Below are 122,907 nucleotides of genomic sequence, written 5' to 3' on the forward strand. Positions count from 1 at the left end.
CGCAGATGCGGGACTAGGCTGGCCTGGGGTCTTCGCAGGTGCAGCCATTTTGCGCAGAAGCGGATGTCGCAGATGCGGAACTTCACCTGGCAGCCTGGCATCGCAAATGCGAGCTTTGTCTCGTAAATGCGGAACTTTTATCCGCAGATGCGAAAATGACTGGGTAGAGCCCATATATTTGGAAGTTGCCATTTTTACTCATTTTTGAATTTCAAGTCTCAGATTTGGGCGATTTCAAGGGGGATTTTCTAGACTTTGAATTGGGTAAGTATTCTTTAACCAAAAGTGATTATATTTCACAAATCTATGTCTATATTCATTATTTATTTCGGATTTAGATGGAAGAAATTGGAATTTTTGTAAAACTTTCCATATAAGAAAAATTTAGATTTGAAGGTCCATTTGACATCAGAATTGGATAGTTTTTTTATGGTTGAACTCGTAGCGTAACGGGCGTTCGGATTTCGTGAGTTTTTCCGGGATTTGAGACATGGGTCCTACTATCAAATATTTCATATTTTTATCCGTAAAATTAGTAAATTCATATGAAATTAATTCCTATGATTAGTATTGAATATATCGAATTGTTTGTGAATAGATTTGAAGCTTTCGGAGACAAATTTAAAAGGAAAAGTTGTGGTTGAGTAATTGATTGAAATTTTCAAAGCGAGGTAAGTGTGGTGGTTAACCTTGACTTGAGGAAATAGAACCCTCAAATTATTTGTTATTTGAATTGCATGTGAACGACGTATAGGCGAGGTGACGAGTATCTATACATCGTCAAATTAATTATTTCTCTGCTTACTTAAAAAATCATAAATTATTTTAAATCATAAATTAATTATTAAAATAATTATTTCTCTCCTATTCTTTGTCAAATATTAATTTTTGAATTCCTGCATTAATTGTTACATGCTATTTGAATTATGTGCCTTAATTGTTATTTGACATTTAACATATTAAATATTAAACTGCATATTTTCTCTATGATTTCCATAATAATTTGCTATTTGCCTTTGTTTGTTTCATAATTAAATCATAATTATTAAATTTCTTCTATAATAATTGGTAAATGAATATGTTGGAGGAGTGGGTTGCACGCCGCAACAAGATTGATTATAATAAATATATTGGAGGATCGGGTTGCACGCCACAAATGACTTATTAAAGTCTATATTGTAGGATCGGGTTGCACGCCGTAACAGACTTATTAAAAGTCTATATTAGAGGATCGGGTTGCACGCCGCAACAGACTTATTAAAAGTCTATATTGGAGGATCGGGTTGCACGCCGCAACAGACTTATTAAAAGCCTATATTGAAGGATCGGGTTGCACGTCGCAACATACTTATTAAAAGTCTATATTGGAGGATCGGGTTGCACGCCGCAACAGACTTGATTAAAAATGAATATATTGGAGGAGCGAGTTGCACGCCGCAACATAACTGAATGTGAATATATTGTGAGAGCGGGTTGCACGCTGCAACATAATTGAATGTGAATATATTGTGAGAGCGGGTTGCACGCTGCAACAAAATTGATGAAAATGATAATTGGTTAAGACTGCTGAGTTGGCTTCAATTATTATAAATCTGTTACCTAATTTATTTCTATTATAGTTGTTGTTACTAATATTTCGTACAGGTAATGTAAGTGACCCGCCTTAGCCTCATCACTACTTCATCGAGGTTAGGCTCAACACTTACCAGTACATGGGGTCAGTTGTACTGATACTACACTCTGCACTTCTTGTGCAGATTTCGGAGTTGGTCCAAGCGGCGTGCCATAGACTTGCTCGGATTTCAGTTACTCGGAGGAGACTTGAGGTATAACTGCATGGCGTCTGTAGTTGAAGTCCCCGTCTATTTTACTTTAGCTGTGTGTTTATTTTCAGACAGCTTTATTTTATTCAGACCTTTATTTTTATTATTCTAGAAGCTCGGGCACTTGTGACACCAATTCTGGGATGGTATTTAGACACCGTTATTTTTATGGATTATTTACTATATTTCAGACTTTGCTTTAGCTTTTGTTTACTTGATTATTAATAATTTAAAGATTGTTTAAAAATTGGTTAATATTATTCTAACGTTGTCTTGCCTAGCAAGTGAAATGTTAGGTGCCATGACGGTCCGAAGGTGTGAATTTCGGGTCGTGACAGTTCTTCATCTTCAAAACCCATTTTTCCAAAATTTTGCATTCTTTCCTCAAATTTTCAAACATTTCCCCAGATGACAATGGCCAAACCATCGAAAACCGTTCCTAAAAAATTTGCCTATGTATCTTCTCAACCGCCCATTGGTACTGAAGCGGTTGCCCCTGAAGTGGTTGCCCTCGAGATGGCTTCCCTCATTGTGGTTGCTAATGAACCAGCTGCCGAGCCTCCCTTGAAAGCGTTCATTCCCGGGGGTTGCTCAATTGCATATGACTTTAAAGTCGATAAGCCTTCACGCAAACATGACCGTGGTGAAGGAGTCTCGTGGTACATATGTTTCGTGACTTAAGATGTTCTTCCCATAGTTCGTACGGACTGCAATTGGGTAGGCAAGAACATAGTAGTCTTTAGGCCTGAGGAAGCCGTTACTACCCATGTTGAGGGGTACATAAGTATTTACACTCATCCATACACACTGGGCCTGATGGACCATCATTCTAGACTTTTGCAAGAGGTATGATGTGTGCCTCAGGCAAATCCATCCATCGTTGTGGAGGATCGTGATCATCCTCTGCTACTTCGTAAACAAGATCGAGTCTCGTCGGTTCACTATCGACCACCTGCTCCGATTATACATTCCCCGAATGTTCCGAGGAGGAATGATCAGGCTTACTCACTGGGCCAGCATGGCCCTATTTTTGAGTATCGACGAAGAACGAGATCGGGGCTAGCAAGGACGCTTTGTCCGAGTGAATACCGGGTATTTTATCCCCCCGAATACATGCCATTCCCTGAGAAGTGGAATGCGTCTCGTAAGTGCAATCTATCTTTAAACATCAAAATTCATTTTCTTCAATTTCTATCTTCTCATTCATGTTTGTGGTTGTGCAACTGTCGCCCGAGTTCCGAATGCGGTTCCCCGGCTAAAGGAATGGATCGAGGGCATCTGTACTAAGAAGTTGTACTTTGAGTGCACATGGCGCATACTCTCGAAGGGCCGATGGGAGGCCCTTTCTCATGGTAAGGCCTCTTTCTGAGTATCCAATACTATATTTCTATCTTTTATTATACTAACTCCTCTTTTTTTTTGTTATTGCATGTTTGCCTAAGACCACCAAACTTAGGCCTTTGGAAGGGGATGAGGATGTGCCCCCATCCGTTGATCCCTCCGTTGCTGGCACAGAGGGAAGAGGAAGAGGAAGAGAAAACCCTCGGGCTCCCCTGGCTCTAAGGTGAATAAACCAAAGAAAATGATGCCCCGCAGGAGATCGATTATACTGACCGTCCCGGAGGATGCCTGGGTTTTGTCCGCTCCTGTAGCGGTAATGATATACCTCCAATGCCTCGTGACCGAGGAGGATCATAAAAAAATGAATGATATGGATGTGCCATTCCTTTTCAATGAGGCATAACAAGCGCTGAATTGGGTAAGGAATCGTTTCTTTCCATCGATCTATTGTTATATGTGTTTGATGTTTCTCACGTTTTTCGCCCTTTTGCAGTACTCGGTACTTCACCACGAGAGTTTCCTTCGGTACCGGGTTGAGTTCAATCTACTCGAGCTCGAGATCAAAGAGCTTGCCCAAAAAAGGGACATGTATAAGCTTCTTAGCGAGCAACAAGAGAGGTTTGCCAAGAACCTCCAGGCCGAGCTGGATGCAGCTCAGAAAGAAGCATCAACCTTAAGGCAGAAGCACGCTGACTTGGTGGATAAGGTAAAGTTTTTTGAAGTTAGAAATGAGGGTTAGGTCGCAGAGGCTAACAACAATACTTTGCATGTCCAACAGAAGATCGACTAGATCGACCAACTTTGCAAGGAGATGGACGAGATCCAAGTAATGGCCGACGGGTGGAAAAGCAAGATGGACCGCTGGCCTCGGAGAAGGAGACAGTCCAGGACAAGATGTCTTCGGTGGAAGCCCAACTTCGGGTGGCAAAGGAGAAGGCTGATGCACGAGCTCAGCAAAATGAAGATCGCCAAGCATAACTGGGCTTGGCTATCGCTGAACGGGATTCTCTTGGTAAAGAGCTTGAAATAATGAGGTCCAGGTTGGAGATAACCTCGGCCGATGCAGACGAGATGGTTGCCCAATGCAAGGCCGATGTTGCAGAAATTGAGGCCCGCCTAAAGACCACTACTGAGTATGTGAGGCAGATATCCGAAAGGGAGACCCTCGAAGAAATCCATGCCCGAAGCTTCGACCTATATGCCGAGATCGATGAGGCAAAAAGACTTGAGGTCGAGGCCAAGATTAGGCGTAGATGCCTTAAGATTTTGTTTTTGTTATTGTATCATGTACATATATATATATATATTGAGGCCATTTTTGTTGGGACTTTGTAAAGATATTTCGGAATATAAAATGTTTCCCTTTTGACAATTTTCAAGTCTATTATCTTAGCATATTTTTATAATTGCAAATATTTCTAATGACAGCACATAATCGAACGTAGTGACAAGTCATTTTTAGGAGGTCCGAACAAAACCCGTACTTGATGCAATCTTTCCCGAAAATTGTGAAAACTCGGAGTGACCGGAATGTTTCCCAAGATGCTTGCTTAAATGTTTTTAGACTATGCCTTTGCCGAGGGTAACCTTTGACATGTTTAGAATTTGTTGAAGACCTTACATTTTGATTACGGTCTTTGGACGTCTCCGAACTATTTTTGAGGGTGGCCGTAGTCTTTTAGGTTTAGGCACTACCTAATAGGTTTTGTTATTCTAGGTTTCAATAACCCAAGCCGCCCGAACATATTTCGGGCGCCATTCTTCGAGTGGGGGCATCCCTTTGGGCTTAGATAAGGGTGGCCCTTGGGCTTGATATTCCCCGGGTAGGAATAGCCCTTGGGCTCGATAGTCCCCGGGCAGAAATAGCCCTTAGGCTCGATACTTTTAAGAAGCAAAAATATGTATTAGCAAGTTAGAGACTTTCTTTCTTTTCTGTGTGTAACGTACAAGATTATAAGCATGTGAAAGTTCGTATTATGGCTAAGGTGGCCTACGCGGGCACGATTCACTTGACCATTCGTCCCTTACAATAAATCCTAACCACCGAGCCTAGAATGTTTAAGCACAGAGTATCCCTCCTTCCTTGATAAAAATCTTGCCCAGAGGGTGATGGCCCCCAGTATTTGAGGATGATCTCGAAAGGGCTCGGATACTGTTGATGCGACCATTGACTCCGATTTAAAACCGGTCTTCGATTCTAAGTTAGTACGATTTAATGTTGCCTCATTAAAAACCTTGCCGAAAAACCCATTTGGGACAAAACCAGTTCAAGGGAAAAAGAGTGCAACGCGTTCTTTCATACCTAACAACCACATTCTCCTTTGGTTGTTACCTGCAAGTGTTAGTTCGATTCGTAAAAAGGGTGAATGAGATGGTACCTTAGCAGTAGTACCATTTTAAGTGCGTGGCATTCCAGTTGTTCGGTAGATGTGCACCGTTTCTTGCTTCAAGTTTGTATGAATGTTTACTGGTAATCCATATGACTCGATATGGTCCTTCCAAATTCAGTCACATCTTCCCTTTGTTGGGGTTCCGGGTGTGTAATGTTACTTTTCTTAGAACGAAGTCCCCAATATTGAAGTGTCCGAGGTTGGGTATTCGGTTATAATATATTTCTGTCTGCTATTTCTGGGCAGCTAACTGGACTAGGACGGTCTCACACCTCTCATCCAATAGTTCCAGGATCGTGCTCATGGCCTAACCGTTTGATTCTTCGGTCACATAACGGAACCTAAGGCTCGGTTCTCACACCTCGACCGGTATTAGTGCTTTCGCACATAGACCAACATAAACGAAGTGGCCCCGGTACTAGATTTCGAGGTCGTACGGTATGCCCACAAGACTTCGGGCAGAATTTCCTTCCATTTCCCTTTGGCATCAGTCAACCTTTTCTTAAGGTTTGGAAGTATAGTCTTGTTCGTAGACTCCGCCTGTCCATTCCCACTAGGGTGATAGGATGTTGACAAGATCCTTTTGATCTTATGGTCCTTAAAATATTTTCTTACCTTACTGCTGACGAACTGCTTCCCATTATCACACACTATGTCGGTAATCCGAACCGGCATATTATGTGATCCCAAATGAAGTTGATGATTTCTTTTTCCTGGAACTTATCAAACGTTTGAACTTTCACCCACATAAAAAAATAGTCAGTCATAAACAATATAAATTGAGACTTACCGGGTGGCCATGGCAGGGGACCGATAATGTCCATTCCCCATTTCATAAATGACCAAGGTGACAGGACCGAATGTAGCAGCTCCCCGGATTGATGGATCATTGGTGCATGCCTCTGACAATCATCGTATCTCCGTACAAAGTCCCCCACATCTTTCTCTATGTCGATCTAGTAATAGCCAACTTTGATTATCTTACGAACCAAAGATTCTGCCCCGAATGGTTTCCATATGTGCCTTCGTGAACTTCCCTCAAAATATATTCGGTGTCCCCCTGTCCCCAGGGCCATCGAACGTTCTTCTAAACAGAGTACCTTCATACAGGCTAGATCTGACTACCTTCGTGCGTAGAGCTCTCGATTCTTTAGGATCCGAGGGCAACTTCCCAGTCTTCAAGTAATCTATTTACTTGTTTCTCCAGTCCCAAGTTAAACTTGTTGAGTTTATCTCGTCATGGACTTCTTCCACTACTGATTTCATGAGTTGTACGACCGTTTCTGAGCTGAATTCATCGTCATAAACCGATGACCCCAAGTTAGCCAGAGCATCGGCTTCGATATTTTGATCCTAGGGTACGTGCTGTAAGGTCTATTCCTTGAATCGATGCAGTGTTATCTGTAATTTGTCCAAGTACCTTCGCATTCGTTCCTCTTTTACTTCGAATGTCCCGTTGACTTGATTTACCACAAAGAGGGAGTCGCACTTAACTTCGACCACTTCAGCTTCCATGTTTTTAGCTAATTCAAGACCTGCAATCATGGCCTCATACTCGGCCTCGTTGTTAGTCAATTTCACAGTTCTAATAGATTTCCTAACTATGTTACCCGTAGGCGGCTTCAACATGATGTCGAGTCTGGACCCCTTTGCATTCAAGGCACCGTCCATAAAGAGGGTCCAGATTCTCGAGGAGGGCCCCGAGGTTAACACCAATTCCTTTTTGACTTCGGGTATTAAGGCCGGCGTGCAGTCGTCCACGAAGTCTGCCAAAATTTGAGATTTGATGGCGGTTCGATGTCGATATTCGATATCGTACCCTCTAATTTCTACGGCCCATTTGGCCAATCGACCCGAGAGCTCAGGTTTGTGCATTATGTTCCTTAGTGGGTAAAATGTTATGACATAAATGGGATGGCATTGAAAATATGGCTTCAATTTTCTGGAGGCGCTTAACAAAGCGAGAGCCAATTTCTCTTGGTGAGGGTACCTTGTATTGGCCTCGTCTAGAGTCCTGCTAACATAATAGATAGGAAATTGCGTACCTTCCTCTTCCCTGACTAAGACTCCACTTACCGCTATCTACGATACCGCTAAGTACAGGTACAACTGCTCGTCTGCCTTCAGAGTATGAATCAAGGGTGGACTCTAAAGGTACCGTTTGAGTTCTTCCAAAGCTTGCTGGCTTTCCGGGGTCCACGAAAAATTATTCATCTTCATCAATAATGAGAAGAAACGATGGCTCTTATAGGAGGACCTTGATATGAACCGGCCCAGGGCGGCTATGCTTCCGGTTAGCCTCTGAACGGCCTTGACATTGTCCACCACGGTGATATATTCTATAGCTTTCATTTTGCTGGTATTGATCTCGATCTCTCGGTTGGACACCTTGAATCCAAGAAACTTCCCGAACTCGACCCCGATCTTGAATGCGCATTTCTCTAGGTTCAACTTCATATTGTATTTCTTCAGTATATCGAAGGTTTCCTGCAAATGTTCCAAATGGTCCTCTGCTCGTAAAGACTTAACTAACATGCCGTCAATGTAAACCTCCATTGATTTTCCTATTTGTTCTTCGAACATCCGGTTTACTAGGCATTGATAACTGGCACCAACATTTTTTATTTCGAACGACATTACGTTATAACAATAGGTGCCGAATTTAATGATGAAGGAAGTTTTTTCTTGATCACCCGGGTCCATCCGAATTTGGTTGTACCCGGAGTAGGCGTCGAAAAAGCTGAGTATCTCATGCCCGACCTTCGCATTGATCATGCGATTGATGTTAGGGAAAGGAAAAGAATCCTTGGGGCATGCCTTATTCAAGTCTTTGTAATCTACGCACATTCTTAATTTATTTCCCTTTTTAGGCACTACTACTACGTTAGCCAACCAATCCTGGTACTTAACTTCCTGAATGGAACCTATTCTAAGGAGTTTAGATACCTCGTCTTTGATGAACACATGCTTGACTTTGAACTGAGGCCTCCTTTTCTTTTAACCAGGTGGAACTTCGGATCCTGTGAGCACCTAAGTTTTTATCACATTTAGATTTTCTATCACTTTTAGTATTTAAATAGTTTTAAATTTAAATTTTGATATTTTAGCTTTTGTTTCACCTTGTTATAAGTTTTATTTAAAAAATAAATTAAATGAAAGATAAGGAAAAGTTAATTAAATCCATCACAAGATATTTTGGCACAATTTTATTTTCTGAACATCTTTATAAATTACCAAAGTATAGTCATGTCTTGATGGACTCTACCATAGACACAACACAATTATTCTCTCACAGCACACACCTCATTTCCCACCTCCCCACTTTTTCTTTTTTAACAACTCACACTCTCCACTCTTCCTTTTTAATAACTCACACTCCCACTCTTCCTCTTTAACAACTCACACTCCCACTCTCTCTCTCTCACTTATATAAAAACGCATAGACACAAGCTTTTAGGACATCTTTTAGAGTTGCTTAAAGACATATATCTTTGAGAAAAATAAGCAGCTTAATTCATATACCAAGCTGAAATTTCAGAGCTTTGTGGGTATTATTTGAGTGTAAAAAACTTTTAGAAAAATAGAAAGATCCCTTAGGCAGTTTGTGAAGTTGATAGCTACTAGTTTAAAGCATCTTTGTTGAGTTTTTTGGGTTATCTTAAACACTTGATTTGCTACTGTTTCTACTGTATTTGCTACCGAATTTTTGTTGTTGCACTTCTGTATTTTATTATTTTATAAACCAGGTAACTTTCAAATTCTTATATTGCAGATTCTTGAGGATAATAAGAAGGATTTGATACCGATTTGGTTGATGGAACATGTTAGATGTTATTTTGTTTCAAGATGAATGTTATATTAGTGTTATCATCATGTAAATTTGTTAGAAATTAGTTAAATTATCATTTCTTCTTTATATATGTGATTAAAATTGCATTATGTTAAGTTTATTTAGTTTAAGGAAAATATAAAGACCTCATTTTTAACCATGTTTGTTTAGTTTGGGATCTTTTATGTGAGTTACTTTTAAGGTTCATGTATAATTATCTAGAAAAGACTTCTACCTTCAAATATTTTGATGCTTTGAATTATAGTCAATATAATATTATAATATAGTTCTTCTATTTAGCATTAAAGTATTACCGTTTTGTAGTTTTTATATTTAGTTGCGGTTGTAGTTATGAAGTGGATTCAAATACTTAAGGTGTTTATGTTACTAATGGGTTTGTAGTTTGATTAGTGCCATGTTGGTGTAGACGAGTAGAAATATTATGTTAGTCCTTAAGAAATAGTTGATTAAGAAGATAAAAGAGCAAAGATAATAATTAGCATGTAAGTTTCTTTAATGAAAAATAAATTTTGTTTGGACATTAATGTGAGAAGCAATTTGGGCTTAGAAGAATACTTCTCATTTTGTGTTGTCTTGGTCATTGAGGGTATTAAGCAACATGGGCCAAATAAGCTAAAATCTATAGGCCCAATGGCAATAGAAAGTAAGCTGGGCCTTTCTTTAAAATCAATAATTTGTCTTTTGTTAAATAACGTAAGTGTCCCATCAACTATGAGTTATAAGATTCCTATATGTAAGTCTTCTAAAACTTGATCTTGAGTCATGACTGGTTCTTCATGCAAACTTTGATCTGAAACTTGATGCTTGCTAGCTTCGGGTGCTAGTTCACTTTTTTATGGCTTCTTTTGATCAAAACAGAAAATGCAATGCTCGTGACTTCAGTCCTGTCTTGAGTATTCCACATCCTTTCATTCGCTTTTGCATTTTGGATTCACTTTTTTTTTCTTTTATTTTCTTTCCTTTATTCTAGATTAAGACTTCTTCTTTTGGTCATCTCGAACCATGTGCCTCAAGGTAAAACCTGCTCAAACACCAAAATAAACAAACGAACGAAATTTTTCTGCCCCAGTTTTTACTAGGAAAATTTCATGAGTTATTTGCAACAAAACTTTATACTACTTCATTATTAAAAACAATAAAAGGTCGGGATTGGTGTACCTCAAAAAAATATGACTATTTGGGAATAGTGTACCCTGATTGTCTAAATGGTGTCTTAACTAAGGATTGATGTACCTTATGTTGGAAGAATTTGGCTAGTGAATGGTGTACCCCGAATTAACAAAGATACCAGGGAGTATAGTACCCTGCATTTAAGATCAAATAAATTAAGGATTGTTGTACCCTACGTTGGAAAACATAACTAGGGATTCGTGTACCCTATACTGGTAAGGAGACTAGGGAATAGTGACCCTATGTTTAACTATCATCAACTAGGAAGTGGTGACCCTATGTCGAAAAATACAGCTAGGTATTGGTGTACCCTGATACTGGTAAGGAAAAGTAACCAGGGGTTGGTACCCTCTATTACGAAAAAAGAATGTAATCAGGGACTGACATACTGTATTACTGAAAGGAAATGTAACCAGGGGATGGCCCCCTGTATTACTGAAAAGAAAATATAACCAGGGGTTGGTGCCCTGTATTACTGAAAAGGAAATATAACCAGGGGTCGTACCCTGTATTACTGAAAAAGGAACGTAACTAGGGGTTGAAACCCTGTATTACTGAAAAGGGAATGTAACTAGGGGTTAGAACCCTGTATCACTGAGAAGGAATATAACCAGGGGTTTGCACCCTGTATTACTGAAAATGGATGTAATCAGGGGTTGATACCCTGTATGACTGAAAATGAATGTAACCAGAGGTTGGTACCTTATATTACTGAGAAAGAATGTAACCAGGGGTTGGCACCCTGTACTACAGAGAAGGAAATGTAACTAGGGGTTGGTGCCCCGTATTACTAAAAAGGAAATGTAACTAAGGGTTGGTACCATGTATTACAAATAAACTGCTGAATTCCCTGGGTGAAAAGGTTCTACCTGGGTTAAACTACGAAAAGCAAGTCTAGGCAAAGAGTATTTCTACCCGGAAATATGAGCTGAATCCCCCTAGGCGAAAAGGTTCTACCTGGGTTAAGCTACGAAAAGCAAGCTTGGGCGAAAAGTAATTCCACCCGGATGTAACGACCCAACCGGTCAGTGGGATCGTTTCTTGCCTTTGGCTGAATTTCCTTATAACAACAGTTACCAATCCAGCATCGAGATGGCTCCATTTGAATCTCTATAGGATCGGCGATGTCATTCGCCCATTTGATGGTTTGAGCCCGGCGAGGCTAAGTTATATGGTACGGATTTTGTGATAGATGCCTTGGAAAAGGTAAAGTTAATTGTGGAGCGACTTCGTACAGCACAGTCCAGACAGAAGAGTTACGCGGATCTAAAAGTGCGTGATTTATCATTTATTGTGGGTGAAAAAGTTCTCTTGAAGGTTTCACCGATGAAGGGAATAGGGGAGTGCCTCACACCTCCTTTTTCCCCAAGGGCGATAGGGGATAGGGAGTTTTTCCAATTTAAGTGACATTATTCGAAATGAGATTATTTATTTATTCAGAGTCTCCACTTGAAATAATTTATAGTGTCCCAAGTCACCGATTTATTTTAGAATCCCAAATCGAGGAAATTTGATTCTTATTTTTGGTCCACGAACATAGAAGACCGGATAATGAATTCAGTTAACCTGGGAGAAGGTGTGAGGCACTCCCGAGTTCCGTGGTTTTAGCACGGTCACTTAACAATTAATACTTGGCGTAATTATCTAATTTATTACATGTTTTAAACCTATTGTGTATTTTTGTCTTTTACCGCTTTTTAATATTTATGGAATTTATTTGAACAAGTCGCGATGTAGCACACTTGTCGTTTTGGTACACATTGCAAACCGCGCCACGTGAAACTCACCTGCGATTTACAACATGTTTATTTTTATTATTATTTGAAGTTATGGTCAAGTCGTGTGAAACGCGCACTTGAATTGGGGTATACGTATCATGACTATGCCACAAGAACCGTACCCATAGTCACAATGATTTATTATTAATCGCGCCTAAATCAAGCTAAGGTGTTCGAATATTATTCAATTACTAATTTTGACATTATTGTAAGGTCATGAGGTATGTATATTGTTATGGGGGAAATGAAGTAAATTAATTATGGAAAAAGTTGGCTAGCTTGTGAATGTTTATTTGTTTTTGGTCATGTGCAACAATTAGCCCATAAATACGCTAGGGAAGTCCAATTAAAGTCTTACACCAATCATGGCTCAACCTAATCTCTTATAATTTTACTGCTAACCAATATTTGAAATTAGACTAAATTTATGGCAGGAAAAGATAGATACAGGCAGGACCAATTTAGTCACTAAGATAGGAGATCAAAATGAAACTAAAGCATGCTAAAATGGAAAGTCATTACTTCATTGAATAAACAAGAAAAGTAACGAATTAATACATATTCATCAATAAAATTAACCATATGAACTACTAAAAAGGACAATAAATTAATCTTAACAAATACTCAACATGAGAACAAATTAATCTTAGCACACTCAGATGCAAACTCGATCATATCATACTCAAAGTTAAATTAAAACAGAGTGACCCAAAACATTAATGAGAAAAAAAACAAAATAGAAAGAGAAGTGAACTTTGTATTGATGATTGTGGATTTAAATTACAACCACTCAATGATTGGATAGCTTTCAACTGGACCCTTCAGACCATGAAAAACTCGAGCGGCAAATCTCAACTTGCAACCTCAATCGACCTTGCAAAACTGACGATTTAGTGGCTATTTTTGGAGCTTTTTTTTTGGGGGGGTTTGGGGTTAATGATGGCTCAAAAGTGGTCAAGGGCTGGTGGTTTTGGGGTGGTGAAGCTGCTGGAGTTTTCGAAAGAAAGCCGAAGAAAGAATGACACGAGTAGAAATTTCCTTATCCTAGAAGAAGAAAATAGTTTTTTCTCAATTCCTTCCTCCCTATTTTTCCTCTCTCTCTCTCTCTCTCTCTCTCTCTCTCTCTCTCTCTCTCTCTCTCTCTCTCTCTCTCTCTCTCTCTCTCTCTTTCATCACATTTCTCTTCTATTTATAGAAAATGTTTTCAGAATTTTCAATTTTTTATTATTTATTTATTTATTTATTTTTAATTAAAAAGAATTTCCACTTCCCATTTTTCTTATTTTTTTTAAAACAAAATAATTCCCCACTTTCCTTTACTTTTATTTTTTAAATTTATCACTCTTTTTACTTTTAATATATTTAAAATCTCACTTTTTTATTTTTCTTTTTTTATTTCCCACTTTCTTTTACTTTTTTATTAAACAATTTCTACCTACTTTTACTTCTACTTTTTAATTTTATATTTCTACTTTTTCTATTTTTTAATTCCCATCCGAAATTTATTTTTGGTTTTTAATTCATTTTATTTAAAAATAAAGATAAAAATAATACTAATAGTAATAATTGACCTTTTAAATTATTAATAATTTCTCTCTCTCTCTCTCTCTCTCTATATATATATATATATATATATATATATATATATATATATATGAATATATAACAAAGCTAAAATATATATATTAAATTCTGAAAATATTTACATAGTAGAAGATGATAAAAATTCAAATATAGTAAAAAAATTAGGTGCTCACAGGCATCGCCGATGAAGGGAATCATGCGATTCGGGAAGAAGGGCAAGTTAAGCCCAAGGTTTATAGGCCCATTTGATGTGTTGAGGCGAGTTGGGGAGGTTTGCTTACGAGCTTGCTTTGCCTCCCAGTCTATCTATGCTCCGGAAGAATCATGCCGACCTATCACATGTGTTAGATTTCAGCACAGTTCAGTTAGATAAGAACTTAGGTTATGAAGAGGAACCAATTGCCATTGTTGATAGACAGGTTCGCTAGTTGAGGTCCAAGAAGATTTCTGCAGTAAAAGTTAAGTGGGGGGGCCAACCATTCGAGGAAGTGACTTGGGAGGCCGAGGAGGACATGCGAAGAAAATATCCACATTTATTGAGCAGTCCAGGTATATTTCTAAACATGTTCGAGGACGAACATTTGTTTAAGAGGTGGAGAATGTAACGACCCAACTAGTCGTTTTGCCTTCTAGAACCCCGTTCCCCTAAATAAGACTCCCCGTATGTGATTTTACTGTTTTATGACTTGCGGGGATGGTTAATTCGGGATTTGGAAGGGTTCACATTGAAATCAGAACACTTGGTTCTATAGTTTGGCTTTAAAAGGCCAAGTTTTATTTCGGTCAACATTTTGAGAAAACGACCCCGTAATTGGTATTTGAAGGTTCCAATAGGTTCGTATGATGATTTTGGTCTTGGGCATGTGTTCAAATTGGGTTTTGGACAACCCGGGAGCATTTCAGCGATTAATAGTGAAAATCAGCTATTTAAAGGTTTAAGGTTCTTCAAATTTGGCTTGGAGTAGGTTTTGGAGTAATCGAGGTCTATTCAAAATTCCGAGCCTGGGAATAGTCTAGTATGGTGATTTAAGACTTGCACGCAAAATTTGGAGTCATTTCGAGTAGTTTAAGTATGTTTCGGCGCGTTCGGAGTAAGTTTGAAGAGTTTGAAAATTCTAAGTTGAATCAATTTGGTTTGAGGTATGATTATTAGTTTTGATGTTGTTTTACACGTTCCTAGGGTTCGAGCGAGTCCGTTTTATGATTTCAAACTTGTTGGTATGTTCGGGCGAGTGTTAACTAGACAAGGCTCGGACCAATTTTGGACTCGGAAGAAAAGCTGAAGCTTTCAGCTTCTGGTGCGATTGGACCTACGCATGGGCAGTCGCAGGTGCGAGCCACGAGTTGTAGGTGCGAAGAAGGGGAGGGCAGGCCATGAACCGCAGGTCCAGAATTGTGGGCGTACCTGCGAGCATGCAGGTGCGAAGGTGAGGGTGCAGAAGCGGAAACTGCGGATGTGTGAAGGCTTTGGTCGCACATGCGGCCGCGCAGAAGCAGCCCCCTTGACCGCAGGTGCAAAGCCAGGAAAAATGGAGAAATGCACACCTGTGAGGATTTTTCCACAGGTGCGGTTGTACTTCCACAGGTGCGAAAATTGCAGAAGGTAGAACCTTCATTTAAGTACAGAGTTGTGTATGTTTAGCCAATGTTCTTCATGTTTTGGGTGATTGTGGAGCTTTTTGAGAGGGGATTTCCACTAGCAACTTGAAGGTAAGTTAAATCTACCTATTGTGAGTTAAATACATAGATTATGGGTAGATTATAACATGTAAATTGTGGAAATCAAGGGTTTAGATGAAAAACCTAGGCTTTGATAAAAATGAGATTTTAACCACGAAAATGGTTATGGAATGGGATAAAAATTGTATATTTATTTCTGAGATGTTGGGCGCCATCACGACCAATAGGTTAAATTGGGTCGTGACAACATGGTATGAGAGCACTAGGTTCACGTAGGTCTCACAAGTTTTGAGCAGGCCTAATAGAGTCTTGTGGATCGGTACAGAGACGTCTGTACTTATCTTCGAGAGGCTATAGGGTGTTAGGAAAACTTTCTTTCTTCATCTCCTATCGTGTAGTTGATGTAGTACTAAGTATCTTTCTCTTATTCTCTCACAGATGTTGAGAACGCGCTCTACTGAATTCCACACTAGGAAGAGCTGCTCCCCCTGTTGTTAGAGGCTGAGGCAGAGGCCGAGGGAGGGCTTCAGCCCGTGGTAAGGGATGAGGACGTCCCAGAGTTGTTCCAGTTGTACCACCAGTGGATCCAGTAGAGGATTCTATCATCGAGGAGCAGGGTGAGGTGCGCGCAGCAGAGCCAGCTCCGGTGGATTTCACATACGCACCGGGATTTCAGGAGGTCATGGGCCATATGTCGCGGTTCATGGACACTACTTATTTCCGGCAGACCCAGCCACATCTCAGGCAGGATGGGGAGTACAGAACCCTACCGCGCAAGCTTATGGGAAGGCAGCTGCTGTATATCAGACCCAGGGTGCACTACCCGTGGGTGGAGCCCAACCAGTGGCAGCAATTACACCCCAGCCCAGACCAGCTGTGGTCGGCAAGCTGCAGAATCTATTGGACAGATGGACCAGGCTACATCCTCCTGTCTTTGGGGGTGAGCGGCATGATGATCCCCAGGACTTTTTTGAGTGGTGCAGGGACAGACTTTGCTACCTTTCAGCTGGAGGGCAGGGCCCGTAGATGGTGACAGTCATAGCTTCTTGGAAGACCAGCAGATTTTCCTCCCATGACTTGGGACAAGTTCACCCGTATCTTCATGGATAGGTATATTCCACCCTCCCAGAGGGAAAAGTTGTGATTTCAGTTCGAGAAACTCCAGCAGGGTCATATGTCAATGACTGATTATGAGGTGAGGTTCTCTGAGTTATCTCACCATGCACGTATGATATTACCTACTCATGCATAGAGAGTGTGTGGATTTGTTACGAGTTTGCACAATGGTATTCATACCACTATGATCCGAGAGGTTGAGATGGGGACTTCTTATGAGCTGGTTGTAGATATAGCCCAGAGGATTGAGGGTGTGCATCAGCGTAGACGAGAGCATGATATGAGAGATAAGCGGTTTAGATATTTTGCAGAGTTCAGAGGTGCCCCGTCTAGGGGTAGAGGTCAGTTCGTGAGAGGGCAGTCCAGCAGGCCCCCATATCTAGCACCACCACCTCCTCGGGGTGCTCTAGTGCGACCTTATTTCAGTGCTATGCTGGAGAGTTCTTACCGCCCGCCGGCTATTCAAGGTTCTTCCAGTGGGTATTCAGGTCATCAGGGCCAGACCTCAAGTCAGCAGCCCATCGTACCGAGGGGTTGTTTCGAGTGTGGGGATTTCAATCATATGCGGAGATTCTGCCCCAGGCTTCGGGGTAGGCCCGTGCAACAAAGTCAGCAGCCTATGATTACATCACCAGTTGCTCCACTAGTCGTCCGGCCGCCCAGAGGCGGAGGGCAGGTGGGTAGGGGCCATCATAGAGGTTGAGGCCAACCAGGTGGTGCTCCAGCTCGATTCTATACTTTTTCGGCCAGACCAGATGTAGAGGCCTCAGATGTCGTGATCACAGGTATTATTTCTGTCTGCGGAAAAGATACCTTCGTATTATTTGATCTAGGCTCTACATATTTCTATGTGTTATCTCTATTTTCTCATTTCCTAGGTGTTTCTCGTAAGTACTTAGGTACTCCTGTTTATGTGTCCACTCCTGTAGGCGATTCTGTTGTTGTGGTTCGGATCTATCAGTCCTGCATTGTTACATTCTGTGGTTATGAAACTAGAGCAAATCTTTTGCTTCTTGAGATTACCGACTTCGAGATCATCCTGGGCATGGACAGGTTATCTCCATATCATGCCATCCTAGATTGCCATGCTAAGACCATTACTTTGGCGATGCCAGAGTTGCGTAGATTGGAATGGAAGTGTTCGTCGGTCATTGCATCTAGTCGGGTCATTTCCTTCTTGAAGGCTCGACATATGGTCGAGAATGGTTGTTTGGCTTATTTGGCCTATGTTCGGGACGCTACTGCAAAGACTCTGGCGATTGATTTGGTGCCTGTAGTCCATGAGTTTTCTGATGTGTTTCCTTCTGACCTTCTAGGTATGTCACCAAATCGTGATATTGATTTCTGTATTAACTTGGCTCCAGATACCCAGCCTATATCTATCCTACCATATCGCATGGATCCGAAAGAGTTGAAAGAGTTAAAAGAACAACTTGAGGAGTTACTAGCCAAAGCGTTCGTCAGACCGAGTATGTCTCCTTGGGGTGCACCGGTATTATTTGTGAAGAAGATGGATAGAACTATGCAGATATGTATTGATTATCGCCAATTGAACAAAGTTACCATTAAGAACTAGTATCCATTGCCGCGTATTGATGATCTATTTGACCAGTTGCAGGGTGCTAGGGTGTTCTCTAAGATCGACTTGAGATCGGGGTACAATCAATTGAAGATTCAGGATTTGGATGTCCCGAAGACTACTTTCCAGACTAGAAATGGTCATTATGCATTTCTGGTGATGTCCTTCGGTTTGACTAATGCCCCGACGACATTTATGGATTTGATGAACAAGATGTTCAGGCCATATATTGATTCGTTTGTCATTGTCTTCATTGATGACATTTTGATCTACTCGCACAGTAAGGAGGAGCACGAGCAACATATGGGAGTGGTTCTTCAGACCTTACGGGAACAAAGACTATATGCTAAGTTCTCCAAATGTGAGTTTTGGCTAAATTCTGTAGCCTTTTTGGGGCATATTGTATCGGGCGAGGGTATTAAAGTTGATCTTAAAAAGATTGAGGCAGTTCAGAATTGGCATCGTCCTACTTCGGCGACTGAGATCAGGAGTTTCCTAGGGTTAGCAGGCTATTATCGTCGGTTCTTGGAGGGTTTTTCATCTATTGAAGCAGCTTCGACCAAACTAACCTAGAAAGGTGCTCCATTCCGATGGTCCGATGATTGTGAGGTGAGCTTTCAGAAGCTCAAGACAACATTGACTACAACACCAATGTTAGTGTTGTCTTTCAGTTCAGGGATGTATACAGTGTATTGCGACACTTCACGCTTCGGCTTGGATTGTGTATTGAAGCAGAAGGGGCGAGTTATTGCATATTCCTCCCGTCAGCTGAAGCCCCATGAGAAGAATTACCCGGTACATGATTTGGAGTTAGCTGCGATTGTTCGCGCTCTTAAGATTTAGAGGCATTATCTTTATGGGGTGTCTTATGAGGTTTACACTATCATCGCAGTTTGCAATATTTGTTCAAGCAGATGGACCTAAATTTGAGGTAGCGCAGATGGCCTGATTTACTAAAATATTATGGTATTAATATCCTGTACTATCCCGTCAAAGCAAATGTAGTTGCAGTCGCCTTGAGTAGAAAGCAGAGAGTATGGGTAGTTTGGCTTTTATTTCGGCAGAGGAGAGGCCATTAGCTTCGGATATTCATTCCTTGGTTAATAAACTTGTGAGGCTGGATATTTTAGAGCCCAGTCAAGTTCTTGCATGTGTTGTTGCCCAGTCTTCACTATTTGAGCGGATCAAGGCTCGCCAGTTTAATGATCCACACTTATTGGTTCTTTAAGAAAATGGTACTACGGGGTGGTGCCAAGGAAGTTACTATTGGCAAGGATGGTGTCCTATGACTGCAGGATCGTCTATTTGTTCCTAATGTGGATGGACTGAGGGAAAAGATCCTAGAGGAGGCACACAGTTCTCGGTATTCTATTCATCCAGGTGCTACGAAGATATATCGTGACCTGAGGCAGCATTATTGGTGGCGGCGGATGAAGAAGGACATAGTTGAGTATGTAGCTAGGTGCCTAAATTGCTAGCAACTTAAGTATGAGCACTAGAGGCCAGGCAACCTACTTCAGCAAATGACTATACCGGAGTGGAAATGTGAACGCATTACTATAGACTTTGTAGTTGGGTTATCGTGGACCTTGCAGAAGTTTGATGCAGTTTGGGTCATTATCAACAGGTTGACCAAATCGACACACTTTATTTCTGTTGTGACTACGTATACCTCAGAGAGGTTGACCGAGATCTATATTCAGGAGATAGTTCATTGCACGGTGTGTCAATTTCCATCATATCAGATAGAGGCCCTCAGTTTACTTCATATTTCTGGAGAGCAGTACGGAGTGAATTGGGGACCCGTGTAGAGCTCAACATAACCTTTCATCCGCAGACCGAAGGGAAGTCGAAGCGAATAATTCAGAATTTGGAAGATATGCTAAGAGCATATGTGATTGACTTTGGAGGTCAGTGGAATCGTTTCTTGCCTTTGGCCGAGTTTTCTTATAACAATAGTTACCAATCCAACATCGAGATGGTTCCATTTGACGCTCTATATGGTTGGCGAAGTCGTTCACCCATCGGATGGTTTGATCTAGGAGAGGCTAAGTTATATGGTACGGATTTGGTGAAGGATGCCTTGGAAAAGGTAAAGTTAATTCAGGAGCGACTTCGTACAACACAGTCCAGACAGATGAGTTACGCGGATCTGAAAGCGCATGATTTATCATTTACGGTGGGTGAAAAAGTTCTATTGAAGGTTTCGCCGATAAAGGGAATCATGAGATTCGGGAAGAAGGGCAAGTTAAGCCCAAGGTTTATATGCCCATTTGAGGTGTTGAGGTGAGTTGGGGAGGTTTGCTTACGAGCTTGCTTTGCCTCCCAGTCTATCGGGAGTTCATCCGGTTTTCCATGTATCTATGCTCCGGAAGTATCATGCCGACGTGTCACATGTGTTAGATTTCAGCATAGTTCAGTTAAAGAAGAACTTAGGTTATGTAGAGGAACCAATTGCCATTGTTAATAGACAGGTTCGCCAGTTGAGGTCCAAGAAGATTTCTGCAGTAAAAGTTTAGTGGAGGGGCCAACTAGTCGAGGAAGCGACTTGGGAGGCCGAGGAGGACATGCGAAGCAAATATCCACATTTATTCAACAATCCAGGCATAATTCTAAACACGTTCGAGGACGAACGTTTGTTTAAAAGGTTGAAAATGTAACGACCCAACTGGTTGTTTTGCCTTCTAGAACCACGTTCCCCTAAATAAGACTCCCCATATGTGCTTTTACTATTTTATGACTTGCGGGGATGTCTAGTTCGGGATTTGGAAGGGTTCGGGTTGAAATCGAAACACTTGGTTCCTTAGTTTGGCTTTAAAAGCCAAGTTTGATTTTGGTTAATATTTTGAGAAAACGACACCGGAATCGGGATTTGACGGCTCCAATATCTTTGTAAGGAATCAGGATTTGATGGCTCCAATATGTTTGTAAGATGATTTTGGACTTGGGCGTATGTTCGAATCGTGTTTTGGACAACCCGGGAGCATTTCGGCGATTAATAGTAAAAATCAACTATTTAAAGGTTTAAGGTTTATTTAAATTTTGTTTGGAGTAGGTTATGGAGTAATTGAGGTCCGTTCGAATTTTCCAAGCCTGGGAATAGTCCTGTATGGTGATTTAAGACTTGCACGCAAAATTTGGAGTCATTACGGGTAATTTAAATATGTTTCGGCGCGTTCGGAGTAAGTTTGAAGAATTTGAAAATTCTAAGTTGAATCAATTTGGTTTGAGGTATGATTCTTAGTTTTGATATTTGTTTACACGTTCCGAGGGTTCGAGTAAGTCCGTTTTATAATTTCAAACTTGTTGGTATGTTCGGGCGGGCCTCGGGTGTTTACCGGATGAGTCTCGGACCAATTTTGGACTTAGAAGAAAAGCTGAAGCTTTCAGCTTCTGGTGCGATCGCACCTGCGCATGGGCAGTCGCAGGGGCGAGCCACCAGTCGCAGGTGCGAAGGAGGTGAGGGAAGGACATCAACCATAGGTGCGGAATTTTGGGTGCACCTGCGAGCACGCAGGTGCGAAGGCGTAGGCGCAGAAGCGGAAATGGCGCAAGTGTGAAGGCTTTGGTCGCACCTGCGGATGCGCAGAAGCGGCACCCTTGACCGCAGGTGTGGAGCCAGGCCAAATGGAGAAATGCGCACCTGTGAGGATTTTTCCGTAGGTGTGGAACCGCAAGTGCGGTTGTCCTTCCGCAGGTGCAAAAATCGCAGAAGGCAGCACCTTCATTTAAGTCTGGAGTTGCGTATTTTTACCCCATTTTCTTCATGTTTTGGGCGATTGTGGAGCTTTTTGAGAGGGGATTTCAACTAGCAACTTGAAGGTAAATTAATTCTACCTATTGTGAGTTAAATACATAGATTATGGATAGATTATAACATGTAAACTGTTGAAATCAAGGGTTTAGATGAAAAACCTAGGCTCTGATAAAAATGAGATTTTAACCCCGAAAATGGTTATGGAATGGGATAAAAATTGTATATTTGAGTTCCTAAAATTATGGGTAACGATTTTCCGGAATCCGAGCATGTGGGCCCGGGATGAATTTTAGGAATTTTACCATTTTGGGTCGGGTAATTATCTAATTTCGAATTGTTAAGTGTGTATTAATTATTTTATATAACATTTGGCTAGTTTTAGTTTTTTCGTTTCCGAAGTAAGGCTTTAACGCGATGTTGTGATCGGGAAGTGAACTTTGAGACAAAGTTAGTCTCTTGTCTAATATTGTAAGAAAGAATTTACCCCATAGGTTATTTAAATTAATAATTATTGGTAATTGTGGGGGCTACGTACGCACGAGGTGACGAGAGTCCATGCGTAGCTACTAATTATTCTATGTTCGGGTAGTTTAGGATTCAAATCATGAATTACTTGTAATAATTGCATCCTTTATTTAATTAAAGTACTGGAATTATATTGGAAATTGTTAGAGGAAATAGTAAAAGATCGAAATTTCACATACTTGAATTTTTGTGCAAATTACTTGACTGTTAGTAGAAATTGTACATCCTTATGTGTTAGTCTTATAATAACTTCTCATTCCGGAGGTTCATAAGAAAATGTCCTCCTTTCTTGTGGAGCGGGCCGAATGCCTCGGCAGTATAGATGCATCTATAGATCTTGCCGCACGTCCCTCGGCAGTGTACACAACACTCTGGATCGGGCCGTACGACCTCGGCAGAAATCATGCTTAATAATAATAATTACACGATACCTTGACATCCTATTGCAACTTGTGAAGATAAACGATTAATTGGAAATTATTGAATTTGAAAGAATTATTTATTTCCGCTTGTTAAGAGAATTATTGTTATTCACATAAACCATGTCCATTTAAATATTTATATTTTAATATTATTGACCCATAGTGAGTGTCAAAGTCGACCTCTCGTCACTACTTCTTCGAGATTAGACTTGATACTTACTGGGTACATATTTTTTATGTACTCATGCTACGCTTGCTGCACTTTTGTGCAGGATCTAAGACATGAACCTTAGGTGGTCCTACCGGTGTGCACCCACGCTATCTCGAGACCTAGTGGTGAGCTGCTTCTCCTGAGACGTTCTGCAGCACCTAGTGCCTCCCTTTGTATTTGTTTTCTGTCTATTTTTTGTTCAGACAGTATTTTGGATTTTTTTGTATAATCTACTAGATGCTCATGTACTTGTGACACCAAGTCTTGGCACACACACTAGTAGAATTGTAGATTAAGTATTTTCTTGGTTTTATTTAATCAGAACCTTTTATATTTTTGTTTCTTAAATCTTGCAAGTAAGACGAGTTTAATTACTCAAAAATTATTAACGGAATAAATATATGTTTGATTCACTAGTTAGCTTGCCTAGCTGTGATGTTGGGTGCCATCACGACCTATAGGTGAAATTGGGTCGTGACGGAAATATGAGCTGGATCCCCATAGGCAAAAAAGTTCTACATAGGTTAAGCTACGAAAAGCAAGCCTGGGTGAAGAGTACTTCTACCCGGAAATAGGAGCTGGATCCCCCTAGGCAAAAATGTTCTACCTGGGTTAAGCTACAAAAAGCAGCCTGAGCGAAGAGTAATTCTACCCGAAACTATGAGTTGGATCCCCTAGGCGAAAAGGTTCTTCCTGGGTTAAGCTATGTAAAACAGGCTTATTGAATAGTACTTTTAGCCGGAAATATGAGTTGGATCCCCCTAGGCGAAAAGTTTCTATCCGAGTTAAGCTACGTAAAAGAGCCTGAGCAAATAATACTTCTACTCAAAAATATGAGTTGGACCCCCTAGGCGAAAAGGTTATACCTTGGTTAAGCTACGTAAAATAGCCCGAGCGAAGAGTACTTCTACCCAAAAATAAAAGGTGGATTCCCCTAGGCAAAAAGGTTCTACCTAGGTTAAGCTACGTAAAACAACATCAGCGAAAGATACTTCTACCCGAAACTATGAGCTGGATCCCCCTAGGCTAAATAGTTCTACCGGAGTTAAGCTACAAAAATGAGAGGTATGAATAGTAGTGATGCATGTTGAAAACAAAAGAAAATGGATAATTTGAGGAACTTACCTTTTGGTGACATTCGTCCTTTGACAATCACCATTCTGCACTACTTTGTTCCTGATCCAAACAAAGAAAATTTTTGAGTTTTCAAAGTGGTGGTTGGTTTGTTGCCTTGATGCCCTAAGGAGTTCGAATTCACGGCCACTCCGTTGTCGAATAACTGATTCTATCATACTGGTACCAAGATGCTCGGATACTCTATATCGCTTTCTAGAGACCTTGGATTTCAGATGTTGCCCCGACTGTTTCATACCCAGATATCCATAGTATCGCTAATCCTTGTCCCTAAAGCTAGAATTTTTTTTCTTTAAAATCAAACTTAGTTGTCTTGCACCCAATATTAGTTTGTGTATGTAGTGCTTATCAACTTTTCACATGAAGCAAGTCTTGCTTAGGTGACCTTTTCAGTTTCTTTGACACTTTGTTCGGCTTAGCAAAAGAGATCGCAAACATATTCGTGCCTTTGTCAATGTCGTATATGCCCCAAATTGTGCTAGGTATTACGGTAAAACTGTAGCCAGTTTTGCAGCCATTTCTTTGCTTAGCTTTTGATGCAATATTAGACCGAAATGGACTCAAAGAAAAATTATAGGAAAAAACATAAGAGCAATTGAAAGTAAGAAAAAAGGAATTTTGTCTAAACAAAAGGTGTCCCTTTCGGGGTGAGGGATAGGGAGACTTATCTGGAGGTATGTGCCGACTTCAATGAATCATGACATGCATTTTATACTAGACACCTGATCCGTTTGTGCTGTCTAATTCTCAAAATCCATCGCAAATGTTCATTTTGAAACTGTCTTGGTTGTGCTTATGCCGGAGTATCGAAGACCCTCATTCGGCAAGTAGCACCCTTTGTGGGTTTTCACTAACTGACCTCTCTCATTTTTCTACTCACTGTCGCCTTATGGTGCCCATATGGGTTTTTACCAATAAGACTCTCTCATTTCTCTACTCGCTGTCGCCTTACAGTGCCCATATGGGTTTTCACCGATAAGACTCTCACATTTTTGTTTTTGACTAAGATAATGTATGCGGAAGGTTGCTAAACGCCCTTGTCACGGGGACTTCAAACATTCTCAAAGATCAATCAGAAGTTCCTAACAGGGAAAAGGCAAAAAGAACCTTGAACTGAATTACAACTTTTGGAACTGTTTTTACAGAAAAAAAGTGTAAAATAAAACAACCATCTGCCCCAGTTTTGGATTATTGGGAATATGAATTTTTTGTTGTGATGGGACCGAATGCAGGGTAAGGCTGCCTACATATTCTTTCGGAATCAGGTCGGACGTAGTTCACTAACTTAGAAGATTTGTTGTTTGATTTTTCTTTTCTCTTTTTTTTTTCAATTTTTTTTTCATTTTTTTTTCTTTTTCATTTTTCCTTTTACAAGTACACAGGTTCCAAAAAGAGGGAAAACAAAGACGACAAATACACCTCAAAAGGGTTAACAAAAGGGTGACACCTATTTGAGATCATGAGCAATGATAGCCTTCGTTATCTCGATTTGAGAAAATCATGCGTGAAAGTTCCGCAGTGGGTATATATCAAACGTAATATCTTTTGACTGCATCTGCATTAATAGTCATATTTGGTTCTAGTCCTTCTTCATCTACCAAGTGAAAATCCCCTTTTGGTAATACTTTCTTGATGATGTAGGGTCCTTGCTAGTTTAGGGCGAACTTTCCTTAACTTCTACCTAGTGCGGAAGGATGCGTTTCAAAATGAGCTAGCCTACCTCAAAGTGCATTGGATGCACTTTCTTGTTATAAGCGCATGCCATTCTTTACTGGTATAAATGGACAAAACACACTACCGCTAACCATTTTTCATCAATCAACATTAGCTGTTCTAATCTGGTCTTGACCCACTCAGTGTCTTCAATATCTGATTCCACAATGATTCGGAGAGGGGGAATTTTGACTTCAGCCGGTATTACAACTTCAGTTCCATAAACCAGTAGATAAGGAGTTTCACCCACAGATGTGTAAGCAGTCGTGCGGTTTCCCAAAAGAGCAAAAGGCAATTTTTCATGCCATTTCCTTGACCCTTGGATCATCTTCCTAAGAATATTCTTGATGTTCTTATTTGCCGCTTCAACGGCTCCATTGACTTTTAGACAGTAAGGGGTAGAATAGCGATGAACAATTTTAAATTGCTCGCATACTTCCTTCATCAAATGATTATTTAGATTGGATGTGTTGTCAGTGATAATGGTCTTTGAGATACCAAAGCGACAAATGATGTTGGATTGAAAAAAATCTACCACTACTTTCTTGGTGACTGCTTTGAAAGTGACTACCTCCACTCACTTGGTGAAGTAATCAATGGCGACCAAAGTGAATATATGCCCGTTTGAAGCCTTTAGTTCAATTGGCCCAGTAACATCCATTCCCCAAGAAACTAAAGGCCAAGGATAGGACATAGGATGCAAATACGACGGAGGCGAGTGAATTAGGTCGACATGAATCTGGCATTGGTGACACTTGCGAACAAAACTGAAGCAATCTCGCTCCATAGTAAGCCAATAATACCCTACCCGTAAAATCTTCTTTGCCAAAACATATCCATTCATATGAGGCCCACACACCCCCGAATGCACTTCCCTCATGATCTGTTAAGCTTTTATGGAATCTATGCATCTCACCAAGTTTAAATCTGGGGTCCTTTTGTACAAAATTTCCCTATTCAGGAAGAAACCACCAGCGGGCTGCCTTATAGTTCTTTTTTATCTCCTTTGGCATGCTTTGGGTACTCCCTTGTTTTTAGGAATCGTTTTATATCATGATACCATGGTTCACCATCTGGTTCTACCTCAATTGTATTGCAGTAACCGTGTTGATTCCGAACTTGGATTTACAATGGATCAATATGAGTGTTGCCTGGATAAGGGAGTATCGAGGCTAAGGTAGCCAAGACATCGACTAGCTCATTGTGAAACCTAGGAATGTACCTAAACTTAATAGATTTGAATCTTCTTCTCATGTCTTGCACACATTGTCTATATGGAATAATCTTGATGTCTCAAGTCTCCCATTTACCTTGGGCTTGCCGGATAAGTAAATCAGAATCTCCCATAACCAATAGTTCATGCACATCCAGATCGAGAGCCATTTTCAGACCCATGATACAAGCATCGTATTTCGTCATATTATTGGTACAGAACAATCAAAGTCGTGCTGTTATAGGGTAATATTGTCCAATAGATGAGGATTGCCCCGATCCCTACTCCTTTGATATTGACAGCCCCATCAAAATACATTTTTCATGCATAGTTGTTGTCCAAAACTACTTCATCTATTGAGTTGACCTCTTCGTCTAGGAAGTATGTGCTTAGTGGCTCATAGTCATCATCAACTGGATTCTCTACCAAATGATCAGCCAAAGCTTGTGCTTTCATTACGGTGCGAGTGACAAAGACGATGTTGAACTCTGTGAGCAGGATTTACCATTTTGCGAGTCTGCTAGTGGGCATACGCTTTTGGAAGACGTACTTCAAAGGATCCATTCTGTATTTGAGGTAAGTAGTGTAGGCCAAAAGATAATGCCTCAACTTCTGAGCGACCCAAGTCAAGGCACAACATGTCCTTTCTAAAAGGGTGTACTTAACCTCATAATTGGTGAACTTCTTGCTCAAATAATATATTGCTTGTTCCTTTTTGCCTATCGCATCATGTTGCCCCAGAACGCATCCAAAGGAATTATCCATCACCGATAGATATAAAAACAAAGGCCTACCAGGTTCAGGTGGGACCAGTACAGGGGGTTTTGATAGATAATCTTTGATCCTATCAAAAGTTTTTTGGCAATCGTCCGTCCACTTGATAGCGACATCCTTTTTCAGCAACTTAAAGATGAGGTCGCACGTGGTTGTGAGTTGAGCAATGAACCTACTGATGTAGTTCAACCTCCCGAGCAAACTCATGACGTCAGTTTTGTTCTTCGGGGGTGGCAAATCTCGAATGGACTTTATCTTAGAAGGATCCAATTCGATGCCTCTACGACTGACTATAAAACCGAGGAGCTTCCTAAATGGAACCCCAAATGCACACTTGGCTGGATTGATCTTAAGGTCATACCTTTGCAACCGTTCGAAAAACTATTTCAAATCGCGCACGTGATCAGCCTATGTCTTTGATTTTATGATGACAGCATCGACATATATTTCAATCTCTTTGTGCATAATGTTGTAAACAATAGTAGTCATGGCTCTCATGTAAGTTTCCCCTACATTCTTCAAACCGAATGGCATGACCCTATAGCAATATGTACCCCATGGAGTGGTGAAAGCTGTCTTTTCTACATCATCCTCAGCCATTAGAATCTGGTGGTACCCAACATAGCAATCCATGAATGAATATATCTCATGCTTTGTGCAATTATCTACAAGAATGTGGATGTTTGGTAAAGGAAAATTATCCTTTGGACTTGCTTTGTTCAAGTCTCTATAATCAATGCAAACTCTGATTTTTCCATCCTTCTCTGGCACATGCATAACATTTTTCACCCAGGTGGTGTATCGGACAGACCTGACCACATTGGTGCTCAGTTGTTTCATTATTTCCTATTTGATTTTGTCACTCATATATGTTTTAAATTTTTGTTGCTTTTGTTGGACTGGTGGAAAATCAGGATACACGGGAAGCTTATGAACCACTAGATCAACACACATAAGACCAAGCGAACACATCTCTGTATTGAAATAGAAGTTGAATCAAGGCATCTCTAGTTTTTTGTTCAGTGTGAATGCTTATCCTTGTTTCTCTAATTTCTTCATGACGTCCAAGGTTAATTGGCTAAGTTTCATTAAGGTTTGGCTTAGGCTTGTTTTCAAATTCTTCCAATTCTCTTTCTATTTCCTCAACAACCTCATTTTTATCATATTCAACCTTTTGATACATTACTTGAAAATTAAATAGCTTTTAAAGATCTGGGCGTGAATTCTGCATGCATGTCATGTTATTAAATCCGGCGTTAACAAAAATGAAATGGAAACAAAATGATAGGAATTAGAAAAAAAGAAAAGATACAGAACTTAATACGAAACTGAATTGCATTTTTATTGAATTTGAAAGGATAGAGGGATTTATATCTAAACAAAACAAGCAAACTGAGTTGTTTTTATTACAACCCTGAAAGTAACCTAAATACAAAAAGGAGACTGTAAAAGCAAACTTCTGAGACTCCTTCCTTGTGAGGACAAGATTTGTTTCCCAGTTGTTGAACCTGGTGTCTGGGTCAATTAGTTACATATCGGCACGATTAGTAAGCCTTCTCCAGTCTGGATCATATTCACTTCAGAAAAAATCTAGCTGAGGCCATGGCAAATTTCATCAATGTTTGCCTGCACCGAGGAATTTTGACCCTCTTGGAGTCGTTTCTTGACAAAAGTGTAGAAAATGTGAGGGATAGGTTGCTGCAAGACTGTCCCATGATTTTTGCGGTGCATGACTTTGTCTTCGTCTGCTTGTGTTGGACTGAAGCCTAAGACAAAGTACCCTTGTTACTAAAGGGAGAGATGGGTTTCGAAATTCCTTGAAATGATGCCCCCAAGCCTTTTCCTAGCTCATAACCTTGTCTCAACATAAGTGCAACCATCATTATAGATATGGCAGAAAGACCATGATGTAGAATGGGCTTTCCTTCCTCAATACGGTGCACAACAACCACTTCGAAAGCCTGATAGACAATGGACTCGCACCCTTCCTTGGCCTCAATACACGGGATTAACGGGTCATTATAAATGGATGACTCATCTTCTCCGTGAATAATAATTTCTTGCCTGTCATGTTCGGACATGAACATCTGATGCAAGGTGGATGGCACAGCTCGAGCCATATGGATCCATGGCCTTCCAATATGAAAGTTATAAGAAGTTTCCATGTCTACTACTTGGAAGATAATTTCAAAATCGACCGGCCCAATTGTCATGGTGAGGCGGATCTCCCCAATGGTATCAAAAGCCCGAATGTGAACATTACTGGGTCGAATTCTGTCTGTATTGATCTTTATGCTTTGCAAGGTGGAGAGAGGGAATACATCTACGCTCGAGCCTCCATCAACCATGACTTGCTTTACGTAGTGCCCCTCGCATTTGACACTCATGTGTAAAGACCTATTATGCCCGGCTCCTTCTTCAGGGAGTTCATCATCAGTAAAGGTGATTCTGTTCACCTCAAAATATCTATTGGCCATCTTCTCTAACTGATTTACTGTGGTCTTCTCTGAGACATGTGCCTCATTCAAGATATTGATTAGTACATGGGTATGCTCTTCTGAATGTATGAGCAGAGATAGTAGAGAGATTTGGGTAGGAGTCTTTCTCAGCTAGTCAATGATTGAGTAATCTTGGACTTTCAGATTTTTCAAAAACTCTTCTGCCTCTTCTTTAGTTACTAGTTTTTTTATTGTCATTTGGCCTTCTCTGATTTCCTTGGCCTTCCTCAACTCATCTGGAGAGTAACACCTCCCCGATCGAGTCAAACCTCCAGTTTCCCCAACTTCTTCTATGATTTCCTTGCCTTTGTAGGTCATCACAGTTTTGTTGTAGTTCCAAGGAATGGTTTTCGTGCTTGTCACATGGGGTTGTTTGGCATGATTGATTATGATCGGCTGTGTTATTCCCTTCATACTGCCCTGCTTCTGCCTTGTGATGGGGTGGCCTCCAAGGACATACAACTTTGTGCTTGGAACATTGGAGCGAACTTCTAACCTTGATATTTTAGTAACAAATAAAGGTTCCTTCTCTGAGCTCTGGGCCTTTCACAATCAATGGCACATATCGGCTTGGACTTACTTCCAGTCATGTTCCTTCTTAAATCATTCCCACTATCATTTTTGCTCGACCAACTGGCTTGTATTCTTGATCTCGGCCAATCATTCCCACAAAATGAACACCATTATGTGCTGGCAACGAGTTGTTTGTCACATCAGGAGGGTCTTTGCCATTTGTTACCACAATCAAGGTCCAACAATCATCAGTGCTATGCCCCGGAGCACCTGAATGATATTCACATCTAGCGTTTGCTTGAAATCCATGTGAATCGGGATGTATATGGTGGGGAGCGATGGGTCCAATCACTCCTATCTGCTTCAACTTTTGGAACAGACTAGAGTATGATTCCGCCAATGGAGTAAATTTTTCCACCGGCCTCTGCTCTCGACCATAATCCTGCCTAGGACGAGCGTTGTAGGGTGCCCGAAAATTTTGCTGCTGAGGTCGGGGGATCCTTGGAAATGGTGTCCGTACCTATTGATTGGGAGTCCAAGTATAAGATTGAGCATTAAACACTGTATACTATAGTGGGCCCACAGAGTATTGAGGAATCGGCGGGGGATAATAATGTTGAGGGTAGCTGGATTGCCCTCTGCTGAACTTGCACATAAGTGTGTGATGCCCTTCTTTGAACTTCCCTGGATCCCGAGGTCATCATGGACCCTTCTTCTTTCTATTTTCCAAACTTCCCTACCCATTGTGGATTGTTTGGGTGGTGACTTTGAGAGCAGCTTGACTTATAATTCTGCCAGTATTGATGCCATTTTCGACCATCTCCCCTATTTTAATTGCTTCTACAAAAGGTCTACCCATCGCGGACATCATGTTCTGAAAGTAATCAGGCTCTTGAGCCTCTAGAAAAAAAGTGATCAACTCGTGATTATCCATGGGTGACTTAAATCTAGCCGCTTTCTCCCTCCACTTTATGGCATACTCCCTAAAGCTTTCGGTCGGACTTTTCTTCATATTGGACAGGGAATTACGATCTGGTGCAATATTAATGTTGTACTGGATATGTTTGACGAAGGCCTGGGCCATATCATCCAAGGCATGCCAGTGAGAGATATCTTGGTCAATGAACCATTCGGAGACTACCCACACAATACTTTCCCCAAAATAATCTATCATCAATTCTTCCTTTCCACCTTCACCCCTCAGCTGGTTGCAATGCCTTTTCAAATGGGCGATAGGGTCGCCATGTCCATCATATTTCTCAAATTTTGGGGTCTTGAACCCTGGTGGCAAATGAATGTGAGGGAACATGCGTAGATCACTGAATGAAGCAATTTTGTTACCACCTAGTCCTTGTATGTTCTTTATGTTCTGTTCAAGACTTTTTATTTTTATGGCTATCTCATCCGGCTCAACCGTCTTGGCAGGCTTTTCATTTTCCACTGGTGACTCGTACTGAGGAGTCTGATTGTATGGAGCTGAGACCCTGAAAGCCATATTTTGAGAGTATTATTGGCCATCATAAGTATGAGATGGTGGCTCGTTGTTTGGCCTCATCATAGGAGGTGGTGGCGGAATTGTATATACCGGTGCGCCAAACACGACGAGAGGGGTGTTCCTTACCGGTGCGACTGGAGGTCGCACATTAGAGGTACCAGGGGCAGCGTGGAGGATGTAGTTTGGCACATACCCTGGTGGTAGAATGTGATCGTTCATTGCATGGAGCGGTGGTTGAGTAGCCAGGGGTACGATAGAAGTTCCCTCTGAGGGACCCTGGGGTGGAGGCTGATCGGAAACCCAAGCTTGATATACATCAGACAATTGTTGTCTCAATCTTCTTATTTCCTCCAACTCTTGCTCAACTGACTAACCCTAGGGGATTGTTACTGACTAACTCGATTTCATCACTGTTATCCCTTACTACTGTTCCCTTTTATCTGGTGAAGTAATGATGTGTTGCCAGTTTCACCACAAACCAACCACCTTAAGCTTACTATATAAGAGACAACAAACGTGTTAGGGCTAAGCATTTTATAGATATGAATCACACGTAATATTCCATACTCCTAACGTTATCACCATTTCTATCATGCTTTTGGAAGGCTTCATGTTTCATTCGTCTTATCAAGTTGCTTCTTATTTATGCTCCTCTTTTCTTCTCTCCCTTTGATTTTCTTTTCACTCGCGCCTCATTTTGATCCCTGATCTTAGAATCGTTGAAAAATATTTTGATCAAACCTTTTGTGGGTTGCCTACGTATCATGCCGCCGCATGAATCAGATCATTACGTAGTTTAGGAGGATCGGGAATAAAGTAAATAAACTAACTCTTTTTTTTACTCATAACCTCACAAAAGCTCCTAAAAATATTTTGGATTTCTTTTTGGGAATTCTTGAAAGAAAACTTCTAAAGAGAAAGAAAAAAATTGGATTTCGATTTTTTTAAAATTTGTTTTTTGGATTTTTAGTAAGAGAGACTTCTAAAGAGGAAAGAAAATATTTTTGGATTTTGAATTTTTTCCTTTGAATTTCCGAAAATATTTTTGGATTCAGAGTTTCCTTTTTAATTTTCGAGAGTAAAACTTGTGAAGAAAACGAAAATATTTTGGAATTCAAGATTTTTCTTTTATTTTTTATTTTTAAATTTCTGGACTTCATGTCTCTAAGATAGATTTAAAAGAAAATATTAAATCTAGGGCAGGTGTTTTGTTCGAGCCCCGATATAAGGGCTCCTCGCTGTGACTCTGATTCCTTACAGTCACGTTCCTGCTCCATTTGCCTCACCGGGAAACCGGGGTGCTCAGTGAGCTCGATTTTACCCGTATACAATAAGAATTTATGAATTGGAAAATTAATAAATAGTCTCGTGAGCCCTTTGTGAAAGCCGTGATTACCTTAATGAGTAACTGATGTTTTGAACTTCTCATCAAATTTGTACCTATTAATTAACATCTATTAGTCAGATTACTTAATAAAGTGGTAAATAATTTGTTACAAATTACAATAGATGAAAATAACAAATTTTAGAAACCTTAGCTTTAGTTTGTCGGCCCCAAAAACCTTATAACTCAAGAAACACGTAATCATATGTAAATAGGGAAAAGGAAAACTATGTAACTCGTACTCTTAAGTAAGTTACCAAAAACAAAAACCCAGGTTATCAACTTACTATTGAGAGCAAGAGAAAAATTGATACAATGGCAGCGATTACCAATCCAATAATGTGTACGAGAGGCAAAACCATAGGAAGAGGCGGTTTTGGTATCGTCACTTTGGCAACGACAACAAACTTCTCAGTTGATATTCCATCGACAATCGCAGTAAAATCTTCCTTGTTTTCATGTTCAAAGTCATTAAAAAAAGAGAGAGAATTACTATACGAGTTTCATGATGGTGATTATTGTTTAACCTTAAAAAGGGATAACAATTGAATTTATACGCGGTTTTAAGGATATGTGAACTAATTGAATATAAGTGATTGATGATGTTAGATAAGCAAATTAAAGATAGAACAAACAGCCAAATCAGTGATGATACTGAATTCGGGCTTAGTTAAAAGCTTAACAAGTAGCCTGCCTTCGGTTCGGAGCCAACACTTATGAAGAACTTATGAACAAAGATAAGAACCTTGAATAACTTTTAGAAGCAGAGAAAATAGATGCATACTGCCTTGGTATACGTGTTACAATGTGTGTATTGAATAATAAACCTCCCCTTTATATAACAGAGGAGTTTTACCCTAAGTACAATTCTATGAAAGGTAAAGATCTTCCTTTTCGCTAATCACTGATCAACTGTTGATATGGCCCGAGATTCACGCCGTGATATCTGGTCAGGCACGGATATCACTGTCTTTTGTTAATCGTGTACGGACATTTGGCAATGCCTTTCGAGGTCTCGTTAATCGAATCGGGTCCGGGGGCATGGTCTCGATGGCTCCGGGGCAGGTGCTTTGTTCGGGCCTTAATACGGGAGGTTCCCAGCTTTAATTTTGATTCCTTGTAGTTACGTCCTCGCTATGTTTCCCCCACCAGGAAATTAGAGTGCTCCTTAGCCTCGGTTATACCCGTATACAAATAGTTCCATCGTTTCTCAGAGAGTAGGTTTGCCTAAGCGATGAGAAACGATAGATGTTCTCCGATTCCTTCCTCCGTACGTTACGGTCAAAACGAAGAAGTCTAAATGTCCCATCAGTTGCGCCATTCTGACTTCGGACATGTGTCAACCATCGGATGGTTACCTTCGAATGCGAAGCGACGCGATCCTCCCTATAAAAGTTTCCATCCCCTGTTCTGTTCCTACTTTCTGAACAACCTTCTACCTCCGAATTCCTTAGCTATTATCAACCTTCTTCAAACCTTCATATCTTCATCCTTGATTTTCAATTTCTTATAGTTGTTTTTAGGTTTTTATCCAGATTTCCTTCAAATCTTCATACTTTGTTCTTCATCCTTCAAACTCGATCTTTCAAACCTTTATATTCTTTCTTTAAATTTTCAAACTTCTCCAGATAACAATGGCTAAAACATCTAAATTTGTTCCCCAACAAGTTGCCTCTTCATCTTCCCAACCGGCCACCGGTACTGAGGCTTTTGCTCCTTAAGTATTTTCCCTCGAAACGATAGCCCCCGAAGTGGCTTCCACCGAGTCGGCTGCCACCGAATTGACTCCCGATCCCCTCTTCAAAATGATTATTCCTATGGGGTTCTCAATTGTGGATGACTTCAAGGTCGAGAAATCCTTATCCAAGCAGGACCGGGTGAAGAAGCATCAAAGTATATATGCTCTGTGACCGAAGACGTCCTTTTCGTGGTCCGAGAGGACTGTAATTGGGAAGGTAAGGACGTGTTAGTCCCCGAGCTCGAGGACGCTATTACTACCCATGTGGAGGGGTAATTAAGTGTTTACACTTACCCCTTCACGCTGGGCCCAGTAGACCTAGTTGTTTTAGAATTTTGTAATAGATACGAGGCGTGCCTGAGGAAAATCCACCCGTCTCTATAGAGAATCGTGATCCTCCTTCGTTACTTTATGAATAAGACCGAGTCTCGTCAGTTCACCATCGATCATCTACTCCGTTTATACAGTCCCCGAATCTTCTAAGGCGGACTAAACAATATTACTCGCCGAGCTCCGTAGTGAAGCCAAAGAAAAGAGTGGTTCGTAAGCCCAAGAAGAGATCCAACTCTCGTGTCATGACCCAATTCCGTACAAGGTCGAGACTGCACCTAACTTCGCCGTTAGGAAAGCCCACAAGCAAAACCACTATTTATTTATCCCTTTCTAACATATTTTTAATTACGCTAAATTTCATACAAATGTGATAAGTCCTTTTAAACCAAAATATCAACATAATAAGTATATACTCCGTGGTGATAGAAATGACAAGTACATGTCACGACCCGAAATCTCACTCGTCGTGATGATTCCTATCTCAATACTAGGCAATCGAACATCATCAATAACCCACTAATCTTTTAAATACGAAAAACATCATAATTAAGTTTCAGAGTAAATCCCACAAACATTGGAAATAAACATACTCCCAAAACCCGGTGTCACTGAGTACATGAGCATCTATATATTACAAGACTGGGAAACTCGGTCTATAACAATCTGAGACCAAATACAATAAACAAAAGGATAGGGAAGGAGAGACAAGGTCTGCAAAACATAGAAGCAACCTCTGAATCTCCGAAAACTCAACTGCGTGAAATAATCAACATCCACTGTGTCCGGGATCACCTGGATCTGCACACAAAGTGCAGGGTGTAGTATGAGTACAACCAACTCAGCAAGTAACAATAATAAATAAGGAACTGAAAGTAGCGACGAGCTTCTCAGCTAAGTCCAAATACAGTACTTTCCAACATAAAAGGGTAGGCATGTTCTCAAGTTCAACATTTAAAATTTCACAGTAATTTCATATCAAATTTAACTGAAACAGAAAATAATGTTTTTTCCAAAATTTCCAAAATAGTGATATATGACAGTTGAAATGCAGCAAATAATGAAATTAATGCATCCTCTCAGAGTAACAGTCACTCAGTCCTCCCATTCACTCCAACCTCACAGTCACTCAACACTCGACACTCGCACTTAGTAGGTACATGCGCTCACTAGGGGTGTGTACAGACTGCAGAGGGGCTCCTTCAGCCCAAGAACTATATAAATCCAATCATGGCACATAACAATGAAACATACTATGGCGCACAGCTCGATCCCATAAATATCCTCATAATTAGGCCCTTGGCCTCACTCAGTCATCAACCTCTCCAGTCTCTCGGGCTCAAGATGTCATGAAAATCAGCCCAAAAATGATAATATGATGTATTAATAAATATCAACAGAGACTGAGATATGATATGAAATGAATGAACATGACTGAGTGTGAAATTACAATTTTAACATATAACTCAATCACAGAAATGACCCCAGTGGGTACCAATAATAACAGCATATGTATAAGCATAATATTTAATTTGAGTCTCCGCTCAATTTTCTCTAACACATAGAGAATGTACTGGCATCAACAGATTATTCAACTACACAGTTCCATGGAATTTGACCAAGTCACAATTCCTATGGTGCACGCCCACACGCCCGTCACCTAGCATGTGCGTCACCTCAAAACCAATCACATAACACATAATTCGGAGTTTCATGCCCTCAAGACCAAATTTAGAACTGTTACTTACCTCAAATCGTGTAATTCTTTGTTCTGCAATGCCTTTGCCTCGCGAATCGGTCTCCAAGCGCCTCGAATCTAGCCACAAAATATTTCAATTCAGCCAATAAAATCTATTGGAATTAATTCCATAAGAAAATACTAATTTTCTAACAAAATTCGAAATTTAGCTCAAAAATCGCCCGTGGGGCCCACGTCTCAAAACCCGACAAAAGATATAAAATCCGAAAGCCCATTCAACCTCGAGTCTAACTATACCAATTTACCAAAATCCGATCTCAACTCAACCTCCAAATCTTCAAATCTTATTTTTGAATCCCTAAGTTTGAATCCCCGATTTACACCTCAAACATATGTAATCTAGTCGGATTATTCGATGATAATTCAATATTATGGAGTAGGAATGATCACAAGTGACTTACCTCAAGATTTCCCGTGATTTCTCGCTCAAAAATCGCCTCACCCGCTCTTGGAAATGTCAAAAAATGACAAAATTTCTCGGACCCTTCTGTTTTGTACACTGCACAGTGCTTTTGCACTTGCGGCCATATTTTCGCATCTGGGGTGAAAACACCGCATCTGCGAGCCTTGGACCGCATTTGTGCCTTCGCAGGTGCAGAAAATTCCATCGCACCTGCGCCCGCCCTCCCTCTTCTGCCCAAGCGCTTTTGTGCCCACAAGTCCACATCTGCGTCCCCTGCCCAAATACTTCCTGTCCACTTTTGCGGCTCCCTCCCCTCTTCTGTGGGCTCGTCCCACTCCGCAGGTGCGATTACACCAACATCAACAAAACTTCAGCTGGTTCTTCAACTAACTTCCAAGTTCGTTAACCACCCGAATTCAACCCGAGGCCCCCTGGACCTCAACCAAACATACCGACAAGTCTTTTAACATCATACGAACTTATTTGAGTCTTCAAATCACATCAAACAACACTAAAAACACGAATCACACATAGATTGAAGCCTAATGAACTTTGAAACTTTCAATTTCTACAAACGACGCCGGAACCTATCAAATCACGTTCGATTGATCTCAAATTTTGCACACAAGTCATAAATGACATAACAAACTTATTCAAATTTTAATAATCGGATTCCGATCCCGATATCAAAAAGTCAACCCCCGGTCAAACTTCCCAAAAATTCGACTTTCGCCATTTCGAGCCTAATTCCACTACGGACCTCCAAATAATTTTCTGGACACGCTCCAAAGTCCAACATCACCATACAAATCTATTGGAATCATCATAATTCAAATCCGAGGTAGTTTACAAATAAGTCAACATACGGCCAACTTTTCCAACTTAAGTTTTCAATTATAAGACTAAGTGTCTTATTTCATTCCGATATCCTTCCAGACCCGAACCAACTAACCCAGTAAGTTATAAAAAAAACTGTAAAGCATAACTTGAGCAGTTAATGGGGGAACGGGGTTATAATACTTAAAACGACCGGTTGGGTCGTTACATTCTCCCCTCTTAAACAAACGTTAGTCCTCAAAAGGGTTTAGAATCATACCTAGACTGTCAAATAGGTGTGGATATTTGCTCTGCATCTCCTGCTGAATCTCCCAAGTAGCTTCTCCGATTGGCTGGCCTCTCCACTGTACCTTCACTGATGCTATGTTCTTTGACCTCAGCTTTCGAACTTGCTGTCTAAAATAATCACCGGCTCCATATCATAAGTCAAATTACCGTCCAGCTGCACTGTACTAAAATACAATATATGAGACGGATCCCGACATACTTTTAGAGCATGAATACATGGAACACTGGATGAACACCTGATAGACTAGGTGGCAAAGCAAGTTCATAAGCCACCTCTCCAATTTTCTTAAGTATCTCAAAAGGCCCAATATACCGAGGGCTCAACTTGCCCTTCTTCCCGAACCTCAACAAACCCTTCATGGGCAAAATCTTGAGCAAAACCTTCTCCCCAACCATGTAAGCAACATCACAGACTTTCTTGTCGGCATAACTCCTCTGCCTAGACTGCGTTGTGCGAAGCAGCTCCTTAATCAATTTAACCTTCTCCAAAGCATCATGAAATAAGTCAGTGCCCAGTAGTCTAGCCTCACCTGGCTCAAACCAGCCTATCTGAATGCTAGATTGGTAGCTGTTATTGTTAGCAAACTCTGCGAGTGGCAGAAACAGATCCCAAGTACCTCCAAAATCTATAACACAAGTGCGTAGCATAACTTCCAATATCTGAATAGTGTGCTCAGACTGCCCGTCTGTCTGAGAGTGAAATGCTGTACTTAGCTGAACCTGTGTACCTAATTCTAGTTGTACTGCTCTCCAAAATAGTGATGTAAACTGCATGCCCCGGTCCAAAATGATGGACACTGGCACACTATGTAGGAGAACAATCTCGCGGATATAAATCTCAGCCAACCCCTTCGAAGAATAATTAGTACCAACGGGAATAAAATGCACAGATTTGGTCAACCGATCCACAATCACCCAAACAACATCAAACTTCCTCAAGGCTCGTGGAAGCCCAACTACGGAATACATGGTAATACGCTCCCATTTCCACTCCGGAATTTCAAGTCTTTGAAGAAATTCTCCCGGCCTCTGATGTTCATACTTCACCTGTTGACAGTTTAAACACCGAGCTACAAACCCAACTATATCTTTCTTCATTCGCCTCCACCAATAGTGCTGCCTCAAATCCTGATACATCTTCGCGGCACCTGGATGAATGGAGTACTGCGAACTATGAGCTTCCTGGAGAATTAACTCACGCAACCTATCTACATTAGGAACACATAGCCTGCCCTGCATCCGTAATACACTGTCATCTCTAATAGTGACTTCCTTGGCATCATCGCGTTGAACTGTATCCTTAAGGACAAGCAGATGGGGGTCATCATACTGACGTTCTCTAATACAATCATAAAGAGAAGACTGAGAAACCACACAAGCCAAAACTCGACTCGGCTCGAAAATATCCAATCTGACAAACTGGTTGGCCAAGGCATGAACATCCAAGGCTAAAGGCCTCTCTGCTACCGGTAAGTATGCTAAGCTGCCCAAACTCTCCGCCTTACGACTCAAGGCATCGTCCACCACATTGGCCTTTTCGGGATGATAAAGAATGGTGATATCATAATCCTTAAGCAACTCCAACCACCTCCGTTGCCGTAAATTAAGATCCTTCTGTTTAAACAGATGTTGTAGACTTCGGTGATCGGTATAGACCTCACAATAGACACCGTACAAATAATGCCGCCAAATCTTCAAGGCATGAGCAATAACTGCTAACTCAAGGTCGTAGACATGATAATTCTTCTCATGTACCTTTAACTATCTGGACGCATAGGCAATCAGCCTACCGTCTTGCATCAACACTGCGCCGAGACCAATACGCAATGCGTCACAATACACAATATAAGACCCTGAACTTGTAGGCAACAATACTAGAGCTGTAGTTAAAGTTGTCTTGAGCTTCTGAAAGCTCTCTTCACACTCATCCGACCACCTGAACGGAGCACCTTTCTGGGTCAATTTAGTCATAGGCGATGCAATAGACGAAAAAACCTCCACGAAGCGATGATAATAACCATCCAAGCCGAGAAAACTCCAAATATCAGTAACTGAAGATGGTATGGGCCAACTCTGAACTGCCTCTATTTTCTTCGGATCCACCTTAATCCCTTCACTGGACACTATGTGTCCCAAGAATGCCACTGAACTAAGCCAGATTTCACATTTAGAGAATTTGGCATATAGTTTTTCCTCTCCCAGCCTCTGCAATACAATACACAAGTGATGTGCATGCTCCTCCTAGCTACGTGAGTACACCAGGATATCATCAATAAATACCACGACAAATGAGTCAAAATACAACTGGAATATGCTATTCATCAGGTGCATTAATGCTTCTGGGGCATTGGTTAGCCCAAATGACATCACAAGAAATTCATAGTGACCATAACGAGTCATGAATGTCGTTTTTAGAATATTCGAATCTCGAATTTTCAACTAGTGATACCCGGATCTCAAATAAATTTTGGAGAATACCCTCTCTACCTGAAGCTAGTCAAATACGTCACCAATACGTGGCAAAGGATATTTATTCTTGATTGTAACTTTGTTCAATTGTCTATAATCCATGCACATCCGCATAGTACCATCTTTCTTTTTCACAAACATAACCGGTGAACCCCAAGGTGACACACTAGGCCTAATAAACCCCTTATTAAGAAGTTCCTGAAGTTGCTCTTTCAATTCTTTCAATTCAGCTGGTGCCATACGATATGGAGAAATGGAAATGGGCTAAGTGCCTTACATCAAGTCAATACCGAAATCAATCCCTGTCGGGCGGCATACCCGGCAAGTCTGCAAGAAATACATCCGGAAAGTCTTTCACTACCGGTACTGAATTAATAGTGGGAGTATCTGCATCAACATCTCTCACAAAAGCCAAATATGACAAACACCCCTTCCCAACCATACGTTAGGCTTCCAAATAAAAAATTACCCCACTAGGAACATGATCTAGAGAACCTCTCCATTCGACCTTCGGCAACCCCGGCATCGCCAACGTCACGATTTTTTCGTGACAGTCCAGAATAGCATGACATGGAGACAACCAATCTATTCCTAGGATTACATCGAAATCAACCATACTGAGCAATAATAGATCAACTCTAGTCTCCAGTCTCCCAATGGTTACCACACAAGACCGATATACACGGTCCATAATAATATATCGCCCACCGGCATAGATACACGAACATGTAAAACTAAGGACTCACGGGGCATATCTAGATAATGAGTATAGTACGATGAAACATACGAATAAGTAGAACCAGGGTCAAATAATATAAAAGCTTCCCTCTGGCATACTGAGACAATACTTGTGATCACTACATCTGAAGCAACAACATCTGGTCTTGGAAGGAAAAGCATAGAATTGGGCTTGACCACACCTGATCAGCCTCCCCCTCTTGGGCGACCCCTACCTGACTGAGCCCCACCCCGAGGTGGCTGGGCGGGTGGCGAAGTAACTGGTGCTGAAGTCATAGTCTGACTCCTCTGCAGCACTGGACCTCACGGGCACTGCCTCCATATATGACCAAACTCCCCACACTCAAAGTAACTCCCTGGTACATGTAGTGGTGCGAACTGAATCGGGCCACGAGAACCAGATAACTGCCAGAAGCACCTTTATGAACCATGGCCGGATGATGCCCCACGGTGAACTAGACGACCCGTCTGAGAGTGTCTGTAAGAACGACCCCTACTACGGTAAAAATGACCCCATAAAGGAACACCACTGAAATCACCTAGACCATGAGGCCACTTGTCCTCCCTCTTTCCACGTTCCTGACTATGGACCATCTCTATTTGCCGAGCAATGCCAATGACCTCATCAAAATTAACACCAGATACTCTCTCCTATGTCATAGGTAATCGTAGTTGATATGTGAGGCCATCAATCAACCTCCTAATCCTCTCTCTATCAGTGTGAACCGACCAAACTACATGATAAGCCAACTCAGAAAATCTCATATCGTACTGCGTCACAAATATGCCATCCTAATGTAACTACTCAAACTGTCTGCGTCGCTCCTCTCTGTGAGACTGCGGCACGAACATCATCAAAAAGAGAATGGAGAACTCCTTCCATGTAAGTGGTACTGCACAAACCAGCCTGAGCCTCTCATAAGCCTCCCACCATCTGAAGGCAGCCGCATAAAACTGAAAAGTAGTGAACGAGACCCCACTGGTCTCCAGAATACCCCTTCTCCGAAGCATCCACTGGCACTTATCCAGAAATCCCTAAGCATCTTCTGACTCAGCACCACTAAATGATGGAGGTCGTAGCCTTCTAAATCTCTCAAGTCTACTCTGCTCATCATCTTCCATAACGGGGACTACCGGGGCCTGAGCATCTGCAACTGGCTGGACTGGTATTGCCCCCGGCATCAGAAGTCCCTGCACTACGTGATCTGGAGTACGGGAAACAGGGGTATGAGTACTTCCCCCCTACCTGAGAAGTGGCAGGTGCGGCTTGGGACGAAACCACCTGAGGAAGACTAGCGCAAACTGTCAATATCTTGGCCAGAGCTTCCTGAAGGCCTGGAATCACAATAGGTGCAGTTGGTGCCTGAGCTGGTTCTGCCGGCTCAACTGTATCCGGAATCTGCTCATGAGTTAGAGCAACTGGTGGTACTAAAGGTGCTACTCCAACTGCTGCATGAGCTACACCTCGACTTACAACCTCGGCCCCGGCCCCGGCCTCTCACGGCCCTAACTGGTGGCACTGGTGGTTGACCGTCCGATCCGGTAGTACGTATCCTCACCATCTGTGAGAGAATAGAATAACATAAATTTAATTTCCGGAATCAACAAATTCACATGAAAGAATACAAGAAAGTGAAATTTTCCTAAGGGTTCGGCAGCCTCTCGAAGATAAGTACAGACATCTCCGTACTGATCTGCAAGACTCTACTAAACCTACTCATGACTCATGAGACCAATGTAACCTAGGCTCTGAGACCAACTTGTTACGACCCAAAATATCACCCGTCGTGATGGCACCTATCTCAATACTAGGCAGGCCGACATCATCAATAACCCACAAAATATTTTAAATACGAAAAACGTCATAATTATGTTTAAGAGTAAATCCTACAAACATTGGAAATAAACATACTCCCAAAACTCGGTATCACTGAGTACATAAACATCTATACAGTACAAGTTTGGGAAACCCGTTCTATAATAATCTGAGATCAAATATAATAAACAAAAGGATAGGGAAGGAGAGACAAGGTCTGCAAAAAATAGCAGCTACCTCCGAATCTCTGAAAAATCAATTACGTGAAAGAATCAACACTCACTGTGTCTGGGATCACCTGGATCTGCACACGAAGTGCAGGGTGTAGTATGAGTATAACCAACTCAGCAAGTAACAATAATAAATAAGGAACTGAAGGTAGTAACGAGCTTCTCAGCTAAGTCCAAATACAGTACTTTCCAACATAAAAGGGTAGGCATGCTCTCAAGTTCAACATTTAAAATTTCACAGTAATTTCATATCAAATTTGACTGAAAAGAAAATAATGTTTTTTCCGAAATTTTCAAAATAGTGATATATGACAGCTGAAATGCAGCAAATAATGAAATCAATGCATCCTCTCAGAGTAATAGTCACTCAGTCCTCCCATTCACTCTTTCCTTACAGTCACACAGCACTCGACACTCGACACTCGCACTCAGTAGGTGCATGCCCTCACTGGGGGTGTGTACAGACTCCAGAGGGGGTCCTTCAGCCCAAGCGCTATATCAAGCCAATCATGGCATAAAACAATGAAATATGCTGTGGCGCGTAGCTCGACCCCATAAATATTCTCACAACTAGGCCCTCGCCTCACTTAGTCATCAACCTCTCCAGTTTCTTGGGCTCAAGATGTCATGAAAATCATCCCCAAAATGATAATATGATGTATTAATAAATAGCAACAGAGACTGAGATATGATATTCATGAATGAACATGGCTGAGTGTGAAATTACAATTTGAACACATAACTCAATCACATAAATGACCCAAGTGGGTAACAATAATAACAACATATGTCTAAGCATAATTTTTAATGAGTCTCAGCTCAATTTTCTCTCTGGTATCCACATATTATTCAACTACACAGTTCCATGGAATTTGACCAAGCCACAATTCCTACGGTGCACGCCCACACGCCCATCACCTAACATGTGCGTCGTCTCAAAACCAATCACATAACACATAATCCAGGGTTTCATACCCTCAGGACCAAATTTAGAACTGTTACTTACCTCAAATCGTGTAATTCTATATTCTGCAATGCCTTTGCCTCACGAATCAGTCTCCAAACACCTCAAATCTAGCCACAAATAATTTGATTCAGTCAATAAAATCTATTAGAATTAATTCCATAAGAAAATACTTATTTTCCAAAAAAATCTGAAATCTAGCTCAAATATCGTTGGTGGGGCCCACGTCTCGGAACCCGACAAAAGTTACAAAATCCGAAAGCCCATTCAACCTCGAGTCTAACCATACCAATTTTAACAAAATCCGAACTCAACCCGACATCCAAATCTTCAAATCTTATTTTCAAATCCGTAAGTTCAAATCCCCGATTTACACCTCAAAAACATGTAATCTAGTCGGATTATTCGATGATAATTCAATATTATGGAGTAGAAATGATCACACGTGACTTACCTCAAGATTTCCCATGATATCTCGCCCAAAATTCGCCTCACCCGCTCATGGAAATGTCAAAAATGACAAAATTTCTCGGACCCTTTTGTTTTGTACACTGCCCAGTGCTTTCGCACATGCAGCCATATTTACGCATCTGCAGTCCCTCTTCTGCGGTGAAAACACCGCATCTGCGGAAGTCACTTAGCCCAGCTTCCTCCGCTTCTGCGAGCCTTGGACGGCATCTGCGGCTTCGCAGGTGCGGAAAATTCCATCGTACCTGTGCGCATGCCCGCACCTGCGCCCGTCCTCCCGCTTCTACGCAAGTGATTATGCGCTCACAAGTCTGCATCTGCGGCCCCTGCCCAAATCCTTCCTGGCCGCTTCTGCGGCTCCCTCCCTACTTCCGCGGGCTCGCACATGTGGTTACCACTCCGCAGGTGCCATTACACTACCAACAGCAAAACTTCAGCTGCTTCTTCAACTTACTTCCAAGTCCGTTAACTACCCGAATTCAACCTGAGGCCCCCGGACCTCAACCAAATATACCAACAAGTCTTACAATATCATACGAACTTAGTCGAGTCTTCAAATCACATCAAGAAATACTAAAAATATGAAACACACATAGATTCAAGCCTAATGAACTTTGAAACTCCCAATTTCTACAAACGATGTCGGAACCTATCAAATCACGTCCGATTGACCTCAAATTTTGCACACAAGACATAAATGAGATAACAGACCTATTAAAATTTCCAAAATCTGATTCCGATCCTGATATCAAAATGTCAACCTCCCGGTCAAACTTTCCAAAAATTCGACTTTCGCCATTTTGAACATAATTCCACTACTGACCTCCAAATAATTTTTCGGACACGCTCCTAAGTCCAAAATCACCATACGGAGCTATTGGAATAATCAGAATTAAAATCCGAGGGCGTTTACACATAAGCCAATATTCTGTCAACTTTTCCAACTTAAGTTTTCAATTATAAGACTAAGTGTCTCATTTCACACCGACATCCTTCCGGACCCGAACCAACTAACCCGGTAAGTCATAAAATAACTATCAACCATAACTTGAGCAGTAAATGGGGAAACGAGGTTATAATACTCAAAACGACCAGTCGGGTCGTTACAGTTCAACAGTACATAAGTGCTACCAATCCCCAAAACCTGGTGTCATAAGTACATGAGCAATCTAGAGAATATACCAAACTACTAAAAACTATTGTCCAAAAGTAATAGACAGGAATAGTAAATAAGATGGAAACGGACTCTGGTTCTGCTGATCGTAGAAAGGCAAGCATCTCACCCCTAAGTCTCCGTAGATGGTCGGCTACGCGTCCACGTGACCACTGATAGAATCTGTCTCAGTACCTGCACATAAGTGGAGAAGTGTAGCAGGAGTACGAAGAACAACGCGTAACCAGTAAGTATCTAGTCTAACCTCGAAGAAGTAGTGACGAGGGGTCGACTTGATACTTACTAGAGGTCAATAATAATAATGAAAGTGCATAAAGTAGACATGGTGAACATACAACACGTATCAATGAGAAAAATATAATCAACTGCAATACATGCAACAGGAGTCCGTAACATATCACCAACATCTCATAACTAGCTGTGAAGACCCTAACTCAATTATATCCTAATTGGAACCCGTTTTGATTATTAAGCACGAAGTTACCGAGGAGAACGGCCCGATCACATAAGAAAAGTGGTACTTAGTACTGCCGAGTCGAATGACCCGATCCCATAAGAATAGTGTTGCCATCTTACTATCGAAGCAACAGACCCGATCCCATAAGAGTGGTGTTACCATACTGCCGAGGCGAATGACCCAATCCCATAAGAGTAGAATTACCATACCACCAAGGCAAACGACCTGATCCCATATGAGTGGTGTTACCATACTACCGAGGCGAACGACCCGATCCCATTATAGTAGAGAAGTTTACCTCGCTCGCGAAAGTACTTGCGAGACGAGAGGATATAGACATTTCATAGTTATTAAGTATTCCTTAGTTTTCCAAAATAAGAAGGCTAAGTCGATAATTGCAACTTTAAAATCCCTAGTCTCAGCTCTATTCAAGACAGTCAATACGCAAGATAAACATAACGGTACAATTAAAAGCATGATGTGGATCTAAGTCTACCCGGACATATCATGGAATATAGCTACGCATGTACTCTCGTAACCTCTTGCGTACGTAGCTCCCCACACAAGTAATACACAACAAGAAACACCTAAGGGGATGAGTTCCTTCTTGAAAGGTTAGGCAAGAGACTTACCTCATTCCCAAGCTCACTTTCGGTCCACTAATCCGCTCTAAAATCCCCAAGTCGATGTTGAACAATCGGAAACTAGTCAAATATTATATAATTTAATCAATATATACTCAAAAGTTCATAATTTAGCTATTAGAGTAATTACCCAACCCAAATTGGAAGATTCTTAAAATTCGCCCTCAAGCCCACATGCCCGAATTTCGGAAATTTTCGAAGATAAATATCACCCATAGCCTCACGAACTCAAATATATAATTTTTACTTAATTCCATAACCAATTACGTGGCTAATCTCATTTTTACCAAAACCCCAGGTTTTTCACAAATTTCCCAAATTTTCACAATTTCCCATGTTTAATCTACCTAAAATCTACATAATTAACATGAAAATGGGTGGGAGTTACTTACCTTAGAATGTTTATGAGAATCCCCCTCTAAAGTGCTCTCAAAATCTCCCAAGACTAAATAAAAATGTGAGGAAAAAGGTCTAAGTCCCGTTATCAAAGCCCGTGCACCAGTTGTAGATGTCGCATTTGCAACATCTAGTTCGCAAATATGACAAAAGCATTGCAATTACGAAGTATGATCATTTATGTCCAGGTCGCATTTGTGACGAAAAGCTTCGCAATAAGTGGTGTTGATTGCAAAAGCGAAGGAAAAGCTCGCAAATGCGAGTCCTGCATTGCCCAGGATTCATTGCAATTGCAAAGCCCACCTCGCAGATGTGAACAAAACCTCGCATTTGCGATACTTGAGGAACCATAAAAAAAGCAAAAAAACTAAAGTCCTTCCACCCCTCCAACCGCATCTAAAACTCACCCGAACCCTCGGGGCTCCACACCAGACATCCACACAAGTCTTAAAACATCATACAAACTTGCTCGCGCGATCGAAACACCGAAATAACCTCTAGAATCATGAATCAAATGCCAAAATGCATGAATCGAATCATGAGATTCAAAAACTTCTAAAAGCACTTTCGCACATCCGATTCCTATCAAATCAACTCGGAATGATGCCACATTTTGTGTGCAAGTCTTAAATCACCATACGGAACTACTTCCAGGCTCGAAATCCCAGACGGACCTCGATAACACCAAATTCTACTCCAAACCAAACTTAAAGAACTTGGAAAACCTTTAATGCGCCAACTTTCAATATTACGTGTCGAAACGCTCTCGGTCATCCGAAACTCGATCCGATCACACGCCCAAGTCCAAAATTACCATACAAACTTATTTGGACCGTCAAATGCCAGTTACGTGGTCGTTTACTCAAAACATTGACTCAAGTCAAACTTAACCATCATATGCTACTATTAAGGAACTAAATGTTCTGATTTCAACCCGAACCCTTCCAAACCCGAACTAATCATCCCCGCAAGACATAAAACATAGAAGCACATACGGGGAGTCTTAATTAGAAGAACATGTATCTAAAAAGAAAAATCACTGATGGGGTCGTTACATTCTCTACTTCTTAAACAAATGTTCGTCCTTGAACGGGTTTAGAATCATACCTGGAGTGCTGAATAAGAATAGATATCTGCTCCGCATGTCCTCCTCGACCTCCCAAGTCGCTTCCTTGACTGATTGACTCCTCTATTGGACCTTTACCGCAGCAATCTTCTTGGACCTCAACTAGCAAACCTTCCTGTCAATAATGGTAACTGGATCCTCTTCATAACCCAAACTCTCATCTAGCTGAACCATGCTATAATCTAGTGCATGCGACCAGTCGGCATGATACCTCCGGAGAATAGACACATGGAAGACCGAATGAACTCCTTATAGACTAGGAGGCAAAGCTAGCTCATAAGAAACCTCCCAAACTCACCTCAATACCTCAAATGGGCCAATAAACCTTGGGCTCAGCTTTCCCTTCTTCCCAAACCTCATGATTTCCTTCATCGGCGAAACATTCAAGAGAACCTTCTCGCCCACCATAAATGATAAATCACGTGCCTTCTCATCTGCATAACTCTTCTGTCTTGATTGTGTTGTGCGGAGTTGATCCTAAATAAACTTTACCTTTTCCAAGGCATCCTTTACCAAATCAGTACCATATAACTTAGCCTCGCCGGGTTCAAACCATCCGATAGGTGAACGACATCGCCGACCATATAATGCCTCAAATGGAGCCATCTCGATGCTGGACTGATAACTCTTGTTGTAAGAAAACTCAACCAAGGGCAAAAATCTATCCCACTGACCCTTAAAGTCAATGACACATGCTCTGAGCTCTACCCGGGTACCTAATTCACTATGTACTGCTCTCCAAAAGTGCGAAGTGAACTGAGGTACTCTATCTTAAATGATGGAAACAGGCACACCATGTAACCGAACAATCTCCTAAATGTAAATCTGGGCCAATCTCCCTGAAGAATACATAGTCACAACCGGAATAAAGTGTGCCAACTTGGTCAACCTGTCGACAATAACCCAAACTGCATCAAACTTCCTCAAAGTCCGTGGAAACCCCACTAAAAATCCATAGTAATGCGCTCCTATTTCTACTAAGGTATAACCATCTGGTAAAGTAGGCCATGTGGCCTCTCGTGCTCATACTTGACCTGCTGGCAATTTAGACATCTCGCCACATACTCAACAATGTCCTTCTTCATCCGCCGCCACCAATAATGTTGCCTCAGGTTGCGATACATCTTTGTAGCCCCTACATAAATAGAATAGCCAGAACTATGTGCCTCCTCTAAAATTTTCTCCCTCAAGCTATCAACATTAGGAACGCATATGCGACCTTGGAGCCGTAGAACACCATCTTCACCGATAGTAACCTCCTTGGCACCACCTTGTAGTACCTTTTCACTGAGAACCAACAAGTGCGGATCATCGTATTGATGAGCCTTGATCCGCTCGAGTAATGAAGACTGAGCCATGACACATGCAAGAATCCGACTGGGTTCTAAAGTATCCAACCTCATAAGTCTATTAGCTAAGGACTAAATTTCCAAAGCCAATGACCTCTTCTCTACTGAAATGAATGCCAAACTGCCCATACTCTCAGCCTTTCTGCTCAAGGCATATGCAACCATATTTCCCTTGCCCGGATGATTAAGGATGTCAATATCATAGTCCTGTAGTAACTCAAGCCACATTCGCTACCTCAAATTGAGATCCCTCTACTTGAAAAACTGCTGCGATGATCAGTGTAAACCTCACAGGACACCCCATAAAGATAATGCCTCCAGATCTTGAGAGCATGAACTATCGCAGCCAACTCCAAATCATGTACGGGGTAATTCTTCTCGTGGGGCTTCAGCTGACGTGAAGCATATGCAATAACTCACCCCTCCTGCATCAATACACAACCCAAACCAACGCGTGAAGCGTCGCAATTCACAGTATACATTCCTGAACCAGAAGGCAACACTAACACTGGTGCTGTAGTCAAAGCTGTCTTGAGCTTATGAAAGCTTGCCTAGCAATCTTCGGACCTTCGGAACAGAGCACCCTTCTTGGTCAATCTAGTCAAAGGTGATGCAATAGATGAGAAGCCCTCCACAAGCCGGCGATACTAACCTGCTAACCCCAAGGAAACTCTTGATCTCGGTCGTTGTGGTAGGACGAGGCCAACTCTTTACTGCCTCGATATTCCTAGGATCTACCTTAATACCCTCGCCTGATACAACATACCCCAAGAATGCCACAGAATCTTACCAGAACTCGCACTTGGAGAACTTAGCATATAGCTTCGGTTCCCGCAAGGTCTGAAGCACAACTCTCAAATATTGCTCGTGCTCCGCCATAATACGCGAGTAGATCAATATGTCGCCAATTAAGACAATGACAAAAGAATCAAGATACGGCCTGAACACTCAATTCATCAAATCCATAAATGCTGCCGGGGCATTAGTCAAGCCGAAGGACATCACCAAAAACTCATAGTGACCATATCTAGTCTGGAAGGCCGTCTTCGAAACATCCGAAGCACAAATATTCAACTGATGATACCCATATCTCAAGTCGATCTTAGAGAACACCCTGGCAACCTACAACTGGTCAAACAAATCATCAATACGCAGCAATAGGTGTTGATACCCAATTTTTCCCTCATATTTTCTCAAATAATATATATACTTTCAAATATCATTTTTTGTATCATTATTTAGTTTACAAATATATACGAGGATTTTCTTTAATTTTCCATAATATTTAGAGTTTTAAATTGATTTCCTGTACTTAAATTACTTGAATAATTATTAATTACTCTTTCAAATTATTTTGTGATGACTTAGTTAGCTAAAATTATTATTTGCACCTATAACTCAGATTTCAAATATTTTAACTTCATTTTTGTTTATAATTACATTAGTATTTTAAAGGCGATTTGCACAATTTTGCAGTAATAGCCCGTATTCATACATAAATGCTCTTTATTTATATTATTTGTGCCAAAATATAATTTTATATTTTTTATAATACTAAGTTATTATTTTTAATCATTTTAGTACATAAATAATATTCTTTTTATTTATTAATCATTTTTATAAGTTACTTTCGATAAATATTGCCTATTTAAATAATAGTCCAGATTTAAACTAATATTTTGGACCAAAATTGGCCCAGTATCCTTAGCCCAACCCCCTGGCGCAAGACCAAATGACCCCTTTAATTATAACACGGTCGGGACCCATTACGCGACCCGCCCGCTTCTCCTCTAATCCTGGCCGTTGATCTCAAATGATCAACAGCCCATAGCCCCCTGTTTTAATTAACCTAACTCGCCCCAAAACAATATCATTTCCTCCCAGACGCCGACTTTGAATCTTCTCTTCTCCTCTCCTCAGAAACCATAGCCGACCTTTCAATTTTCTCCAAATCCGTCTCAATCATGGATTCTTCCCATGATTTCCTTACCTTTAATGTGCTATCTTGGCACTACTTGCAAGGCTATGATATCACTTAGTATTTGCCTAAACTTGGCAAGTACTATCTCTCATATTTGGGTCCGTTCAACTTCAATCGCTTGAATCTGGACAGTATTTAGTCCATATACATCATGACCAGGCTATATGGGTTCGATTAGCCAGGATTTTCGGCCAATTTCCGATTTCTGTCAACTAGGGATTACCTATTTTTTTCCCTAATCCAATTTTTATTGATTATGCATGTTATTACTTCCTTATTTATGTTTGATTTTACAATGTTTCCTTGTTCGATTTTTGTCACTATATAAACCCCTCCCCATTCCCCTTTGAGAAAAGACCTGAATCGCTAGACTTTCACTAAATATTGGAGCAATCACTTTATTGTTCTCTTGTTCTCTTGTTCTATACCTTGATTCTTGGCCGGATGAAAGCCAAGGCCACCGGGATTCAACTTTTAAACCTTTATTTGGTGCGAGCACTGCCCGGGGTTCCTTTGAAGCCGTTGGGAACTTTGACGCATTGAGATTATAGGTTCTTGTTCTTTGTCGATACTCAGAAACATTGTGGAATTTGTTCTCCCTTATTGTCCGTTTAACTGGTAAGTCACTTGGCTTTGTAATTTTGTTCTTATTGTTTATGATTCGCACATCTGTACCTCTGAAATTCATGTCTTAATGTATTTCTGGGCTACTTTTGTGTGCAGCTTTGATTAGTTTTGCATTTGGTTATGAACCTCTTTAGTATTTAATTTTACCTAATGCTACCAGTTCTAAGACATGTTTATGCATAATTTGTATAATTTGAACCCTCTTAAGTTCATTAGTCTACTATGCCAATACCTGAATGCCTACGTTTGCTATTTGACATGAGCTTGCTTTCCCACTCTGTTCTGAATCTCTGTAATGACAGACTTGCACATGCAGTGTGCTCTAATCCATGTTAAGACCCTTTTCTATCAACTATGATCTTCTCCCCTGTTAATGTGTCTCACAACATGTCTCTGTTTTGCTTAATCCTATATCCTTAGTAACTGTTTGAAACCTTTAGAATGGTTATCTTAGTTTGTGTTTCCATACCATGTTTGATACTTTTCTGCTTTATGATATAAGTTAACATATTTCTTTTATGATATTGTGATGAATCCTTAATATAATTTGTACCTTGTTTTAAACCTTTTAAGTTAGTACCCCACTTAGATTTGTTTGATAATATGCACCTTAGTATGATCATCTGGTTGATCTTGTAATATCAGGGAACTTGACTCTCCTCCAACTCCCAATGCACTTTCTGTCAATGTGTTATTTTTGCTAAGTGTTGAACCTACTTCTAAATCTTTTTGACCTTTTGATTAACTATTTTGTGTTCTTAACTTTGTTATGTTTACTTTTTAAACTATAAGTGTATTTCCTCAACTTCTGTCCCTTAACCATTGTCCATTCCCTCTCATTTGTTACCTGTGCTATTCTGAATCTATTATTCTTGGGCGGCTGAAAGCCAAGGCCACCAAGACTCTTACTACTGACCTCCCTAGTGTGAGCACTTCTCGTGGTCCATTTGAGACCCTTGTGAACTCTGACACACTAGGGTTTGGGGTCTTTTAGCCACTTTCTCTATTAGTGAGACCTGAACTACCCCACTCAATTCCTTCTTCCTATTTCCTAATGAACATGTAAGCTGGTTTGTTTAAGTGATATAATGCCTGGGCAATATGGTTGATTTATGGTTGTGTGAGTTGGCTTTGAGCTTTTCTATAGATTTTGAGTTGTGTTGATGAATATGGTTCCTTGTTGAAAACCACAGGAGAATTGTAGAAGGGCCAGCAATTCTAGGTATTTATTTTGGGCCTACTGTCATTATTTGTATAATATTTATAATCATATTCATTATTGGGCCTATAATAACTTTGTAATAAATAATTGGGGTATTAGTAAAACAGGGGATGGGTAAATTCTGATGTTTGCATGCAAGGGTAGAAAACTTGCCTATAGGATTCAATGATTCATCTGCTATATATGCCATTAAATCTCTATGTGCACTGTAGAAATCATGGCATTAAGTGAAGCACACACTCACACTGCTTGTCTACTAGCAAAGCATGAGTTCAGATGCTTCAATTATCCCTACTGCTACATGTTATTAGAAAACCTGCCCATAGGAAATAAATATCAATGAATTTTCCTTCAATTTGCATCGTTGCTGCATATCCACTAGAAATCATGCCTATAGGACTTTGATCATTTTATTCGCTGCTCTATCGCACTTTTCACCTAGAAAACATGCCTATAAGGTTAAAGTATAACAATAGAATTGGTTCCAATCGCCAATTGTTAGAGATCCTGCCTATAAGATATTACTACTCGCCCAAAAGTGTTAATTTTCTAAACGATGTTTGCTGTTCGAAAATCATGAATAATTCAGGGCTTTCCTCCAATAGATTCCATTGTCACTTAGTGCATAAATCACCTAGATGGAGCATCTATAGGTTAAATAATTGGAAATCTGCAATCTCAAATCACCATGCAACAATCGTATAATTATTTGGAGATAAGCAGCGCCTAGCCTCTGAAACTGCTTTTATGTTTTAATGCATAGTCACATAGAAATTATGTCTATATGGATTAAGGTTCTTAATTCTGAAACGGCCTAATATGAAAACCTATTTCACGTGCACGTGTTGCTTAAGTGTGGAGGCTAACTTTAGCCCGTAACTGCCCATATTTGAAGTCCAATATGTGTTTTGTATGTCGCCTATTTTGGACATTTTTTAGCCACCTAAGTAAGGTCTATAACCACCTTAGTAGAGGTCCAATACCTCCTAGACCATAGGAATGAGACGAGTAGTGCACGCATAGAGCACGACTTAGAATTGAATTAGCGTGCTTCAAGTAAACTACTTTAACATAGTAATCGGGTAGTAGGAGATGATAGTCTGTGCCGCTGAATAATATGAGTAACTCACTATCTCAAGGGAGTTGCAGAGTATTATTTATGTTGCACGGGGTGATACTTTAGGCTAAAAAACTTAGGACCCCCCTCCCCCTCTTTTATATGTTGTTATTAGATCTAGATAGTCTATATTCGTACTAAGATCTTTACTAATCATGTTGTAATGAAATTCTTTGACCTTTACATTCGCTTTGTTTATTTGATCACTTAGCCGAATTGTAATCCACATAATCTTAAGTTTGCCCGGGACCCACAGTTATGGACCTCGAAGAGAACCTAACACCTTCTCTCTGAGGTAATTTGAGCCCTTACCCGATCTTTGATAACATTGACTAGTCAAATAGAGTCATTTGCATAATAGGTACCCTAACGCACCTTAAAAACCGTTAGGTGGCGACTCTTCTATTTAATACCTATCCTCCTATCCAAAAGAGTTGTAATATGTCAAAGCTGCTTTCGCGAGAAAAAGGGGCACGACAGCATGGCAACTCTGCTGGGGATTTACACTTAGGCTCTTACCATAATGAACTTGGCTTATGTGGATTATTTTCGTTGTTATAACATGCACATCCTTTCCATTCTCCACCTTTATTTATTTAAATTTGTTTTAACATGCACATCCCTTCCCCATTATTTGCTATGACTGCTCTTCATTTGATTGCTATATCATGTTTCTCCCATCCATACTCCCTTACTTGATTTATTACATTCTCGCATATATTCCACGAACTAACTTCTTCCTTGTCTTTCTTTCTTATGCTTTTCATGTTTTAACTTATTACCGTATTTGCTGCTTTTACATATTTATCACGCAAATACTTGGCAACGTGTTATTATCTCTGCATAAAGCATGCTCTACATCATACTCCACTTTTGCCAATTATAAACATAGCAGCACTTGATGAGTGTCTGCGCTCTTCCAGAATTACCCTTATAAATCGGAAAGACTTATTTGCGGTAGACTAGTCGATCAGCGGTGCAGTCGACGGTCCCGTGCCTTTCCCCCTCAAGTTGTCCACTTGAGAGTACCAGTCTATACTATTCTAGAAATCTTACTCCACCATCAAATATACATACATCATGTTAAACCCAGTATGGGTTATGACGTTGTTAACGTAATAGCCCGCTAAGATAAGCCTTATCCAAAGTCCGACTGGATTTGCACAATCCCAATAGACACTACCATGTTATGTGCATTACTTGGAGAAAATATGCCAATATGTTGATCATTATTGTGTAAATGGTCGAATTTGGAGGGGGAAAGGGCTAACTTTATTTTCTTGCAGAAAATGAAGCACGAAGTCCCTAGGTTCGGCATGGTCCAAAACATCCCACCTCTACTACTTGATTGGTGGAAAATCATCGCGCCTTGAGACAAGAATCATGTGAGAAGAGTTCTTGGTAATTTTCCGTCCTTGTTAGACATCCGACCAAATAGGGCATTGATTGAGGCCGCTACCATGTTCTAGGATGAGAAAAGGGTCGTCTTCCGCTTTGGTGACATAGAAATGACTCATCTCCTAGAAGGAATAGGAGGCTTCGCTAAGCTGCCATGGGATAGTCCAGGGTTATTAGTGCCAGAGAATTGCACCCCTCGTGGTTTTCTAAAAATGCTAGGTTTCAAGAAAAATGATGAGTTGCTTTGTTTGAAGAAGTCATACATCCCATTTGAATTCCTTTATGAGCGTTACGGGCATAGTAAGTCATATAATCTTCATCATAAGTAACTTGCCATTACCTCCTTAGGTTGGACGCACCGCCGAGTTTATGTATTCATTCATTTTCTTCTTGGGTTTGTTGATATTTCCAATGAAAGGGGGAAGGATTCACACTCGTTTAGCTATGGTTGCAAGAACTTTAATGGAAGTCATCGAAGGGAAAACCAACACAATCATCCCTATGATCCTAGCTGAACTGTACCGCACTCTAGATTGGTGCAAGCAGGGGTTCAGACATTTTGAAGGTTGTAATCTATTACTACAAGTATGGTTATTGGAACACTTTTATAGGGGAGAATACCTCCAAGAGCTTCTGCGACGATCGTTGAATGACTGCATAGCTTACCATCACCCAAAGAAAATGACATTCATCCCAGATAGGCTTGCATAGCCCAGAGGTGTTGTAAGTTGGGTACGTTTCTTCAACAATCTGATAGATGAAAAGGTACATTGGATGTTTGAGTGGTTTCCTAGTAGCGAGCTCATTATCATGTCGTGAGATACTACTCATTTGGTATTGATTGGGTTGTGGGGCATTTATCCTTATGCTCCTATAAGGGTAATGGCACAAGCAGGAAGAAAACATATCATACCTCGGGTTTCCAACAAGGTCCAGTACAAGGTAGATTTCAAAGGGGACATCATTCCTTTCAAGTTCGAGGCGCAACATATGTGGAAACAGAACGTCATTGTGGAAAGAGAGACTATCGAGCCCGACAGGTACCATTCCGGTCATCTGTATTTCTATCCATCATGGTTGGAAGATGATATAGCGGGAGATGTCAAGTCAGAGGTCAATTTAGAAAATAGGATCATTGATGATGGTGCCGAGGCACAGGTCAAGTATAGAAGGCTTCGCAAAAGGGTTTTTGAGTCTGAAACTAGACATCTGGAACAACATAAAGGGGACATAGAGGCAATTAATGAATGGAAGGAAATCGCCACTAAGTCCACCGAGAGATTGGAATATTTGGAGCAAGGGTTGATGGAGTTTGAGGGAAAGATGAGGAAGAGGCTTTCAGATTGTTAGAACATGTATGGAAATGAAGGAGGGCATCTAGCAAAGGCCTACCTATTGTTGGATATGCGCGATCTGGGGAACTTGATTGACGGATTCAAGAGAGCCAAGCATGGAGAAGGTCCCTCAGGGACCAAATAGATTTAGCAAATGATGTTTTTTACTATTTTCTAGCTTAGTTTAGATTTCGATTGTAATAAGGCTAAACGCTATTAGTAACTTCATTATTATTGTTGATTTAGTAAAAGTTTGGCTCGTTTTCACATTAATGAAATGACACAATATTGGAATCAATTTTCTCCGAGACTATGTGTCACTTAGGCCTACCTCGGGCACAATGAGGTCCCCAATTAGGACATGAATTATTGCATGATTTTACATAACATGTTTAAATACTGCAAGCATTCTTTCAAAAATCCTTACTGACTTAGTTACCTTTGTTTGTTTTTTTTCTTTTGATTATTCCCATTCCCCAAGGTTGGTTCGTGTATACTGGTATCATCTGCATATCACACTAGATCCAGTGGTCCTCCACTTCCTCCTCCACCAAGTTATCTTAAAGGCAGAAGCAAAGGGAAAGGAAAAATGGATGATTTAGGCGGTATCAGAAAAGACCATGCTACTATAGCAGAAAATGTTGAAATTTTAGATGGCCGAAGTATTCCGACAAACAACGAATTGGTCTTTCCCCTGGAATAGAAAATCCTAGAGCTACAAGGAGAATTTGATGAGGTCCGAAACTTGGCAAATATTTCCCTCACCCTAAACGTCCCTGATATCAACCAACAAAATCCAAATGCCTAAAACCCGGCACCACCCCAAAACACGCAGAACTAAAATCCACCGATGAATCCTCCTACACCACATCAATACACCACAGCTCCTCAGAACCACAACCCTCCACCAGTACATACTCCTCAACAACACCACCATCATCCGACTCAATACTCATAAACCATCACTTATCATGCTCCCTAGAATACGCCACAACCTACTCTTGATCCCCAAAATTCAACCAATGACCACCCTTATTCCCGGATTCCCGGAGTTTACCAAAACAATCCCACATATATGGAAACTTTACCCTACACCCCACAACAAACCCTATATATACCGGAATCAATCGAGAATGACTTGCTCATCAAGAACTTGGCAGAAGAACTCAAGAAGCTCACTGGCAGAGTTCAGAGTGTCGAAGGTGGTAAGGGCATTGAAGGTTTGAATTATGAGGACTTGTGCATTCAACCAGATGTGAAACTGCCGGAGGGTTACAAACCTCCAACGTTTGAAATGTTCGATGGAACTGGTGATCCGAAGGTACATCTAAGGACATATTGTGACAAACTTGTAGGCGTGGGCAAAGATGAATGAATCTGTATGGAGCTGTTCATGAGAAGCCTCACAGGAGATGCTTTGTCTTAGTACATCGGTCAAAACCTGAAGAAGTGGGTTAATTGGGTGAGCATGGCGTCAGATTTCATGGATAGATTCAGATTCAACATAGAAAATGCACCAGATGTTTTCTACATTCAAAATCTCAAGAAGAAATCAACAGAAACTCTTCTCAGTGGATTAACCCAAACTTTCCGCGAGTATTAACCTAATGTTCGTAACAATCCTCTTCCGAATCACTAAGGTGAGGGAGTGAATGTGATAGAGACCGATGAGGAATGGGATACGGAAGGGTCAACTAGACTCATTCGGGATGGGGATAATCCTAAAACATCTCCAGTTACCTTCACGCCCATTGTGGTACAAACCCAAGCACCGCTTGAAATCGAGGTAACCGCACCAACATCGTTTGAAGTTGATGTAACAACACCTTTCACTGTGATGGGAGCACTCATGCCATCTTACAAGTCTGATGCTATACCATGGGATTATGTTGCGGAAGCGAGAAGGAAAGGAAAAGCAAAAATGGAAGAAAGAGGTACAACACAAGGCATGACCAGAACTGGCAGGGTTTATACACCTGAGCACATGGGAGGAACAAGCAAGGAAGCTGCATCTAAGCCGCTTGTCATTGAGACTGGCCCTGACGACCTTTGGAGAAAAGTGCAAGCGAGTGAATACTCAGTGGTTGACCATCTGAACAAAACTCCTACTTAGATATCCATTTTATCACTACTGCAAAACTCCAAGACATACATGAATGCCTTGATGAAGGTGCTGAGTGAAGCTTATGTACCCACCAACATCACTTGTGGGGAAATGGCCAACATGGTCGAACAGGTACTGGAAAGCCACAAAATCACCTTTCATGAAGACGAGCTGTCACCAGAAGGACTAAGTCACAATAGGGCACTATATATCACAGTGTAATTTGAAGATAAATTCATCGCCAGGGTCCTGATAGATGGGGGTTCGAGTCTCAATATATGTCCACTGACCACTAAGAAGAGATTGGGTAAAGGCCTACACGAGATACGAGTAGGAAACATGAATGTAAAGGCATTATATGGATCTCAAAGAGCCATAATCGGAGAAATCAACCTCAACCTACAAATGGGCCCAACCTGGTTTGATGTTGAGTTTCAAGTGCTGGATATATCTACTACCTACAATCTATTATTGGGACGACCTTGGATACATACCGCTGGGGCAGTGGCCTCTACTCTGCATCAGACCGTGAAGTTTGAATGGAACCACCAGGAGGTGATCATCCACTGAGATGGAAGTAATCCGATTTATACCAATCAGACTGTTTTGGTCATCGAGAATAGAAAGAAGTTAGGTGGAGAAACATACCATCGCATTGAGCGCGTCAACGAAATTGAAAAGGACAAATGGTGGAGCAACAAGATAGAAAACATACTGCTATGGATAGGGTATGAACCTGGCAAGGGTCTAAGCAAGACCCTCCAAGGGATCACCAAACCGGTACAGTCGAAGCATCATGGTATAAATTTCGGACTTGGGTACGAATATACTTGGCAAGAGTGCCAGGATTGGTCGCCACCATGGCACAACCAGTACCACATTTGCACCAGACATTTCATCAAGCTGACATGATGTGGGTGTCTGAGGAAGATGAAGAGTTAGCTGGCATAAGGAAGCTATTCCTGGATGACGAAGACATGGATTGCAGTGCAATAGTTGAGGAGGAGGAGGAAGACCTTACCATTCAGACCGTTGAAAAAGGAGCTGCTCTCAAGAATTGGACTGCTGCACCATCACGGGCCCGTCGAGTTCCTAGGTAGCCTGGCAATTAGTATCAATTATTTTAAAGCAATATTTTTTAGCATCTAAGACATTTTCATTATTTTGTTTTGAATGTATTTTATTTTGAAATAATTGCTCGAGTCATCGAGCCGTAGTTGTTAACGATTTTCAAATTTTATTAATGCATTTTTAGTTTTAGTATTTATTGTTATTCTTTACATTTTTTCTCTCTACAACATTATTATTACCTATCCCGATGAACCTACGACTATTACATGTAATGAGGCAATGCGACATAAGGATAATGATTTAGAGGATGTGGGAGATGACATAATACCTAAGGAAATTGTCAGAGAAATGGAAAACTTTGAAAACAAGCCTAAGTCTAATTTGGACGAGACTGAGACAGTTAACTTTGGGGACTCCGAAATGGTCAAGGAAACACGTATAAGCATTCACCTATCACCATCAGAGAAGGAAGAGTATGTCCGATTCCTAAAAGAGTATGCAGATATCTTTGCATGGTCCTACAATGATATAACTAGTTTGAGCACATCCATAGTGGCTCACAAGCTATCTACCAATCCCATGTGTCCACCGGTAAAACAAAAACTCAGAAAATTTAAGTCGGATATGAATTTGAAGATAAAAGAGGAGGTCACCAAGCAAATCAAAGCCAATGTTATCAGAGTGGTTGAATATCCGACTTGGTTGGCCAACATTATGCCGGTTCTGAAGAAAGATGGGAAAGTTATAGTGTGTTGATTACCAAGATTGAAACAGGGCGAGTCCAGAAGATGATTTTCCGTTGCCCAATATACACATACTGATTGACAACTGTACCAATCATGAATTACTATGCTTTGTGGATTGCTTTGCGGGGTATCATCAGATCTGGATGGATGAAAAGGATGTCGAAAAGGCAGCATTTATCACACATAGGGGATGTACTGCTATAAAATGATGTCGTTTGGTTTAAAGAATGCTGGAGCCACTTACATGAGAGCCATGAAAACCATTTTCCATGACATGATACACAAGGAAATAGAGTTGTACATTGATGATGTCATTATCACATCCAGAAGAAGCACATATCATATAGAAGACTTGAGGAAATTCTTTGATTGGCTTCGAAGATACAATCTGAAACTGAATCCTGCAAAGTGTGCCTTCAGAGTCCCTGCCGAAACATTGCTAGGATGCATCGTCAGTCGTCAAGGGATTGAATTGGACCCGTCAAAATTCAAAGCTATGCAGGACTTGCCACCGTCGAAGAATAAGAAAGATGTGATGAGCTTCTTAGGGCATCTCAACTGCATCAGCCCTTTCATAGCACAATCAACTGTGATCTGCGAGCCGATCTTCAAAATACTGATGAAAGATGTTGCAACAATCTAGACTAAAGAATGTCAGAAAGCCTTCAACAAATTCAAGAAGTATTTATCCAAACCGCCCGTTCTGGTTCCACCAGAGTTAGGAATACCACTGCTGCTTTATTTGTCTGTACTGGATGGAGCTTTCGGTTGTGTTTTTGGACAACATAATGAAACTAGAAGAAAGGAGTAGGCAATATATTATTTGAGTAAGAAATTCACACCTTACGAAGCACTGTACTCTTTGCTGGAGCGCACCTGCTGCGCTTTGACATGGATAGATCAAAAGTTAAGACACTACTTCTGTTCCTACACCACATATCTCATATCAAGGATGGATTCGCTGAAATTCATCTTCCAGAAACACATGCCTACGGGAAAGTTAGCAAAATGGTAGATATTGCTGAGTGAGTTCGACATCATTTATGTAACTCAGAAGGCGGTCAAAGGGCAAACATTGGCAGATCATTTGGCATAAAATCCTGTAGAAGGAGAATACAAACCATGAAAAATGTATTTTCCCGACGAGGATGTATTGTTTGTGGGAGAATATATCACCGAAGCATACGATGGTTGGAGAACATTTTTCGATGGATCTGCAAACTTCAAAGGAGTGGGTATTAGAGATGTATTAGTGTCCGAAATAGGCCAACACTATCCGGTGTCCGCAAAACTAAGGTTTTCATGTTCCAACAATATGGCAGAATATGAGGCTTGCATCTTGGGACTAAGGTTAGCCATTGACATGAATGTTCAGGAATTGCTGGGGATTGGAGATTCCGACCTTTTGGTGCATCAGGTTTTAGGAGAATGGCTACAAAGAATACCAAAATATTGCCATATTTGTACTGTGTACAAGAGCTGATCAAGAGGTTCACAAAGATAGAATTCAAACATGTTCTGATGGTCCAGAATGAGTTCGCATATGCATTGGCCACTTTATCTTCCATGATACAACACCCAGACAAGAATTTCATCGATCCTATTCTAATAGGAATTTAGAAGCAGCCAGCTTATTATGCTCATATTGAAGAAGAAAGTGATGGAAATCCATGGTTCCACGACATCTAAGAACACATGGCAAAAGGAGAGTACCCGGAGCACGTAAATCATACTCAGAAACGCACACTCCAAAGGTTAGCCAATCACTTCTTTCAAAGTGGAAGAATTTTGTACATAAGGACTCCTGACCTGGGGTTACTGTGGTGTGTCGATGCCAAGGAAGCATCCAGATTACTCAAGGAAATACATGCCGGAACTTGCAGACCGCACATGAGTTGCTTCGTCTTTGCCAAGAAAATACTAAGAGCAAGGTATTTCTGGATGACTATGGAAATAGACTGCATCAAGTATGTTTAGAAACATCACCAATGCGAGATACATGTTGATATGATACGAGTGCCACCCAAAGAACTCAATCCAACAAGCGCACCCTGGCCTTTCTCCGCTTGGGGCATGGATGTCATCGGTCCAATCGAACCCGCTGCTTCAAATGGGCATAGGTTCATTCTAGTGGCCATAGACTACTTCACAAAGTGGGTTGAGGCAGCATCTTATAAAGCTGTAACTAAGAAGGTCGTTGCAGATTTTGTTCGGGATCGCATTGTTTGTCGGTTTGGAGTACCAGAGTCAATCATCACTATCACCGACAACGCCGCCAATCTCAACAGTGATTTATTGAAGGCCATGTGTGAAACTTTCAAGATCAGGCATAAGAATTCTACAGTATACATGCCACAGATGAATGGAGCTGTAGAAGCCGCCAACAAAAACATCAAGAAGATACTAAGGAAACTGGCAGACAATTACAAACAATGACACGAGAAGCTGCCATTTTCTCTGCTCGGGTATCGTACCATGGTTCGTACATCAACCGGGCAAACTCATTACTTGCTGGTCTACGGTACGAAAGCGGTTATCTCTGCCAAAGTAGAAATCCCTTCTCTAAGAATCATACAATAAGATGAGCTCAGAGACGCAGAATGGGTACAGAGACGATATGAACAACTGTCTCTCATCGATGGAAAAAGAATGAATGCGGTATGTCACGGTCAACTCGACCAGAATAGAATGAAAAGAGCTTTCAACAAAAAAGTCAGACCAAGATAATTAACACCGGGGCAGTTAGTGCTAAAGCAGATCTTCCCACATCAGGACAAAGCCAAGGGGAAGTTCTCAACTAACTGGCAAGGTCCCTACATAGCTCATCGAGTACTAACATGAGGAGCACTCATACTTGCAGAAACGGACGGAGAGATTTGGCCAAAACCTATCAACTCAGATGTAGTCAAGAGATACTATGTTTAGGATTGTTTACATTTCTTCATTTGATGTAACTGAACTACGGTTTACCTGATTTTCGTTTAAGAGGGGATACATAGGCAACCATGTGGGGTTCAGTCACATCTTAATAAAATCTTCACTTTGCCATGATTAGAAACTGAGGCAGAATTTTGAGGAGGACCCTCAAAATTCTAAAGCAAGTCCAGCCAACTTCGTCATATACGAAATAGCCAAAGTATTGTCAGAAGTATTGCATTTAAACTGGGGCAGAATTTTGAAGGGGACCCTCAAATTTCTAAAGCAGGGAGGTCGCAATGTCTCTAAAATATGTCACAGTCATCGGTTCATCTAAATTACTTGATATCGCATACTACTATATTTTAAATAACTATATTTATCAAATGCATGCATATTATTTCAAAAGCTTTATTTCTGTGACATCCAAACGTTACCCAGGGTAACTCAAACACGATCTCGAGACAGGAGTAAAGGCGAAGCAAGGAATCAAGAGCACGAACCAACCATCCCCCGCAAAACTCACAATTTTCCTTTGAATGCAGGTACGACACAACAGTAATATTCACAAATACATACGCACATCAAAATCACTACCTCCATGACGACAAGTTTCTAAATGCAAACACATCAAGCTAAGAAATACTTTACTCTCTCGTAGCTGATCATTGCATTTCTTACGTAAGGCTAAGTACTGCCTTTCTCCACATGAGAGTAAGCATTATCTCCATGTCTTGCATGAGGCTAAGCATTGCCTCCGTAATTGCATAAGGCTTAGCACTGCCTTTCTTTGAATGAGACTAATCATTTTCTCCATTTCTTGCATGAGGCTAAGAATTGCCTCCTTAATTGCGTAAGGCTAAGAAATGCCTTTCTCTGCATGAGACTAAGCATTGTATCCATTTCTTGCATGAGGCTAATCATTGCCTCCATAATTGCATAAGGCTAAGCACTGCCTTTCTTTGAATGAGACTAAGCATTGTTTCCATTTCTTGCATGAGGCTAATAATTGCCTCCTTAATTGCCTAAGGCTAAGAATTGCCTTTCTCTGCACGAGACTAAGCGTTGTCTCCATTTCTTGCATGAGGCTAAGCATTACCTCCTTAATTGTGTAAGGCTAAGCACCGCCTTTCTTTGCATGAGACTAAGCATTATCTTCTCTTCTTCCATGAGGCTAAGCACTACCTCCCTAATTGCATAAGGCTAAGCACTGCCTTTACCTGCATGAGACTAAGCATTGTTTCCTCTTCTTGCATGAGGTTAAGCGCTGCCTCCCTAATTGCATAAGGCTAAGCATTGCCTTTCCTTGTAAAAGACTAAGCATTGTCTCCCCTCTTTGCATGAGACTAAGCATTGTCTCCTCTTCTTGCATGAGGCTAAGCACTGACTCTCTAATTTCATAAGGCTAAGCACTGCCTTTCCCTGCATGAGACTAAGCATTGTCTCCTCTTCTTGCATGGGGCTAAGCATTGCCTCCCTAATTGCATGAGGCTAAGCACTTCCTTTCCCTGCATGAGACTAGGCATTGTCTCCTCTTCTTGCATGAGGCTAAGCACTTCCTCCCTAATTGCATAAGGAGAAGCACTGCCTTTTCCTGCATGAGACTAAGCACTGCCTCCCTAATTGCATAAGGCTAAGCATTGCCTTTCCTTGCGTGAGACTAAATACTAGCTCTATTACGCTATCTAAGACCTATCACTATCCTCTACTCACCTAGGGCTAAGCACTTCCCTCATCTTACACAAGACTAAGCCTTGTCTTGTCTCATTTTGCATTTGACCAAGCATCATATCTTTGCATTTCATGGGCTGGAGCATCGCCATTTTATCCAAAGGCGTCATAGTCCGAAGGCATCATCCTCATAGACGGGAGACACCATTCCATGGCACGAGGATCTCTCAAAATTGCACACCATTATTCAAAGGCGTCATAGTCTAGAGGCACCATCCTCATTGCCCGAGGACACCATTTCATCGCCTGCGAATCCCTTATCACACGCTTTATGGACCAGGACGTCATGGTCTAAGGATATCATCCTAACCGTCCAAAGACAACCTTCATGGTCCGAAGGGAATTTGCATCACATTTAAATTCTCGCAATAACCCATATATATTCACATGCACCATATTTTAAGTTTTGCAGGTAATCCAGGAGGTAGCCGTTCCCCAAATGGGAGCAATCTTTGCTCCGGTTTCCGTTCACAATGTTCACATCCTGCAATTATTTCAAACATAACCGACCACCATCAATTCTGCCTTTCACTCTATGACCGTTCATATATTTGTTCAGTGATATATCCGCAACATTTTAAATTCACATTCATGATTTCGCATAAATTCATCTGATACTATCGTGTCCAAAAGAACCCTTTCCAAAAACGTACGATCATTCTTATAACAACTCCCTCGGTTTCGTTCGTCGTTGGATCTAGAACAACACACGGCCTAATTCCCGTAACACCAAGGATATGTAGGAAACTCAGGAACCAGGGTTCGGTCCCAATTTTTAAAATCACATCATTTCTCACTCAATTCGACCATAATTTGTCATCATTTTCTTTACCCGACAACTCTTTCATCATTCCCGGGTAAAGAGGGGCAGATGTTGTTACCCAATTTTGCCCTCCTATTTTCTCAAATAATATATATACTTTCAAATATCATTCTTTGCATCATTATTTAGTTTGCAAATCTATACGAGTATTTTCTATAATTTTTCATAATTTTTAGAGTTTTTAAATTAATTTCCCTGTACTTAAATTACTTGAATAATTATTAATTACTCCTTAAAATTATTTTGTGATAACTTAGTTACCTAAAATTATTATTTGCACCTATAGCACAGGTTTCAAATAATTTTTCTTCATTCTTTTTATAATTACATTAGTATTTTAAAGGCTATTTGCACAATTTTGCAGTAATAGCCCATATTCATACATAAATGCTCTTTATTTATATTACTTGTGTCAAAATAGCATTTTATATTTTTTTAATACTAAGTTCTTATTTCTAATCATTTTAGTGCATAAATAATATTCTTATTTATTTATTAATACTTTTTATAAGTTACTTTCGATAAATATTGCGTATTTAAATAATAGCCCAGATTTAAACTACTTTTTAGGACAAAAATTGGCCCAGTATCCTTAACCCAACCTCCTGGCCCAAGACCAAACGACCCCTTTAGTTATAACCCAGTCGGGACCCATCCTGCGACCCGTCCTATTCTCCTCTAAACCTGGTCGTTGATCTCAAATGATCAACGGCCTATAGCCATTCCCCCGTTTTAATTAACCTAACCCGCCCCAAAATCCTATCATTTCCTCCCAGACGCCGCCTTTGAAACCTTTCTTCTCCTCTCCTCAGAAAACCCTAGCCAACCTCTCAATCCATCTCAATCATGGATTCTTTCCATGATTTTCTTTCCTTTTATGTGTTATCTCGGTACTACTTGCAAGGCTATGATATCACTTAGTACTTGCCTAAACTTGGCAAGTACTATCTCTCAGATTTGGGTCCGTTCCACTTCAATCGCTTAAATCTGGACAATATTTAGTCCATATACATCATGACCAGGCTATATGGGCCCGATTAGCTAGGATTTCCAACCAATTTTCGATTTCTGTCAACTAGGGTTTACCTATGTTTTTCCCTAATCCGATTTTTATGGATTTTGCATGTTATTACTTCCTTATTTATGTTTGATTTTACAGTGTTTCCTTGTTTACTTATTCGATTTCTGTCACTATATAAACCCCTCCCCATTCCTCTTTGAGAAAAAATATGAATCGCTAGACTTTCACCAAAAATTGGAGCTATCACTTTATTATTCTCTCGTTCTCTTGTTCTTTACCTTGATTCTTGGACGGCTGAAAGCCAAGCCCACCGGGATTCAACTTTTCAACCTTTTCATGGTGCGAGCATTGCTCGGTGTTCCCTTGAAGCCATTGGAAACTTTGATGCATTGAGATTCTAGGTTCTTGTTCTTTGTTGATACTCAGAAACATTGTGTAATTTGTTCTCCCTTATTGTTCGTTTAACTGGTAAGTCACTTGGCTTTGCAATTTCGTTCTTATGTGTTTATGATTCACACATCCTTACCTCTGAAATTCATGACTTAATGTGTTTCTGGGCTACTTTTGTGTGCAACTTTGATTAGTTTTGCATTTTCTTTTGAACCTTTTTAGTATTTAATTTTACCTAATGCTGCCGGTTTTGAGACATGTTTATGCCTAATTTGAATAATTTGAACCCTCTTAAGTTCATTAGTCTACTATGTCAATACCTGAATGCCTATATTTGCTATTTAACATGAGCTTGCCTTCCCACTTTGTTCTGAATCTCTGTAATGACAGACTTGCACATGTAAAGTGTTCTAATCCATGTTAAGATCCTTTTCTATCAACCATGATCTGCTCCCCTGTTAATGTGTCTCACAACATGTCTCTGTTTTGCTTAATCATATATCCTTAGTAACTGTTTGAAACCTTTAGAATGGTTATCTTAGTTTGTGTTTCCATACCATGTTTGATACTTTTCTGCTTCATGATATAAGTTAACATGTCTTTTAAACCTTTTAAGTTAGTACCCCACTTAGATTTGTTTGATAATATGCACCTTAGTATGATAATCTGGTTGATCTTTTAATCTCAGGGAACTTGACTATCCTCCAACTCCCAATGTGCTTTCTGCCAATGTGTTATATTTGCTAAGTGTTGAACCTGCTTCTAAATCTTGTTGACCATTTGATTAACTATTTTGTATTCTTAACTTTATTATGTTTGCTTTCTAAACTATAAGTGTATTTCCTCAACTTCTGTCCCTTAACCATTGTCAACTCCCTCACATTTGTTACCTGTCCTATTATGAACCTATCACTCTTGGCCGGCTGAAAGCCAAGGCCACCAAGACTCTTACTACTGACCTCCCTAGTGTGAACACTGCTCGGGATCCATTTGAGACCCTTGTGAACTCTGAAACACTAGGGTTTGGGGTCTTTTGGCCACTTTATCTATTACTGAGACCTGAACTACCCCACTCAATTCCTTCTTCCTATTGCCTAATGAACATGTAAGCCAGTTGGTTTAAGTGATTTAATGACTGGGTAATATGGTTGATCTATGTTTGTGTGGTTTTGCTTTGAGCTTTTCTATGGATTCTGAGTTGTGCTGATGAATATGGTTCCTTGTTGAAAATCTGGGTATACCACGGGAGAATTGTTGAAGGCCCAGCAGTTCTAGGTATTTCTTTTGGGCCCGCTGTGGGCCTAATACCATTATTTGTATAATATTTGTAATAATATTCATTATTGGGCCTATAATAACTTTGTAATAATCAATTGGGGTATTAGTAAAAATGGGGGATAGGTAAATTCTAATGTTTGCATGCAAGGGTAGAAAACATGCCTATAGGATTCAATGATTCATCTGCTATATATGCCATTCAATCTCTATGTGCACCGTAGAACTCATGGTATTAAGAAGAGCACACACTCACACTAATTGTCTACTAGCAAAGCATTAGTTCAAATGCTTCAATTATCCCTACTGCTACATGTTATTAGAAAACCAGCCCATAGGAAATAAATATCAATGAATTTTCCTTCAATTTGCATCGCTGCAGCATATCCACTAGAAATCATGCCTATAGGATTTTAATAATTTCATTTTCTACTGTATCGCATTGTTCACCTAGAAAACATGACTATAAGGTTAAAGTATAACAATAGAATTGGTTCCAATCGCCAATTATTAGAGATCCTGCCTATAGGGTATTACTACTCGCCAAAAAGTGTTAATTTTCTAAACGTTGTTTGCTGCTCGAAAAGCATGAATAATTCTGGGATTTTCTCCAATAGATTTTATTGTCACTTAGTGATTCACCCCTAGACACAACATTTATAGGTTAAATAACTGGAAATCTGCAATCTCAAATCAGCATGCAACAATCATATAATTATTTGGAGATAAGCAATGCCTAGCCTTTGAAACCACTTGTATGTTTTAATGCATAGTCACATAGAAGCCATGTCTATAGGGCTCAAATGGCTTTAATTCGCCTCAATTCTAAAACTGTCTACATGTTTCGCATGCATGTGTTGCTTAAGTGTGGAGGCTAACTTGAGCCCTTAACTGCCTATATTTGAAGTCCAATATGTGTTATGTATGTCGCCTATTTTTGACATTTCTGAGCCACCTAAGTAAGGTCTAGAACCACCCTAGTAGAGGTCCAATACCTCCTGGACCATAGGAATGGGACAAGTAAGCATATATAGGGCACGACTTAGAATTGAATTAGTGCGCTTTAGGTAAACAACTTAAAGATAGTAATCAGGTAGGAATTAGTGCGCTGAATAATATGAGTAACTCTATATCTCAAGGGAGTTGCGAAGTATTATTTATGTTGCACGGGGTGATCCTTTAGGCTAAAAAACTTCGGACCCCCCTCCCCCTCTTTTATATGTTGTTATTAGATCCAAATAGTTGTATCCCTATATTCGTGCTAAGATCTGTGCTAATCATGTTGTAATGAAATTCTTTGGCCTTTACATTCGCTTTGTTTATTTGATCACTTAGCCTAATTGTAATCCACATAATCATAAGTTCGGATAGGACCCACAGCTGTAGGCCTCGAAGAGTGCCTAACACTTTCTCTTTGAGGTAATTTGAGCCTTTACCCAATCTTTGGTGACGCTGACTAGTCAAACATAGTCATTTGCATAATAGGTGCTCTAACGCACCCTAAAAACCGTTAGGTGGTGACTCTTCTCTTTTAATACCTATCCTCTATTTAAAAGAGTTGTAATATGTCAAATCCCTCTTTCGCGAGAAAAAGGGGCACGATAACAGGTACTTGTTCTTAATGGTAACTTTGTTCAACTGGCGATAATCAATGCACATCCGCATAATCCCATCCTTCTTCTTCACGAACAACTTCGATGCACCCTAATGCGACACACTCGGTCTGATGAACCCCTTCGCTAGCAACTCCTCAAGCTGTTACTTCAACTCCTTCAATGATTTTGGAGATATGAGGTACGATGGAATAGAGATAGGCTGGGTACCTGGAGCCAAATCAATTCAAAAATCGATATCACGATCTGGTGGCATGCCTGGTAGATCTAAAGGAAACACATCGGAGAACGCCCATCACGGGCACTAAATAAATCTTCGGAGTCTCTATAATAGCATCCTAAATATAAGCTAGATAAGCCAAACAACCCTTCTCGACCATGTGTCGAGACTTCAAGAAAGAGATAACTCGACTAGATGCATTGATAGATGAACCCTTCCACTTCAATCTGGGAAACTTTGGTATCGCCAAGGTAACAGTCTTGGCATGGCAATCAAGGACGGCATGATTTGGAGATAACAAGTTCATGCCCAGGATGACCTCAAAGTCGGTCATATCAAGCAACAGCAGATCTGCTCTAGTCTCATAACCGCAGAAAGTCACGATAAAGGACCGGTAAATCCAATCCACAACAACAGAATCGCCCACTGGCGTGGATACATATAAAGAAATACCCAAGGACTCGTGAGGAATACCCAAAAAATGAGAAAATAGATAGAAAACATATGAATATGTAGACCCTGGATCAAATAGTATTGTAGCATCCCTACCACAGACAGAAATAATACGTGTGATCATGACATATGAGGCTACTACAGCTGGTCTGGATGTAAAGGCATAAAACCTAGCTAGAGCACCATATGACTGGCATCCACCTCTTGGATGACCCCTACCTACCTGTCTTCTGCCTCTAGGTGGCCGGACGGCTGGTGTGGAAAATGGTACGGTAATCATAGGCCAATAGTCCTGTTGCTCAGCCTTGCCTCGAAGTTTGGGACAAAACCTCTTCACATGGCCAAAATCCCTGCATTTGAAACAACCCTCGGAACGGTGGACTTCTGACCTGAAGTTTGACCCTGATGGCCTGAATACCCTTTAGAAGAACTTTGAATAGCCAGCGGGCGATTAGTACTCTCTGGAATGGCACTGAAATAGGTCATGCTAGAGCACCCCGAGCAGGCGGTGGTGCTGACTGCATGGGCGTGCTGGGCTGGCCCCTCATGAACTGACCCCTGCCCCCTGGTAGGGCACCACAGAATCCTTCAAACTGCCGAGGCCACTTTTCCCTCGGTACAAACTCTCCACTGCGATTGCGAATACGCTCGATCCTCCAAGCTATATCCATAACCTAAAGAAAAGAAGTCCCCATCTCTGTCTTATGGGCCATAGGTACCTGAAATTTAGGGTACAGACCTACAATGAACCTCCGCACCCTCTCTGTATCTGTGGGGAGTATAATAGCTGAATGGAGAGACACGTCAGTGAATCTCACGTCATAGTCAAAGACAGACATATGACCCTGACGGAGTTGCACAAACTGACCCTAAAGCTCCTCTCTCTTAGAAGGTGGTGTATACTTCTCCAAGAACAGATGTGTAAACTGATCCCAAGTCAAGGGAGGTGAACCTGCAGGCTTGCTAAGAAGATAATCCTGCCACCATCTATGGGCCTTGCCCTCAAACTGAAAGTGGTGTAGTCCATCCCGTTGGAGTCCAATATCCCTATGTTTCGGAGCCTATCCTTGCACCGGTGAATGAAATCCTAGGGTCCTCTGCCCGCTCACCCCCAAAAGAAGGGGGCGATGCCTAGTCCATTTGTCTAGTCACTTCTGCTGATCATCGATTGCGACTGGTATAGCCTCTAGCGTAGCTGTTGCAACAAGCTAGGCTCCGCCCGCAGGTAGGGTACCTGGGGTCTGATTAATAGCAGCAGCATGCCTTGGAGCCTGAGCGGTAGGGGTCTGTGCTCCCCCTCCCGCCTAAGATGTGGCAGGGTCCGCTAGAAATAAACCAGCATGCGTCATAGTGTCCATGAACCACATCATAAAGCCCATGACCTCCTGGAATCCCAGGACAGTCATGAAATCTGCTGGGGCTGGCACAGCTGCAGGCGCCTCATCCTGCTCCACAATAACAGGATCCTTCACTGGATCCATTGGTGGCACAACAGGAGCAACCCTAGGGCGCCCTTGTCCTCTAACGGAGCTAGGGCCTTCCCTCAGCCTAGGGCGCCCTTGTCCTCCCGTGGCCTCTAGCAACGGGGGGAGCAGCCCCTCGACTGCGTGGTATATCCGCCGCGTGTGTTCTTACCCTATGCGAGAGATCAATAGAAATACACTTAGTATAATATTAGCTGCATGATAGGAGATGAAGAAAGAGAAATTTCCTAACACCTTATATAGACTCTCAAAGATAAGCACGGACGTCTCTGTACCAATCCGCAAGACTCTACTAGGTTTTCTCATGACTCGTGAGACCGATGTGAACCTAAAGCTCTGATACCAAGCTATCATGACCCAATTTTGTACTAGGTAGAAACTGCACCTAACACTACCGTTAGGTAAGCTCACATGTGAAACTACTATTTATTTATCCCTTTTTAACATTTTTTTTATTACACTAAAGTTCATACAACTGTGATAAGTCCTTTTAAACCAAAATATCAACATAATAAGTATATACTTTGCAGTGATAGAATGACAAGTACAACAATACATAGGTGCTACCAATCCCTAAATTCCGGCGTCACAGGTACATGAGCAATCTAGAGATTATACCAAACTACTAAAAACTATTGTCCAAAAGTAATAGACAAGAATAGTAAATAAGGTGGAAGGAGACTCCGGAGTCTTTGTAGATGATCGGCTACGTGCCCGCGTGACCACTGGTGGAACCTGTCTCAGTACATGCACATCAATGCAGAAGTGTAGCGTGAGTACGGAGAACAATGCGTACCCAGAAAGTATTTAGTCTAACCTCGAAAAAGCAGTGACGAGGGGTCGACTTGACACTTACTAGAGGTCAATAATAATAATGAAACTGCATAAAGTAGACATGGTGAACATATAACAGGTATCAATGAGACAAATATAAGAAACTACAATAAATACAACATGAGGCCGTAACACATCACCAACATCTCATAATTGGCCGTGAAGACCCTAACTCAAGTATATCCCAATTGGAACCCATTGTGATTATTAAACACGAAGTTGCCGAGGCGAATGGGCTGATCCCATAAGAATAGTGGTACTCAGTACTGCCGAGGCGAATGGAACGATAACATAAGAATAGAGTTGCCATCATACTGCCGAGGCGAACAACCTGATCCCATAAGAGTGATGTTACCATACTACCTAGGCGAACAACCCGATCCCATAAGAGTGGTGTTACCATACTACCGAGGCGAACGGCCCGATCCCATTAGAGTAGAGAAGTTTACCTCGCTCGTGGAAGTACTTGCGAGATGAGAAGATATAGACATTTCATAGTTATTAAGTATTACTCAAATTTTCAAAATAAGAAGGCTAAGTCGATAATTGCAACTTTCAAATCCCTTGTCTCAGCTGTATTCAAGACAATCAATACACAATATAAACACAACGTACTCTCGTCACCTCTTGCGTACGCAGCTACCCACACAAGTAATACACAACAAGAAACACCTAAGGGGATGAGTTCCCTCTTTCAAGGTTAGGCAAGCGACTTACCTCGTTCCCAAGCCCACTTTCAGTCCACTAATCCACTCTAAAATCCCCAAGTCGATGCCGAAAGATCCGAAACTAGTCAAATATTATATAATTTAATCAATATATACTCAAAAGTCAATAATTTAGCTATTAGAGTAATTACCCAACCCAAATTGGATGATTCTTAAAATTCGCCTCCGATCCCACGTGCCCAGATTCCGGAAAGTTTCGAAGATAAATATCACCCATAGCCTCACGAACTCAAATATATAATTTTTACTTAATTCCATAACCAATTTTGTGGCTAATCTCATTTTTACCAAAACCCTACGCTTTTCACAAATTCCCCAAGTTTTCACAATTTTCCCACATATAATCTACCTAAAATCTGCATAATTAACATGAAAATGGGTGGGAGTCACTTACCTTAGAATGTTTATGAGAATCCCCCTCTAAAGTGCTCTCAAAATCTCCCAAGACTAAATGAAAATGTGAGGAAAAAGGTCTAAGTCCCGTTTTCAAAGCCCATGCACCAGTTGTAGATGTCGCATTTGCAACATCTAGTTCGCAAATGCGACAAAAGCGTCGCAATTACGAAGTATGATCATTTCAGTCCAGGTTGCATTTGCGCCAAAAAGCTTCGCAAATGCGAAGTAGTGCTGATTGCAAAAGCGAAGGAAAGGCTCGCAAATGCGAGTCCTGCATTGCCAAGGATTCATCACAATTGCAAAGCCCACCTCGCAAATGTGAACAAAATCTCGCATTTGCGATACCTGAGGCACCATAAAAAAAAAGCAGAAAAACTGAAGTCCTTCCACCCCTCCAAACGCATCAGAAACTTAGTCACACCAGTAATAAAAGCCCTTGCACCAGTCGCAGATGTCGCATTTGCGATATCTAGTTAGCAAAAGCGATGGTCACAAATGCGACAAAAGAATCACAATTGTGAAGTCTGATCATTTCTGTCCCGGTCGCACTTGCGACCAAAAGCTTCGCAAATGCGAAGTGGTGCTGATCGCAAAAGCGATGGAAAAGCTCACAAATGCGAGTTTTGCCTCGCCTGGGCTTCATCACAATTGCGAAGGCCAACTCGCAAATGCAAACAAAACCTCACATTTGCAATACTTGAGGCACCAGCAAAAAGATAAGAAAAATTAAAGTCTTTCCACCTCTCCGAACGTGTCTGAAACTCTCCCGAGCCCTCGGGGCTCCACACCAGATGACACACAAGTCTAAAAATATCATATGAACTTGCTTGCACGATCAAAACACCGAAATAACATCTAGAATCATGAATCGGATGCCAAAACGCATGAATCAAATCATGAAACTCAAAAACTTGTAAAAAGACTTCCGCGCGTCCGATTCTTATCAAATCAACTCGGAATGATGCCAAATTTTACATACAAGTCTTAAATCACTATACGAAACTACTCCAAGGATCGGAATCCCAAACGGATCTCGATAACACCATAGTCTACTCCAAAGAAAACTTAAAGAACTTGAAAAACCTTCAATGTGCCAACTTTAAATATTAAGCGCCAAAACGCTCATGGGTCATCCGAAACCCAATACGAACACACTACCATACGAACCTATTGGGACAATCAAATCCCGGTTCCAAGGTTGTTTACTCAAAATGTTAACTCAAGTCAAACTTAACCATCATAGGCTACTGTTAAGGAACTAAGCTCCCGTTTGGACATAAGCATTTTTTTCATTTTTTTCGAAATATTTTCACTAATCAGTGTTTGGCCATATAATTTCCAATTTTCACTTGAAAATGAATTTTGAAATTTTTCAAAAATTTAAAAAACTCCAGAAAATCTATTTTTCAAAATTCACTCAGATCTCTCACTTAACTTCAAAAGCAACCCAAAATTATATTCTTGTCCAAACAAAAATCTAATTTTCAAATATCATTTTCACTTGAAATTATTTTTCACTTTTTTTGTTTTTGTAATTTTACAATTCTTATGTCCAAACGCCCACTAAGTGTTCCAATTTCAATCTGAACCCTTCCAAACCCGAACTAACCATCTCCGCAAGTCATAAAACTGTAGAAGCACATACGGGGAGTGTTAATTAGGGGAATGGGGATCTATAAAGTAAAATGACCAGTCGAGTCGTTACATCTCGGGCACTAGACTCTGATACGCTTCTTCGGCTCAATGATGAGTCCGAAGAAGTCGACATTTTTATTGCTCATGGAACAACCCCTCTCGAGGAGCAAGCGTCAACCGAGGGGGAGATTCGTAAGGCCGACCTCCCTCAGACACAGGAAACGGGTATGGAGATAGGGGCCGAGACCCCCCGGGACGCCGGCTCCACTCTAAACAAAGCGCCCGGTGTTATAGAAATTTGGGGGATTTCTCCTACACCGAGTCCATGCTTGAAGAGGCCCAAGCAGGAAAGGAGAAGTCCAATGAAAGGATCCATTGCACAGAAGATCCCCTTCACTCTTTTGCTTGATGGTGTGGACTCGTCCCCTTTTGAAGAAGTTTCCAGGCTGGGTGACCTAGAAGTCCCGAAGAAGGATACATCTTCGGAAGTTGGCGGGCCGAGTTTGAGCCCAAAATAGATTAACTAATTTCCCGCTCCGAGTGTGGACCCCGGTCGCAAGAGATCAATCATTCTTATTATCCCGGAGGATGGTCGGTTTCTATCTGGCCTCGTGGGCATAGCCAGCTACCTCCGATGCTTGGTGACTGAGGACGACCAGGCAAAAATGAACGAGGTGAATGTGCCATGCCTTTTCAATGAGGCACAGCATGCATTGAACCGGGTAAGGCATCATTACGTCTTTTTGGATTTTACTTAGGTTTTGATGTCTCTCACATAATTCATTATTGTGCAAGCCTCATACTTCATCATGAGAGATCTCTCTGGTACCGGGTCGAGGTCAATCAGCTCGAGCTCAAGGAGAAGGCTCAAAAAAGGTATATGTGCAAGCTCCTCAGCGAGCAATAGGACGGGGACATCAAGGACCTACAAGCCGATCTAGATAGGGCTCAGAAGGAGTCTTCGACTTCGAGTGGTGAAGGAGTAAGCCGACAAGAGATCCTAGCTGATTGACGAACTCCAAGCACATTTGAGCTCGACCCTAGCAGAACGGGATGCTATCTTTAAAGAATATGAAACAACAAGCTCTAGGTCGGACACAACCTTCGACGATGCCGAAGATATGGTAGCCCAGTACAAGACCGACGTTGAAGAAGCTGAGGCCCGCTTGAAGACTAATGTTGAATATATGAGATAGCAGTCTCGAAGGGAGACCCTAGAAGAGATCCAAGCCCGAGGCTTCGACTTGTCTGCCGAGATCAAGGAGGCAAGGAAACGTGAGGTCGAGACAAAGAAAGTTTATAAACCTGAGGGTACAGAGGACTCCGAGGGTTCCGAGGAATCCGAAGGCACCGAGGGTTCTCGCGCTGAATCGAGCCCCGACGAAGATCAGGCATGAATGCCTTAGAATTTTTTTTAATTTCTTTTTAGTGTATATTTTTTGTTTATTTTGAGGCTGTTTTTGTTTGGCTTTTGTAAAGACATTCTCGAATATATAAAATTTCCCTTTTTGGTAATTTTGAGTCTTCACCTTTTTAGCATCTTTTCTGTTCTTGCAAATATTTCTTCTGCCTTTGCATAGAATTAAATGTAATAATAAGTCGTTTGCTTTTTGGAGGTCTGAACAGCCCCTGACTTTGATGCAACTTTATTTGCTCGAGGCTTTGAAAACTCGGTGTGATCGGAAGTTTTTTCAAGATGCTTAAGTGACTTTATACGATGTTTTTGCCAAGAGTAACCTTTTAGCATGTTTTGAAGTATTACGAAGGCCTTATGCTTTGATTACGAGCTTTGGATGTCTCCAAGTCATTTTTTAGGGTGGTCGTAGCCTTTTATGTTTAGGAACTACCCAATAGGTTTTGTGCCTCTGGGATTTGGTAGCCCGAGTTGCCCAAATTTATTTCAGACGACAGTCCCCGAGTAGGGCTAGCCCTTGGGCTCAATAGTCCCCGAATAGGGCTAGCCCTTGGGCTCGATAGTTCCCGAATAGTGATAGCCCTTGGGCTCAATGTTCGAAGAGGCAAAAATACGTAATTTCAAAATGGAAAATTTCTTTCATTTATGTGTGTAAAGTACATGATCGAAAGCGTGTAAAAGGTTGTATTATGGCTAAGGTGGCCTACGCGGGTACGGTTCATTTGACCGTTAGGCCCTTAGAATAAATCCTAACCACCAAGCCTAAGTTGTTCAAATACAAAGTTTCATTTTTTCCTTGCTAAAAAACCTTAACCAGAGGGCGATGGCCCCCAATATTCGAGGTCGATCTTGAGAGGGCTCGGATACTGTTGATGCGACCATTGGCTCCGATTTAAAATCGATCTTCGAATTTAAGTTAGCATGATTTATTGTTGCCTCGTTAAAAACTTTGCCGGAAAACCCATTTGGGATAATACCGATTCAAGTAAAAAAGAGTGCAATGCACGCTTTAAGTTGTAATAGTCACATTCTCCTTTGGCGGTTGCCTGCAAGTGTTAGCCCGATTCATAATATTAAAAAAAGTAAATGAGTTCGTACCTTAGCAGTAGTATCTCTTTAAGTGTGTCACGTTCCAGTTGTTCGGTAGCGGTACACCATTTCCTGCTTCGAGTTTGTACGAGCCCTTGCCGGTAATTCCGATGACTTGATATGGTCCTTCCCAATTCGGTCCCAACTTTCCCTCGTTCAGGTTTCGAGTATGCAGTGATTCAATTTGTCACGACCCAAAATCTAACTAGCTGTGATGGCACCTAACCTAACCTGCTAGGTAAGACAAATAACATAATTTGATTCAATTAATATTTAACTGACTCTAATACATTTCCCAAGGAATGGTAGTACAAATCATGAGCTTCTAAGATTAGAATTTACAAAACTGGTATGAAATAAAAATACGTCATCTGTCTGAAATATACATGAACAGATTAAAAATTCTAAAGCTACCATGAATGAGAAGTAGCAATGACTGGAACATAAGTACATCTTCTGATCCAGCTCCAACCGTACGCAGCAACATCAACATCAGAAATTTGCATACAAGGTGTAGAAGTGTAGTATGGGTACAACCGACCTCATATACTTAATAAATAACAAACCTAGCCTTAGGTTGAAAATAGTGACGAGCTTGTACCAAGGTTAGAGTCCACGCCAATAACCAATAACATCTCATAACAATACAATTTAAAGCAACACAAGTAATAACTCAATAATAAAGTGCTCAGCTCATATAAATTTCCGGATAATAAATATTTTCTTTTCAATATGATAGTAAAACTCAAATCTTTTGCCGAAAGTGACCGAAAATATGAGTAAGTCTGAAATCTATGATTTTTCTCAAAACTTTAACGACAGATAAGAAATTTCCTTATCAGATGGCATGAGGAAAAATAATTCTATATGCATACATACCAAGTATGCATGTCTAATGCAATGCAGCACAATGATGAACTCATGTACTCACACTCTCAGAATACCCAATCACTCAGTATTGTATATGGTCAATCTAGCACAGGGAAGATCCATCCCATATATATACATAATAACTATCATTCAGTCACTCAGTACTGTACAGGGCCAATCCAGCCGATGGAACTCTATCCCAAATATAATAAATGATTCTGGCAAGATCCATGCCTAGGTAAATTATAAGTAAATAAGGCAACTCCATGCCCTGAGAAGTCCATCTCAAATATAATAAATTAAGGCAACTCCATGCCCTGGGAAGTCCATCCCAAATATAAAATCATCTGCGCTCACTGTGGGGGGTGCATACTCCGGAGGGGCTCCTTCATCCCAAGCGCTATATAAAGCCGATGTGGCCTACTACGACGTGCAGTCCTATCCCATAATAATAAAGCCTATAAGGCTTGTTGTGGAGGGCATCCCCGATCCATATAACAATAACATATATAAAGCAAATATGGCCTGATATGGTGTGCAGCCCTATCCCATATAAATCCTCATAATCAGGCCTTCGGCCTCGCTCACTCGTCAATCTTTCCAGTCTCTCGGGTTCCCAATGTCATGAAACTAGCCCAAAATGATGATATGATGAATCAACAAATAGCAACAGAGACTGAGAGATGATATGAAATGAATGAACATGACTGAATATGAAATTATAATTTAGACAAATAATTCAACAGCAACACGACCTCTGTGGGTCTCAATAATATCGGCATATAGACTCAGCATGATTTTTAGCATGAGTCACATCTCAGTTTCTCTAATACATGGAAAAGTGCATGGAAGATAACAAGTTACTTGATTGCACAGCCCTACAGAATCGACTGAGTCATAATTTCTACGGTGCACTGCCACACGCCCATCACCTAGCATGTGCGTCACCACCAAATAAATTACATAAGACGTATAATCAGGGTTCATACCCTCCGCTCCAAGTTTAGAAGTGTTACTTACCTCAAACCGTGTAATTTTGTATTCCAATAAGCCATTTCCTCACGCTTCGGCATCCGAACGCCTCGAATCTAGTCACAAATAATTCGATTAAGTCAATATAAATTATAGGAATTAATTCCATATGAAAATACTAATTTTCCAACAAAATCCGAAATATAACTCAAAAATAGCCAGTGGGGCCCATGTCTTGGAACCCAATAAAAGTTACAAAATATGAATGCCCATTCAACCACGAGTCCAATTTTACTAAATTCTGACATCAACTCGACCCTCAATCTTCAAATTTAACCAATAGGGTTTTCAAAAGTTTCCAACTTAAATCACCAATTAAACGTTAAAAACAATCATAGATTTGGGTAATTTCATCAAAATTGAGTTAAGAACACTTACCTCGTTGTTTTCCTTGAAACCCTCTCAAGAATCGCCTCTCTCCGAGATCCAAATCGGTAAAAATGAAAAATGGGACGAATTCCCATTTTCAGAACTTAAACTCACTTCCCAGACATTTGCTCTCCGCGATCGCGGACTCATTCACGGGATTGCGAAAGACAAATCTCCCACTGCCCAAATAAACCTTATGCGATCGCAGATAATTCCACGCTATCGCGAAGCACAGTTCCGCAGACCTACGCAATCGCGGACTCATTCACGCAATCGCGAAGCATTAAGCGCGTGGCCCCAATTGCCTTACTTCCTCTACGTGAACGCGCCCTAGACACGCATTCGAGAAGCACAGCCTAGACAAACATACATGATCGTGTTCCAGCATTCGCGACCGCATAGAACAAAATCATCACCGCCCCAAACAAGCCTACGCGATCGCGGACAAGTTCATGCGATCGCGTATAAGGAAACCAGGTACAAATATTAGAAAAATTCCAAATCCAAATATTTATCCGTTGACCATCTGAAACTCACCCGAGGCCCCCGAGGCCTTAACCAATATACCAGCAAGTCCTAAAATATCATACAAACTTAGTCGAAATCTCAAATCACATCAAATAACGCTAAAACCATGAATCATACCCCAATTCAAGTTTAATGAAACTAAGAAATTCCAACTTCTACATTGGATGTCGAAACCAATCAAATCAAGTCCGGTTGACCTCAACTTTTGCACACAAGTCATAAATGACATAAAGGACCTATGAAAATTTTTAGAACTAGATTCCGACCCCGATGTCAAAACGTCAACTCTCGGGTCAAACTTCCAAAGTTAAACTTCCTATTTTCGCCATTTCAAGCCAAATTCAACTACGAACTTCCAGATACTTTTTCGGACACACTCCTAAGTCCAAAATCACCATACGGAGTTATTGAAATCATCAAAACTCAATTCCGGAGTCGTTTGCACAAAAGTTAAACTCCGGTCAACCCTTTTCATTTAAGCTTCCAACATGAAATATATTCTTTTGCACTAATCGCGAAACACTTGAAACATCAAAACGATAATTCACACCCGTCATAATATATCATATGAAGCTATTCAAGACTTAAAATAGTTGAAAGGAGCGTAAATGTTCAAAACGACAAGTCGGGTCGTTATATTTTCATAACACCAAGTCACCGATCTTGAAGTGTCGGAGGATGGATCTTCGGTTGTAATATATTTCTATCTTCTATTTTTCGGCGGCCAACCGGACTAGGGCAGCCTCTTGTGTTTCATCCAATAGTTCTAGGCTCGTACACATGGCCTCACTGTTTGATTCTTCGGTCGCATATTTGAACCTGAGGCTCGGTTCTCCCACTTCGACAGATATTAATGCTTCAGCACCATAGACCATCAAAAACAGGGTGGCCCCGGTACTTAGATTTTGAAGTTGTACATTATGCCCATAGGACTTCGGGCAGAATTTCCTTCCACGTTTCCCTTTCGCATCAGTCACCCTCTTTTTCAAGTTTTGGAGTATGGTCTTGTTTGTATATTCCCCTTGTCTGTTACCACTAGGGTGATAGGGTGTAAAGATTATCTTTTCAATCTTGTGGTCTTTAAAGAACTTGTTTACCTTGTTACCGATGCATTTCTTCCCATTATCACACACGATCTCGGCTGGTATCCCGAACCAAAATATTATGTGGTCCCAAATGAAGTCAATGACTTCTTTTTCCCGGACCTTCTCGAATGCTTGAGCTTCGACCCATTTAGAGAAATATTCGGTTATAAACAATATGAATTGACACTTACCAGGTGCCCACGGCAAGGGAACGACGATGTCCATTCCCTATTTCATAAACGACCACAGGGACAAAACCAAATGGAGTATCTCTCCAGGTTGATGGATAATCGGTGCATGTCACTGACAGTCATCACATCTTCGTACAAAGTCCTTTGCATCTTTCTCCATGTTGATCCAGTAATAGCTGACCCGGATTATCTTCTAAACCAAAGATTCTACCCCCGAATTGTTTCCGCATGTGCCTTCGTGAACTTCTCTGAAGACATATTCGGTATCTCCCGACCCCAAGCATATGGTGAACGGGTCGTCGAATATTCTTCTAAACAGAGTCTCTTCGGACAGGCTAAAATTGGCCGCCTTTGTGCGTAGAGCTCTCGATTGTTTAGGATCCAAGGGAAACTTCCCAATCTTCAAATAGTCTATGTATTTGTTTCTCCGATCCCAAGTTAAACTAGTTGAGTTTATTTAGGCATTGCCTTCTTTCACTACCGATTTCATGAGTTGTACGACCGTTCCTGAGCTGAATTCATCGTCATCAACTGATGACCCCAAGTTAGCCAGAGTATCGGCTTTGCTATTTTGATCTCGGGGTACGTGTTGTAGGGTCCAATCCTTGAATTGATACAATGCTACCTGCAATTTTTCTAAATACCTTCGCATTTGTTCCTCCTCTACTTCGAACATCCCATTGACTGGATTTACCACAAAGAGGGAGTCGCACTTGGCCTTGACCACCTCGGCCCCAAGGCTTTTATCTAATTCGAGACCTGCAATCATGGCCTCATACTCGGCCTTATTGTTAGTCAATTTCACAATTCTAATAGACTGCCTAACTACATTACCCATAGGTGGCTTCAACATGATGTCGAGTCTGGACCCCTTTGCATTCCAAGAACCATCCGTAAAGAAGGTCCGGATTACTGAGGAAGTCCTCGAGGTTAACAACAATTCCTTTTCGACTTGGGGTATTAAGGCCGACATACAGTCGGCCATGAAGTCCGCCAAAATTTGTGATTTGATGGCGGTTCGGGGTCGATATTTGATATCATACTCGCTAATTTCTGCGACCATTATATTCCTTAGTGGGTAAGAAGTTACGACACATATGGGGTGGCATTGAAAATAAGTCTTTGACTTTCTGAATGCGCTTAACAAAGCGAGCGCCAATTTTTCCAGGCGAGGATACCTTGTTTCGACATCACCCAGAGTTCTACTAACATAGTAAATAGGAAATTATGTACCTTTCTCTTCCCGGACTAGGACTCCACTTACCGCTCCTTGGATACCACCAAGCACAGGTACAATTGCTCATCCACCTTCGGAGCATGGAGCATGGGTAGGATCGAAAGGTACCGTTTGAGTTCTTCCAAAGCTTGTTGGAATTTCAGGGTCTAAGAAAAGTTATTCTTCTTCAATAATGAGAAGAATCGATGGCTCTTATCGGAAGACCTTGATATGAACCGGCCCAGGGAGGCTATGCGCCCGGTTAGCCTCTTAACAGCCTTGACACTGTCCACCACGGTGATTTCTTCTATAGCTTTGATTTTATCGGGATTTATCTCAATCCCTCGGTTAGACACCATAAATCCAAGAAATTTTCTGGATCTGACCCCGAATGCGCATTCCTTCGGGTTTAACTTCATATTGAATCTCCTCAGTACGTCAAAGGTTTCCTACAAATATTTCAAATGTCCCTCTGCTCACATGGAATTAACTAACATGTCGCCAATATAAACATCCATTTATTGTCCTATTTGTTCTTTGAACATACGGTTTACTAGGCATTGATAAGTGGCACCAATTTTCTATAGTCCAAACGGAATTACGTTATAATAATAAGTGCCGAATTTAGTGATAAAGGAAGTTTTTTCTTGATCGTCCGTGTCCATCCGGATTTGGTTGTACCCGGAATAGGCGTCAAGAAAGATAAGTATCTCGTGCGCGGTTGTCGCATCGATCATGCGATCGATGTTAGGCAAAAGAAAAGTCATTAGGGAATGCCTTGTTCAAGTGTTTGTAATCTACGCACATTCTTAATTTATTTACCTTTTTAGGCACTACCACTACGTTAGCTAGCCAATTCGTACTTTACTTCCCGAATGGAAACTATTTTAAGGAGTTTAGATACCTCGTCTTTGATGAATGCATGCTTGACTTCGGACTGAGGCCTCCTCTTCTATTTAACTGGGTTGAACTTGGGATCCAAGATCAGCTTATGAGTGGTTATTTCTGGCAGGGTTCCTGTCATATCAAGATGGGACCAAGCGAAACAACCTATATTAGCTATAAGGAATTTAATGTGTTTTTTCCTGAGCTCGGGAGTTAACCCCGTGCCCAGGTATACACTCCGATCGGGAAAGTGTTCGATCAATGTGACTTGCTCAGCTCCTCAACCATTAATTTGGTGGCATCAGAATTATCAGGGCTGATGAACGACCTAGGGACTCTGTATTCATCATCCTCGCATGCTTCTTGCTTCTCCGATTTTGTCGGGGCCAATATCGGTGATTGCTATTTGGTTTCTTCCTTCCTAAACGGCTCCGTGTTCTTTGATGTCGAGAATGCAAATATTAGGATCACCTCATCGACCACGAACATTTCTTTTGTGGCCGACTGTTTTTCGTAAACCATCTTGATTCATCCCGGTATGGGGAACTTCAGTGCCTGGTGTAGTGTTAAGGGTACTTCTCTCATGTTGTGAATCCATGATCTTCAAAATAAATCATTATATCTCATATCCCCTTCGATCATATAGAATGTTGTTTCTTGGATGGTCCCGGCGATGTTCAGTGATAGGGTTATCTCCCCTTTCGTAGTTTCACATGCCATGTTGAATCTACTTAAAACCCGGACTGCCAGCACTATTTGGTCTTGTAGACCCAACTGCTCTACGACAATCGATCCGATGATATTGGCCGAGCTACCTGGATCAATCAATACACGCTTAACTCGAGATTTATTTATAAGTACGGATATTACTAGTGCATCATTATGCGGTTGTACGATGCCTTCAACATCCTCATCATTGAACGAAATGGTTCCCTCCGGGATATAATCTCGAGTTCATTTTTCCCTTGTGATGGTCACCATGGTGCATTATAGCATTGGTCCTTGGGGGACGTCGACTCCACCAATGATCATGTTCATTACATGCTGAGGTTCCTCTTGTTCGATATGTTTGTTGGAGTCCCTATTCCTGAAGTGAGTTTTGACTCGATCACTTAGAAATTTCCGGAGATATCCGTTATTGAATAACCAGGCCACTTCTTCTCTTAACTATCGGCAGTCCTCGGTTCTATGGCCATGAGTACCATGATACTTACACATTAAGTTAGGGTCTCTCTGGGTAGGGTCGAACTACAATGGTCGAGGCCACTTGGTGTCTTTGATGCGCCCGATAGCACATGCGATGCTAGCAGCATCGACATTGTATTCTGATAACCTTGGTGCCTCCCTTGCCCCGAGTGGCCTGTTGAAACCGTTTTTGCTCATGAGTCCCCGCTAATGTGGCCTCGATCATTGCTCTTTTCGTTTCTCATGGGGTTGCGCCCAGATCGGTTGCCCCTTTGATCCCTGCTATATGATTGATACCGGTCTTTGTTCGGTCTTGGTTTATGATTCACGACTCTCTTAGGCCTATCATTAGTTCTGATGGGATAAATGGAGTCAGGGGCACCGGGCTGATCATCCTCAACTCTAATTTTTGACTGGTACCTGTTATGGATGTCGGCCCAAGTTACCGCCGGGTACGCTATCAAATTCTGTTTCAACTGCTATGAAGCTAAGGAGTCTCTTTGTATCAAATTCTGTTTCAAATTCCCTGAGCATTTCGTTATCTCTTTGTTTTACCTTGAAAAGGTCCGATTTTCTGGTCTCGACCTTGATGACCCCGGCATTTGCTTTCACAAAGGCGTCTACAAGAATAGCAAACGAATCGATAGACTTTTGGGGTAAGTTGTGATACCATATCATTGCTCCTTTGGACAGGGTTTCCCCGAACGTTTTTAGCAAAACCGACTCAATTTCATCATCTTCTAGGTCGTTTCCCTTGATGGCACACGTCTAGGAGGTCATGTGCTCATTTGGATTTGTGGTTCAATTATACTTCGAAATTTTGGGCATGCAGAACTTCTTCGGGATTGGCTTCGGTGCCGCACTCTGAGAGAAAGGCTTTTGGAAACATTTCTTGGAATCCAGGCCTTTCAATATTGGGCGCGCTCCTGGGATTTGATCGACTATGGCATTATAGGTCTCCAAGTTTTTGTCATTGGACTCAATTTTCTAATTATCCCCCGATTCCATCTGCTTTGTCAGTTCCTCAAGCATTTTTACTATTTCAGGGTTGGTCCCGGGCTCAACTTCACCTGGCTTTTCTGTTTCTTTCTCACTCCTTGGGGCGTTTTCCCGTGATGGTTGGGGCTCAACTCTGCTGGGGGCGCGACTTTTATTCTGCAGTTGTGTTATCGACGTCTGTTGGGTCTGCAACATTTTGAAAATCACCCGCAGATGGATCCCGTTGCCTTCACCTTCGGGTGTACCTCGAGTCGTAGGTCGGGCTCCTCCGCGAACACTGTTCTCAAGGTCAGTCGACAGGTTGGCATCGATGGCCACATGCAAATTGGTGTCAATTGGGTCTGCAACCGGGACTCCGTTAGGATCAACAAGGGGCACCTCGTTGCTGGGCACTATATTGTTATTTTTGTCGTGATGGCTAGATTCAGCATCAACGTTCAAGTTAGCAGACTGAGAGTTTGACATTTTTAGGTTGACCTGAAATTAAAATCTCAAAGAACAAGTATAAAATAGAGTATGTTATAGAAATTTGTATCAAGTTACCACTATCATCCTTAGTCCTACGGTGGGCGCCAAACTGTTTACCCTTTAAAATAGATAACAATTGAATTTATACGCGATTTTAAGGATATGTGAACTAATTCAATACAAGTGATTAATGACGTTAGATAAGCAAATTAAATATAGAATTAACAGCCAAACCAGTGATAATACCGAATCCGAGCTCGGTTAAAAGAGTAACAAATAGCCTGCCTTCGGTTCAGAGCTAACACTTATGAAGAACTTATGAACAAAGATAAGAACCTTGAATAACTTTTAGAATCAGAGAAAACAGGTGTATATTGTCTTGGTATGCGTATTACAACATGTGTATTGAATAATAAACCTCCACTTTATATAGCAGAAGAGTTTTACCCTAAGTACAATTCTAAGAAAGGTAATGATCTTCCTTTTTGCTAATCACTGATCAACTGCTGATACGGGCCGATATTCACACCGTGATATCTGGTCGGGCACGAATATCACGGTCCTTTGTTAATCGTATACGGATGTTTGGCAATGCTTTCTGAGGTCTTGTTATTCGAATTAGGTCCGGGGGCATAGTCTCGATAGCTCCGGGGGCAGGTGCTTTGTTCGGGCCTTGATTCCTTGTAGTTACGTTCTTACTTAATTTCCACATCGGGAAATCGGAGTGCTCCTTAGCCTCGGTTCTACCCGTATACAATCATATTATTCGATGTTTCGGAGCTGATGTTACTGAAGAGGGTGGGAAGATATTATACAACATGTTGCTCGAGTACGCATATGGTGGAAGTTTAGCTGATCGGATTGATCAAAATTTAAGGCAAGGGTTGCAAGATTTTGAGGTAAAACAGTACGCGAAATCAATTCTATTGGGTCTTAGTGTTATTCATGGAAAAGGTTTCAATCACCTTGACATTAGACCAGCTAACATTCTTCTTGTGGGTACGAAAAAAGTTGCTAAGATTGCTGATTTTGGGTTCGCGAAGAAGGTTGAAGTAAAGAGTCAAAAAAGAAAGAGTGGACTCAAGGGAGCACCTATGTACATAGCGCCAGAATCAGTTCTCGATAACGAGTACGGACCTGAAGCCGATATTTAGGCTTTTGGGTGCACTGTCTTTGAGATGGTTACAAGGAAGACAGTTTGGGATTGCGACGATGTTGTTTATCTATTGTGCAAAATTGGAATGGGATCACTGGATTTGCAGAACAAAAGATTATCAAAAGAGGCTAAAGATTTTCTGAAAAAGTGTCTTGTTAAGGAGTCGAGATTATGATGGACTGCTGATATGCTATTAAAGCATCCGTTTCTCTCATCTCATGATAATGTTATTGTTGGTGAGTAGACAAGAAAAAAGGAACTCAACCCGCTTTTGTTTATAGAAATTGTAAGAGAAAGTGATCCATTAATTGATGATTTTTGCAATAGTACGAAGCTGAAACCAATGAATTGAAGTTGATGAATTGCAGATCCAACAAAAGAAGAAATCTACTAGAATGATGTTGATTATCAATTTTGATTAGGATTATAGTAATGTAAAGAACTACGTTATGGCTTTATCCCTTAGGAAATTAGTTCCAGCCCTTTGTATTAAACAAAAATAATTTTGTGTTTATATTTTCTGTTGTATAGAACAATCTGTACAAAAAGGCAGCTTTTTGCTAATAGTGAGTACATTCTGTTTCTACACAAAAATTTTCTCCCACCACACCTGTTATTACAAACTCCAGCTGCTGCCAAAGTTAACAATCGTAGTAGAATTGATGATGAGTAGAGAGCACAGTTTGATTATAGCAAAAAATATTAAAGAAATAATGACATAGGTGAAATCTTAGCACCTCTGTTCAAGTAGGTGAGGATAAAATTTTATGGATCTTCAAAAGGACCAACAAGTTTGAGGTGGAGCCATGATTTGAAGTTTATGGGTTCTAAATTTGTCACCGAAACCATAGATCATTTGTCACCGATATTTATACATATTTAATGAATTTTTCACTACAAAAACAGAATTTAAGCAAAAGCTACGGTGTTTAGAAATAATTGAAACTGAAGAAAACGAATCGTATAGTTATCAATTAACTATTTTGTTTCTTATTTTTCATTATTTCATGATCTAGTATTCAGTATTGCTAATATGACATTTTATCAGTTTCACTACTCTCCTTTTAATATAACGTATATATTTTCTTACTCCTTTTAATAATATATAAATTACTGATATGAGCAACTTTATTTATATATTAAAATTATATTTTGTTACTTATTTTTTATTATTATTTAAAGTACTAAATGTACTATTCATTATACAGTGTGTGACGGCGTAGATTAGAAAAGAAAAAAAGTATCATCATATCAAGAAAAACAAAAAGTTGAGGGTTATGATTTAGTATAAAATAAGACTTTTAAAATTTGATTAAAGGAAAAAAAATGTCTATTTATCACCATAAGTTATAGATTAGAAAAATGACATATTTTTGTTTCTATTTTTTTTTTTTTTTGACACGGTAGAATGATTTTATCACCAAACGTCTCCCACTCACATTCCTACAATGAATACTTAAATGAATTATTTACTTAATCTTGTTAATCTTCCAATTTATGCTTGATACTTGAACCAATTTGTTTTATTTTTACATAACTAAATGAGTGAAAAATTCAATTGGTACATTGAACCATGTCCTTCAACGGTGAAAAATCATCCTAAAGTATAAAGGTTTGTCCGGGAAAATGGTTGTGAGCTGAAGCTGCCACATCATATGGCTATAGCAATGGGAGGGGCCCATCAGAGAGAAACGTCAGGATAACGAGCGCTCTACCAGTCAAGCGGGCGGCAGGAAAAGCGGCCAAGTGCTTGGCAAGCCAACAACCCAGTGAACCGGGCGGGACACTCGAAGAAAGAGAGGCACACTGAGCAAGTATAAGAAATTGGCCCCGCTCGGCTTTCTTAAAAGTAAGGACCACTATGGGAGGTCACGAAGAGGAGTATGAGCTAGCTTTTGGGATTGTATAGGAAAAAATACAACATGATACATGGCCGCTTAAAGGAGGGACACGTGGAATATAAGATGGGGATGATTACCCAGCATAACTATTTCTCGTCACCGAAAGGAATAACGATCATAAAAAGAGTATTAAATATTTTGAACCCGATAATATTTAATACAGAATATTCTGCAGCATTAAGGATGATAGCCCGTTACAGAAAATTTGGCATTTATATTTAAGCGTTACATCTTCATCAATAGCCCTCATAATTGACATTAAAGAAGAGCACGTGTCACGACCCAAAATCCGTATATCGTGATGACACCTATCTCAATACTAGGCAAGCCGACAACCTCAATAAAACACAATATCTTTTAAGTTTGAAAATATAATATTTGAATTCAATAGAAAACCTCACAATTACAGATACAAAACACTCTCAAAACCCGGTGTCACTGAGTACATGAGCATCTAAATAATAACAAAGACTGAATGATAACAATACTGTTTGAAAATATAGAGTAGTATAATAACTGAAAGGAAGAGAGTCAAGGTCGGCGGACGCCGGACAGCTACCTTGATAGTCTCCAACTGATAATCCTCTGAGATCTAAGTCGTCGTATCCAGAAGCACCTTGATCTGCACAGGAGGTGCAGAGTATAGTATGAGTACAACCAACTCAATAAGTATTAAGACTAACCTTTGGGCTAAAAGTAGTGACGAGCTCAGCAAGTACAGTCCAGTATAGAAATAACAGTACAGAGGTTATGAGGAATATGACATCTCAGTGGAAATATCTCGTATACTCATGATCACAATTACTCAATCACCCAGTACTGTATATAGTCAATCCAGTCCAGGGAAATTCCATCCTGTATATATATACACATCAACTGACCGTCAGTGACTCAGTACCGTGTAAGGCCAAATTCAGCCCAGGGGTAAATTTATCCCCAAACTATAATGATTCGGACAAGATCTATGTCCAGAGAAATTCATCACAAATATAAATAAGTAAGGCAAGTACATGCCCTACGAAGCCATTCTCGAATATAAATCATCTACTCTCACTGTGGTGGGTGAAGACTTCGGAGGGGCTCCTTCAGCTTAAGCGTGATATAAAGCCGATATGGCCTGCTGCAGGCGGACAGCCCCGATCCATATAATAATAAACCCTATAAGTCCTGCTGCAGGCGAAAATCCCCGATCCATAGAATAATAATTATATAAAACCGATATGGTCTGCTGTAGGCGGGCAGCCCCAATCCCATAAATATCCTCACAATGGATAAACATGGATGAGTATGAAATGTATATTTTTAAACAATTAAATGCAACAGCAGCACGACTCTATGGGTCCAAAAATATCGGCATGTAGCCTAAACATGATCCTTAATACGAGTCTCAGCTTAATTTCCCTAATACGTGGAGAATATTCGAATAATAATATGATTCTTTAATTTTATAACTCCACAAAATTTATTTAAGTCACAATTTGTATGATGCATGCCCACAGGCTCGTCAGCTAGCATGTGTGTCACCTCCAACAATTGATATAACACAAAATTTAGGGTTTCGTACTCTCAAAATGAAGTTTAGAATTGTTACTTACCTCAAATCGTATAATTCTTTACTCCGCTAAGTCTTTGCCTCGCGAATCGGCCTCCGAACGCCTCGAATCTAGTTATAATTAATTCGATTCAGTCAATACAAATTATAGGAATATATTCCATATGAAAATACTAATTTTTCAACAAAACTCGTAAGTTAACTCAAAAATCATCCATGGGACCCACGTATCAGAACCCGACAATAGTTACAAAATATGAACGCTCATTCAACCACGAGTCCAACCATACCAAATTTACAAAAATTCCGACATCAACTCGACCTTTAAATCTTAAATTCTTATTTTGAAATCCCTAGGCCCAAATCCTCTAATTTCATATCAAAAACACGTAATCTAGTCGAAATATTCAATGATAATCCAATATTATTGACTAATAATGATCACAAGTGACTTACTTCAAAATTTCCCGTGAATTCGCTCTGAAAATTCGCCCAAAACCCTGTTGAAAATGTCCAAAATGACATTTAACCGCTTCTGCAGAACTTTTAACGGCTTCTGCGTAACCGTTGCTGTGGTGTTTCCTCCCGCTTCTGCGGACAAGAGTCCTCTTCTATGTCCAGTACAGTCCTAGCCTAGGCCGCATCTGCGACCATATGGTCGCTTCTGCGGTCGCACTTCTTCGACATTTCGTCCGCTTCTGCGGACAACATACTTCTGCAATTCCAGGTTCGCTTCTGTGAGCTCGCACCTGCGAGCCAAGTTCAGCATGTGCGATTGCATCAGTAGGCAGCAGCAAGTTTCAATTGTTCTAAGTCCAAATTTGATCCGTTAACCATCCGAAACTCACCTGAGGCCCCCAGGACCTCAACCAAATACACCAACAAGTCCTAAAAGATCATACGAACTTAGTCAAAGCTTCAAATCACATCAAACAATGCTAAAAACACGAATCAAACCCCTATTCAAGCCTAATGAAACTAAGAAATTCCAACTTCTACATTCGATGCCGAAACCTGTCAAATCAAGTCTGATTGACCTCAAATTTTGCACACAAGTCATAAATGACATAACGGACCTATGAAAATTTTCTGAACTGGATTCCGACCCCGATATCAAAAAGTCAACTCCACGGTCGAACTTCCAAACTTAAACTTCCTATTTTTGTCATTTCAAGCCTAATTTAGCTATGAGCTTCCAAATAATTTTCCGGACAATCTCCGAAGTCCAAAATCCCCATACAGAGCTATTGGAATCATCAAAACTCTATTTCGGGATTGTTTAGACATAGGTCGACATCCAGCCAACCTTTTCAACTTAAGTTTTAAACTTTGGAACTAAGTGTTCTAATTCATTCCAAGACCTCACCGGACCCGAGCCAATTACCCTGGAAAGTCATATAATAACTATAAAGTACAAATTGAGCAGTAAATGGGAGAACGGGGTTATAATACCCAAAACGACCAGCTGGGTCATTACATTCTCCCCCTCTTAAACAAACGTTCATCCTCGAACGGGTTTAGAATTATACCTGAAGTCTTAAACATGTGTGAATTTTTGCTCTACATATCTCGCTCAGTCTCCCAAGTAGCTTCTCCGACTGGCTGGCCTCTCCACTGTACTTTCATTAAGACTATGTTCTTTGATCTCAACTTTCGAGCCTGCTGATCTAAAATGGTCACTGGCTCCACATCATATGTCAAATTACCATCCTATTGCATTGTACAGAAATCCAAAAAATGAGACTGGTCTCCGACATACTTATGGAGCATAGATACATGAAACACTGGGTGAATACCCGATAGACTAGGTAGCAAGGCAAGTTCATAAGCCACCTCTCCAATCTTCTTAAGTGTCTCAAAAGCCCAATATACCTAGGACTCAACTTGCCCTTCTTCCCAAACAACATAACACCCTTCATAGGCGAAACTCGGAGTAGTACCTTCTCTCATACCATGTAAGCAGCATCGTGAAGCTTCCGGTCGGCATGACTCTTCTGTTTAGACTGCACCGTGCGAAATCGTTCCTGAATCAATTTAATCTTTTTCAAAGCATCCTGAACTAAATTAGTACCTAATAGCCTAGCCTCACCCGACTCAAACCAACCCACCAGAGACCGACACCGTCTCCCATATAAAGCCTCATACGGGGAAATCTGAACGCTCGATTGGTAGCTGTTATTATAACCAAACTCTATAAGTGGCAAAACTTGATCCCAAGAACCTCCAAAATATATAACACAAGCGTGTAGCATATCTTTCAATATCTGAATAGTGCGCTAGGACTGGCCATCCGTATAAGGGTGAAATGTTGTACTCAGCTGAACCTGTGTATGTAATTCTCGATGTACTTCTCTCCAAAACTATGATGTAAATTGTGTACCCCAATTTGAAATTATGGACACTGGCACACCGTGTAGGTGAACAATCTCGTGGATATAAATCTCTTCCAACCGCTCCGAAGAATAAGTAGTTCCGACTGGAATCAAATGTGCGGACTTGGTCAATCGATCTACAATCACCCAAAAAGTTTCAAACTTCCTCAAAGTCCGTGGGAGTCCAACTACGAAGTCCATGGTAATACGATCCCATTTCCATTCCGAAATTTCAATTCTCTGAAGCAATCCGCTCGGTCTCTAATGCTCGTACTTCATTTGCTGACAATTGAAACACTGAGCTACAAACCCTACTATATTTGTCTTCATTTTTATCCACCACTAGTGTTATCTCAAGTCTTGATACATCTTTGCGGTACCTAGATGAATGGAATACCACGAACTGTGGGCTTTTTCAAGAATCAATTCATGCAGCCCATCTACATTTGGCACACAAATCCGACCTTGCATCCTCAGTACCCCATCATCCCCAATAGTAACATCTTTGGCATCACCATGCTGAATTGTGTCCTTAAGGACAAGAAAATGGGGATCATCATACTGGCGTTCTCTGATGCGGTCATATAAGAAAGACCAAGAAACCACACAAGATAGAACCCGACTGTGCTCCGAAATATCTAACCTCACGAATTGATTAGCCAAGGTCTGAACGTCAATTGCAAAAGGCCTTTCACCAATAGGAATGAATGCAAGGCTACCCATACTCACTGCTTTTCTACTCAAGGCACCGACCACCACATTAACCTTCCCAAGATAATACATAATAGTGATATCATAGTCCTTTAGCAGCTCCAACCATCTCCGGTGCCTCAAATTTAGATCCTTTTGTTTGAATAAGTATTGAAGACTCCGATGATCTATAAATACCTCACAAGACACAACATAGAGATAGCGCCTCCAAATCTTTAATGCATGAACAATGGCTGCCAATTCTAAATCATGGACATGGTAGTTTTTTTCATGTGGCTTTACCTGGCACGAAGCATAAGAAAGAACTCTACCCTCCTACATTAAGACACACCCAATACCAATCTAAGAAACATCACAATATACTGTATAAGAGCCTGAAGCTGAAGGAAAAACTAGAACGGGAGTTGTGGTCAAGGTATTCTTGAGCTTCTGAAAGCTCTCTTCACACTCATCCGACCACCTGAATAGAGCACCTTTCTGGGTCAATTTAGTCAAGGGTGATGCAATAGACGAGAAGCCCTCCATAAAGCGACAATAATAACCAGCCAAGCCAAGAAAACTCCGAATCTCAGTAGCTGAAGATGGCTTGTGCCAACTCTGAACTACCTCTATTTTCTTCGGATCCACCTTAAACCCTTCACTAGACACTATGTGTCCCAAGAATTCCACCGAACTAAGCCAGAACTCACACTTGGAGAATTTGGCATAAAGTTTCTCTTCCCTCAGTCTCTGTAGTACAATACTCAAATGTTGTGCATGTTCCTCCTGGCTACGTGAGTACACCGGGATATCATCAATAAATACTACGACAAACAAATCAAGATACGAGTGGAATACATTATTCATCAAGTGCATAAATATTGTTGGGGCATTGGTCAGCCCAAAAGACATTATGAGAAATTTATAGTGACCATAACGGGTCCCGAATGTCGTCTTTAGAATATCCAAATCCCGAATTTTTAACTGGTGATACCCGAATCTCAAATGAATTTTGGAGAACACCCTCGCTACTTGAAGCTAGTCGAATAAACCATCAATATGTGACAAAGGATACTTGTTCTTGATTGTAACTTTGTTCAACTCTGTAGTCGATGCACATCCGCATAGTACCATCTTTCTTTTTCACAAATATAATTGGTGCACCCCAGGGTGAAACACTAGGCCTAATAAACCCCTTATCAAGAAGTTCCTGAAGTTGCTCTTTTAATTCTTTCAATTCAGCTGGTGCCATACGATACAGAGGAATAGAAATGGGTTGAGTGCCCGGCACCAAGTCAATACCGAAATCAATATCCCTGTCTGGTGGCATACCCGACAGGTCTTCAAGAAATATATCTGGAAATGCTCGCACTACCGGTGCAGAATCAATAGTAGGTTTGTCTGCATCAACATCTCTCACAAAAGCCAAATATGACAGACACCCCTTCTCGGCTATACATTGAGCCTTAAAGTAAGAAATTACCCCGATGGGAACAAAATCTGGAGAACCTCTCTACTCAACCTTTGGTAATCCGGTATCGCCAACATAATGGTTTTTGCGTGACAGTCTAGAATAGCATGACATGGAGACAACCAATCCATACCCAAGATTACATCGAAATCAACCAAACTGAGCAATAAGAGATCAACTCTAGTCTCCAGTCCCCTGATAGTTACCACACACGACCAATACACGGTCCACAAAAATAGTATCACCCACCGGCATAGATACATGAACAGGTGAAAGTAAGGACTCACGGGGCATATCTAGATAATGAGTATAGAACAATGATACATACAAATAAGTAGAACCATGGTCAAATAATATAGAAGTTTCCATGTGGCATACTGAGACAATACCTGTGATCACTGCATTTGAAGCAACGTCATCTGGCCTAGCAGGGAAAGGATAGAATTGGGCCTAACCGCCACTTGATCGTCTTCCACCTCAAGGGAGACCCCTAGCTGACTGAGCCCCACCCCGAGCTGGCTGGGCGGGTAGTGGAGTAACCGGTGCATGAGTCGTAGCCCGACTCCTCTGTTGAACTGGACCTCGCGAAAAGCGGGGACAATATTTCCTCACATGACCCAGCTCTCCACACTCGGAGTAATCCCTCTCGAAACATGGTGGCAAATTCTGAGGCGGACCTCGAGAACCAGAATAACTACCAGGAGAACCTGGTACTGATGAACCCTGAACTAATGGTGCACGAGATGAACTCTAAGTTAGAAGTGCGCCAAGAGAAGACAGACTCTGTCGAGCATTGTATTGACCATGGCTAGCTGATGCACCACGATGAGCTGAACAAGCCATCTGAGCGGGCCTATAAGGACAACCCTGATGTGATAAGGTTGTCCCCCAGAAGGAACACCGCTGGAATTACCCAGACCACAAGACCTCTTGGCCTCCCTCTCCTCGTGCTCCTGAGTACGGACCATCTTTAGCCATCGAGCACTGCCAACCACCTCGTCGAATCTAGCACCTACTACATTCCCCAGAGTTATAACAAAACGAAACTGCTGGTTGAGGCCATTAATGAACCTCCTGATCTTTTCCCTCTCAGTGGGAACCAACCAAACTGCATGATAAGCCAACTCTGAAAACCGCATTTTATACTAAGTCACAGACAAGTCCTCCTAACATAAATATTCGAACGGTCTGCGCAGTTCCTCTCTGTGAGTTTGTGGCACAAACTTCTCCAGAAATAATACAGAGAACTCATGCCATCAAAGTGGTGCTGCACCAAATGGTCGGCTCCTCTCATAATTCTCCCACCATCTGAAGGCTGTCCCAGAAAACTGAAAAGTATTTAACGAGACCCCACTGGTCTCCTAAATACCTGTTGTCCGAAGCATCCATTGGCACTTATCCAGAAAACCCTGAGCATCCTTTGAATCAGCACCGCTAAATGATGGAGGTCGAAGCCTCCAAAATCTCTCAAGTCTCCTTTGCTCATCATCGTCCATAACGGGGATCACCTGGGCTTGAGCAGCTGCAATCAGCTGGACTGGCAGTGCCCTCGGTACCTGAAGTCCCTGCACTACCTGCTCTGGAGTACGGACAACAGGGGTATGAGTACCTTCTCTAGCCTGAGAAGTGGTAGGTGAAGCCAGAGCCGAAAGCACCTGAGCAAAGCCAGTGCAAATAGTCAAAATTTGAGCTAAAGCCTCCTGAAGGCCTGGAATCAAAATAGGCAAAACTGGTAACTGAGTTGGTCCTGTCGGCTCAACTATATCTGGAATATGCTCCTAAGCTGAGGCAACTGGTGGTGCTACAGGTGCTACTCCAACTATTGTACGAGCTACACATCGACCTCTACCCTAGCCTCTCGCGGCCCTAACTGGTGGCGCTGGTGTCTGACTGTCCGATCCGAAAGTACGTATCCTCACTAGATGTGAGAGAATACAATAACATAAATTTAGTTTCCGGAATCAACAAATTCGTACGACAGAATACAAGAAAGTGACATTTTTCCTAAGGGTTTGATAGCCTCTCGAAGATAAGTACAGACTTCTCTGTACCGATCCGCAAGACTCTACTAAACCTACTCATGACTCGTGAGACCTATGTAACTTAAGCTCTAATACCAACTTGTCACAACCCAAAATCTGCATGTCCTGATGGCGCCTATCTCAATACTAGTCAACCCGACAACCTAAATAAAATATAATATCTTTTAAGTTTGAAAATATAATATTTGAATTCAATAGAAAACCTCGCAATTACAGATACAAAACACTCCCAACAACCAGTGTCACTGAGTACATGAGCATCTAAATGATAAAAGTCTGACTGATAATAACACAATCTGAAAATATAGAATCGTACAATAACTGAAAGGGAGAGAGTCAAGGTCGGCGGATGCCAGGCAGCTACCTTGATAGTCTCCAACTGATAACACTCTGAGATCTAACAGTTGTCATATCCGGAAGCACCTGGATCTGCACACGAGGTGCAGAGTGTAGTATAAGTACAACCAACTCAATAAGTAACAAGACTAACCTTTGGGCTATAAATAGTGACGAGCTCAGCAGGTACAGTCCAGTATAGAAATAACAGTATAGAAATGTAGGCATGCTTTCAAGTTCAACACTTAAATTCAGTACAAGAAAATAGATCAATACTGAATGTTATGAGGAATATGACATCTTAGTGAAAAAATCTCATATACTCACGATCACAATTACTCAGTCACTCAGTATTGTATATGGCCAATCCAGTCCAGGGAAATTCCATCCCGTATATATATATATATACATCAACTGACAGTTAGTGAATCAGTACCGTATAAGGCCAAATCCAGCTCAGGGGTTAATTTATCCCAAAATTAAAGTGATTCGAATAAGATCCATGTCCAGAAAAATTCCTCACAAATATAAATAAGTAAGGCAAGTCCATTCTCTAAGAAGCTCATCCCGAATATAAATCATCTACGCTCACTGTGGGGGGTGCAGACTCCGGAGGGGCTCCTTCAGCCCAAGCGTGATATAAAGCCGATATAGTCTGCTGCAGGCGGGCAGCCCCGATCCATATAATAATAAAGCCTATAAGGCCTGCAGTAGGCAGGCAGCCCCGATCCATAAAATAATAATATATTTAAAGCTGATATGGCCTGCTACAGGTGGGCAGCCCCGATCCAATAAATATCCTCACAATGGATGAACATGGCTGAGTATGAAATGTATATTTTTAAAAAACTAAATTCAATAGAAACACGACCCTATGGGTCCCAATATATTGGCACGTAGCCTAAACATGATCTTTAATATGAGTCTCACCTCAATTTCCCTAACACGTGGAGAATATTCGAATAATAACATGATTCTTTAATTTTACAACTCCACGGAATTTATTTAAGTCACAATTTCCATTGTCCCCGCCCATACGCTCGTCACCTAGAATGTGCGTCACCTCCAACAATTGATATAACACAAAATTCAGGGATTCATACCCTCTGAACTAAGTTTAGAATTGTTACTTACCTCAAACCATATAATTATTTACTCTACTATGCCTTCTCCTCGCGAATCGGCCTCTAAACGCCTCGAATCTAGTCACAATTAATTTGATTTAGTCAATAAAAATCATAGGAATATATTCCATATGAAAATACTAATTTTTCAACAAAATCTAAAATTTAACTCAAAAATCTCCTATAGGGCCCACATCTCGAACCCGACAAAAGTTACAAAATATGAACGCCCATTCAACCACGAGTCCAACCATACCAAATTTACCAAATTCCGAAATCAACTCGACCTCCAAATCGTAAAATCTTTTTTTGAAATCCCTAGGCTCAAATCCTCTAATTTCACCTCCAAAACGCGTAATCTAGTCGAAATATTCAATAATAATCCAATATTATTTACTAAAAATGATCATAAGTGACTTACCTCAAGATTTCTCGTGAATTCTCTCTGAAAAATTGCCCAAAATGACAAAAATGCTGGAACACTCTGTTTTTGTACACTGTCTAGAGGTTTCGCTTCTGCGGAACTTTTAACCGCTTCTGCGGTTTTCCTCCCGCTTTTATGCCATTCTTGCTTCTGCGGAATAGTACCCTCTTCTGTGGATTTGCTTCTATGAAGAAGTGTCCGCCTCTACGGTCCAGTGCACTCCTAGCCCAGGCCGCATCTGTGGCCATGAGGTCGCTTCCGCGATATTCCGTCTGCTTCTACGGACCACACACTTCTGTGATTCCACGCTCGTTTCTGCGAGCTCGCACCTGCGAGCCAAGATCCGCAGGTGCGATTGCATCAGTAGGCAGCAGCAAGTTTCAATTGTTCTAAGTCCAAATTTGACATGTTAACCATCTGAAACTCACCCAAGGCCCCCGGGACCTCAACCAAATACACCAACAAGTCCTAAAACATCATAAAAATTTAGTCGAAGCCTCAAATCACATTAAATAATGCTAAAAACATGAATCGTACCCCGATTCAAGCCTAATAAAACTAAGAAATTCTAACTTCTAAGAAACTTTTCAGAGCTGGATTCCGACCCCGATATCAAAAAGTCAACTCCCCGATCAAACATCCAAACTTAAACTTCCTATTTTTGCCATTTCAAGCCTAATTTAGCTACGGGCTTCCAAATAATTTTCCGGACACATTCCTAAGTCCAAAATCACCATTCGGAGCTATTGGAATCATCAAAACTCTATTATAGAGTTTTTTACACATAGGATGACATCCAACCAACCTTTTCAACTTAAGTTTTAAATTTAAACTAAGTGTTCCAATTCATTCAAAGACCTCACCGGACCTGAACCAATAACCCCGGCAAGTCATATAACAATTGTAAAGCAAATATTGAGCAGTAAATGAGGGAACAAGGCTGTAATACTCAAAACGACCGGTCGGGTCGTTACAACATTGTCCTAGTACTTTCTTTCCTAAACGTAGCTATAAATAGTGAGCTCCGTTATCATTGTAAGGATGAACTTTTCTGGTTAACTTGCACTACATTCTATACAAGCATTTTAATACAATTTTACTTTCTCGCCTTTGATCTTATCATTGTTGTGCTCGGAAACCCTGTTCCCGGACTCATTAGCTTCGTCGTTCCATCTACATTCTAAGGCTAAGTATTTTATATTTCATCAGCTTATTTCATTACTTTTTGGATCAAATTAATTCACTTGCCTAAAAACCACGAATAAATTCAACTGTACCACTTTTCGGGTTAACAGTTTGGCGCCCACCGTGGGGCCTAGACAGTCGTGCGATTAGATTGATCCTTGCCTTTTTTACTAACGTGTTTTGATTACTTAGTCTTAGCAAAAAAGCACAAAAAAATGGCAGATAACTCTATTAATGGCACACGCAACCCTGAGATTCAAGGGGAATAGCCTAATTTCAAGGATTCAATCAGTGACACTCGCAATGAGGGGAATGACGCCATACCGGTACATGATAGGCGGTACCCTCGACAAGTTTGGGAGGCAACTCCTGATGATGCTAATGAGGAGCATGTGGTGGATGCAGTAAGGATCCTGCAAGAGCAACATGTAATCATTCTAGGCCATCTCACGCGACAGGATCATGTTATGACGGAACTGAAGCAGGCGCAATCGGGTGCCTCAAATAATACAAACAGGAGAGATCCAGTTCCTCATGATGTTCCGCGAACAATACGACGCAAAGAGTTGATAATAACACTCCTAGGGGTGAAGTTGGCTCCGACGGGGCTGGGGGAGTAGATCCGGCCTCAACAACGATAACGACCCGTTCAAGGAGGAACTTTTACCGTTCATGAAGGAAGTAAACGCCCACATGGATCAAATCCTGGACGCGCCACCAGTATTGAAAGGTCCGAATTTGAAGACGTATATTCAATTATCGTACAAGCCGAGTGCGGCTTAGGAATTAATTCTGAAGCGATTCAAAATGCCCGAGGTGCCGAAGTATGATGGAACTTCAGATCTACAGGAGCACATTACTACTTACACAACAGCAGTGAAAGGAAATGATTTGGCTCCTCACGAAATTGAGTCTTTGTTGCTGAAGAAATTTGATGAGACTCACACGATGGGAGCTTTAACGTGGTATTCACTATTTCCCGAGCATTCCGTAGATTCTTTTGAGATGCTCGTGGATTCTTTCATCAAGGCTCATAACGGTGCCAAAAAGGTACATACCTGAAAGGCTAACATACTCAGGATCGCACAGGGAGTCTGAGTTATTACGAGAGTTCGTCACCCGATTCCAGAAGGAAAGGATGTTACTACCGGGAGTCCCGGATGAATGGGCAGCTGAAGCGTTCACCAATGTTTTAAATTCGAGAAGTTTGGATGCTTCCTGGAAGTTGAAAGAAAGTCTGCTTGAGTTCCAAGCAATGACTTGGGCGGATGTCCACAACCGGTACGAGTCAAAAATAAGGATCGAAGACGATCAAGTGGGCTTTCCATCGTCGACCAAAGGACGGGAGAAAAATAGAGAAAAAATGAAAGATGCTATTAAAACGGATAGATGGACTTTAAGGGGCCATTTTTTCCCTACGAATGGACTGAAGGTTGTGGCAGGAGCTTTCGTATAACAGACAAGTTCATCATTGATAGAAGGACCGATTATGGCCAGAACAATAGATCGTTGCATGATAAAGAAATCTGGGTGTCGCGAGATTCTTATTACCTAATATTATGAGAGTATAATTTCAATGTTAGTGTAGTAGAGTTGGTGTCCGCCATGAGGAATATCAAAGAGGCACGATTCCCAAGATCTATGAAATCTGATCCCAGCCAGAGGGATCCCAATTTATGGTGTGAAAACCACGGCACTAAGGGCTACCGGACTGGGGACTGCCGACACCTCCGGGAAGAAGTGGCAACACTGTTAAAGAATGGTCACCTCGGAGAATTCTTGAGGGACCGAACTAAAAACAACTATAGTCGGAATAGGGGCGATGCGGAAACCTCGAAAGTAGGAGAGGAACCTCCATGCCAAACGATCAACATGATCTTCGGAGGGAATGAGATTAATTGAGTCACATTTTCGGCAGCGAAGAAGACAAAAGTATCGGTAACTCATAGTAAAAGGATCCAGGAAGACGATATCACATTTACGGACAAAGATACAGATGGATTACTACTACCGCATAATGACGCACTGGTAATTTCTGTAAATGTGTTAGATTTCAAAATTAAACGTGTTTTAGTGGATCCAAGAAGTTCAGCTAATATCATACAATGGAGAGTATTGGAGCAAGCTACACTCACTGGGAGCATTATTCCGGCACTGAAACACCTCGCCATATTAAACCTCGCAAGCGTGATAACCCAGGGAGAAATTTTGCTACTCACGAACGCTGAAGGATTAATGAAGACAACTCTCTTCGAAGTGGTAGATGGAGACATGGGGTAAAACATCATCTTGGGAAGACCATGGCTGCACGAGATGAAAGTTGTGCCTTCAGCATATCACCAATTGTTAAAATTTCCGACACACGAGGGGATCAAACAGGTAAGGGGTGATCAATCAGTAGCGAGAGAGATGAATGCAATTTCGGTCTCCAGTAGCAAAGGAAAGGAGTATGCGGCATAGCAATTAATGGAACCGGCACCTTCCCCCGAAACAAAGGAAGATAACCCGAGGACAGAAGAGTCGGAACAATATCAGGTACCAAGATATTTTCAAGGACTGGAAGATACGGATGCGACGAAGTCCACGGCAGAAGAACTGGAGCATGTTGCGTTCTTCGAAGAATTCCTAAAAAGGAAATTCAATTTGGGAACACGACTGCACCCAGAACTCAGGTCTAATTTTATTGAATTCCTTAAAATTAATGCTGATTGCTTTGCATGGTCGCACGAGGATATGACAGGAATCCTAACGGAGATAGCCGTACATAAGTTAAGCTTGGATCCCAACAGATCTCCGATTAAGGCAAAAGAAGTACCATATTGCTGAAGCAAGGAATAAATTCGTCAAAGAAGAGGTAACCTGTTTACTTAAGATTGGCTCAATCCAAGAGGTGACCACTTGAAACATTTGCAAGAAACATTCGACATCCTAAGAGAGAATAATATGAAACTCAACCCCGAGAAGTGTGCGTTCGGGGTCAGCTCGAGTAAGTTACTAGGATTCCTAGTATCATAAAGAGGAATTGAGGTAAATCCCAATAAAATCAAGGTCATAGATGACATCCCAGATCAATTTTCTAATGTAAAAGAAGACCAAAGGCTCACAAAGAGATTGGCAGCTTTGAGGAGGTCCATTTCTCATTCATCAAAAAAAATGTCATCGCTTTCACACTACTAAAAAAGAAAAATGATTTTGAGTGGACACCGGAGTGTCGGCGAGCCTTGAAGGAGTTGAAGAAATATTTGTCAATCCCTCTGTTGCTCTCAAAACCAAAAGAAGGAGAAACGTTGCTACTCTACCTCATGATTTCAAAATTTACGGTGAGTGCAGGTTTAGTCCGAGAGGATGAAGGTACGCAATCTCCCATTTATTACGTTAGCAAAAAAATTTAAAAGGAGCAGAAACTCGATACCCACATTTGGAAAAGCTGGCATTAGCTCTCGTAGTCATCGCTCAGAAGCTAAGACCTTATTTCCAATGCCACCTGGTAGCTGTGGTGACTACTTTCACTGTGAGGAATATCCTCCATTAACCCGAGCTCTCGGGTAGGTTGGCCAAATGGGCCATCAAAATGAGCGAATTCGATATAGAATATAAACTGAGGACTGCAATTAAGTCGCAAGTCTTTGCTAACTTCGCGGCCGACTTCAGTCCTGGACTATTTCCTCTGGCAGCTAAGAGGCAATAATGGTGTCAGAATCGATATCAGGAGTTTGGACCTAATTTTTGGATAGAGATTCAAATGTTAAAGGGCATAGGCTCGAAATAGTCTTAATCACGTCTTCGGGGGAAACCTTAAGGCAAGCCATCAGAAAAATTCTTTTAACTAACAATGAAGCAGAGTACGAAGCTTTGATAGTAGGGATCAAATTGGCCCGGGGACTTGACTCTGAAGTCATCGAAATCAAATGTGATTTGCAGTTGGTGGTAAATCAAGTCTACGGAATTTTTGACACCAAAGAGGAACTTATGTAACAATACGTGGTAAAGGTTCAGGTTTTGTAGAAAAACATAATTTGCAGGTTTGGAATACCAAAAACAATTACATGCGACAATGGGCCGCAGTTTATTGGCGCAAAAGTTACAAAATTCCTTGAAGACTTGAGGATAAAGAGGATTACCTCTTTACCTTATCATCCAAGAGCAAATGGTCAAGCGGAGTCAACAAACAAAGTGATTATTTAAAACCTCAAGAAAAGGTTGGAAGCAGCAAAAGGCAACTGGACCGAAGATATATTTGGGGTCCACAGGTTCTATGGGCCTACCGAACAACAGCCAAGTTAAGCACCAGAGAGACCCTTTTCCCCTTGTATATGGTGCAGAAGCTTTGATGCTGGTGAAAGTGGGGAAGCCAACCTTAAGGTATTTCGAGGCGAACGAAGGATCGAACAACGAAATAATGATAATCAACTTGGAGCTACTCGAGGAATGCAGGGACTTGGGCATGTCAGAATGGTTGCTCAAAAGAAAATAATGGAGTGATATTATAATCGAAGAGCCAATCTCCAATATTTCAAAGTAGGAGACTTGGTCTTAAGGAAGGTAACTCAAAACACTCGGGAACGCAACGCGGGCAAGTTAGGCCCAACATGGGAAAGCCCTTACTGAGTTTCAACTATCACTGGGAAAAGATCATACGAGTTGGAGAATCAAAACGGAGACAACTTGCCCAACAACTAGAATGTAGCTCACCTCAAAAGATATTATTGCTGACAAACAACAGTCAAAAAGAAAGTATGTGTTGTACTCTTTTTCCCTTTGTTCATTTTTTGTCCCAATTGGATTTTTCTGGCAAGGTTTTTAACGAGGCAGTGATGGAAAGCATACTACAAAGACATCAGTGATAAGACCTTTCATAACAAGGAAAACAAATAAGTTTCACTCGGAGACGATTAGATAATCATTGCTTCGATAGAAAATTCCCATCGGAAAGTTAAGTTTTCTACCAAACGGAGGTTACCCGACCGTTCACGAGCACAAACCACTAGAGAACTATTAGGCATTCTTTGGCTCGATAGCATGGGTTCTTAAGGGGAAACAAGATATGTTGCCGAGTGAAGGATTACTTAGCAATTCATTGGTGGGATCTTCGAAGATACAATACTTCTAGTGTTCCAATTTGCATTCTTTGCATTCAAACACTGGGGGGAAATGATATGAGGTTACGGCAACACTGAATGCCACGTCAACCGGGGAACGAAAATACGGAACAGAATACATAATCGGGAACGAAGATTGCACAGCCAGCTCCGTAGAAACAAGTTGTACAAGATAGCCACAAGTCATGGCAATTTCTTTATAACCACAAGTCTTGGCAATCTCTTTTCTGCATAGAAAAATGCTTATGTACTTTTGAAAATATAAGGAATTAAATGAAATGAAATCCTTTTGTTTTTATCTTGTTACTTATCTGAACGATGAGTTAATTTTACCATTTGAAAGTTAAACAAGTACTTTAAATGATTGTGCCGTAATGAACAGGAGACGTCTTCTTCAAGAGCACTATAAACATAAGAGGGCTCTCTCTTATAAAAATACTCACGTTAAAGGGTTGGTTCCGGAAGAATCAATGCCCGGAATCAATAATGCCATCGAGGAGAAATACACCCAAAGCTGCATACGAAAAAGACGCAAAAGCAAACTTGCAAAAATACTTATAGAAACCCTCATGTAAAAAGGATAATTCTCGGAACCAAAATACTTCGAAGAAAAAGCATCTGATATTACACATAGTAAAGCACGAACAGAACAACATGTGAAAAATACTTAAGCAAGTACAAAAGTTAAAGACTTGCATGAATATTCAAAATGAAAATAAGACTCAAACGATACTTGAGCAAAAAATATGTTTTTATTTACAAGGGCGCGTTATAGTGATAAAGGTAGAAAAATCTAAGTTGCAGCGTCTCCGGAATCAGGAGGAAGAGAAGTATCGGCATCCCTGGGAGTTGGTTCCACCGATGGCTCAACCCTTGTCATGACCCAAAATCCAACTAGTCGTGATGGCACCTAACCCAACCCGTTAGGTAAGTCAATTACCAACTATCCAATTTTAATAATAATTATTAAAGCAATTTAAGTGAATAAAGGTCTTAATCATGTACAATCCCTAAGAACTGGTAGTACAAATCATGAGCTTCTAAGAATAGAGTATACAAAGCTTAAACGAAATAAATACATAGTCTATTTGAATAATACATAAACAGAGCTTTTATAAATCTAAGGCTACCCTCAACAAGAGGCAGCTACATCAGGAACGTAGGTACATCTTCATGTCGCGCAACCATCGAGCACAACAACAACAGCAGCCAACATCGGCACGCAATGTGTAGAAGTGTAGTATCAGTACAACCGACCCCATGTACTGAGTAAGTAACAAACCTAGCCGTAGGTTGAAAGTAGTGACGAGCTTCTACCAAGGTCGGGTCCATAACCAATAGTCCACAACAGTCCATAATAACATAAAACAAATAATACCAGAAGTAACTCAGAGATAAAATGCTTAGCCAAATCATAATTTCAAAAATAATAGTTCTTCCTTTCAAATATATCAGTGAAAACCCAAATCGTTTGCCGGAGTTGCCAAAAATATGAATAGTTTGAAAACAATAAATTTCTCCCAAAATCTTGTCAATAATAAATAAGATGTTTCATTTTCCTTCCAGATAACCCGTGTAAAAACAAATGCAACACTATGCCCATCTGCCAAAAATGTGTGAAAAATCATGAATGATGTGATGCAGTACAACACGAGGAAATACATCTCTATGCTTGTATGTCATGTGTGCATGCCAATGCGATTCAACTCAATGATAAAATCATAAACAACCCCTCGGGCAGAACATCACTCATATACAGCCCCTCGGGCAAACCTCACAATCACTCGTGCCACTCGGGCATACCTCACAATCACTCTTGCCACTCGGGCATACCTCACAATCACTCATGCCTCCCACTCACTCAGCACTCGGCACTCGGCTACTCAGTAGGTACCTGCGCTCACTGGGGGTGTGTACAGACTCCGGAGGGGCTCCTTCAGCTCAAGCGCTATAATCTGCACGGACAACTCACATGCTGCATAGACAACTCACGTGCTATAATAATAAAGTATGCTGCAGGCGGGTATCCTCGATCCACACTCATCCTCACATTCAGGCCCTCGGCCGATATCAAACATGTTGCGGCGTGCAGCCCAATCCTATAAACATGCAACATCCTGCGGCGTGCAGCCCGATCCCATAAATATGCAACATAAATCAGGCCTTCGGCCTCACTCAGTCATAAACCTCTCAAGCCACTCGGGTATTTCAGTAAAACAGGGCATTTGGCCCAAAACATTTTATGCATCAAAATAGAGTCATAAAACTGAGTTATGATATGCAATGAAATGAATATGACTGAGTATGAATTTTCAATTTAACACAATAATCCACAGCAATATGACCTCTGTGGGTCCCAATAATATTGGCACATAGCCTCAACATGATTTTTAATATGCTTTTCAACTCAATTTCTTTAACACATAAAACCGCATGGAAAAATGCCAAGGTTATTTAACTATAAAATTTCATAGAAACAATTATGTCACAATTTCTATAGTGCACGTCCACACGCCTGTCACCTAGTAAGTGCGTCACCTCCCAACAATTCACAAAATACATATATTCAGGGTTCATACCCTCAACTCCAAGATTAGAAGAGTTACTTACCTTGAACAAGCCAAATCCAATGTCAAGCAAGCTAAACAATACTCCAGAAATCCCATTATGCGCGTATCAACACCCGAACGGCTCGAATCTACCACAATTAATTTGATTCAGTCCACACAATTTATAGAAATTAATTCCATATCAAAATGCTAATATTTTCCACAAAATCCGAAATTACGCCCCAAAAATCACCTGTGGGGCCCACGTATCAAAACCCGACGAAACTCACAAAATATGACAACCCATCCAATTACAAGTTCAACCATACTAATTTCATTCAAATCCGACTCCAAATCGGTATTCAAACTAGAAAAATTCATTTCGTGACATTATAGAAATTTCCTTCTATTTCTCTTGAAGATTCAATAATCTTACACCAAAAATAAAGATGAATTCATGGAATATAATCACAAGGGAGTTAAGAACACTTACCTCAAGTTGTGTGAAAACATTCCTCTCCAAAATCGCCCAACCCGAGCTCCTAAATTCGAAAAATGAGAAAAATCTCGGAACCCTCGTTTTTAACACTGCCAAGGCATTTCCGCACCTGCGGTGCCTGGGCTCACACCTGCGCATCCGCATTTGCGGACAAAAATGCGCGCCTGCGGAAAACAGTCGGCCCTCCAAAATCTCGCATCTGCGGGCTTCGCAGATGCGCATTCCCCCTCGCACCTGCAGCCTCGCAGATGCGGCAAATTCTTCGCACCTGCGAGCACTGCCCAATCCCACTCTTGGCCACTTCTGCGGCTTATTTCACGCACATGCGGCTTCGCACCTACGATCAAAATCTTCGCAAGTGTGATCAAAATCTTCGCAGGTGCGATCACACCAGTAGGTAGCAGTTCCAGCATTTCCTTAAGTCCAAATTTGATCTGTTAACCGTATGAAACTCACCCGAGGCCCTCCGGGACCTCAACCAATTGTATCAACAAGTCCCATAACATAACACAGACCTACTCGAGGCCTCAAATTACACCAAACAACATCAAAACGACGAATTACACCTCAATTCGAAATCATTGAACCTTGAAACTATAAATTCTATAACTTGTGCCGAAACACATCAAATCACGTCCGATTGACCTCAAATTTTGCACACAAGTCACATTTCACATTATGGACCTATTCCAATTTTTAGAATCGGATTCCGACCCCGATATCAAAAAGTCAACCCCCGGTCAAACTTCCCAATAATTAACTTTCGGCATTTCAAGCCAAATTCCACTACATACTTCCAAAAAAAATTTCGGACACACTCCTAAGTCCAAAATCACTATACGGAGCTATTGGAATTATCAAAACTCCATTCCGGGGTCGTTTACACATAAGTCGACATCCGGTCACTATTTTAACTTACGCTTTAAACCTTAAAACTAAGTATTCCAATTCATTCCAAAACCTCACCGGACCCGAACCATTTACCCCGGCAATTCACATAACAATTGTAAAGTACAATTTGAGCAGTAAAAGGGGAAGCAAGGTTGTAATACTTAAAACGATCGGTCGGGTCATTACATTCTCCCCCACTTAAACATATGTTCGTCCTCGAACGTGCCAAGAGTTGTTTCCAAGCCATCAAATCACCGTTCCATCTTACCACACACGTACCCGGTGGTGAACCCTCGTCACCCTACCCCACATAGGCTTGACTACACAATGCAACTGAAAATCATTAATTTAAGCTTTGCCAATAAACCTTGGAGTTTAATTTCCAACCTTTAAAATTTCTTTCAAGATACGAATCTTACATTTACACACTTTATAAGTCCGAATAAGCTTCATATAGCTATAACTATAACCATGGATATAATCACCCAGCATATTACACAACTTGTATGCTCATAGCACCATTCCTAATCGTAGTGACTACTCCAAAACCAACCGCATACTAGTATTAAACCCATATCGAACCAAACCTCATCCCAAAACCTTCGTACACTGTTGATAATAAAAGAAACACGTAGAATCTCGTAACCCTTTATCAGACCAACAAGTCATGGAGGTCTCTCGCTCCAACCGGAACCATAATCACTTTCTGAGCCGACTTTCAATATTATACTCCTGAATATACCGAAATTAAACCTGATAGTACCCATTCCAGGTCCAATGACCTTATATTACTAAATATAACTGCTTCACAGACATACTGCACCAATATAACTCGGAGCCACAACTCGTGCCATCCGTGCACTAATACGCAACAATTCAAATGTACCCAGTCATGGAAAATGACTCAAATGAGAGAACTGCCCTGCCAGATTAACAAGTACCTCCACAACGAAATGCTGAAAATTCATTATACACCGTAGAACCATCACCTGATTATAACACGAGGTTCATATTATATACCCCGAGCCACCCTGCTCCAAATTAATAACGACGGAGAGGCAATTGACAAAAATACCACACAAAACCTGAAAGGATATAACCATTACGCTATTGATCATGTAATACCCAAATACTCATCACACTCAAATTCCGCTATAAAGCTCAAATAGAACCGCACCATCTGTGCATATAACCAATAAATCACAACTCCTCGTAGCATAAAGGAGTAACTCACAGATCATTTGAGAACACGAATAAGTTCAACATCAACCGGATGACACATCCCTCAATGATAGTAGTATGGAGCCAGCTACTCCGGCTCGGTGTAGAATACACATCTTAATTTGGCCTACCTATAGACCCTCAAATCAACTCAGGTTATTCACAAATAGATAATAAAATCCCTCCGAAAATCTGTAATGACTGAATCATAACACATTTCATCATCTGGCTAGCGACGACACAACTTCACAGTCCACAACCATGAAACAATCTGCTCATGAGAAATACCAATATCCAAATCCATAGAACACGCAAATCACCATATTTGATTCCATCTCCTCCGCCCGAATGTCTAACACCCCTCTCATACACGATCATCCCACAAGAAATACTTTAAAATTTCTTCAGTGCCACTTGGAAAAACTTGAACACCAACATTATATCAACCGTGTGAGTACCGCAAAATCCCCAGCTTGGTCTTCGGCATCATCACCTTCTGATCCCTCTTCAGTTTTCAAAAACTCGGAACCAGAATCAGAAGAACCTGGAGCATCAGATTGCGTCGGGAGTCCCTTTTTTGCACCCAACTCAAGCTCTCGGGCCTTAGCAATTTCGAAATCAATGTCAATGATCAAGTCTTGCCTCTTCTAAGTTTATTCTCCTCATGTTATACATGGAATAAGGTTTTTTAACAATGAGGGAAGCTTCTCGGCGCTTGAGCTCTTCTTTGAGTTGAGTAATTTTGGCAAAAAGGTTTTCTCGGGCGGACCTAGCAGATTTGAGACTGACATCAAGATCACGTCCAGTTGAACTATAGAGCCTATTATGCTCGATAGTTTTCCTGTATTTCTCTTTCAACTGGGCATGTTTCGCTTCCGCAGCAGCAAGCTCTTCATTTTTGGAGTTCAAAGCTGGCTCCAAATTAATCACTCTTTCAGCAGAGGCAGCCTCACGATCGGTTGCAGCAAGAATGTCTTTTTGGAATTCTGCCCATTTAGCCTTGGCCTCATCAAATCTAACCCTCAGCGGCCCAATTTCTTGGCTAAGGGTTATTACTTATTGCTCACTTTGCTACAAACGGGCCTCCAAAACAACGGCCTTGGTAGCCTTGGTTTCCAGTTCCGAGAGGCCGAGAATAGTCTGGTCCCGTTCTGCCAAAAGTTGATCCCGTTCAAAAGTAAGTTCTTCCTTCTCACGAATCAGACTTTGAAAGCCCTCAGAAGCAAGGAAGTTGGCCTACAAAAAAGAACATGTAAAACTTAGAGTATATTTGCTCAAAAGTAGAAGAAATAACAGAAAAAGAAAACAACGCACTGCTGCGGCATTATGCATAGCATTTTTCAACAAACACTCCATAGAGAGCGTCTAGATCTTCTCCTAGTCTTTTTTTGAAGCCAAAGGCTTCAGATAGTTAGCAAGTTCCACCATCCTTGAAAGCAAGTTACACCTGGTGTAGACTGAAAGGGTAACACTCTTCCTCCTCTATGGATCTTCAGAAGATGAGGCATAATTTTGCCCCAAATTCCCATGAACTGGGGACTGTGGAGGAGGGATACCTTCTTCATGGTCAGGTGTGGCCGATGGAGATGATGTAGCAACCGTTGTTTGAAGAGTGGAGCATTTGTTGGTGATGGTGATGATGGAGATGAAACTGATGGAGTTGAAGAGTGTGAAACAGCTGCATCAAATGCAGTGTTGGTTGTTTGATGCTCGCAAACCAAATATGGCACGGACTCGGTTGCAGTACCGAGCACAACAATTGGGGCCTGAGAACAGGAGTTGCCATTATCTACCAAATCAAATTCTCCCCAAAGTGACGAGATATCATCCTCGGTTGGTATGACTGTCTCAACAAGTTTAGCATCTTGTTGAGATGATAAGGATAGTCGCCTCCTATGAAGAGAAGCTCCCTCATCACTAGCTTATTCATCATCATCTATCATCACAGTGTCTATGACTGGCCCGGAAGGAGGACCAGTCACCATCTTTTGGTTGCTTGTTCTCTGGCCGGGACCTCCGTGAAGAAAGGTTTGTGCCCGGAGCAGGCCCGGAGATGCCTATTCGAGTGAGTGCCTCCTGAAGCAACCTCGCTGCATCAGTAGGGTCAGCGAAAACATCCTCATCGGGGACATCAACTGAGCCCGTAGGTAGACCTAATTTCGTGAGCAAGTCAGAAGGGTTCAACCAAGTTCTTCATATACAAAAAGTGGAAACAAGGTAAATTAAAGTTACCATGATTTTTGGCCTTCCACCCGTATTTAAGAGATAGATCTTTCCACAAACGGGTTTCGGGCGTTGTGATGTCCAAGATCTTCTGAACCCACCGGTCCAAGCCTTCTACCACCGGTGGTATAGATCTAGTCTCTATAACAAACTAAGGTTGAATGATCAATACAAGCATGAAAGAATATTTAGTAAGAAAAGATGTATTAAAGAGAACTTACGAGAGTGGTTCCAAGAAACCGGAAAGGATGAAGCCGTTGTTGGAATAATGTCACTAGTGGCAACTGCAACGAACTATTCCATCCATCCACCCACGGTCATTGTCATCGTCCATGCTAGACAGCAAAGCATGATGGACACAGTTGCAAAAGTTTATCATTCCCCCGCTGTAGATTTTGGGTGAATAAAGATTCATCATATGAGCTAGGGTTAGCTCCTCTCTAGTTTCCAGGCATAAACACCAAAGGCAGGTGACCATGCTCCACACTAAAGGACTTACCTATGCCAAGCACACCTGGTAGCAAAGGCAAAACTCCGCAATTACGAAATCAAGCTCTCCGCTCAAAGAAAATGCACCCAAAGTAAAGGGATACGTGAATAAATATGTTAAACTCTCCTTGGGAAGGGTCACTCTCTCTGAAAAATCAGGAGCAATAATATCTAACTCAGGGCAGCGGCAGTCCTCCTTCACAGCAGGAATACTGGAAAGGCGAATGTCACGACCCAAATCTCCCTCCGTAGGATGTCGTGATGGTACCTAGTCTTATGGACTAGGTAAGCCTAACATTTAGTGAAATAATAACAATATTAAATAACATCTGACAAATACGAAATATGAATCTCTATACATACTTACAATCCAAAAACGGTAGTACAAGTCATAAGCTCTACTAAGTTACTAGAAAGCCTATAAATTCAATTGTTTTGAAATAGAGATAAAATAGTGCAAATACAATATCAAAAGGTGACTCCGAAGCCTACGAACGCAATAACAGGTTTACCTTGAGTCTCCACAGCAAGTTCCATACTGCTAGTGATCGGTCAACTGACTCCACATTACCTCGCTCTGCACAAAAATATGCATAAGTGTAGTATGAGTACACCACAGTCGGTACCCAGTAAGTATCAAGACTAACCTCGGTGGAGTAGTGACGAGGTACATTCAAGACACTCACTAGTCAAATAACTTGTACCATACTAAAATAATTGAAAATAAATAACAGTGATAGCAACAATAATCCACTAGTGCTATAAATAGTAAGGCGCCAAGAACACAATAATTTTTACACAGACAAATAAGAAACACAAGAACAACCAATTAAACAAGTCTTTCACATATAATCTCTTCAAATAAATACCCTTCAAATATATTTCTTCAAATAAGTATCCTTCGAATATAAAACTCTTCCAAATAAATATCTCATATCATAATCATAAAATACGATTCTCGGCCCCTTTTCATATTCTCACGGTACCTCGTGTCCATATCTCTAATCACAACCGCACGAACAACTCTCGTGCCAAATATTTCAATAAATACAATCCGCACGATTAATTTATTTTCAATAAAGTAAGGTTACAATTTTTAAACCAAGTAAGAATTCAACAAAGAAATGAGCTTATTTTAGAAATAGTTTGAGTAAAAAAATGACATTTCAGTTTAAATAAAACATCAGATAATTTGTTGCCTCAAATGTAAAACTTATTAATTTAAAATATAATAGTAACTTCTTTTATTTAAAACAACTCAGTCATCAAAAACCGGTAAAACCCAGGAATATAAATCTTCAAAGTCTCTTACTAAAAAGCCCAAGCCAACACAATACAACAAAGAATACAAACACATAGTAAAATTAAATAATACATCACGGCAGATCACAAGGATTAACCTATAACGGAAATACAAAATAACCAAAGACAAGTACAACCATAGAGAGATGTCAACAAAGGGCACTCCCGAGATACCGTCTCGTAGTCTCAAAAGTAAATGCGCAACAGGGGATCTCCCAAGATACCGTCTCGTAGTCCCAAAAGTAAATATGCAAGACAGGGGGATCTCCCGAGGTACCGTCTCGTAGTCCCAAAGTAAATATGCAACAAACAACAATGCCACCAGGCTATCACAAATCATCACAATTCAATTTCCAACATAGCCCACCTTGTCTCGCCACGTGCGCAATAATAAAGTAAATGCCCGCCTTGTCTCACCACATGCGCATAATAATATTCCCACCATATCTCGCCACATGCGCAACCCCCCCCCCCCCACACACACACACACACACATATATATATATATAGTCCGTCTTGTCACGCCGCATGTGCATAAATCAATCGTAATAATAGTACGGCAGAAATCTCGTGCAAACACCCGAACAAAACTTCTCAACAATATAACGTGCCAATATCACATCTCATAAATTGCACCTCAAGTGCTCAAATATTACAACATATAACAGATTTTTACATCAAGTGCTTACAATTTATCACAGATTGCACATCAAGTGCTCAAATATTACAATTTAGCATAGATTTGCACATCAAGTGCTCAATTATTATAATTTACCACAAAATTCAACAATACATTATTGTCCACAATAAGGAGCCCATGGCTCGATCATAATGTGCACAAAATCTTAACAAATATATCTGGGAGTGAACAACTCAACAAAATAATAATTCACATAAAAATCAAGGAGGCAATCACACCACATCATCATATAAAAACAAATCCAACCAAAGAAGGATTTAATAAGTGCCAATAATTTTCAATTTATACATAAGGGCGTCTAAAGATTTGAACCAATGTAATTTGCACATATAAACCAAGTACGTACTCGTCACCTCACGTACATGGTTTTCAATTATACAAATTGCACATAAGACTCAATGCCTAAGGGAAATTTCTCCCACTCAAGGTTAGGCAAGATACTTACTTTTTAAAGATATGTCGATATTCAAAATCGCCTTCTTGCTTGAATTGACCTTCGGACCGCTCAAATCTAACCAAATTAATTGTATAACTTCATTAAAATTCATCGGAAATAATTCCGGATAATAAAATGCCGACTTAAAAATTAATTCTAAAAAGTCAACAAAAGTCAATGCGGGTCTCTCGGAACCCGGCATAATTATCACTAAATCCGATCACCCATTCCGATATGAGTTCAACCATACCAATTTTATCAAATTCCAACAACAAATCGTCCTCTAAATCTTGAGTTTTCGTTTTTGGAAGAGTTTTCAAAAAACTTGATTTCTTCCATTTCAATTTGAATTAAACGATGAATATAACCATAGATTCATGATATATAATCATTTTAGGATATAGAATACTTACCCCAGTCGAAGTCGTGAAGAAATCCTCAAAATCACCCAAAAACCGAGCTCCAAAAATCCCAATCGAAAATGAAGAAATGGTAGATTTTCAATCCTTAAGTTTCTGCCTAGGTTCGCATTTGCTGACAAAAATTTCGCATTTGCGAATGAACAGTGCCTCCCATGAACAGTGTTTTCGCAATTGCGATAAATAGTTCTCAATTGCGAATGAACAGTGTTTTCGTAATTGCGAATGAACAGTACCTCACCGGAAACCAGCTAACTCAAACTTCTCCGAAATGATCCGAAACCACCTTGAAACTCATCTGGAACATCCCGGACACAAACCATATATGAATTTCAATCATAAAACATGCTACGGACCTGCTTGCGCACTCAAAACACTGAAAAGAGGTCGTCTTAACCCGATATTGACCATGGTCAAACTCCCAAATTTCTTAACTTTACTAGTCCCTCAACCAATGATCCAAAAATACACCCGTCAAATTATACCAACAAGTCCTAAAATATCATACGAACTTAGATGAAACTTCAAATTACATCAAACAATGCTAGAACCACGAATCATAACCCAATTCAAGCTTAATGAAATTAAGAAATTTCAACTTCTACATTCAATACCGAAACCTATCAAATCACATCCGATTAACCTCAAATTTTTCACACAAGTTATAAATGACATAGCGGACCTATACAAATTTTCAGAATTGGATTCCGACCCTGATATCAAAAAGTCAACTCCCCGGTCAAACTTCCAAAAATTCAATTTTCGTTATTTCAAGCTAAATTCCACTACGGACTTTCAAAAAAATTTCGGACACGCTCCTAAGTCCAAAATTATCATACGGAGCTATTGAAATCATCAAAACTCTATTCCGGGGTCGTTTGCTCAAAAGTCAACTCTCCAGTCAACTCTTTTCATTTAAGCTTCTAAATAAGAATTGTTCTTTTAATTTAAGTCTGAATATTCCGAAAATCAAACTCGACCACACCCGCGGGTCATAATACATATTGTGAAGCTTCTCGATACCTTTAGTCGCTAAACGAGGCATTAATTCTTAAAACGACAAGTCGGGTCGTTACAATGAATGGAAGAAGGGTATCTACTAACATCCCATGTACGAGGGTTAGCAGTAGGAAATTTCTCTTCTAAATCCTTCGAAGTACTAAGCCTTCTTGGGATGATGGAACCCACTGTTGGAGGAACGGAATCCTCAGTTTTGTTCTTGCCCTTTGAAGAACTAGCACGTTTTGAAGAAGAAGCCATTGGAATAGAAGGAAGGAAAATTTATGGTTCAAAGAAGATCAGGTAAAAGTTGGGAAATAAAGATGCAAATTAGAAGTTTGAGAAATTATGAAGTACATAAGAGGATGAGGATGCATATAAGTAAAATTTTGCCGGCTAAATTCATGGCCATGATTACCTCGATAATCGGCAAAAGTTGTGCTGAATCGTGGGATGACGCGTGGTTGAGGCATTAAATGCGGAGAGACGTGCATCTAATCAACTGACAGAAAATTTCAAAGGGAGTTATAGAAATTCCCGCCAAAAATATGCTTTCTACCAACTTTTCGGTAACTCAAAATTGTGTCACCGGAAAGCAGGGGGATTACCTGTATAGGGAAAAATACGACATGACATGTGGCAGCTTAAAGGAGGGACACATGGAATATAAAATGGGGATGATCAACAAACATGGTTATTCCGCTTGTCGCCGGAAGAAATAACGATCATAAAAAGAGTATTAAATGCTTTGCGCCCGGTAATATTTAATACAGAATATTCCGCAGTATTAAGGATGATGGCCCGTTACAAAAAAATTGACATTTATGTCTAAACGTTAGATCTTCATCAATATCCCTCATAATTGACATTAAAGAAGGGCTTAATCCTAGAACTTCCTTTCCTAGACGTAGTTATAAATAGTGAGTTCTGTTATCATTGTAGCGGGAAAATTTTCTGGTTAACTTGCACTACATTCTATATAAGCATTTTAATATAATTTTACTTTCTCGCCTTTGATCTTATCATTGTTGTGCCCGAAAATCCTGTTCACAGATTTATTAGCTCTGTTATTCCATCTTTCTAAGGCTAAGTATTTTATATTTCATTAGTTTATTTTATTACTTTTTTTAATCAAATTAATTCACTTGTCTAGAAACCACGAACAAATTCAACTGTACCGTTTTCGGGTAAACAGGGGTTCAATCGATATGACAATGATGTATACTTGATAAAGTTTTTGGCGCCACCAAAATACTAAAAAAAAGAAAGAAAAAAAAGAAAAAAAAAAGCTTTCGCAAGAGTCAATGTAGTCCCTTCTGAAAAGGAGGGGAAACAAAAAGAGTGCTCTCCTATGCCTCTAATGTCTTTTTATCCTTTGTTTGGGGCTCCCTAGCAAACAAAGGTATTCACATCACACGTTTCATGTCAAAATGGCAAAGCAACATGGTATTCACAACATATTTCATTTGTACGTACTAGCTTAATTACACTTCGTAAAGTTCAATTATATATTTCACTGTATACATGCAGCCGGAGTAGAATGGAAGTTTCTCTACCTCAGACTACCATGTTGCAGATTAAAATGCTCCTCCTCTTATAACTTAAATATGTTTTACAATTAACATTAACTGTCATGTCAATCGTGACGAATCACCTAATTTATGACATGAATGTCCAATCATTTCATGTGCAATATCCGTCACAAGCATGGACCGTTATACAAAATGCAAGAGGACCTTCCTCAAGTGTGAGAAAGAGTACTCAGATTTTTTTTCCATAATGTGTACGTTTTGGATTAAGAATTCTAGTGGTGTGTTGTTTTTAAAGGAATACCAGATATATACAAAATACCATTATAGAATAATATTACAGGGCATAAGTTGCATATCCACAATTGCGATTTATAAGGCGCATTTGTCAGTTGCGATTTTTCGTTGCAGTTGCAACTTACAAGACGCATTTGGCATATTATAAGTCGCATTTCAAATGCTATTTATGAGTGGCCGAACTGATTCATGAGTCGCAACTTAATCGCGATTTTAATTTTTCGTATCGCTTTGGGATTAAGACTTGCTCTATGTTTGACCGTAGCAATTGAAACTGAACTGTCATCCTTTATCCTGCTAGGAGCTCAAGTTTTTTCCCTCTATTTACATTGATATATTTTATTATATAATTGCTCACAAGTGAACAATGACGTTGGAAAATTAATAAATAGTCTTGTGAGCCCTTTGTGAAAGC

At 40.8% G+C, this 122,907-nt stretch overlaps 1 pseudogene; it reads left to right on the forward strand.

Annotated features, from left to right (window-relative positions):
• The first annotated feature begins 34,265 nt into the window (after positions 1-34,265).
• On the forward strand, positions 34,266-91,141 carry LOC107776218 (mitogen-activated protein kinase kinase kinase 20-like; annotated as a pseudogene).
• Positions 91,142-122,907: the final 31,766 nt, after the last annotated feature.

Source organism: Nicotiana tabacum, chromosome 4 (assembly GCF_000715075.1).
Source record: "Nicotiana tabacum cultivar K326 chromosome 4, ASM71507v2, whole genome shotgun sequence".
Classification (NCBI taxonomy): Eukaryota; Viridiplantae; Streptophyta; class Magnoliopsida; order Solanales; family Solanaceae; genus Nicotiana; species Nicotiana tabacum.